At 47.4% G+C, this 143,792-nt stretch overlaps 1 protein-coding gene across 4 annotated transcripts; it reads left to right on the forward strand.

Annotated features, from left to right (window-relative positions):
* The first annotated feature begins 29,950 nt into the window (after positions 1–29,950).
* Katnal1 (katanin catalytic subunit A1 like 1) lies at positions 29,951–82,352 on the forward strand. 4 transcript variants are annotated; one of them, XM_052169102.1, is made up of 12 exons: positions 29,951–30,136; positions 32,159–32,256; positions 36,873–37,048; positions 38,677–38,837; positions 52,186–52,348; positions 62,958–63,085; positions 63,412–63,517; positions 64,430–64,588; positions 65,355–65,481; positions 68,029–68,163; positions 77,241–77,367; positions 79,926–82,352. In XM_052169102.1, the coding sequence occupies exons 3-12, from the start codon at positions 36,887–36,889 to the stop codon at positions 80,122–80,124; spliced, it is 1,467 nt and encodes a 488-aa protein (XP_052025062.1). In that variant the 5' UTR covers positions 29,951–30,136; positions 32,159–32,256; positions 36,873–36,886; the 3' UTR covers positions 80,125–82,352. The 4 variants fall into 4 exon arrangements, with proteins under 4 accessions (XP_052025062.1, XP_052025061.1, XP_052025063.1 ...); XM_052169101.1 differs by lacking the exon at positions 32,159–32,256 and having other exon boundaries at positions 29,952–30,136; XM_052169103.1 differs by lacking the exons at positions 29,951–30,136; positions 32,159–32,256 and adding an exon at positions 30,208–30,509.
* Positions 82,353–143,792: the final 61,440 nt, after the last annotated feature.

Consider the following 143,792-nt stretch of genomic DNA (forward strand, 5'->3'; position numbering starts at 1 on the left):
CCTCAGCTACTTGGTGAGTTCCAGGCCAGGCCAGACTACCAGAGAGTCTGGCTTTGTTCTGAGCGGATCCTGTGGGAGCGTTCGGAGCTCCCTCCGTGAGAAAGGTAAATATTTTTGTGGCTTTGCTAACCTTTGGTCTACTCTTGCTTGCCTGTAGGCAAGTGTGATTTGTCTTTGCTAAGAGACTTCCCTCAGACTCCTGATGATGGCCGCTGACTCTCAGATGATGAACTAATCCCCGTGGACCATTCTGCAGCCACCTAGGTGTGGCTCTGAGGGACTTGTGACGGTTGGCTTTCTGCTCTTTTTTTGATCAGTTTTCCAGAGTCAACATATTCACTAGGGGGGGATACAAGCTTTACTGCTAAGCACCGTGGGGGCCAGGAGACCACCGTGGGTCCTGAATTCCCAATTGCAAATTTTTTGCCTGCTTCCAAAGTGTGTGGCAGGCTAGCTCTTAGCTGTGCCTAGCGTTCTTGGGCACCTCTGAAATTCAAAATTTCTTCCCAGAGCTGGGCAGGGGCAGTGGCACAGGTGTGCACAGGAACGAGAGGAAATATTCACATTTTAAAATATGTTTTTCTTCATTACATCTGCACTGCACACGTTCGGTGGAGAGCAAGCCCCTGTCTGTTCCCCTACCACCTGAGGTCAGCTGGTTCACTACAGGCATCCTTCCCACGAGTTAAACCCTCAGCCTATGTTTTCTGTTAAAAGAATCCACCTATGTGTTGTGGTACTGTCGGCAAAACCTGAGGCCTTGCACGTGCTAGACAAAAAGCTCTACCATCAAGCTATGCAGCTAGCCCAATTAATGGCTTGTGACAGGATATTTGGACCTGTTTTTAGTTAGGGTGTGGCTCAGCCCTTGGGACACACCTTTAATCCCTCTGACTGGAATGCAGACATGCCCTTAGTACTCATCTTTTTTTTTTAAAGATTTATTTATTATATTTATGAGTACACTGTAGCTGCTTTTAGATACACCAGAAGAGGGCATCGGATCCCATTACAGGTGGTTGTGAGGTAACCACGAGGTAAAGGGTAAACCCATAACCATGTGGTTGCTGGGAATTGAACTTGGGACCTTCAGAAGAGCAATCAGTGCTCTTAACCGCTGAGCCGTCTCTCCAGCCGCTTAGTACCCATCTTTAATCCCAAACAATGAAGGACAAGTTAGTTTGTAGTAGGAAGAGCCCTTGTTTGGAAAGAGACAGAGTGGCAGACAAAGTGACGAATCAGAGAAAGATTTGACAGAATAGGATACGCCCAGCTCTCAGGAGAAGAGAGAGGAAAGGGAAGCTACTTAAGGGAGAGACAGACAGTACAGGAAGAAAGTACAGTGCACGGAGAGCAGTGCAGTAGAGGAGAGAGGGAGAGTGGGGCAGTCCAGAGAGGGAGGAGGAGGCAGTGTCACAGAGACAGATCGAAGAGAGGACGAGCTAGACACAGGGAAAGACAGAAGGAGCAAGAGAATGAGAAGGAACCAGAAGATTAGAAAAGATCGCCAAGCCGGGCGGTGGTGGCGCACGCCTTTAATCCCAGCACTCTGGGAGGCAGAGGCAGGCGGATTTCTGAGTTCGAGGCCAGCCTGGTCTACAGAGTGAGTTCCAGGACAGCCAGGACTATACAGAGAAACCCTGTCTTGAAAAAAGCAAATCCAAAAAAAAAAAAAAAAAAAAAAGAAAGAAAAAAAGAAAAAAGAAAAGATTGCCAAAGTTAGCATGAGGCCAAGCAGAGCAGTTCAGTCAGAAGCTGAAGAAGCCACTTTGAATCAGTCAGCTTGGTGAGGAGTTTGAGCCAGCAGAGATGAGTTGAACCAGCCACGGAGATCAAAAGAACCAGAAAAGGTAAGCGGATTCATCAGTAAGTCCCGGAGGCTGACAAATCTTCTAGGCCTAGATAAGATTGTCTAGAAGCTTACAGGACCAGGGCTAGGTTAGCAGACGGAGGCGACAATTACACCTGGAGAATAGAAGTTACTTTTACAATTGCTCTCATTCTCCTGAACATTGTTTTAACATTACCTCTGGAGCTGCTGTGTCTGCTCTGTTTCTCTTGGTGGATGATTTGCAAATAAAGGGAGTTCAAATTGGACGTGGTGATGCATGCCTATAACCCCTGCCCTGGGGAAGCTGAGATGAGAGGAATATAAGTACAGGGCCAGCCTGGGCTACACATGGAGAGCCTGCCTGAAGAAAGAAAAACAAAAACAAAAACAAAAAGCAAAACTAAACAAACTCATGAACCCCAAACCCCAAAAGGACAGCCAACCAACCAGCTGAGCCAAAGAAGATGTGTGCCGGGATGTCCGAAGATAGCTTGTTGATCGTGTTGACTGTTGATGAGACCCTTGTGCCGTTCCATCCATGGTGGGGAAAGCCGATGGGCAAGCCAGCCGCCCGCGAAGACAGAAATGGCAAAGCTTTGGCAGTAGCTCTGCAAGCTAATATAGGTCACCGCGACACACTCTTGGACGGGAGAATCTCAACTAGGGAGCGCCCCCATCCGACTGGTCTAAGACACATATGTGATGTATTTTTTTTTGGTTGCTGATTGATATAGAAAGGACCATTTCCACTGCTGCGGTGCTATCCTTACGCATTCCACTGCGGGCGGTGCTATCTCTAGGCCTTGGGCCTGGGCTACAGAGGAAGAGTAACTGAGTGACCAGTAGGCTGTGTGTCTCAGTGGTTTTTGCTTCAATTCCTGTTTCCGGGTTCCAGCTTTGCCTGAGGTTGGACCGTGATCTTGGAGTTGTAAGATGATATCAGTCCTTTCCTTCCTAAGTTGCTTTTAGTTTCTGTTTCTGGTTTTGTTGGTGTTTGTTTGTCTTCCCCTTTCGCAGCAACAGACAGGCCAAGCTAGACTAATAGCTAATCCAGTTTAATTTTTGAGGTCTGCACCTCTGACCGCAGCATCTCTGATGGTGCTCCGTCCCCTAACACTGCTGCACCGAGCGAGGCATTAGACCCCGATGTGAGTTTGGATGAGGGCGGACAGCCCAGCAGAGGTCAGACTGGATGCTTGTGGGACTGTAGCGAAAAGCAATAATTCGGGGGCGGGGCGGGTAAGTGGGAAGGTTTGGTGTGAAGTGGCAGCAGGTGAGCCCGAGCGTGCGCGCAGAGCCCTTGGCCAGGCTGGCTCACCAGCTACTTAAGCCAGGCTTTGTGGGACAGCAGAAGCGGCAAGCAAGGCCCGGAGGCCAAGGAGCCGGGCTGGGAGCCAAACCCCACTTCACTCTACAAGTATGAGCCCGCAGGAGGTTGGATTGTTTATAGAACTGGAGAAAGCCGTGGATAAAGTCTACTTGTGTGGTAGTTGGGGGAGGCGGCCAGGTGACGGTCATGAAAGTCGATGTTGTCCTTTCTGTTCTTCGTTGTTTCATAATTCTCAGTACTGTAAAAAGGAGGGGAAAAAATCCTGCATAAAAAGAAATGTGGACAAATCTTGTGCCGGTCAGTGGGGACCTGGCCTTGTGCTTGGCAGATGGAGGTGTGAGTCACAGACTCTGCTCAGCTGCAGATGGTGGCCATGTAGCTCTGCCGAGCCACTGTCTGACAGTGACAGGCTACAAGCACCACGGGACTGCAAATCCTCTCTCCTTCCCGCTAGTGTGTGTGTGTGTGTGTGTGTGTGTGTGTGTGTGTAGGGAGGGGAGAGGGGGAAAAGGGGAGGGGGAAAGGTAGAGGGGAAGGGGGAGAGTGGGAGAGGGAGAGAAAGAGTCTCACCACATGACTAGGCTTGTTTTAAACTTGTAATCCTCCTGCCTCAGTCCCCAAGTGCTAGGTCTATATGGGTGTAACGCAAAGTCCAGTAAAATGTGTTATTTCAGAAACAAATCTGGGGCTGGCGAGATGGCTCAGAGGTTAAGAGCACTGACTGCTCTTCCGAAGGTCCTGAGTTCAAATCCCAGCAACCACTTGGTGGCTCACAACCATCTATCCGAAATGAGATCTGACTCCTTTTTCTGGAGTGTTTGAAGACAGCTATAGTGTACTTACATATAATGAATAAATAAATATTTTAAAAAAACAAAAAACAAATCTGGTATGGAGCTCAATGGTTAACAGCACTGGCTGTTCCTCCAGAGGGCCTGGGTTTGGCTCACAGCCATCTGTAACTCCACTCCCTGGGGATCCAACACACTCTTCTGGCCTCTGGGAGTATCAGGCACATACATGGTACACAGATATACAGTCAAAGAAAACACCCGTACACATACGATCATTTTAAATAAATGATAAATAAATAAACAAATAACTTAAATTTAAAAAAAATCATCTGAGATTGGAGAGATGGCTCAGTGGTTAGAGCACTGGCTGCTCTTGCAGAGGACCTGAGTTCAGTTCCCAGCACCCACCTGACAGCGTACAGCCACCTGTAACTCTAGCTCCCTGGGATCTGATGCCCTCTTCTGGTCTCCACAGGCACTAGGCACTTAAATGGTACATCTGCATGCATGCAGTCACCTATACATATAAAGTAAAATGATTAAAAAAATAAGTTATGTGCTAGAGAGATGACTCAGTGATTAAGAGCATGGACTCCTATTCCAGAGGTCCTGAGTTCAATTCCCAGCAACCACATGGTGGCTCACAACCATCTGTAATGGGATCTGATGTCCTCTTCTGGAGTGTCTAAAGATAGCAACAGTATACTCATATACATAAAATAAAAAAATAAATAAATCTTATAAAAAAGTTAAGTGTATGGTTTTGTTGCTGTTGTTGTTTTGTTTTGTTTTAAGACAGGGTTTCTCTGTGTAGCTCTGGCTGTCCTGGAATTCACTCTGTAGACCAGGCTGACCTCAAACTCAGAAATCTGCCTGCCTCTGCTTCCCAAGCACTGGGATTACAGGCGTGCGCCACCACTGCCCCGCTTGTGTATTTTTTAAAGTAAACCCTAAATCTCTAAACTAAAGACTAAGCTGAGCTGAAGTGTGCAACCAGATTTGCCAGTGATGTACAAAGTGGAGGGAAAACAAACAGCCGGTCTCTCCATCCAGTCCTAGACTCGGCCACGTGGGCAGAGAGACCTGTGACCGGAAGGCTCTCTGTGTCCCCGAGTCTCCTTCCCACGCCTGCCCAGCCAGCGTGTAGGGAAAGCCCAGCACCACGTTTGCTCTCTCCCGGACTCTCCTTGTCCCGTTGGGATGCCCTTGTCCTCTTCCAACATCTCAGCGTGTCACAGCAGCCCCAGTCCCTGGAGTCCCTCCAGCACGAGTCGTGTGCTCTCTGCAGTGTTCTTATGCAGCCAGATACCATGTCAAAGGAGACGTCTTTGGCTGGGTGTCCGGGATTACACAGGGATTTGGGGAATTAATCTCAATCATGTCTGTTGTTGGAGAAGAGGGAAACAGAGTTGTTCTTTTACTCTCTCCAGCCCTACTCCATATCTGTCCTCTTCTACGCTGGAAGGACAGAGGCAGAGGAGAGAAGGTCCAGTTAGCCTCTTAAGGAGAGCTGGGTTCACCTCAGACCTCCAAAGTGGATGTCTGTTGATCATAGCATAAGGATCTCAGGACAGACCTTCTGCAGCCTCCCTAGTCCATCAGGTCAGAGACTGAACTGCCATGGGAAAAACGTACTTTTATTATAATTATACTAACAATAACATAATTTAAAAAGTATAAGGTCAAGGATTGAACCCGGGGCCCAGGAGTAAAAAAAAAAATCATTATTTTTTATTATGTCTAGGAGTGTTTTGCCTGCATGATGTCTATACATCATGTGCATGCAGTGCCCACAGCAGCCAGAAGAGGGCACCAGATGCCCCGGAACTGGAGTTAACAGTCATAAGCCATCATATGGGTGCTTGGAGCTGAACCTAGGTCCTCTGCAAGAGCAACAAGTGCTCTTAAGCACTGAAATCTCTCTCCAGCTCTCAAAGTGAATATTTTGATATATTGAGTCCTGGATCTGATATCTCTACACCCAGTATTCACACAAAAAACATTTAAACTCGTGGTTCTAGGGATCAAATCTAAAGCCTGTGTATGAAGCTGATACCTTACAATCACTTTACGACTTTAGGCCCATCCTTAAACCTTAAAGTGTTTCTGCTTTTGTTTTTGGAGTGCAGATGATTCCCCTTCTTACTATAGGTTCTGCATTTGCAAGGATCACCCCACCTTTGGAAGCTTTTAGTAAGGATGTGGCCCCGGGTTAGATGCTCTCATGTTCTCTTAGGGTTTTATTGCTGTGAAGAGACACCATGACCGAGACAACTCATTTTACTGGCTAATGGTTTCAGAGGTTTCATCTATTACCATCACAGTGGGAAGCAGAGCTAGTGCAGGCAGATGTGTTGCCGGAGGAGGAACCGGGAGTTCTACATCTTGAACCAAAGGCAGCCAGAAAGAGGGGCTCTTCCGCACTGGGCGGAGCCTGAGCACTAGCCCTCAAAGCCCGCCTACACTGGGCGAAGCATGAGCACTAGCCCTCAAAGCCCGCCCACACTGGGTGGAGCCTGAGCACTAGCCCTCAAAGCCCGCCCACACTGGGCGGAGCATGAGCACTAGCTCTCAAAGCCCGCCTACACTGGGCGGAGCCTGAGCGCTAGCTCTCAAAGCCCGCCCACACTGGGCGGAGCATGAGCACTAGTCCTTAAAGCCTGCCCACACTGGGCGGAGCACGAGCCCTAGACCTAATGCCCGCCTACACAGTGACACACTTACTCAAACAAGGCCATGCCTCTTAATAGTGTCCCTTCCTGTGGGACAAGTGTAATCAAAGACACTTGCTCTCAGCCTCCAGAAGGAATGCGTGGTCTCACTCCCCTCGACTCCCCATGATGGTGGACACAGGCTCTGCAGCTGCTCAAGCATCTACTAGGCAACAAAGTATCTCCGTCGGGGCCTTTCAATGTCTGTGAGTGGCTCTCTGAGACCAAGGTTTGGCACTTCTGTCATAGGGCCAAGTCTGGCCTTGTTGCCTGTTTCTGTTTAGCTCTAAGAGCTAGAAATAGATTTACCTTTAAGTGTTTAAAAAAGAAGTTGGAAGCATGCTAGTTAATGACATGTAAAAAAAAATGTTGTCTATAAATAAGAGCCCATTGGAACCCAGTCCTGCTGTTCATTTATTTCTGTCCCAGGTGATCCTATTTGTGGCTGCCTTCCCACTCCAATGGCAGTTGTGGGTGGCTGTGGTGGACACTATGTGGTTTGGAGAATCCTTAAAAAAAAAAAAATTCCCATGAGGCCCTTCGCCTATCTCTGAATTCAGTCTTTCTGGGCCTGACCTCTTTGCTTTCCCTGTGGTGCTGGTAGTGCCTGTCCTGACGAGCCCTGTCTCCTTCCCTAGGGGACTTGTCAGGTCCATGGTGTTCGGGCTGCTTCAACTAACGCTGCAGATGGGACATGAGAAAAATCACAAAGTCTGGAAAGGAGGAAAGTGTCAATTTGGGGGTGGTCGCAGGAGGATGCTGCCGGATCACCTCCGTAAGTGGCCTCCTCAGCATTTAAATCTCCTTTACCTCTTGACAATTCCTTGTCTAAACTAAACAGTGGGCCCTATCGGGGGAACAGGTGACCAAACCAAGATTGTGTGTGTGTGTGTGCGTGTGTCTGTGTGTTTGTGGATACTTGTATGTGCATGTATGCATTATGTGTGTGTATGTGGATACTCTATGTGCATGCATGCGTAAGCATGCGTTCGTGGTGTGTGAGAGAGTGTGTGTGTGTATTACATAATTCATGGACATGCAAGAAGAGAGGACTTCTTGAGGGGAGTAGGGGGACAGGGAGAACTAGTAAGCAGGATTGGATGGGGCAGAGTAGTAGGAAGGAGGACGAATAAGTACAAATTATAATTACACAAGCTCACACAAAATGCCACGATGAAACGCATTAAAGTGACACTGAGAGAGAAAAAAAAAACAGTATTTACAAAATAAAGTTTCGTGGCATAAAATTGTTACAGGAATTTTTTTTTTTTTTAGGTTCAAAACCTGGCCCCTGGAGACCCCGGCGACCTTGGAAGGCTTCTTTCTTCTTTGGCGTGGTCTTCGTCAGGACGCTTTTTATTCCTAGTCTTATCTTCTCCAGGGTCATCCGGAGCTTGCTCTGTCTCGCGTCCAACTTCTCAATCCACACAGCAAGAGGGATTAAGGAAAGAGAATTCTGAAACAGAAAGGCAAAATGGTCCTAGAAATCTACAGAACAGACTGGCTGCATCGCGACACGCGGTCTCTCTTAGCTACAGGGCCTTCCCCCACCCCTGCTGAATGAATGAATGAATGAATGAATGAATGAATGAAACCAGTGTTCTGATTGAAAGCAAGGATGCATGGATCAGAACCAGCCTTTATGGGATCCCGGCTCTTGCCAAACTTGAGAGACATGGAGAGAGCACTCACAAGCGAGTCCCCTCTGTCCCTGTTGAAGGGGAGAAACAGCAAACTTTTTCTGTGTGGTGACAGCTGGGGAATGACCCGTGTCTCCCCTCCTCTTTATGGCCAGTGTGTAACTGGCCATCCCACAAGGCAGCGCGGAACCGAGAGGAAATAAACGTCGCGGCTGTGGAATGTGTGGTCTGTTGCGCACTGAGGAGGATGGCGAGGCCTTTTACAACAGGAAGCCCAGGATGGATGGCGACTTGTGAAGTCGGAAGTAAGCAGTGTGGTTTTTCACTTCAGTTGGGGGAGTCCGTTCACTCCCTCTTAGCCGGGACTCTGAGGAATAGATTTTCCCTAACCACTTACGGCTGTCTGTCGTGTTTTATAGTTGATTTCTCTGTGTTCCGGTTTTGGGTTCCCAACTTAGAACAAGGCTCAGCTCTTTTCCAGTTTGTGGCTCTCCTTAGACAGTTCATCCAGCCAGGAAACTGTGATGGGCCTGAGGCTACCACGAGGCAGCATCCCGCCACAGTGCAAGCTCTGCTCGGATTGAAATAAAAGAAACAAACAACTGCGAATAGTGGGGCTCAGGAGTGATCTGCTACAGCCACCTCACAAACAAAATGAGGTAGCATTGTATACCTTTAAAAAAACACCATCATTGTTTTGTCTCTGTAGTCATGAGGAGCAAACATTTGATTCACAGTATCTGTAACCCCACATCCCGGGCCAGTGCTTTTGTATCTTGAGCCAGGCTGGCTGGAGTTCACATCAGTCAAGCAGGACTATTGTAACTTTACAAACAGAATTATGCTTCATAAAAAAAAAAAGCTGAGGCTTGGGGCTGGAGAGACGGCTCTGAGGTTAAGAGTATTTGCTGCTCTTGCAGAAGACCCGGGTTTGGTTCCCAGCATTCACACGGTGGTTCATTCGCAAACATCTGTAACCGCGGGTTCCAGGTAATTGGATGCACTCTATGGTCTCTGTGGAACAGAACACAGTATTTTTCTCCTTTGTAAATTTATAACTCTTATAGTCTGAATTACTTATATAGTCATGACCGGTCTTGGGTAACAGGCGTACACATGAGTGCATATGTGTGTGTGTTACAGGGTCTCCCCATGTATCTCAGGCTGTCCTCAACCTTGAAACCTTCCCTAGTCTCCTGGGTACTGAATTTGCTAGCATGCCAAGCTTGCTTTGCATTTTTGTCCAGGGTTTCTTCAGGTCTATGTTCAGTCTCTCAAGCAACATACAAACTGCTTTAGGTGCGGGGTATACAGTGGGATAATATTTGGATTCTAGGGTTGTATATCATTTCTTTTAAAGGATATCTTGAATGTTTAACTAAGAACCTGTCTTTCCACATAAATATATTTGAAAATCTGAAAACAGTTTTTTATTAGACCAAACATAAAAAAAAAACCCTTTTCCTTTAACATGTTATTTTTATAGGTGTTAAAAGAAACAGCGTGGGGGGTAAGGAGAACAGACACTTGTTGACTTCCAGCTGTGGTGGTCACTTCTGATTGCTTTCCCATGAAATAATTGTTTTCATTCTCTTAACAGCTCAGGGAGTCTGGGGTTACTGTCTCACTCACCCTACACCTAAGGAAACCAAGGTGGACTGCTGACCCCATTGCCAAGGTCAGGATGCCATCCTGGTTCAGGCAGCCGGGGCTGGCTCAGAGGGCATACCCACCACACACTGCAGCTCGCTCGCAGGAATGTGGAACACCAGAGAATAGCCCAACTGTAATTAGAGGCCAGAGGAAGAGACACAGGAACAATCTCAGGATTTATGCCTGAGGGGGGGTGGGGGGTGGTGATGTGGAGCGAGTCCTCTGGGTAACGTAGATGCCACATTCTAATGAGTTTGGGAGAAAGGAGAGTCTGTTAGCTGGAAGTCTATTTTTGGATCATTATCTTCTGATATTATGAAGAAAAAGATGAAACCTCCCGACTGACCTCTCTATATATGGGATCTGATTGGAATTCTTTTGTTTTTTTTTTTTAAATTTATTTTATTTATATGAGTATATTGTAGCTATCTTCTGAGAGCATTGGATCCCATTACAGATGGTTATGAACCACCATGTGGTTGCTGGGAATTGAACTCAGGACCTCTGGAAGAGCAGGCAGTGCTCTTAACCACTGAGCCATCCCTCTAGCCCAGAATTATTCTTTTAAAGATGTATTCTCCAGACGCAGGCTGCTGGACTTTGTTCAGTATTTCATTAAAAACTGCTCCTACATCTAACAAGCTCTTCGTCCTTTTCAACTTCGTAGCTAGGAACTCTTCCACAGGCACCCTGGGGTTCTTGAAATAGCTTTAGGTTGCCAGCTTTCTGTGTGGGCTCTCCAGAAAGCCAGTTTTATGTCTGAGCCCTCACAGCCATCCAGTTCTGTTTTCTGCCCCCTCATCGGTCGGCCATAAACTGCTGCCTAATTACTGATTTTAGTGGGGGCCGGAGGTGTTGGCCTATAGGGTATTGTATGTGCCATAAACCTCCTCGATGGAAGGGAAGCCTCTTCACCATCTAAATCTCGCCTTGTAATAGGATTTCCCTGTGATTGCTTGCAGGCAGATGCAAGATGGGATCACATATCGTAATTCAACATGTCTCGAGCACCTCACAAGGGAACGGGGAAGAGGGCTGTCTCTTCGTGGTGGTGACCATCTCTAAGGAGGGCTCCCTAAAAGCCAAAGCCTCTGGTTGTGTGGTTTCTTCATGCCTGATAGGAGAAGCAAATCCCCGCGGGGGCAGGTAAGAGACTGTTGTTAAGTTCTGTGACACAGGGAAAAGTCAAAGTTCAGAGCAGTTGTCTGGAATTTTTAGCTGGGCACTTTCTAAAAAAGTCTTTAGAAAAGAAGAGTTTTTGTTTTCCATTTTATTTGTACGAGCTTGCTTGCCTGTGTCCTATGTATGTGCAGTGCCTGAAGAGGCCAGAAGAGGGCGCCAGGTCTCCTGGAGCTGGCGTTAGATGGTTGTGAGCTGTCATGTGATGATGGGACCCGAACCCAGGTCCTCTGCAAGTGCTCTTAGCTACCGAGCCATCTCTCCAGGAAAAATTTAAATCTCCCCCCTCCACCTTCCCATCCCTCTACACCCCTCCCCTCCCTCTCTTCTTTTGTAGCCCACACTGGCCTTGAGTTCACTATGTAGCTAAGGCTGGTCTTGACTTCTTAACCCTCCTTTTCTTTTCCTTAAGATTTTATTTATTTACATATATAAGTATGCTGTAGCCTGTACAGATGGTTGTGAGCCACCATGTGGTTGCTGGGAATTGAACTCAGAACCTCTGCTCACTCCGGCCCGCTGACTAATAAAAAAAAAAGATTTATTTATTTATTATATGTAAGTACTCTTTCTTGACATACCATGGGTGCCTAACCTAAAGCACCAAGACCAAGCAACTGTGGCTCGAGACCATGGTCCACAAGTCAGGAAAACCTTTCCTCATTTCAAGCTCCTAAAAAAAAAAAAATAAATAAATAAAAATAAAAAAAATTAAAAAATTAAAAAAATAAAAATTGCTTTTTTTTGTTGGGGGGATTTGGTTGTTTTGGAGACAGGGTTTCTCTGTATAGCCCTGGCTGTCCTGGAACTCACTCTGTAGACCAGGCTGGCCTCAAACTCAGAAATCTGCCTGCCTCTGTCTCCCAGTGCTGGGATTAAAGGCGTGTACCACCACTGCCCAGCAGAATCAAAACTCCTAAGGCTTAACCAACCAATCAGGTTTATGTATAAATAATATCATGATTTACAAGATGTCAGTAAAATAATTTTAGAGCCAATTGATGATAAAAAACTTTATCCCAACGTTTCTAACCTTGTGAAAACTCGCTACATGTGGGTTCACATCTGCAGTCAGGGTTCTCCTCCTCCCCTCTGGAGCCCTCCCTCTCTTTACAACTCTTAGCTCCGCCCCCTTTTCCCTGTCCAATCACAGACCATCTCTGCACTAAGGTACCTGGACAGGGAAAATCCTGCAAAATATCACCCTTTCTGTTGAATTAAATAAAAAAGCCTTTCTCTCAAAATAAAATTTGAGCTCAACCATTTGTGAATTATATGGTATAAGATAGACCTAGCACCCAGTCCAAGATTTTTGCCAATAAAATCGAACGCTGTCCCCTATCCTAACTTAAAAGATTCTAGTTCTGCACCTGGCTATGTCCCGGCTTTAGATTGAATAGCATCTGAAAACCATCCCCTTAAATCTGTTCCTCTTAAAGTAAAAATCCTGGGTTGGCTAGGAGACTATGTAGTTTTTTAACCCCGTCAGAAATCCAAGAACGACTGATATTAACATGAAACCAAAACCCTATGGAAAGAACCCTCTGAAACCACTGGAGGGAAGTTTGGCTAAAAGTACTTTCTGCTCTTACAAGAGGATTTAGGTTTGATTTCTACCAAATCTATAAGGTAGCTCATAATCCCGTTAGCCACCTGTAACTCCAGTTCCAGGGCATCTAGCGCCCTCTTCTGGTCTCCATAGGCCCTGCATGCACATAATGCATATAAACAAACATGCAGGTGCTTGCTTACCCACAAGAAAATAATGATTTTTTAAAAAAATTATTCATTCTTGCCTCTAAGTTGTCCTATCAGGTATTTTTTTGGTCACAGTGATGTTAAAAGAAAATTATTCAGGGTGAAGTCTAGACACCTATTTGCCTGAAGTTCCCCAAGCGCAATAACAGCAAGACTCATGCACTCCGCCTGACACTGGTCCTTGTCAGCCGCCTGTAGAGTTGACAAAGGGAGCTGCTTGATAGGGAATGACACACTGCAAAGTGACCGACCAGCTGCAATGAGATGCACTGCAGGAACAAGTGTTACTCCCAACAGAAAAAAACGGCTAATGCTCGACACCTGTGTCTTCCAGGTCTGTCGCCAGCATTCCACACACAGCACTTGCGATGTCCCCACAGCCGTGTGCACCTTCTCTAAGGAAGAAAGGAGGCTGTGGGCGGCCAGTAACTGAGTCCAAGATCACAGACTGACAGCTACTATCCTTGGGGAGAGAGTTCAGGTTTCTGGCTGTATTTGCTTTTATACGCTGATGTTCGTAGGCGTCTCTGCAAACACCAGGCCACAGAGTGTTGGTCCACGGGAAGGAAGAAGGAAATTTGGTTCAATGCTACTCTGAGTTGTTGATTCAACTCTGAGAGTCTGACACCAGGTTATTTATCTCAGGGATATTTAAGCACAGCGAATTTTGGCGAAACACGTTTGCTGCTGATAATGACATTGAGACACTGTGAGACACACATAATGTCTTCCGTAAAGATAGGTGAATAAAAGGCTGGGAGCTGATGTGGTTTATGGCCTGGTGACATTTGTACTCTGTTGGCGGAGAGCACCAGACCCTCCCTCAGATCTTCATCACGAGCTTGTTTTTCTGTCAGTCTCTATGGAAGAGATCTTTAAGAGATGCCCTCGTGTGTTTAAGATGCTTGGCCCCTTAGTGCTTACTGAGAGCACAGGACCTCCGTACGTCCCACAGATGCTACGGTGCCAGTAGTTCCTGTCATCCACAGACACACACACAATCTTGCTTTCCTCAGCTACAAGACAGGGGCCTAGTACTCCGAGAGCTCTGTGGAGAAGATGGGGTAAAAATATACTCAGGAGCACAGCCCAGTGGAAGCTACTGGTACTGGGGAATCAGAGGGAAACCACAGCAGTTTGAGGGATGCTTCTGTGTTGAGGTGTCACCTCCAGCATGCTCCGTGTCTGTTTTGGGGTTGGTTTCTTCATTGCTTTGCCAGACAGGGCTGGGGAGCTGACCTCAGCTGACTGGGCTTCCTAGGGTTAAAAAAAGTATCTGAGGGGAAAACACTGTCTATTTTAGTTTCACTGCCTCTCCGTTGCTGTATTTGGGGATTTTCTGGCTTATAATAGTACCTGGGTATGTCCTTAATGCCCCTCAAAATCCACAATGTGCCCACTCACCTCATTTGGGCTGCCCGGGGCTATTTTGGAGAGTTAGGATTAGCAATGGGGTGGGGGCAGGGTACTCAAAAAAAAATCTCTTTGAAAGCGTGGGATCCTCCCTTGCCCTACACAGGACCTTCTGTCTGAGCGCAGACCTGGGTTAGCATAGCAACGTCTGGGGTTTATAAGAGTTGAAAACAGAGAAATAATTCAGAGGAGGCATGAAACGAGTTCTTTCAACACACTGTCAGTGAGACGACATTCCGCCGCATTTAGCTGTAGGCTGAAGATGTGTTTTCGAATGAGAACTGTCCATCAGAGGCTGGGTGTTTGAACCTTTTGTCTCCAGTTGGTGGCGCTGTTTTGGGAAGTGTTGCAGCTTTGCTGGGGGAAAGACATCGCTGAGGGTGGGCTTTGAGAGTCAGAATCCAAGAAGAAGAAAAAAAGAACAAAGAAAGCGAGCAGGAATCCTCAGCCCACTTCCGGTTTGCTCTCTGCTTTCTGACTGTGGTTGAAGATGCCATCTTCCCGCCGTCTGGCTGCTCTGCCTCTCCTGTCATGTGGATGTGCCCTCTGGAACCGCAAACTAAAATGCACCCTTTCTTCCTCAGGCGGCCTTTGGTCCTGGTGTTTTATCACAGCAAGAGAAAAAGCGACTATTTCAAGACGGTTAAATACAGGTCACGTATTTCTTATTTAGTGCCACAGAGCACTTTCCAGCGCAATACTGTGCACACCATGGATTTTATTTAAATGTTGAGGATTTCATCTGCTACTTATATGTTCGTCTGTCCATTTTATATTCTGAACTTATGTCGGCCACTGTGATGGAACTGAGGGTGGAAAATCGTTAAGGATGGTCTCTATTATTAGAGCTATATTATTTGACCAGGAAAACAAGAGAAGTGAGTCAGTAATTAAAGTCAGCATAACTGCGGCTGGGGAGATGGGCCCATGGTTAAGACATCGACTGCTCTTCTAGAGGACCTGGGTTTGATTCCTGTCTTACTCGGAGCTTCTATTGCTACACAAAACGTCATGACCAAGAAGCAAATTGGTGGGGAAAGGATTTATTCAGCTTACACTTCCACACTGCTGTTCATCATCAAAGGAAGTCAGGACTGGAACTCAAGCAGGTCAGGAAGCAGGAGCTGATGCAGAGGCCATGGAGGGATGTTTCTTACTGGCTTGCTTCCCCTGGCTTGTTCAGCTTGCTCTCTTATAGAACCCAAGACTACCAGCCCAGGGATGGCCCCACCCACAAGGGGCCCTCCCCCCCCCCCTTGATCACTAATTGAGAAAATGCCCCACAGCTGGATCTCATGGAGGCATTTCCTCACCTGAAGCTCCTTTCTCTGTGATAACTCCAGCTTGTATCAAGTTGACACAAAATCAGCCAGTACAACTGACCCCTTGTTAACTACACACACACACACACACAATCACTATTAAGCCTCAACCTTTACTTTCTTATTCATTCTCAAGATCAAAATAACTTTAAAAGCCCCACATGCTTTGCAAATTCTTAAAATTTCATTCCCTTTAAAATATCCAATCTCCTTTAAAATTCAAAGTCGTTTTCACAATTAAAAGTCTCTTAAACTGTGGGCTCCACTAAAATACTTTCTTCCTTCAAGAGGGAAAAATATCCAGTCACAGTCACAAAAGCAAAACCAAACTCTAACCGTCTAATGTCTGGAAACCACTCACCATCTTCTGGGCTCCTCTGAGGGCCTGGGTCACCTCTCCAGCTCTGCTCTTTGTAGCACACAGCTTGTCTTCTAGGCTCCAGCTGCCTGTACTCCACTGCTGCTGCTGTCCTTGGTGGTCATCGCATGGCACCGGCATCTCCAAAACACTGCTGTCTTCCGCTGTAACTAGGCTTCACTCATAGCCTCTCGTGGAATCTCTTCATGGTGCCAAGCCTCAATTCCTTTGCATGACCCCTTCAGTACTGGGTCATGAATTGCAACTGAGGCTGCACCTTCACCAATGGCCTTCCGCAGCCTCTCAGTGTCGAGCCTCAGCTGCTCTCCATGACCTCTTCATGCCTTCAAAACCAGTACCACCTGGGTGACTCTAACACAGTACCAAGTCCAGCCACAGCACAAGGCTCAACCTTGGCTATCTCTGGAACACAGTCTCTGTGCTCTCAGAAAACACTTCCCAGAAGATTTCATCGCAGTGATGCTGGTCTCTTCCTACTCACCACTACTTTCTTAGCTCCAGCAAACCAGCATCCATAGTCCCAGTAATGCAAATGCAAAGGTTTCACTTTCGTAGTTCTGGTATCTTGTTAATCACAGCTGATTCTTCAGCCCCAGCTAACCCAAACCACAGAATCTTCACAATCAAAACAGCAACAGCCCTGATAAGAGTCTTTAATCTTCCCTCTGACATTTCACAAGCCAGGTCTCCATCCTCTGCACTGTTCTCAACATTGTCTTCCAAATTCCTGGAGAACATCCCACAGAGCTCTTAACATTGAATGGATCTTCTAGCCCTAAATTCCAAAGTCCTTCCACAGTCCTCCCCCAAACATGGTCAGGTTGTCACAGGAATACCCCACTCTGCTGGTGTCAATTTGTCTTAGTCGGGGTTTTTGTTCCTGCACAAACATCATGACCAAGCAGCAAGTTGGGGAGGAAAGGATTTATTCAGCTTACACTTCCACATTGCTATTGATCACCAAAGGAAGTCAGGACTGGAACTCAAGCAGGTCAGGAAGCAGGAGCTGATGCAGAGGCCATGGAGGGATGTTTCTTACTGGCTTGCTTCCCCTGGCTTGCTCAGCTTGCTTTCTTATAGAACCCAAGACTCCCAGCCCAGGGATGGCACCACCCACAAGGGGCCCTCCACACTTGATCACTAATCGAGAAAATGCCTTACAGCTGGATCTCATGGAGGCATTTCCTCACTTGAAGCTCTTTTCTCTGTGATAATTCCCAACACCCACGTGGCCCACGATAGACTCTGTTACTCCTATACTAGGGCATCTGGTGCCCTCTTCTGGCTCCCATGGGTACTGCATGCACGAGGTGCACTTACATGCAGGCAAAAACTTCTATGCTTAAACAAGAAATAAAACCTTGAAAAAAATTAAATCTGCATGTGCGTTATAAGGACAATGTGGGGGGACATGGGTGCCATGGGGTACAAAAAACATCACGGATCATGCAGTGCCAGTGTCCAAATAGAGTCTTTCGAGGCAGAGAGGAGGCCAAACGAAAAAGGTCAGGTCGGGCGCAAAGATGGGTGTGAACACAGAGAGGTAGCACGAGGCTGGCGAACAGACTATGAGGAGGAGCTACCAGGCCCACATGGCCAGCACCCACCCCCACATCTCCAGGGGCCAGCGGCGTTCTGAATTCATTAAAGCGCGTGGTGCCCGGTGAGTGCTGTTTTGTAGACCTCACGTTTCGGTTTTGGCAAATGTTTAAGTCATCTGCATGCCTCTCAGTGAACTGAGTACAGGGGCTGACAGCTTTAAAACAAAGTTGTTTGAGTGCTGTTTCGTAGCCCACACAAACGCTGTGGCCGCGTTTACATCTGAGCATATTATTCTGGCACAGTTTGTAGGAAAGGCCAGAGGATTAGCACAACAGCAAGTGCCGGGCAGTTCTCCTTTACAAGGGGGAGAGAGCAATGGGGAGAATGCTCGTCTGCTGAGAGAGGAAGCACTGGACTCTGAAGATGACGGATCTGCCAGCCGCGCCCGCCCAGCTCTGGTTGCAGCCGCTGGGATGAGACACCTTCCCAAAGCAGCTCTGCTGTGGGCCTGTTACGGTGGGCTGCCCACCGTCTCCCACCATTCCTGCCTGTGGGAGACAGACTGGGAGATGGCCAGAGATCCCCATCTGTGGTATCCCTCTTCCTTGAGGATGCACAAGATCTGAGCTGGCTTTTACCAGCAGACCTCAAGGCTTTTGTGAATATACTCCCTCAGAACTCGGTGTTTTGTCTGCTTAGAAAGTCTAGCTCCCGGCTGACTTAAAGCCAGCTGCCATGCTACCAACTGAGAGGTGCTCCGCCCAGTCGCTAGAGAGGTTACATTCCAGATACTGACCGGAAGGAAAGGAGGTGGGTTCTTATTTTTTGTTTTGTTTTTTTGGTTTTTGTTGTTGTTTTGTTTTTTCGAGACAGGGTTTCTCTGTGTAGCCCTGGCTGTCCTGGAACTCACTCTGTAGAACAGGCTGGCCTCGAACTCAGAAATCCGCCTGCCTCTGCCTGCCAAGTGCTGGGATTACAGGCCTGTGCCACCACGCCTGGCAAGGAGGTAGGTTCTTTAAGCTGGAAGAAAAGGATGTTAATGAGCAACAGGAGATCACCTGGAAGTCAAAAATCTCACAAACTCAGAACATCTATAACTGATGTGCACATCAGTGTGCCTGCTAAATACTGATTTAATTATTATTAATGATATCATATGAAATTCCATAAAGCATTAAAAGCACAACAATTAGTTATTAAAATATTATTAATACCAATTAAATATAGTAAAACCCCATGATAAACTAAAAAGGAAACAAAGCCTCCTACTAGAGAAAACTACTTAACCACAATGGGAAGAGAGTGAGTGTACCAGCAGGTTTTGTGTCTACTTGACACAGGCTGGAGTTATCACAGAGAAAGGAGTTTCAGTTGGGGAAGTGCCTCCATGAGATCCAACTGTGGGGCATTTTCTCAATTAGTGATCAAGTGGGGAGAGCCCCTTGTGGGTGGGGCCATCCCTGGGCTGGTGCTCTTGGGTTCTATAAGAGAGCAGGCTGAGCAAGCCAGGGGAAGCAAGCCAGTAAGAAACATCCCTCCATGGCCTCTGCATCAGCTCCTGCTTCCTGACCTGCTTGAGTTCCAGTCCTGACTTCCTTTGGTGATGAACAGCAATGTGGAAGTGTAAGCTGAATAAACTGTTTCCTCCCCAACTTGCTTCTTGGTCATGATGTGTGTGCAGGAACAGAAACCCTGGCTAAAACTGTGAGGAAGGGCAAAGGGCCCTACAGAATGAAGATGCTATTAACAAGAGTGCAGGGGAAAGCCCTCATCCGCCAGTGACAACCTTGAATGTAACCGGAAGAATATTACACATGTGTATACGCAAAAGATTGTATATGTTTTCAGCAATTAAAGTGAATGTTCCGATCTCTGCTTGCCAACACAGGCAGATCTCAAAAACACATGATGTTGAACAAACAGAAAAGGCGACTTTAAGGAAGCATAATATGAAATGGGCATAGCAGTCTAATTTTTAATCCCAGAACTTGGGAGGCAGAGGTAGGTGGGTCTCTGAGTTTGGGGCAAGCCTGCTCTACCCAGTGAGTCCCGGGTCAATCACAGCTACACGGTGAAACTTGTCGGGAGCCGCCCGAACGCTCCTACGTCCTCCATTACAAGATGGTGCCTACTTCCTGTTCTTGCTGAGCCGTAAACAGGCCGAGTGTGTATGCCCAAGCGGAGTTTCCCGCCACTGAGTCTCTGCCTACCTCGTGGCGTCATATGGGGTAATGAGCCGCAGCCAACCAGGGTACGCTACGTCCAAGGCGGGAGGACTTGCCTATATAAGACTTGGGTTCGCGCTCCCTTGGGGTCTCCGCCCTGTAAGCTTATGCTCTCCCTCTAAAGATGCATTAAAGCTTTCTGCAGAAGGATCCTGAGTGTGCCGCGTCGTTCTTGCTGGCGAGACGGTAGCGCGGGACAGAAACTGTCTCGGTTCTTATGTCACAGGGAGCACTACTGAGACTCAAGTGACAGACACTTGAGCAAGGTGGGGGTATGAAAATTATAATAAAATAATTATAAATATAATTAGATAAAACTTTATAATGTGCAAAACCGCACTATTGGATGCCTATAATATAGCAAATAGGATCTCGCTGCTGCAAATATGCATGCCACTTTAAGCAGCTTGGTTCTGTGTTACCTTGGCCAACAGCACGTCAATCCAACCCTGACTGCATAAGCCGTTTTTGCAGTGGATCTGTCGATGGCTGCCTTAGCTGCAGTTAGCAACTTCATTTTAGTGCCGCATGTGAACATCTGCTCCCCTCTGTCCCCGCTGGGGACTGTCTGCTTAGGCTCCATAAAGCCCCAGGCCCCCAGCTGCAGCCTTCCAGGTTTCTAGTAAGGCCAGCACTAAAGGGCACTGGGGTCATAGGTCGCACAGCTGTGGCTCCTGTCCTGCACGGATTTGACCTTGCTCAACAGCCTCGGGTGGGTTGGTCCTTTCCTACAGGGAGCATTTCTGAAATGAGCCAGGGGAGGTACAAAAATACACGCGCGCGCGCGCACACACACATACACACACACACACACAGGCTGCTGTAGCCGGTCCTTGGTAGCCCCGGGTATGTGTTACCAGACTATAATCCTCCCAAGAATTCCGCTGAAGTGCTTGTCTCTGGCGTCGTGTATGGGACGTCCTCCTGGCCCTCTCTCCTAGGTGGACGTATGCATCTTCCCAGTGGTTTTCTAAATCTCTAAAAGACCCAGAGGCCTGCCTAACAAAACCTTCATGCAGAAGCTAGGAATGCTAACGGAGCAAGGGCCCTGGCCGCCATCCCATGACAAACTCGTGCTGGGAAGGCAGCCGTGGGGAGTACTCAGCTGTCCAGTCTAGGGGAGGAGAGTTGCTCTTGGCATCTGACAGCTAAGGGAACACTAGAGGCCTGAGCAAAGGCTCCACACAAAGTGGAAAGAACTCATTTCCCTGAATGTCTTAGTTAGGATTTCTGTTCCTGCATACACATCATGGCCAAGAAGCAAGTTGGGGAGGAAAGGGTTTATTCAGCTCACACTTCCACACTGCTGTTCATCACTAAAGGAAGTCAGGACTGGAACTCAAGCAGGTCAGGAAGCAGGCGCTGATGCAGAGGCCATGGAGGGATGTTCCTTATTGGCTTGCTTCCCCTGGCTTGCTCAGCTTGCTCTCTTATAGAACCCAAGAATACCAGCCCAGAGATGGTACCATCCACAAGGGGCCTTCACCACTTGATCACTAATTGAGAAAATGTCCCACAGCTGAATCTCATGGAGGCATTTCCTCACCTGAAGCTCCTTTCTCTGTGATAACTCCAGCCTGTGTCAAGTTGACACACAAACCCAGCCAGGGCACTGCACTAAGTCTTCCTTCAGCAGAGCAGCACCTGGGTGTGGCTGCTACTTCACTAGGTTCTCTCTAATCCGTGATCATTCTCCGTGAGCTTCAGACTTGTTCGCTGGCCATACCAGCCTGTTTCGAGGGCTTTGGCCTGGGCAAAACTACACAGCGTTTCCATTTTCTTAATTGTTTCCATGAGTCTATCCTGTCGCCAAGGCTTCCTGTGTTGAACATCTACCATCTTATGAGGAGCGGGCACCTCTGCAGACTCCACCTTCACACAGGCAAAAGTTCTCCAGCTGGAATACAGTATGGTGAGGAGTGGCCTACAGGAGTGCGAACAATTTAAGGGCAGCTCTGTTAGTGTGTAGACCGTTGCACCTGTTCTTGGAGAGGTCTCCTTGGGTGACGACTTGTGAGTCCTCCTTCCCTTCCATGATGGAATGTTAGTGGGTTCAGTCTTGTGAGGCCTCTCATGGCTAATCAGCTGCTGTCTCAAGACTGTGAGGCTGTGGTATCCTCGGTGGGATCATACATCACATAGCTCAGTGGTACTGAGTCTGGAAGCTGCCTCTGCTAAACTAATGCTAGTGTTCCTTTTGAATCCACCCCCACCCCAACTTAGACTTCAGGACAGGGGCTGAATACAGCAGTTCTAACATGAGTGGCCTCGAATCCACCTCCCAGCTGAGTTCTAATCTCTCTCTGAAGATTCAGGAGGCTGGTCTTCAGTGTTCACGTTTCTATTAACATCCTGGTCTTTTTCATTCCCACCAGAAGCATAGGACTAGCACACCATCTTTGTATAATTACAATTGTATTTCCTCTACTGTGACTGTGACTACAACTTAGACCTTAGGGTTTCTTTAGCTTTCAGTTCCAAGGTTCCAAAAGTCCATGCCAGGCTCTTGCTTGCTCTCTCTCTCTCTTCCTTCCCCTCCCCCCTCTCCTCTCAGCACACCTTCCCTCTCTTCCCCTTTCCCCTTTGGCCCTGGGGCTGACAAGCTCGGGGTTGTGGGGGGCTCTCCCCGGTATCCAGCGACGCCTTGTATTGCCTAAGAGCTAGAGAACCTGTCACCCCTGGCCTTCATGAGGCCAAGGGATCCCCAAGTCTGCTCCCTCCCCACCCCCACGGATTGGGTCCCATGGCTTCCCGCAACCAGACACCCACCCGGGCTGGTTGAGCTTCAATTTCCGCACGCACAGGCACTGCAAGCTGCCACAGAGCCCTACAAGAGTGACACTGGGCTTGGCTTGACCTTATGAAACCTCAAAGCCCACCCCCATGATGTACTTCCTCCAACAAGGCCACACCCACTCCAACAAGGCCACACCTACTCCAACAAGGCCACTCCCACACCAACAAAGCCACGCCTCCCATAAAGCCACCCCCCCCCCCCACTAGTCTATGAGGGACATTTTCATTCAAACCACCACAGCCTCAAATCCTGGGTTTTCTATTCGAAATTTTAAGCTTGTATAAATACAAAACCACAAATAAGGAGAACCCTCAAACACTACTGCCAAGAATTTTTTTTTTTAAAGTTTATTTTGGCACACCTAGGAAATATTTTAAATTCTTAACATGGGAGGTTGTTCTTTTCCCAGGAATGTGTGACTGAGTCTTGTCTCTACTGGCAGAGGAATCAGCATAGTCAGTGTGTGTGGCGTACAGCACAGCCGTCCCTTGGAGCAGCACAGTGACACAGGCGTGAGGAGTTGGGCATTCCTCTCCAGTCTCTAATCCTCTCATCTGCCTGCAAGATGAGATTGGTACCACAATCTCATCTTAAAGACAAGACTGGCATTTATTGATCTCATTGGCACTGCGGTGTGAATGTGGAGGTCTGAGGACAGCTTTCTAGAGACCGGTCTCTCCTTCTACCTTACTCTGAGGCAGCTTTTCTCTCGTCTCCCGCTGTGTTGAGCACCCAACCTTCTGGTAGATTTTCCGGTTCAACCTCTTGGCTGGCTATGGGAATGCTTGGATTATAAACACATACCACCACATCTGGTTCTTTGACATGGGTTCTAGGGCTCAACGAAGCACCTGTACCTTCTGAGCCAGCTCTTGGCCCTCCTTAGCATTTGAAGTCCATCTCCTGCACTGATCAAGTCCCCTTTCCTCTCTTGGTACGCAGCACTAATAGTTTTCTTCCTTCTACTCTCTTCCTGTCTGCTCCTTGGGAGAACGCAGTGTCAGAAGGCTGAGTCTTCATATGTGTGACACAGGTCAGATTCCACATAAGACTCAGGTTAGCTCAGGCTCTGGGGACATCTGCAGAGTCATTAGCAGCAGTCACACAGGCTGAACCAGACCTGGGGTCCAGCAGTTGGTCGATTGTCATAGAACAGGGTCTCGTTTGTCATAGCCTGGCATCTGAGTGATTCCACATGTTAGTTCTGGCCCCTTGGCACCTGCCTATTTAAGACACATTTCACACTGCGGTACAACTGCTTATACCACTTGGTCTGATGACACAGTGGGAAATGTTACTTTATTTTACCAATGTTTCTTGGCAAAGAAGAAACCAGAGGGTTAAGTGAAAGGCATTGAATGAACAGATGAAAACTTTATAAGGGAACATGCCTATGAAACACAGAGGCCCCAGTGGCCTCTAAGTTTGCAGAACCAAGATAGGAAAGGAGGGTGGGATATCAGAGCCTGGTAGCTTGGAGGAGGGGGTGGGGCAACAGGGCTGGAACTTAGCCTGCCTGTGGATCAGATAGCTTGGGGCCAAGGGTGGAGATATAAGACTATGCTGCAGCCAGGAGACCACAGGCCCCTTCCAGATGGGGGGAGGGATCCACACCACACTCCCTCCTCCAGCCTTGTGTTCTCCCACCTCCAGTACCCTTGGTAAGCAGACAGCAAAGGAGAAACAGGCTTTGTGCAGTTCCGGCTTTACCTCTACCTTGGGAGGGAGGTTTGAAGACAACAGCAGTAAATGGCTCATTGACTTCCAGAGTTACCTTCACTTTGAGAATGTGCTCTGCACTTTAACTGGATGTCTTTCTGGTTTAGCTTACTTTGTCACATTTGAAGTATTAAAATGCCTTGACAGGAGCACACACTTAATCCCAGAGTTTGGGGATGCGGGGTCAGGAGGACCCTAAGTTCGAGGCCTGTCTAGTTAACATAGTTCCGGACCAGTTCCATGAGCCCTATCATGCTGATGACCTGTGACCTGTGACCTGTAAGTAGGCCAGGACTCAGTGGGAAAAATTGCTCTTGCTGGGGGAAGACGCCAAGTCCCAGCACTGAGTACCTCTTCCCACCGCCTCCGCTCACAGACACATGACTAGCCAGGGATGCCTCTGCTGAACACGTGGACACCCGTTTCCCCAAGCTCCAGGGAATCTTTATATTAAGAGGCTGCAGGTGTTTTGTATAAGTTAGTGCCATTTAGTCCTGAGTTTTCTTTCTAATCTATAGTGAATAAAGGTTCATAATGTTAAATGGAAAATTCCAGAGACAAACAAAAAAAAATTTTTTTTAATAGGGTCTCACTATATAATCCTAGCTTACCTGGAACTCAATATGTGGGCCAGGCTGGCTTTAAACTCACAGAGATCTGCCTGCCTCTGTCACCTAAGCACCCAAGCTCCATATAATGTACAGGTTCTAGATAACTTTATTTTAATATCATTATTCTAGTCTATTATTATTGGATTTGGGTTGGTTTTTTTGTTTTTTGTTTTTGTTTGTTTTGTTTTGGTTTTTGGTTTTTTTTGAGGCAGGGTATCCCTGTGTAGTCCTGGCTGTCCTGGAACTCACTCTGTAGACCAGGCTGGCCTCGAACTCAGAAATCCACCTGCCTCTGCCTCCCAAGTGCTGGGATTAAAGGTATGCGCCACCACTGTCCCGCCCTATTATTATTGTTAATGTGTTATTATGGCTAATTTATAAACTAAACTCAATCAGAGTATGTCTTTGGGGAAGAAAAACAAGCATATATGATTCAGCACTATGCACTGGTGGCCTTTGGACAAACTTTTCTATGAAGAATGGGGACAACTATTCCTATGGGGAAGTACTAGAAGAAAAGTCAGGGGTCATCTGTAAAATACTGTGAGGCTTGAGAGATGGATCAGTTGGTAAAGTGCTGAAATGAAGACTCAAGTTTGAGGGCTCAGAACCTATAAGGAAACATCTAGGCCTGGTGGTGAGCTTGTAATGCCACAAGCAGATCTCTTGGAACTCACTGGCCGGCGAGGCCAAATGGCTTGGTGAATCCCAGGCCAGTGAGAGACAAGAGACCCTGTCTCAAAAAACTAAGGAGTATAGTACCTGAGGAATGATACTGGAGGGTGACTTCTGGCCCTTCATATGCATGCGTGCATATGTGTACCCCAACACACATGACAAATGTCTGTCTGTCTGTGATGGTGTTTGGGGAGAATATCCAGAAACATGAAGAAAAGTTCGAAATAATAGTAAGGAACATGCTAATAAGAAATAGATGAGCTATCACCAGACAGAATGGATAGCAGGATTCTTTTTTTAATTTATTTATATTTTTATATATTTTAAAAATTTATTTATGAGTGCGCACCAGAAGAGGGCATCAGATCCCATTACAGATGATTGTGAGTCACCATGTGGTTGCTGGGAATTGAACTCAAGACCTCTGGAAGAGCATCCAGTACTCTTAACCACGGAGCCATCTCTCCAGCCCTGACGTCAGGTTTTTTGATAAGTGGTGGGAGATTCTGTGAGTAAAGAGAAGGGGGAGATGATCAGGAACAGAAAAGTGATCTGTATGGGAAGGGTCTGTGTAAATCTTTTCAAGATAGGTAGGATGTTGATGGTGGCCACACAGGTGAACACAAGCAAAAGAACACAGCCAGGACGCATAAGCCCTGCTTGGTGTGTAAATCTGCGGCTTTGGTGTCAAGACCAGAGAGGGGAGTCTGAGCATCTTTTAGAGTTCAGAGGTAAAGTCCTGGAAATGGGATAGGTGTGGAGATGTGACCTTTGGAACTGGTAGAGGAGTTGGGGAATAATACAATAGACAGATGGAAAGCTCTAAAGAGAGCAAGGGTCACAGGTCACCACAATGGGTGATCAGCAACATCAAACTCTAGAGGCCAAGAAGTCCGAGATCCCAAGAGAAACAAATCTATGACTGCATCAGTGTTGTGATCATAAAAAGAGAAAGAGGTTTAGAGAATATGGTATAGGGCGGTGTGGGGGAAGGGGGCCTCAGTGGGCCCATGCCAAGGCATCCCTTCCCCCAAGGGACCAGACTCACACTATGACACACACCAGCATAGTATAGAAGAGAGTTTATTCAGGGCATGGGATGGGAGTTAAGGGGGTAGTGGAGGCAGAGAAAGGCAGAGAGAGGGAGAGAGTAAAGAAGAGGAGGCCAGCCATGACCACGTGGAGAGAGGGGGAGGGGAGGAGAGCCCAAGAGAGGGGAGAGAGAAGCTGAGAGTGAGAGAGGTAAGAGAGAGATAAGAGAAAGAGGGAGTAAGAGAGAGGAGGGGTCGAGCATCCCTTTGTATAGTAGGCCAGGCCTACCTGGATGTTGCTAGGTATTTGTGGGGTGGAGTTTAGACAGAATCCTAACAGTATGTCTCCTTATAAGAGTGATTTAACATTAATTTTCAACCCTGGTTTTGGGGTTGGGTTTGTATAGTACTGTCACTTTAATGGCACAGAACATGGTAGTTTGAACAAGTGTGGCTCCCATAGGCTCATGTATTTGAATGCTTGGTCCCCAGTTGGGGGAACTGTGTGGGAAGGATTAGGAGGTGTGGCCTTGTTGGAGGATTACTGAGGATGGGCTTTGAGGTTAGAGGCCCACAGTGTTCCCAGTTAGCGCTCTCCCTCCCCTTCTCTGTCTCTCTGTCTCTCTGTCTCTCTGTCTCTCTCTCTCCCTCTCTCTCTCTCTCTCTCTCTCTCTCTCTCTCTCTCTCTCTCTCTCTCTCCTGGACTGTACGAGTTAAATGCCGTTGCTTCTCTCTATAAGTTAGACATGCACAGAGTTCTGATTTTCTTTCTCTTCAAACAGATCCTAGTTGTTTCCTGCTTTCTTACATCTATTAGATAACCTGCTCTTATAGATGTAGTAAGAGTGGTAAGTGTGAAGATAGACTGACAGTTCATGTGCATAAATCAGAATATGGGGATATACACTATGGTGTGAAAATACTGGGTTCATATGTGAGTGTCCATGTGTGTTCTAGTGCGTATGGCAGCGGGAGGACCCTTAAGTGCTGTCAGGTGTTCTCACTGGCCCGGAAGTCATCAAATAGGTTAGTGTGCCCTGCCCCGTTCCCCCTCCCCCCCCCCCCATTATACAAATTGAGCGGCCACACCTAGCTTTTTCACTACCTTGCTCCTGGGCATTGAACTCAAGACTGTGCTGTGTTTTCAAAACAAGCCTTTAAAGGACGTGCCATCTCCACGGCCCCGGGGTGGGGTGGGGGTGGGTTATTGTAATTGCTGGCACTGGAGCTCCTTTGGGGAAGGCACTTTGTCTGTGTAGGAAAATACTCTGGTAACCAGGTCAGCAGCGGTGAGCAGGAAAGAGAATGTGGGCTGGGAGATGGGAAGTACTGGGGAAAGAGGATAGGAGAGAAGGCACTGTAGAATGCTGGGCAGGGGCAATGTGGCTTCTGCTAGAGGAATTGGAGTCCACGGATGGAATGCCACAGGGAGGGGCAAAAGACTTTTAAGAGAGAAGATTTCTAATTCTAGGGGTGTGTTCGAGTGAGCAAGTTTCAATTAAAAAAAAAAAAACCCACCTACTCCAGACCTTCAGAAAAAAAAAAAAAAGTGTGCTTTGCAAACAAGCAAAGAAAGGGTGTTGATTTCAGAGAGGGAGGGGAGGAAACAGAGTTGCAGGTAACTTGTGAGGGAGTCTTGAGGGCTCAGGGAAAGGATGCTGCGTTAGAAGTGACCCCGAGGTTGGGTCCCCCATGGAACAAGAGGCTGGAACCAACTGGAAGATCTCTGTGATAGGATGACTCTGGCAATGCAGTAGCTTGCTTTTCCCTCCTTTTTTGTCTGCCCCACCTTTTGAGACAGTCTCCCCTTACAGCCCAGGTTGACCTCCAGTTTGAGGTAAGTGTCCTGACTTACAGAGCCTCCCATGTTCTGAGATTGCAGGTGTTGAGCCGCTAACACCCCCGCCCCCACCGCTCCATCATGATTTATCTGTTCTTTTCTTTCACAGGTTCTCACAAATGCCAAACTGGCCTTTCATTTTTTTTATGTCGCTGAGGTTGGTCCTGAACACTTAATCCTCCTGCTTGCATTCCCCTGAATGCTGGGTCACAGAGGAGTGACACCACTTTCCATTTATGTGGTACAGGGGATCAAACCCATGGCTTTATGCATGTCAGGTAAGCTCTCTAACAAATAGGTTACATAGTCCTAATTTACTTTTCTGTTTTTTTGCTTTGTTTTTGTTTATTTTCAAAACAGGGCTTCTTTGTATAACAAGCACTGGCTGTCCTGGACTCAATTTGTAGACCAGGCTGGCCCCTGCCTCCCAAGTGCTAGGATTAAAGGCATGCGACACCGTGCCCTGCCTGTGCTAATTTCTTAAGAGGCATCATGAAAAAATATTAAGGACAGTAACTCACTTTCTCTTTTTATTAATTTCCTAACTTCCTAAGGCATTACATTCCTTTTGAGGTATATTTACACACAACAAAATGTACAAATCATAACTTCTATCCCATGAGTTCTGACAGCTATAGAGACTTCCCTGACCTAAACCTTTAGCAAGATATAAGACTTTTTTGTTTTTTTAAACAGGGTTTCTCTGTGTAGCCCTGGCTGTCCTGGAACTCACTCTGTAAACCAGGCTGGCCTAAAACTCAGAAATCTGCCTGCCTCTGCCTCCCAAGTACTGGGATTAAAGGCGTGCGCCACCACTGTCCAGCGATATAAGACTTTTTAATTGGTAAAGGACAACTCCCCCCTCGGCCAACCCAACATCAACCACTAGTCAAATATTTTGACTTTTATTACGATTGGATTAACTAGTATCTGAAAGCTACTATGTGAGGTGCCAGACTTTTATACTGTTTCATCATTATAAAGGTTTCTCTCAGGGACACAGGGATAGCTCCATTTTGCAGACTAAACTCTCAGAGCAGGCAGGTAAGGCCTCTCGAGTCATCAGCTACCAACCAGTTAGCCATGGAGCTGTGTTAGAAGCCCAGGTTGTTAATCCCGGCCCATACTACTACACTGGTGAGTTCGCAAACGTGTGCCTAAGACACATTATGGCTTCGAATTCAATGGGTGGGGATCCGTGCCATTTAGGGGTTCCAAAGAGTTCAGAATCCTCCTGTAGGCTGTGTGCACACGCCATTTTATGCAATGGCTCGTTCTCATTCCAGTCCCTGAAGGATGGCAGGATGGGGCTGCGAGCGGCCTTCAGTCCACAGAGCTGGCTCTGCAAGGTCGCCTCCATAGACAGGAGCCGCGCTCTGCCGCCCGCACACGCCCCGCCCGGATGCCGCAGGTGCAGCACCTAGGGTCTCGGGTTCCTCATCCTGTGGGGTGAGGGCTTCGTGTTCGCCACACTCGCCCCTGCACATCCTTCCCCACAGCTCCGCTTCCCAGCGCTGACTCAGCCCCACGCCCTCTCAGCAGCGCTATCGCAGCTGCCATGGCAACCGTGCGCCACCGCCTCTCCGCGCCGGCCGCGAACTAACGGACTCCGGGCAGCGGCTAACGGCACCCCGCCTCGCCCCTTCCCGTTCCTTGACAGCCCTGACCTGCAGGATCTAAGTGGTGAGCCCGAGGGGCCGGGCGTGACCGGGAGAGTCGGGCTGCGGAGCCCAGATGGGCGCAGCCCCAGTCCACAGCCTCGGCTGCCAACACCAGGCCGCTCCCCGGGAGGAAAAGCGGGAGAGCCGTGCAATATGTAGCACCGGACGCAGGGTATCATGGGTCTTGTAGTTTGGTGGCTCATCAGGCTCACTGCTTTGGCTGGGTGATTCGGGCCGAGAACTACAAAGCCCAGGGGTCCGGAGCGCGGCGACAGACCGATAAATTGGGAGCTGCTGGGATGGTGTCAAAGTGGCTCTTTGTCTGCAGGGGGCTCCGGGGTGGTCGCTGAATTGGGCGGTGTGCGTCAGGTGTGCGTCGGGCGGGAGTAGCGCAGGTGAGCCTCAGTGCTGCGCTCCGGCCTCACAGTCGCTGCACAAGCGGCCCCACCCCATCGCCACCGTGTGGGGCCTGGGCCTCCTAGGGTGCTGCCTCTCGGTGCAGAACCTTCTGTATGGCGCAAGGTCGATGCGAGACCCAACAAAGCCGTCATTAAAAGGCCTTTGCCGTTCCCCGTGAATTTCTAGGTATTTCTGCTTATTTTTCAAGTACCTCAGAACTGTTGGCATATTAGACCCATTCATTAGCGTGTGGACAGTAATATTTAAAAAGGACAAGTGTGAAAGCTGATAAAAGATATTACTGTTATTTGGTGGTGTCTGATTTACATATATATATATATATATATATATATATATATATATATATATATATATATATATATCATGTTATATATATGTGCAAAATTACATATACGTAATTTTGCATTGGGGTTCAATGTCATGGAGTAATGCTTCCACCCCTTCCGTCTCCATTTACCATGCTGAATGTTGCCCACACATTTTTGGTTCTACTTTGAAGACCAGTTAAACTTTAAATGGTTAGTTAATTTTAGCCTTTTTTTCTGGAGAGTGTCTTTAGCATTCGTTTCTTTCTTCCCCAAGCACTTGTTAGAACTCACATGTGAAGAAGGGTCTGGAGTATTTTGGGGAGGTCTTAGATAACAAACTCAGTTTCACTGACTGATGAGATTTCTTAGTGGGTTTTGAGATGTCATGATCCCACACACTTGTCTATTTCATGAAGATTGTTTGGCCTTTTACCCTCTCTGAAGTTTTCTCTCACTAGCCCTCCTTCGTTTCTGATTTTCTCTTTTCCTAGCCAGCTTTACTAGAAAGTTATCAATTTTATTGAACTTTCTGAAGAACCTTCTTTTGACTACATTGAAGTGTTTTGTATTCTTTTTCTTTCTTTCTTTTTAAGATTTGATTGATTTATCCACATTTTATTTTGTTTCAGAGACAAGGCTTCACTGCATAGTTTTGGCTAGATAGAACTCCATGTGTAAACCAGGCTGTCCTAGAACTCAGCGATCCACTTGTCTGTCTCAGAATGTTGGGATTAGGCATGGCCCAGGATGATTCCCACCCTTTATTATGTGTAGTGAGAATTTTGGTTTTTTTTTTTTAAAACATGGAATTTGCATAGAAATATTGTAAGAATTGTATTTTCTTTAATCCCTAGGACTGTTTCAGACTGTCCATAGGGGTTGATTTGCCTCAATCTACCAGGGATGTGATTTTTGCCAACAGGCAGATAGTTTTCGTGACTGTGTGATGTTTGAAATTCTGGGGACTTCTCAGAGGACTCCAAGAAGTGGGCTTGGTTGTTTATCACCATTCGTTAAGTAGTTGTACCTATGCAAAGAAGAAACAACAAGAAGAAATTAGATATCCTGATAGCAGAGATTGAACTTCCCCAAGGAACTTGACACCCCTAATCAGCAGGAAGCAGTCCTGTTGAAGGCCCTTCAACCTGGCCCCTGGCTTGCTTATCCTGTAGCATGAGTTTGAGGTTTGGTACTGAAGCCAGCAGAGTCTATGCTATTTCTCAACTATGTTTCTCTGTACCTCTAGATGTTTTGTTTTGTTTTGGCCTTTAAGTGAAGATTTCTCTCATTAAAAATTCCAGATTTTTTAATTTCAGGAATTTCTTCATATTTCATAAACAAAACTCCCAGAGATGGAAGAGCTGACCAATCACACAGACCCGAACTCAACCACCCACTTTTCATACTTCTCCAGGTATGCGGCAGAGACAGACTTGGCGATTTTCTTAAGTGCCAACTCTAAGTCCCCTCTGGTGACAGGCATCTGAAGCTCCTCCTTGGACAGGGCCCGGATCTCTTCTGGTGTTAAGCCATTGATGTGATGCCTCATTCTGTGTCTCTGGAGTCACAGGCAGAGCAGTCAGCTGCCAATCCTGCACCTGCTCTCAACACTTCGATTACTACAAAGTTACCACAGACATTCTATTACAAAGTCACACAAACATTCTATTACAAAGTCACACAAACATTCTGAGGACTATGCTACATGTGCTTTCATGATAGCACTTAGAAGTCTCCAGTCACATCCTGAAGTTTCAGAAGAGATTCTAAACAGATGCAAAAGCTGGAGAGATGGCTCAGTTGGAATAGTGCTGGCTATCTAAGCATGAAGAGCAGGGGTTCAAATCCCAACCCCCACAAAATGCTGGCTATATTGGCACATGCTTGTCATCCTAGCTCTGGGGAGGTGAAAACAGAAATCCCTAGGGCCTGTTAGCCAGCTAGCCAAACCTACTTGGCAAGCCTAAGGCCACTGAGAGACCTTGTCTCAAAAACCAGGGTGAGGCCAGGGATGGTGGTACACACTAGTAACCAAAAGGTAGAAGCAGGTCGACTTCTATGAGTTCTGCAATTGTGTGACATTTGAAATTCTGGAGACTCTTCAGAGGCTGTGGTGGTTTGAATAGCTTGTCCCATGAGAAATGGCACTATTAGGAGGTGTGGCCTTGTTGGAGTAGGTGTGGCCTTGTTGGAGGAAGCCTGTCACAGGGTAAGGGGGAGGGGGGGGTTGAGTCCCACCCAGTGCAAAAGAGACCTTTCTCCTAGTTGCCTATAAAACAGTCTCTGGTTACCTTCAGAACAAGATGTTGAATTCTCAGTTCCTCCAGCTCTATGCCTGCCTGGACACTGCCATGCTCCCCCTCTGATGATAATGGATTGAACCTCTGAACCTGTATGCCAACCCCAGTAAATGTTGCCCTGTGGCCATGGTGTCTCTTCACAGCAGTAAAACCCTATGACAGAGGGCATATAAATGGTAGGGCCCTGAGAGGCAGGGTTGTTGTTGGTTGTTAGTTACAGGTTTTTTTTTTTTGTTTGTTTGTTTTTGTTTTTTTTGTTTTTTGTTTTATGGATTTGGTTTTTTCGAGACAGGGTTTCTCTGTATAGCCCTGGCTGTCCTGCTTCCCAGAGTGCTGGGATTACAGACGTGCGCCACCACCGGCCCGGCTGCAGTATGTTAAGTAGCAGTGAGCAAGGAAGAAGCAAGATGATTTTAGATATCCTGATGTTGAAGATCAAACTTGCCTCAAGGAACTCAACGCCTCTCATCACCAGGAAGTAGTCTGATGATAACCTTGCCCCCTACCACCCCCCCCCCTTTTTTTAACTCTCTTATCTAGTGTTAGGGGGTTAAAAGGGTGGAAAAAAAGGGGTGGAAAAGGGCGGAAGAAAGAAGAACCTACAAAATAGCCAAGGTCCGGCTACAATTATGTTTCTCCTTTCTGCCTCTCTGGGGTTTAATCCCTCTAGCCCTCAAATGGGAGGTCCAGGCAGGCCCCAGCAAACTGCATCCCAGCAGGCTGTTCCTGAATGACCCACGAACTAGGGATGACTTGCTTTCTTCTAATAGTTGAAGAAAAAAGATATTTGATAACTCATAGAAATGGAAGGAAATTCTGACTTTAGTAACTATCCAGAAGTTGTATCCGGATGCAGCCACGCCCAGCTGTCTGTGTACTGCTCGTAGCTGTCTTTCTCTGGAGTGGCAGAGTCGAGTAGGTGTGTCAGAGATGGAGTGACATTTGCCCAGGCGTTATGCGGTGCTTGATAACACTGTCACCCAAGTCTCAGTGCCGTGCGCGACACCTACATTATTATTTTTATCAGAGCATACTCATGTCAAAACAAGAAAAGGGGGAGAAATGCATTAGGAATTTTAACTAGGGAGCAGCGCGAGTCGGAGGACGAAGCAGTGTGCTTGCGCAGTACACTGGGCTGTGCTGAAGAGCCTGTACACACCTCCATCCCCAGAGGAAGCACCCGGCATCACATGCCCAGGGTGTGTAAGAAGGCAAAGGCCAGAACAACCAGCAGACTGTAGTGGGCGGCCATCTCCCCCGGGAGGTTCCCCTCACAGAACTGAAAGATGGAAATGCGGTCAGTTTCCAAATGGCTAACTTGTTAGCCGAGCAAGGAAATGACTGGCCGGCGGGGAGCTGGACTGTAGCAGGCACGGAATTGTGTCTGGAGAAAATAAATTTGTTTAAAATTATTAGCCTTTTGGCACAAACGGTGGCTCAAAGCGTTGAGGGCACCATTAATCAATTAAAAACCAAAGCAAATGATTTTGAGTGGTTTTCCTTGGCTCTCAATGAGATGGCAGCTGTTAGCAATACTGCTCGGTTGTTTACTTGACAAGTCAGCTCTGAGCCTGAAGTTATTGAAAAGAGAGTTGACGAATGGTTGTGTGTCGAGGGCGGCGAGGACATACGTACAGTGTTTTCAAGGCATCGAAACACCAGTTCCATACAACTCCAATCTGAGAAGATAACATTAGAATGACGGTTGTAAGCATCAGCGTAGAACGGAGTGGGCTCAGGTGGGCTTGGCATGGTGCTATGAAAATGGGGATGAGATGAAGCTTGTCGTTATCTGGTGTTAATTCTACGGTGCTTTGCAGATAATATGTCCATATGTCCTGGGGTCAGGGCCATGCAGGGTTAGTATCGGCCCTGATGGAATTAGCTGTTGTCCCTTCCATGGCTCGGTGTCAAGAGTGACAACAGCGCCTTCCCTCACCTCGGCCACACAGCTGCCTGATGCCTTAGTAACACCAGGTTTTAAGTGTAGGGTATTGTCTTAGTCAGGGTTTCTATTCCTGCACAAACATCGTGACCAAGAAGCAAGTTGGGAAGGAAAGGGTTTATTGAGCTTACACTTACCCATTGCTGTTGATCACTAAAGGAAGTCAGGACTGGAACTCAAGCAGGTCAGGAAGCAGGAGCTGATGCAGAGGCCGTGGAGGGATGTTTCTTACTGGCTTGCTCAGCTTGCTCTCTTATAGAACCCAAGACCACCAGTCCAGGGATGGCACCACCCACAAGGGGCCCTCACCACTTGATCACTAATTGAGAAAATGCCCCACAGCTGGATCTCATGGAGGCACTTCCCCAACTGAAGCTCCTTTCTCTGTGATAACTCCAGCCTGTGTCAAGTTGACACACAAAACTAGCCAGTACAGGTAGAGAGGCAGGAAGTTTTCAGAATGAGAGGAATTGTCCTCAGCCACTCTTACTGAACACTAAGTGGATTTAGCCGTCTTTCTTAATGAATTCACATGACCGGTTCCAAGACAGAACAGGTGCTTAAATCAAAATACCACTGTAAAATTATTACAGTGCCAACTGGAGTTTTTACACACCATCAGGGTTGCTCAGCTTCCCGTATGGTCAGAAAATAAAACAAATGACAAGTGACGTCTCTGCTCCTCCTCAGTGTGGCCATCAGTATTCTTAGAGCTTAGGCTGGTTTCAGTGTCACCTTCCAGACTGTGACGCAAAATTTCACATTAGGTATCCATCTACTGTTGTTGGAGTTCCGTTCAGCCCAGTCTTTAACTGGTCTTGAATAGTCTGCAGAATGCATTGTTTAGTTACCCTCTGAGCAGTGAGTGAGCTGGGGCTGCAGTTTGCTAGCAGCATGTGGGAGGACTGAACCAGCTCACACCAGTTCATTAAGAAAAGACTGCACAGATGAAATACATACAGTGTTACTACAAACCGGCTCTTGGTCTTGGAGGAAAGCATAAGCATCTTTGCTGAGAAGCCTTGGGTGACTCTAGGAGACCTTAGGGAAGTCTAGAGAAAAGCCAGAATTGCTGAGCTGAAGGACTGGCCTAGAAGCCAGAGGCTCAAAGGACATCCCTGGGATCTGATGGATGGATCAGTCAGGATATTATTAAGTAGACTGGAAAGATGGCTAGGCAGAGGATGGAAAGAGCCAACCATGAAAGTTACCTGACCGGCTTTTTCCTATACAAAATCAATCCATGTTGGTGGAAAAGGGCGCGTTTAGATGCGGAAGTCTCTCAGCTCAGGGAGTGTGTTTCTCTTAGGTTTGCTGTGTGATGCAGTTAGGGCATTGAAATGTTGACGGATGTCCAAAGGCTGTCCTTGGAAGTAAGACGTGAAGTCTCACTCTTTACTCCTGGGGTCCAACAGCCTCAGTGAAAATAGCAAACGTTCAAATACTTGATGATACTCACATGATCCTTCCATGTTATAAAGAAGCTCGGGAGGACAGAGTCTTGTGAATATGTCCGACTGAGTCTGTGACTGTTATAAATGAGCAAGGAACATTCACAGCCATGTTGCCTCCTAAATCAACCAGTTGTCTGTCACCAGCCAGAGGCTCTCCATGTTATCTCCCTGGATGTCCTGTGGTTTCCTTTGTATGTATACAATTGGAAATTTAGTTCACTATTAAGGCTGTTCAGACTCTCAAGGCACTTGTTACAAATTTGATAATTGTTTTAAAAAAATCAGTGCTAAGAACATTTTTTAAAAAAAGAGCCTTGTTTTTATCGTTCAGGTGTCTGAAAGAAGATGAATTTGGCTGAGATCTGTGAGAATGCAAAGAAAGGCCGGGAGTACGCGCTTCTGGGGAATTATGACTCATCGATGGTGTATTACCAGGGAGTGATACAGCAGATCCAGAGACACTGCCAGTCACTGAGAGACCCAGCCACCAAAGCCAAGTGGCAGCAGGTAGGATGGCGGCCCACCAGGGTTCCACACGCCATGGTGGACGTGCTCTGGAAACCCAAGGAAGCAGAGTTGGGAAATTAACCAGGGCTTTTGAACATTGTTCTTATGTGTCTGAACACTGAATACATTTCACATTTTACTCTGCATGTGGTTCTGATATGCTGCCTACTTACTTGTCTGTATTTTTGACCATACATTTTAGTCTCTGAGGATACTTAATTGAATGTATTTTTAATTGTATAAATGTTCATGCTCAACTGTGTCTGCCAGCAGAGTTTTGAAGTTAGGTATTTCTCATTGCTGTCGGTGTCTCCTCTCATTTCTGTTTGTAGCTCCAACCTATTTAATAAACGCTTTCCTTGAAAGTCTTCTTACAAACGCAAATGGGCTGGTAATCTAATAAAAGGCACTCACATCTTTTCTGTCTTTTTGACGTACAACTTGATTATATAATAGTCTAGTTAATGCAAACTTGAATTATGATTCCGCCAATAATTGTTGCAACTTAAGATCCTTTTAAACTTAAAAGTACAAAGGGAGCACTTTGAAGTTTCTGTTTCCTCTGGAGCCTTTCCAGAACCTCTCCCCAATTCCCTACAAGTCAGGGATTAGTGCTCCGCTGAGTCTTGAGGGTAAATCTGGCTCATTTTCCAACAGGAGACTGACCAAGTTGTCTTGAGTAAGAACCCCACACTGTAGCTCAGGCTGCAGCCCTTGGGCCTCCTATTCCTCGGGCGTCTCCCAGGTTGGGTGCTGGCGCTTGCAGAGGGGAGCGTCTCTGTTGATGTCCCATGTGTCCTGTGCACGGGTCTGGCTTGCAATGCCCCTGCAAGGGGCTCACATGTCCTACCTACTGGCACTTGGCGCTCACTCGTGTCTGTCTGTGGTCTGTAGCTTCCTTGTGCGTTCTTATCAGTACTGGTCCAGGGAAGAGTTCTTCTGCTCTGCCCTGGAGTTAAGCACACTTTCTGGTTTGAAAGTTACTATAATTATTAAAATCAAGTGTAAACATCCAGCTTCCCCGGGCACTGTTTGCTTGTGAGGACTAGCTTGCACTGAACACCAAGATTGAAGACCGTACTTTCCACGTTGTAGGTTCTCAGTGACATTTTGAACCTTATCCAGGTCTCAAAACAGCTGAAGTGGAGAGAGGCTGTGGTGACGGGGACGGTGCCTAAGAGTGACCTGTGTGTGAAGCTCAGCCCTGCGGCAGTGGCCGGGCTCAGGACACGCAGTTCATGCTTCATGACTGTGGAGAGGGAAAAAGGGGTGAACATTTTGACCGATTTTGTTGTAACCTCTAAGGATATTGAAAGATTTAGCATAGCATCTTCAATGTCTGGGGTGGATAACTTGTTACCAATTTAAATGCTTGTTTTAAGTTACATTAATAATCGCAGCATTTTTATGAGATGCACAGCTTTTGCTTATGTGAAGAGGCATGCAGTGCAGCCCTCTCCTCCCCGCTGTCTGCCTGTCCGTCCCTCTCTTAAGAGCTGTTTGTCAGTGTTTCTGTGACTCATTTTGTACCCTTTGACAAACACTAAGGAAGCTTACACTCTGTCATAATTTATGTGCACTTTGTGTGAGCTCTGAACGGCCCCTAACATAACCGCTCCCTTCTTCAGGTACGGCAGGAACTCTTGGAAGAATATGAACAGGTTAAGAGTATCGTCAGCACGTTAGAAAGCTTTAAGATGGACAAGCCTCCTGACTTCCCCGTGGCCTGCCGAGACGAACCGTTTAGAGACCCGGCAGTATGGCCGCCCCCCGTCCCTGCGGAACACAGGTGAGGAGGCTCGGTGACCGGCTGTCCGTGCGAGGCTTTCTTTGAACAGTGTTTCTGGAACCGTTCTGGAGCTTATAAGCTTCATGTGCTTCTCGTGTTTGTTCCATGCAGGCACGCAGAGCTTACGTGTGCCCTGTCATGCCCTTGTGTTCACTTTCCTTACGGCCGTCCCGCTGACAAGCGCTCTACGATTTAGCAGGTCAGAGAAGTCTTTCAGACCCATGGTTTCAGCCTCAGACTTTCCGTTTGCTAGAGGAGACTGACTCCTTCAAATGAAGTGGTGAGGAGAGTGGACTCCTGGCTGGGCTGCCGGCGTCCTCGTGGGGAAGGCTGCTTGTCATTTCAGTGCTTTCTTGCTTACCAGTCAAACTCCTCAGAGTAGCATGGAAGGCTTGTATTCCCACTTTGTCTGTGCTCTTCTTTCTCTTTCCTGTTTTCTGTCTGCACAGTGTCTTCTTTCTCCAAGGAACACCAGCAGTTCATACCTTTGAACTGCTCCTCTCATTCAAGTTTGTCGACTGACTGGAATATTCTGCTTGTGGCCGGCCGGGGCTTGCGGACGTCTCTTTGCATTCTTTGCTCTTGGAGGCTGTGTAAAGGCAGGGGTGGTGACTCTGTTTATTTAAAAACCAAAGAGCAAACGTTCAGCGCTGGCACTGAGCTTTGCCCGCAGTAGGAGTTCAACACCCGGCGAGTAGTGCCGGTGATTTTATACGTTAGGAGACTGAGGCCAGGAGACCTGGGTGTATGAGTCCCGTTAGACCAGGATCTGCAATTCAGCCTTTCTAGTGTTCCTCCTTCTGCCTCTGCACCGTGAGGTAGCTCAGTGCCCAGAGTGTCATCCCGTAGAAAATACATTTTCTCGTAGTTGGGATCGTCTGTTCAACTAACTGTTCTTTTGAGGTTTTCCAAATTTTTTGTTGTTCTTGTTTTAAGACGGGGCCTTGTTGTGGAGCCCAGGCTGGCCTAGAACTTGCTGTAGCCCAGGCTGGCCTCTGTCTCTGACCCTCAGGATTACAGTTCCACATCACTACACCCATCTAGCTCTTTCAGAATTGCTTCCACTAAGTCACAGGTGGTTTGTGATTTTCCTGGTGAAGGCAGGTACTAGATGAGAACTCTTTTTTAAGGAATAAAAGAAGGCACCAGTTGAGGAGTCAGGGTTGTTCTATTGGAGGCCCCAGAGTAAATATTGGGGTGTGTGTGAATAACATGCCTGTGGTCCGTTGATCACCACGATCTCCCAGTGTATAATGGGGTGCCTCATTTTTTGAAAGTCATTAATTCTGCTAAAGCTAATAGTTAACAATAAACTGACATTTTAGAGTATATGCTCTGAATTGTTACGTGACTGTCATTACTTTTAGAAAGCTGTGCCTGCAGACAGTAACTCTAATATTTGTCACTTAAATGATAAAAATTGTAGATAACATTTTCCCATTTGATGATTGTCTACCTGGAAATTGTCCTTCATTAAAAGCCCCTAACTCAACCACTTCCTGCCATGTGTCCTTCCTTACATGACTATAACAAAGGCTGTATTTATTTATTTATTTATTTTGAGACAGGGTTTCTCTGTGTAGCCCTGGCTGTCCTGGAACTCACTCTGTAGACCAGGCTGGCCTCAAACTCAGAAATCTGCCTGCCTCTGCCTCCCAGAGTGCTGGGATTACAGGCATACGCCACTACTGCCTGGTGACTGCATTTATTTTTATACTTATTTTTAATACTCTTTTTTTTCCTTAAAGGCAGGGTTTCTCTGTGTAGTCCTGGTTGTCCTAGAATTCACTCTGTAGACCAGGCTGGCCTTGAACTCGGATCTGCCTGCCTCTGCCTCCCGAGTGCTGGGGTTACAGTCTGTACCCTTGCCCCCTCCAGCTACGCATAGCTCTTGGATGCAGCAAGCGCCTCTCTGAGCTCTGTGACTTAGCGACTGGGAAGGAGACTCTTATTTCCACACTGATTGAGTTACTTTTGTGTCACTGGCAATACCTGAGAAGAACAATGGAAAGGAAGGCTTGGTGCTCAAGGCTTTGCAGGGCGAGGCCCATGCTTGCCTGGTGCCCTGCTCTGAGTAGCGGCGTCTCTTCCTGCATGGCACACAGGAAGCAGAGGGAGTGAGAGAAAGGAGCCTGGGACAAGATAAGTACGCGCTCCAGGCAGCCATCTTCCAGCAAGCCTCACTTCTGACAGTTCTACGTGGCACCGTCACTGGGACCTGTGTGTAACATAGAAACCTGTGGGCACACCTCATGTTCAGACCGTAACATACATGTTAGCAACCACAAGAAAACATGGGTCAAGAGGTTGTGCAGACTGGGCTTCAATACCTGAGTGATGTGGGTTTCATAATTTAAGACCTCAGGAAGAGACTCTGTAAGCAACAGTGGCCTGCCACCCATGGAGGACGCTGACGTGACATGTGTGTAAGGCATGTTCTGCCACAAGGCGGATCAGCTAATGGTGCACTCTCAGTTAAAGGCTTTGGGAAGCTGGAATTGAGCATTATTTATTTTACTCCTTTACAAAATTTGTTTCTTTTCAAGTCATGAAGCAAAAAAATTTCAGCTGGAGATAATGACTGGTTGGCAAAGCTCTTTACAAAGACAGCAGCCGCCAGCCCAGGTTCCAGTCAGAGCCACGTCTCTGAGAGCCACAGACTATGGGGCCTCAGTGTTGTAAGTGCTCTGAACACTGATCTCAAGGTCTATGCTGTGTGTGTGTGTGGTGGGACTCTCTACCTCAGAGGATTAAATAAGAGAATTCAGTGATGAGTAATAAGTTAGATAATAAATTAAAACCAATGGCCAGCTCTGGAAAAAAGATTATTCAGATAAATAATCAAATAGTGAAATAATTAACAACCATCTCATTCAGAAAATCTTGACGTAGTTGTATTTTTTTCTCTGGCAGTTCTATATAAACTCTCAGTTTCCGGGACCCAGCAGAGAGAATACTGGATTTTCAGTGTTGAGGTTATATGGTGTCAGCAGTAGTTTTCTGGGCCAGGGCAGCAGCTCACAACCACTGGTCATGTGCTCTTTCTAAGCAGTCGCTTATTTAAGTTGTCCCGTGTCCTCATCAAGTAGGGACTGTTCTAGCACACTGATGTCCAGATGAGGAGAGTGAAGCTAAGCTTCTTATCTTTCCAAAGTCACCGTAGCAGGAAGGAGGCAGTGAAACCCGAATCCAGCACTCATCAGCCCTGGTCAGCCCTTATCAGCATTGGTGGCCTCCTGTGTGTCCCCTCTGTCCTGGGAGCACAACACACACATCCAGTAGCATTTGCGGCTACATTTCAGTATATATTCTGTGTCCTAATATCCATTTATTAAATTCTTACTCGTGGTGGTAGAATAAAGAAATTGAAAATCTTAATGAAATAAATATTAGTAATTTAAATGTAATAAAAAATTTCCCTGTGGGAGCACGGCACTGGAATCATGGTTTTAGTCAACAGGGAAGTGTTCTCTACTGCCCTACAAAGCCTTCAGGGATGCAGCTGATGTTCTTGGCTTCGGACACTAAGTGGGGCGGCCCTTTTGTGCTTCTGTCTGGTTCAGTTTATGGACTGCCCATAACTCCCTCTCCATCTTCCAGCCCAGGGTCCTGGCGCATGTGCACAGTAGCTTCTCCTGGTGCTTCTGTCCAGCCCTGTGTTTTGAGGTTAGACTTTCTGTGTCATGGATCTGCTGAATTTATTCACAACCATGTTTTAAATCACCAGCAGCTGCTTAGATTAAGCAGTCTTTTATAAGAATGTATTTCCATTGCCTTCAGTGTGACAAAACTGACCTGCGAAGGTAGGCTGGTGACTGGAGGAGGTCAGAGAGGAGGGGCCTTTGTTACTTGGATCCTTAGTGAATGGCTTTGATAACAGTTTACATCTAGGCTTGGTAAGTCTGTCTCTTTAATGAGGTGACCTGTCCTTGCAAGACTGAATCTAAGGCTGCCTGAATCTGGAACAATACTTGACGTAGCATATAGTCAATAGAATCCCCTTCCTTCCTTCCTTCCTTCCTTCCTTCCTTCCTTCCTTCCTTCCTTCCTTCCTTCCTTCCTTCCTTCCTTCCTTCCTTCCTTTTGGTGTGTGTGTGTGTGTGTGTGTGTGTGCGCGCGCGTGCACGTGTGTCTTGTGTGTGCACACATGCAGGTAGGAAGGTGTGAAGAAGATGTTGCTCTCACTCCACCTTATTCCTTTAAGACGAGGTCTTACACTGAATGGAGTTAGGCCGGAAGCTCATGTCACTGCAGTTGCAGGACCGTCTGGGCCAAAGTCAAGTCCTCTTGCCTGTACCCCAAGTGCTGCCCCCAGAGGCACCACTCTGTCCCCAAAATATTTTCTGCTCATTTTACAAAGTAAATAATGGTAGATTTTTTTCCCAGCTTTATTGAAGTAGATTTTGTATTTAAGGTATACAACTTAATGATGCGATTAGATTATGAATTAATGACTACAGTTAAACTCACCTCACTTCAATAATTTGCCTTTTTCTCTCCCTTTTGTAGTAAGAACACAAGATCTGCCTTAGCAAAATTCAGTGTACAGTACAAATGGTTAGCTGTGGTCACCTTCATGTATCCTAGATGTCCATAATTAATTTGTGTATGATTGGAACGTTGTGACAGTGTCAACCTCTGTTGTGGTCTGTCTGCCAGAGCTCCTGTGTTGGCAACTTAGTCCCCAGGGCAGTAGCATTGAGGGACTGGGTCTGTAGAAGGGATTGGGTTCTGAGTGTGGGGCCAGGGACAGATTAGTGCTCTTAATGAAGAAGGTCGTAGGTGGTGTAGGTGGTATAGGCGGGGTAGGTGGTATAGGCAGGGTAGGTGGTATAGGCAGGGTAGGCGGTGTAGGTGGTGTAGGCGGTGTAGGCGGGGTAGGCGGGGTAGATAGTGTAGGTAGTATAGGAGACAGTGTAGGTGGTGTAAGCAGGGTAGGCAGTGTAGGTGGTGTAAGTGGTGTTGGCAGTGTGTGTAGGCGGTGTAGGCGGTATAGGAGGCAATGTAGGTGGTGTAGGTGATGTAGGTGGTGTAGGAGGCAGTGTAGGCGGGGTAGGCGGGGTATGTGCCACCCTCATGCATGGCATGCCACTCCTAGGCATGGGAGCATGTCTCCTGAATGAATATCCTCGCAGGTGTGCGTTTCTCAGACCCAGACTTCTCAGCATCCAGATAAGAACAAAGACATTTCTGCTTGTTCTGGATTACCCAGTCTCAGATTTTGTTAAGCGGCACAGAATGGATGGAGAAGCCCTGTGTCCCTTCCCTTCAGCCGTGGTAACCAGCACTTTCCTCTGCAGAGCTGTTATCTGACGGTTTGAGATTGTCGATGTGAACAAGATGTCATTCTATGTCTTTCTGCTGGGTGGTTGTTTCACTTAGCACAGTGTCCTCTAGGTTCATCTTCTTTTGCAGATAGAAGAACTGTCTTCTGTAAAGCTGGCTAATAGTCCGCCTGATAGTCACCTCACAGCCTTTCTGCTCTCCTCTAAGTCACTTCCGTGTCTTGTTCATGCGGATAGGGTTAAAGTGGGCACAGGGGCATGGATGCCTCTTCAACACCCCACTCAATTTTATTTAGATATATATCCATGAGAAGGATTACTGGATCGTGTTGGATCATATGGTAGTTCTGTTTTTAATTTTTAAAATATTTCTTTGTTTTTTTTTATATGCCTGCACATATGTCTTTGTACATCTTGATCACATATGGGAAGTGCCTGCAGAAGCCAGAAGAGGACATTGGATCCCCTGGAGCTGGAGTTATAGACGATCGTGAGCCACCGTGTGGGTGTCGGGATCTAACCCAGGCACTCTACAATAGCAGCCAGTGCTCTACACTGCCGATCTATCTCTCCAGTTCCTATTTTTAATTTTTGAGAAACTTTTGGAGTTCTTCATGATAGATACACAGGTTATATTCCCATGTGGTGGGTTTTAACCAATCACGCCTTTTGGGGGAGGGACAAGTGAGATTGTATATGTGAATCTGAAATTAATCATTTAGTTTTTTCCGTATAGTAATTTTGTGACTAAAGCCCAAATAGGCCTTCTAATGCTGTTTCATCAAGCCCTGGAGGGAGGGGCTGGGGAGAGAGCCCGTGTGTAAAGGGCTTCCTGTGCAAACGTGATGACCTGGGATCGGATCCCCATTAATCTGGGCATAGAAGTGTATGCGAACCTGCAGTCCAGTGCTGGGGGTGGACATAGGAAGGTCTCTGGGTTTTACTGGCCAGTTGGTCTAGCTCAGTCAGTGAGCTCCATGTTCATGAGCCACTGAGGGAGACACTTGCCCTCTGGCCTCTGTAGATGTGTGTGCATGTGTGTGTGCGTGTGTGCGTGTGTACATGTGTGTGTGTGCGTGTGTGCATGCGTGTGTGTGTGTGTGTGTGTGTGTGTGTGTGTGCATGCTTGGGGAGTTGGTATAATGTGTCTCTACATACACTTAAGGAGATTGGTTTTCCTTAAGTCCCTGTGGGATTTCTTACAGACTTGACATTAAGGTTGTTGCCACATGTCTGTCTGAGTGCCCTGCTAGCTTCAGTAACTGTCAACACTCAAAACAAAACAAAAACAGCCAACAATAAAAAGGTTTGGGTAAGGCCGGAGTCAAGTACTGAGAGAGAGGAAGCTGAGGTTTTCTGTCTGTAAGTGTGTCTGTCACCTCTGTTCTGACTTGGGTCCTGGCTAAGGGGGTGGATGAGGCAGCCTGCTGAGCTTGGAGGGTCACACAGGGTTACCAAGGTACCTCCAAGCTTACCCTATGTGAGTGCGCATCACAGGTTGCTTTACAGCCCTGCATCCAACCTCTGGAAGGCGACCGCTGCGGGACCCATCTGCCAAGTGCTTTGTAATCGTTGGCTGTATGCCAGGCATGATTTATCTTTGACCCCATAGGCTGTGTAGTGGCAATACCAAGGCCACAGGGCTTGGCCTCAGGAGTGCCGGCACCTTTCACCTACAGAGCTGGCCACAGGCTCCTGTGCACACTGGAGGAATGCCCAGACAGAGCTGGCCCCTGCCCTGGCAGCGTTTGGTATTGTGGGAGCATATGAAAGCATTCTGGGCAAAAGGGACTCAACCTGGTGACTGATGGCCAGTGAGCGTGAGAGAATGGTGGGTCTAGGTAATTATCTATGACCGGGATTAGAGTGGGGCAGACTACAGGAGGGCAGTGGAATTATCTAACAGTGTCAGCTGAGATGGAGACTGGAACTTTAATTGTTTTCAAACACCTATTTAATGATAGTTCTCAAATGCTTTAACCTCCCTTTTAGCCCACCACCCACCAGAGGTAGTGAGAAAGAAAGGATATGGGGGAAGTGGACCGTTTTAGAAAGGTTCTTTGGAGCAACTCCTGTCTGTGTTGTCTGGAAATGGGCAGTTCAGTTCACAGGCCAGCAGGCTTAGCAGCTAGATCCACTCGCAAACCCTCCGCACATACACCAGCAGTCCGGGTAGGAAGAGTCAGGACAGCAACACAAATCAACAGTGGTGGCACTACCTCGCAGAGACAGCCAGGCCTCAGTTTCTGCTTAAGTCAGCAGGAGGAACACCAGGAGAAGTTCTTGGCTGTGCCTCTCTCAGGGAAGAAAAGATCAGCAAATATGAGAGCCCCACACGCATTGCACAGCGAGGTCTGTAAGCAAGGTTAGTTTAGTCTCCTTACTTTCCATCAAGTCCTATTTATACTCTTTCCAAACATCACATGTCCTCCATGTGTCCTGTCTCAGCTGACATCACTCTGCCAATCACCCTGAGGCTACGGAAGCACCAAGAGCCAACACAAGTTTTTTTTGTTTGTTTGTTTGTTTTTTTTTTTTTTTTGTTTTTTGTTTTGGTGAGTTTCTCTTTAAGGAGTCCCGACAAATGTAGCTAAACTATGCAATGTAAGGCAGACCAGTATATGCATGTTAGCACAGAATCCTTTGTCCTGTGTCCTTTCACATGCTAGCTTTAGCAGAGCATCCTCTCTCCTCTGTCTGCTTCAGCAAAACATTCCTTCGTGAGTCTGTCTTAGTATTTCACCTGTGTCCATTTCAGGAAAACTCTCCTTCCTGTGTTTGCCCCAGCGAAACTCCACCCAGCTGACTCTCCAAAGAACCCTTCAGTTTCCACTTCAGGAACAGACACTTTAAGGTTGTTCTTTATATGGTGCAGTAGGTATGGACTGACACCAGTGCCTGTGGTGGTACACCCATTCCCTTAACGTTCTGGAGTTATATTATCTTCTGGAATATGGATGGCCTCTGATTTCAGGTTGTTTGGAGAACGGGGGTAGAGGGGTGATTAGTCTCAATAATAAATGACATTTTCTGAGTTCTGTACATGGCTTATAATTAAGTTTTCACAACCTCCTACAAACACAGCCACTCCAGGACATGGCTGGGAGTCAGATGGGGCCAAGCAGTGTGGGCTCCCCTGAAGTCAGTGAACAGTGTCAGAAAGACACATCCTAGGATTTTATTTGGATATTTGAGACATGCTCCGCTGTAAAAACCTGGCTTTGTCTCAAACTCACGCTCTGCCTGTCGTGGCTTCTCCAGGTCTGAGACTTCAAGCGCGCACCACGCGTGTACAGTTAGATGAGAATGGCAGAGAGTGACAGACCAGGTTCAGGATGGAGACAGTGGGTCTGCAGTTGGTTCAGTTGGTTCAGCTGGTCCCACTGACAAGGGAGCAGAGTCGCGTGGTGGTTGGGGAAGCCCAGGCGTCTCCATTAGTTATTTACAGAACGTGGCCAAATGCTTGTGCTGCTAGGAGGGCTGTGCTGTCTGCCACGGTGGAAAGTCGATGCTTGGCAGTGGTGCTGATGCAGTAGTGTTGATGCAGTGGTGCTGATGTGGTGGTGCTGATGCAGTGGTGCTGATGCAGTAGTGCTGATGCAGTGGTGCTGATGCAGTGGTGCTGATGCGGTGGTGCTGATGCGGTGGTGCTGATACGGTGGTGCTGATACGGTGGTGCTGATGCAGAGGTGCTGATGCAGTGGTATTGATGCGGTGGTGCTGATGCAGTAGTGCTGATGCAGTCGTGTGGACAGAAAGCTCAGTTGGAGCAGGGTGGCAAGTGCACAGAACCTGCTCCTAGTGCAGGGTCTACTGTCAGTTCAGAGGAAGGTGAGGGTCCGGGTGTCAGATGGGGGAGGGCATCCTGTTGGGCTTTGTTCTTGATTTTAAAAGGTTCATTGTTTTTCTTATGTAAACTCTCTGTAGGCAACATCTGTCTCCTGCTACAACATACTTGAATTTTGGACATGTAGGTATTTATTACAATGAGTGCCTGGCGGTCACCCTACGCAGAGGCTCTGAGAGTGAAGTGGCTTTAGTGCCTGGAGGGTGTGAGCACCTGGCCCGGCAGGGTGGGCAGGACAGGTGTGCGGCTCCCCTGACTCTCACAGTAAGCTGCTGACTGACACCCTTACTGTGTCTTTGCTCTGATGATTCCAGAAGTCCAGCTTAGTCTATCTTTTTGTACAGACTGCACGCATGCTAATTGTTCACCCCCCCCCCACAGTCATGCCCTGCCTGGGACTCCCCAGTGTATCCCCTATGTGTATCTCCAGCACCAAGACCACTGTGTGGTGTGGAGTAGGCACACACAAGCGTTTCCTGAAGGGATGTGCACACCCCCTTTCTGCTTCGCTTTCATCCTTGCTGACTGCATTTGGTGGCTCTCACAGTGATGGTCTATTGCTGATAAGCTATCAGTTTTTATTTTTAGAATATCAGTCTCTCCCGTCACTCTTCAATGATAGTGTAGACTACCAGGCTGGTGTTTATTCACTATGCCACGATGTCCAGCTAGCTGGTTGCGCCGTAGTTTTGAAAAGCTGCTTGCTAGTACACTGTTGGTCTTTGTGACCGTCAGGGCTGAGATCACTGGCCACTGTGCAGCCCCACTGAAACCTCTTTTTAAAGAAGCCTCGTGGGTTTGTTGCTTACACAGCCTGGAAGTTGTCACAGAGTCCCCACAGTGAAGCATGACATTGTGCAGTGATGCGGCAATGGACAAAGAAATACAGAGTGGAGCCAGGGTGTCCTCTGGGACGCTGGCAGAGTCTGCTACACAAGGAATCTCCAACTGCAATGAGGCGGAACTGGAGACGTAGAGAGCACATGCGTGCTTCCCGGGAGACGTGGGGCTTGCCACAGATACCACCGACAGCTGGTTGAGCACTTCATCCAGGCCTCCTATGAGCTCATCAAGATAGTGGTGGCAGGTCACGCTCAGCGGCAGCCCCCGGAAGGCAGCTCCTGAACATGCTAGCAAGGAATCTTAGGTCATAGCTCACCAAGCCAGATGTGTGCAGGAAGAGGACTGTGGGAGGGCTTCTGAGCGGCTGCTAAGTAGCAGAGTCAGGACTGTCTCAGCTGCATGCAGCTGTCGGGGCTCAGGGCGCTGAAGGCGAGTGAGCAGGGCCCCGATCTGGAGCAGAGTCTAAGAAGGTGGACACACGACAGTCACTCAGTAGCAAGCACAGCTGCCAGCAATAGGAGGAACTTGGTGTGTGCTGAGAGGAGAGAGACTCCTTGCCTTTGGCGTGGTCCTTGGCTGATGCGGGAAAGACCTTTCTGCATACACAGAACACACAAATATATAAATCAGAATTGTACCTAACCACTCTCTATCTTTCTATCTCTTCCTCAAAACAAAAAAAATGGTAAAAAGGCAGGCCTGGAGTCTCCCAAGGAGCCACAGCAAGGCTGCATTGAGACACTAAAGGCTTGGGCTTTTATTTTATGTTCTGTGCTAGACGTTGATCCCAGGGCTTGGTGTGTGCTGGGCAGGTGCTCCCCTACTGAGCCGCCCCAGATGTGCTGTGTTCCGGACAGCAATTTATCATTGTTTCTCATTCTTCGCCAGTCTCTTCAAGTTTTTTTTTTCTCCTTTGGTTTTGGTTTTCCAAGACAGGGTTTCTCTGGGTAGCCTTGGTTATTCTGGAACTCTGTAGACCAGGCTGACCTTGAACTCAGAGATCTGCCAGCCTCTGCCTCCTGAGGGCCGGGATTAAAGGTGTGCAGCACTACCGCTGTCTCTTCACATGTTTACTTGATTGATAGACTGTTTAAGGGACTAAGAATGTCGTAGAAGCAATAATGTGATATAGCTTTAGTTTCCAAAGCATCTTCTGGTCATTTTTCTGTGACCTCTTCCCCAAGTCCTCTCACACTACTGTTTGTTTATGTCTGTCTTCTCCTGGGGCAGCAGTGTCACTAGCTATATATTTACTAAAAATGGCTGTTCAATAAATGTTGAACTAGATTACACTCAGGATGAAGGGCCTGTGTAGCCTTAGAGACACCTGTGTGGTTCTCTCTCTCTCTCTCTCTCTCTCTCTCTCTCTTTGGTTTTTTGAGACAGGGTTTCTCTGTGTAGCCCTGGCTGTCCTGGAACTCACTCTGTAGACTAGGCTGGCCTCGAACTCAGAAACCCGCCTGCCTCTGCCTCCCAGAGTGCTGGGATTACAGGCATGTGCCACCACCGCCCAGCTACACCTGTATGGTTCTCAGCAGTCATTCTTATTTTTAGCAGATTCCAACAATATGAATATGCAGTGGGGGTTTTTGTTTTGTTTTTGTTTGTTTTACGTGATGGTTACTTTCCTCATGGCTGTGACAAAATCCTAATGAGGAATGACTTATTTTGACTCAGTTGTCTGGGGATTTCACTTCATCATGAAAGTTAAGGCGTGACTGCAGGAGTCCAGGCAGGCAGAAGTGTGAGGCGGCTGCTCATGGGATGGCCAAGATGCAGAGATGAGACCATAAGGCTTACACACCCCAAGCAACGCACTCCATCACCCAGGCCTCGCTTCTTAAAGGTGCCACAATCGTCCAAGGCTGTTCCACCAACCAGAGGCCAAGTGATAGCCAAAGGCCTGTGGGAGTCGTTTTGCATTAGCGCTGCGTTAGGACTCAGTGCCCCCTTGCCCTTTGAGCATGTGGGTCTTCATCCACTTCCCGTCTCGTCTCGGCTCGTCACATTCACTGTTACCCTGCTGCCTTCTATGATGCCAGGAAGGAAACCTGGGGACGAATTAAAGCCCCAGGCCTGCAGGGTTCCTTGCAGACAAAGCGGTGTGAAGAAGTCAGGGCTGGGAGGGAGGGTGGGAGCAGGGTGGGATACTGACTCCAGGCCGGATGTCGCTTCCTGTGCCTCTGACCTCATAGCAGCTGTGATTACATGCACTAGATCCTCACAAGCCTGAAACCTTTAGCACCCTGTCGTGGGAGGGGGGCCCTAGGACCCCATTCTCCCCCAGTTAATGGACTTTTCAATGGCATAGCCACTGCTCAGGTGCACAGGCTTCTCTGACCAACTCTTCTATTGGAACACACACACACACACACACACACACACACACACACACTGGGGGTGATGGAGAGAGGGAGGAGAGGAGCTAGTTCGAAAGAGCACAGGAGTTAGTGGCGAGCAAGAAGGTGATTAATGAGGGGTGTGACCAAAGCACTGTATGTTGACATGTGACAGTGGATGCATTAGTATGTATAATTAATAAATGCTAATAAAAACATCAGGAAAGGAGAGAGAGCTAAAATACACTTCCCATGAGCCTAGAGACGGGACAGTCAATGTGCTATTGAGAGGAAAAAGCAGTTGCGCACAGGGATCAGAGCGGCCACACATGCAGTGTGGCCATGCGGGGCGGCAGGGGACGGTGGGGAAACAAGCCTGGATGGTTTGAGAAAGGAAGCGATGAAGTGATGGAGTCCTCACCTGGAGTGCTGTGCCCGGGTAGTGCTGTGCTGAGAAGCCTCCAAGGCTCCGCCTTGTGTGTCGCATGGTGGAAGCCGACAAAATGGGCTGCTTGGGAGCACATTGAGTTCATGTCTGGATTTAGTGAAATTATCCATCACACCTGGAGCCCTATAGTAACTCACCAGACATGGCTGTATCTTCCCACTTGGATGGCTTTGTTCATAGGAGTATGTCGGTGCTGGATCCCGCCATTGGTAATTTGCGTAGTGAAATGCTGACTTCTGCTCAAGTGGAGAAAGCTGTCTTGGTTGTAAAAAAGAAAGCATCTGAACTATGTAAATATAGTTTTAAGTCCCATCCCTTTCTGAAAAGGTTTTAGTTGTTACTAAGTGAACTCTTCCTGATTTAAGATTGTCAGTGGAGTCCAGCTGCTGAAGTTAACAGGTGGATGCAGGGCGTCCTCTGTTGGTGGTTAGTAGTTACTCTGGCAAAGTATCCCTATGTGTCACCTATATTTAATAATTGTATCAACCACTACATGGCAGGGAGACTTGTCACATCCCCATAGGCAGCTTTGTAGTCTTTATCTTTGATTCATTGTTACTTAACTTTTTTTTTTTTTTTTGGTCAGAGCACCACCTCAAATCAGGCGGCCCAATCGTGAAGTGAGGCCTCTGCGGAAAGACATGGGGGCTGGAGCCCGGGGACTCGTGGGCCGAGCACACCAGATATCGAAGAGTGATAAACCTGCAAGTCGGGACAAGGACTATAGAGCAAGAGGGAGAGATGACAAGGTAAGACTCAGTTCCTTCACTGGCAGCGGGGCTTTGGTGGCTACTGTAGTTGGGGTTGAATTCTCGGGGTTCCTTAGTGTTCTTTATATTTCAAAGGCCACATTGCAAGGCACATAATTCCAGAGGTGTAGTACACACACACACACACACACTCACTCACACACAGAGTTATAGATGTGTTTATTAAAGTACATGCACATACACACGCACACAGGCATATTTAGTTAAGTGAATGCACACATAGAGGTATCAGTGTATTAGTAAAGTGGACCTTTGCGGATTACAGAAGAAAGAAAGATCCGGAGTAACCCTGGCCCTGGGTTCCCGGAAGGCCATGAACAGCATCCATGAACGTTCATGAGACAATCCTGCTCCCCTTTCCAGAGTAGAAAAACTACGGTACAGGGTGGGTGCACCAGTCCTCTCCAGTGAGGGGTGGAGTTTGTGAAGATCCCCGCTTCCCTCACCCACCAGTGAAGGCTGGAGTGGATTTGAGGAAGGAAATCTGCCACTGAATCAGTCTCAGTTTTTCCGTGTGACTCTTCAACTGAGGACAAGGCGAGCCGGCAACAGCTGTCAGAGGCACACATGTTCCTCCAGAGGTTATAAATGGCTTCTCATTTACAATGTTTCTGAGTAATTGTCTGTCTTATTCTGTCAGTGACAAGCTGAGTACTCAGACTGTCAGTGGAAAATCAGCCTTTCTTATTTCTACAGTTGTTGAGGAGGTACGAGAGATACTCTGAGTCACCACAGAAATAAAAGGAACTACTTCTTAAAAAACAAACATGGAAGTGTCATGCTAGTTGAAAGGTGCAGTAGTCTCATGATTATCACAGCAGAGACTAGTTCCCGAGGCTGCTTTGAAAGTGCAGACGGAGAGAACACGGGGACTGTTATAGACTCCCTTTCAATCATGTGGTTGGTGTGTAGCACCAAAATAATGAAATGAACTAGTCCAGAAAAATCAGACTGTATTGCACAAAATAACAATAGTGTTAGCTTGAGAATATTTGGTTAAGTAAGTGTACAAACATTTAGTTCCTGGAGCTCTGGCCTGTGGCCTGACAGGTGTTTCACGATAGAGCAGAATGCACACTTTGAGTTCACAGAACAAGGGCCTGGGATTGGTCTGCTCTTGTTCCCTAGCTGAGTCCTTCCTCTCTCCCCAGTGAGATCCCACTTTTAGGCTCAGTGTGGTGCTGCCTAGGAATCTTTAATCCCCGTGCCCAGGAAGACAGGCAGGCAGAGCTCTGTGAGTTCAAGGCCAACCTGGTCCACATAGTAATTTATACCCTGCCAGAAAAATCAACAAAAGCAAAAAAAAAAAAAATAGATATAGTTACATATGTTTATGTCATCTCATAGTCTAAGAGATTATTAATTTGTGTATAGAATTCTAAAAACTGCTTCAATTACTTTATAGGTCTAAAAAAAAAAAAAAACGAGAATAAAAGGAAATCATTTTGGGCCCATGAAAGGCTCAGCAGGTAAAGGCCTTTATAATACATTACGTCTTGTCAAGGGTCCCTGGCGTATTTGCCCTTAGCGGTGTTTAGGCTTGCACCGTGGGACAATGGCACACAGCAGTGGGAGCTGCCCTCCTGGGTGCTGGGCGCTGGGCGCTGGGCACTTTGGTGCTGCTCTGGCACTTTTGAAGCTATGTGCTTCAGTTTATTCGGTCTCTCCAGCCACCTGCGAGCACAGCCCTGCGTCTTGCTAACAGCTGATGGTGCTGCGGGCTTTGAGGGTTATGACTGTGCGCCCAAGTTTTAGATCACAATGTGACAAAGTGTGACAGTTTCTTATTTTATAATTTTTTTAAAAATAGAATTCAGGTTAAAGTAGAGTGACTTACATTTCTCAGCATACATATTGACTTTAATTTTCCAAAATTTTCTGTAAAAAAAAAAATTACTGGTAGAAAAATACTGGTAAATTTTATGAGAAATTACATTTTTTTTCCATTTCCTTTTAAACTTCTGATAGGCTTCAGACTAGGTCTAAGCATAAAGTGCTGTTTTAAAAATAAGCGACAGTCATTTTGCACACGATTTGCTGTTTAGGCCATATTTCTTTTTAACCCTGAGGGCCACGGGATTGTTCACATAGTCAGCGAGTACTGTGATTTTTTCTAGCTATGTACTTTGTGTTAGTCATATAATAAATATAAACTAGAAAATAAACTAATAAATTGTACCTGGCTGTCATCCCAGCACTCAGGAGGCTGATACAGGATGGTCACGAGCTTGGCACCTCTGGGCTACATAGTGTCCTGCACGGTCCCTGGTCACAGTTGCACGTGCTTCCAAGTGGAGTTCAGGTTCAAGGAGGGCCGGTTGCGCTCGCAGAACCCACTGCTCCGTTTTTCAGGCTAAAGCGATTTGTCTCCTTACATTGTATACGGCACATGGCCATGGCGAATGCTGTCCTCACTGTGATTAGCTTCCAGACACAGGCACGGAGGGCACTGGAGACAAGACAGGACGATTCTGATGATACCTGCTGATTGACAAACACGAACTGTCACACATGAGTAGTGACTTAAGAAAGTACTTAAATCATAATTGAGTTGTTTTATGAATTATCATCTCATGCGAGGGGCTGATGTGTGTTGAAGAACTGCTTTTCTGGAAAACGTATGTTCATATGTAATTCATGCACAGACACATTCACATGTGCGTCACGACAGATATGCTTAACATAAGGCGTATGTGGCAATTTGTCTACACAATTCAGAGAAGCAAAGGTACGGTGCTCGCTCTTGATGGACCCTGGAGAGCACTTATGCCGACTGGGTCAGCCCACTCACATCCCTGCCTCCCTGCACTGATGGGGGATGCAGGGTAGCCGTGGATGCTGGCTGTGACTTGTTTTCTTTAAGAGGGCAGTAAAGCAGTGAAAGGCACAGGATCGTGGAATTTGGCTCATTTCTCCATGATTCATGCAACATTGACAAACAAGACCATTTTCAAATGTTGGGAGAATATTCATTTTTAGTGTTTTTTAATAATGTAAAAACAATAGAAACAGCATGTGTATATATATGCACGTGTAGTGTCTGGCACACATATGTACTCGTGTGTTTGTCTAGGTGTGGGTGCCCATGCATTTGGATACCTGCGTGTGGAGGTCAGAGGTCGACCCCAGGTGTTTATCATTCTCCACTTTATCTTTGGAGGCAGGGTCTCATGCTGACCCTAAGCTGTGGTTGGTGAGGCCAGCCAGCCAGCAAGCTCTGGGTCCTCTCATCTAGTCCTCCCACTGGGATTAGAGTGGCATTGCCACGCCCAGCCTTTTGCCTGGGTGGTGGCCTTCTGCATCATGTCTTCGTGCTTTCCTATGGGGGTTTTACCCTCTGAGACAGCCCTCCAGCTTCTAATGATTTACTTTTAGGTTGACTTTGCATTGACATTTTAACCCTCACTTTTAATAGTCTAAACAGTCAACAACAACAAAATGAGCCCTAACTTAGAGTACCTGCTGGTTTCTGTGGTAGAGTTGAGTCCGTGATGACATGGTCAGCATCCCACTCAACTCTGTCTGCGTGAGGTGGGTGATTCCCTACTCTACAGGGTTACCACCATGAAGGCATAGATTTAAGAAACTTCTAATAAAAAAAGAACAACAAAAAAAAACTTCTACAGCACAGACAGTAGTAATCAGAAAGTGAGGAGATTTAAGTATTACCTTGAAAAAAATTTATATATATATATATATATATATATATATATATAATGTAAGCTATTAGTGAGGTTTAATAGTATTAAGTGTGTTTCCCCACTGGCTTATGAAATTCTTGAAAATATAATAATTGTTTATTATAAACCAAAAAGATAGTTTCTATAGTAACCCTTGTAGCTTTCTTATCATAAATATGACCGTCCCAGGTCAAGAAAAATCATTGGCTCCTCAGAAGTCAGAAGCTGTGGTCCCGATCTCCCCCAGTCTCTGCTGCTTCCGTCTTTCCTAGGGTGATTAGCACTCTGTGTTAGGACGACTTACGAGTTAGTAGCATCTTGTTTGAGAATGCTGCTGTTTGGGGGGATTCGTGGCGTCTGTTTTCAGGAATTGAATTTTTGATTTTTTTACCTTTTCTTTTTATTTTCTTTCTCCACTTAATATGTTTGTAAGATTTCTCTATGCTTTTGCTGATACTGTATGTTAATTCTCATAGTGATACACTATTATGTACAATTAAATGTTTCCTTGGGAATAGATTTTTGGGTTGTCTAGTCTGGGACTGTCAAATAGTTCTCTTCTTTGGTGTGCATGTGCATCCACCACAGTGAGCACGCACTAGGGTTGTGCAGAATTGGATTTTTCAAAACCTATTTTAATACAGGTTCTCAAATGCTTCAACCTTTTAGACAGCCAACCAAAAGTAGGGGAGACAAGTTAACAGGACAGGGAGTAGAAGCAGATCCTTGGCGATTCCAAATGCGAATCAGCAGCAGCGGTGCAGTCTAGCCGGCAAACACCACACATGATCCAGTAGCAGGTGGATCCGGAAGAAACCAGGAGGCTCCAACAATTTGGCACAAGTTTGTGCAGCAAGAAGCAGTCAGATCACCATGAGAAGTTCTTAGGCATGTTTCTCTCTATGAGGTCATAGCAAGCAAAGATCAGTGAAAACCAGCAAAGTGCTGTAAGGAGATCCAATGCGCGTTCACTGTTTGTGGGTTTACATTTATACTCTTTCTAAACATCAGGTGCCCTCCCACAAGGCAGCTTCCAGAAAAATATCACAGGTCTGTCCGCAGCAAAACATCCTCTCATAAGACAGTTTCCAGAAAAACATCACATGACACTACTGAGTCTCCGAAGATACCAGTAATTTCCACTTCAGCGGTGGGGATGGTGGGATCCTCAGAGATGTGTAAGTTAGACATTGGGGGGGTCACGGCTTCAGATAGTTTTGCAAGTGAGCGTTAGCAGTTTGCACTGTGACTGGCATAATGGAAGGGGCAGGTCTCTACACCATTGCCAGTCATCAACCTCATCGTCATCGTTGGTCTCTTGAAGGTGTCGTGGTTTTACCAGTATATTTACTGTGTGTTGTGTGAATACTTTCTAGCTTAGGCGACTGAAAACTTTCTGCTTGGCTGTATTTTCGTCAGTGGGGTGTTTTAAGGACTCTCTTATTCTGGTCTTTGTATGTTAAACCTTCTATCCATTTTAAGTCACATCAGCTAATATGTAGTGCTGTAGATTTTCATTTTTATAATCTTATGACATTTTTATCTCTCAACTGTGACTGAATTGCACATATGCAGAGGCTGGCACTATCTTTGTAAAATCCACATTGGTTCTTTTTCCATTTATTATCATCTTGGTTTCTGAGAGATGAGCTCGCGGGCTCTGGGAAGGCCGTGTCGCACCCGTGTCTCCCTCAGGGCGAGCACCTTCACTGTAGTTCAGCCTGGCTCGGCAAGCCTGCTTCAGCTCCTGATTTTAGAATTTGGATATTTTTGTTGAGATAAATTTTTCCCAGTTTCAAGGCTGCCAAGTTGCCAAGGGTTTGTGATCTCTGTTTAAATTTTTTTTTTTTTAAAGTGGGAAGATTGGATGTGAAATCTTAGTAACCATATTTACTCCTCCTTTCTCAGAATTGACTAACTACATGTGCAGCCATTCTATACAGTACAGAAATTGTGAGCCGGAACACAAGGGAAGCCACTGCCCTTGCTCTGTTCCCCCCCAGCAGCTCGGGACACAGCTCACATTGTGTCCTCATGTTCTCTGCTCAAACCTCCACTGCTTTCCTTCTTAGATGGACAGCAGTGTCCGTCCACCTGCCTTACTAAGCCCTGGCTGGCCCGGCCGCCGTTGCCTCTAACTGTGCCCTCAGAGCACTGCATACTGTTCTTGGGACTTGTGGGGGATGCAACCACTTGAAGCGCCTGCTCCTGTGCCTTCTAACCTTGGCCTAAGCCTCACATGGGCAGAAGTCTCTGTCTGCTTGCTTCATTGCTGTATTCTCGGTGCCTAGAACAGAGCCTGGCACACTAAACCTGCTCGTAAAGTTGTGGAAAAAGTGTGCACATTGGTAAGCACTGAGCTTGCTGTGGATCGGTTACATGCCTAGGGTCCTGATTGAGCAGTGCCGGGAGCTGCTCCCACGTCAGTAAGTGCGTTCTGCATTGTCTGCCTGTGTTACTGTGTGGGGCAGTAGGGCTGTGGTGGGCTGCAGGCTGGGGTTGTTGTCTAACATTTCCTGTGTTTGCTCCTGCTGTGGGGTGGAAGCAGCCCCCATGTGCAGCAGTGTGCCCTGTGAACGAACTGGCTGCAAGCACGGGCCGCGGCTGGAATGCCTGGGCTGCTCTTCCTGCTTAGGCAGGCAGCTGGCTGTGTTTGCCAGTTTTCTCTTCTGTGAAATGGAAATGAGAATGCCCATTTCATGCTTCTTTTAGAATGGATATGTCGATGTGTGCCAGGTTCCCAGGATACCCACCCAGTGAGCAGCGTGGATGTCAGCTGTTAGACTAGCATGACAGTGGGAGACAGACAGAGGCATGAGAAAGATCACGCACAATTAGCATTTACAGAAGAGGAATTGGAGCTGGAGAGATGGCTCAATGGTTAAGAGCACATATTGCTTTCCTAGAGGACCTGGGTTTGGTCAGGTGATTCACAATCCTGTAACTCCAGCTCCACGGGGATCTGATGTCCCTGGCTTACACACACACACACACACACACACACACACACACAGAGATACATTCTTTGATAAGAGTGTTTACCCAGCCATGTATGTAATCTTCAGCACGGAAGAAAAAGAGGGAGGGAGGGAGGGGGGGGGGAGGGAAGAAGGAAGGAAAGAAATGATATGTCTAAGAAATTTTGCATTTGTTTTTGGCTATTGAGTCCAGGTAGCAGCTAAGTTGGACACTGGAGAAGCAACAGGTTTACAGAGAGAGGACCACAGGCCATCTACAGCTCAGCCAACACTCTGGTGACTCTATGTAGCTCACCACCTGACAAGAAAGTCAGAATCTTTATCAAACAGGACACATTGTCAGAAAAATGCTGACAATGAAACCCACCTCTTCTGTCGCTTCACGTCGGCCTCTGCAGTGACAGAGCAGAGCAGCTAGTGTGTGTGTGTGTGTGTGTGTGTGTGTGTGTGTGTGTGGCTTCAGCAGTAGCTCAGCAGCTTACGTGGCCCACAGTTCCTGGAATCCTCCTCCACACAGGTGACGTGTGAGCCATTTCTCAGCTGGCCATCGTTCCGTGGTATAGCTCATTCACCAGTGTGTCTGTGGAAGGCCGGCACAGAGCAGCAGCTGTCTGGGTCTTAATCACCCAGTCCTGCAGCGTGAGGAGCTGCAAAGGAAAATGCACATATTATTTGCATTTGGGGACAGGCTGTGTCAGTCCCTGACTGCAAGCTACAACTATTTGCTTTGTCACTTAGAGCCTCATTTTCTTCAGATACAATGAGGGGCATGGCTCACAAAGGATCTCTACGGAAATTGTCTTGCTATGAATAATTTAGAAATTAGTACAAAGAAGCTAACTATTTTGCTTTAGGGAAAAGAAAAATGTCTATCAGCCTCCATGCTGTCAAATGGTTGCTAATTCTGACCTTAATGACTCATGCACAAATCTAAGGAAAATGTTCAGGGGTCACTCTGTGACATTCCAGTCTAGTGTTCTGTATAAGTCCCTGTGTCCCAGGTGATGGTGTAAGCGTCATTGCTTGAAAGCTATCTGTTTATTAAAGTATCGAGGCAAATGGGCTGCTTCTGCTCAGTCACAGGAATGTATATCAGTTGCCGCCACCCTAATTTATATTTGTGACAAGGACACTTCTCGCTCACTTTTACTGTGATTTTGCTGTAGCCTCAGAGTTCTCTCACTTCACTATCTTGGCTTGACTGGACCGGTCAGGTCAGGTCATCCAGAGGTTCACGTCGACTTCTCCTCTGTGCACGAAAGGCTTTTACCTCCTTGATTCTTCCTCCTTCGTATCATCCTGGGAAGGTTGTCTTCCCATGGTCAGCTTCCGTGCTGCCCATTTCTCCATCCCGGCCTCAGCCACGTGGACAGCTTGGCTTTCCCACGCTGACTAGAGAGTTGCACATTGAGGGCACAGTGCATCCTCACGCTGCCTTGAAACCGCGCTTGCAGTCCGAGGAGCTGGGTAATACCTGCTCGCCGCTATCCCATCAGACAGACTCGTCAGACAGTCCCGTGATTCGGAGAGACGGGGCTTTTTCCTTCCTCTCGGTGTGTGTCAAGCCATAGCACGAGATACTAAGAAAGCAGTCCACGCTGTGCCAGCAGGGCCTTTGTGTAAATGTGAAATTTCAACGTTGCTTTCCATGTGGCAAGTCTCAGTTCACAACATTGGCACCTGTTGATGTGCTTTGTATTCTAGAATACTGGAAAATGGTCACAGAGTTCCTAGGGGTTGACTTGCATCTGGCTCATAGCTGTGGCCTAGCCACGCCTTAAAGTGTGATCTAAGACAGCTTGTTTTAAGTTGGTTGATACTGCTTGTTGTGTTGTCATGCTAGTAGCTTATGTTAATGGAGTTGATTTTAGTACATGCAAGGATATTACTCAGCACTTAACCTAGCCCTAGCACTAGTCTACCAAAGTAATCCATTCCTCAAAATCAGAACACCGTCTGACCATTTACTGGTGGCTCAGAAGGTCAGAACATTTGCCACATGGGCCATTTGCTTCTCTTTGGTACCGTGCTTCTTTGTTTATCTCAGAGGTAGAACTGGAGAAGTCTATCGTTCTGTTGTCTCCTCATTGGAACTCTTTGCCCTTCATTTTTCTGTTGGATAGAAAAGGGGCTGATGCTCCTGAAGGGGTGTGGCTCTCCTCATTAAAGCTGATCTTGTGGTTGAAATCCCTGAAAAATCTGAGCATCCTCCCATTCACCCCCTCAGTACTGCAAGAGGCTTACCGAACCCTGTAGCTCATAGAATCAGAGCCTAGAATTCTTTCTTTCTCTTAAAGACACAATATTAGTAAAAGAATTTAGGATAGATTAAACTTTTCTTTAGGTCTTGATCCTGTGGTTGAAAAGGGTCCTCTGACTGGGCAGTAGTGGCACATGCCTTTAATCCCAGTACTTCTGAGTTTGAGGCCAACCTGGTTTACAGAGTGAGTTCCAGGACAGCCAGGGCTACACAGAGAAAGCCTGTCTTAAAAAAAAAAAAATAAAAAAAATAAAAATAAAAAAAAAAAAAAAAGGAAAGGAAAGGAAAGGAAAGGAAAGGAAAAAGGAAAGAAAGGTCAGGTGGTGGTGGTGCACGCCTTTAATCCCAGTACTTGGGAGGCAGAGGCAGGCAGATTTCTGAGTTCGAGGCCAGCCTGGTCACCTGGTCTACAGAGTGAGTTCCAGGACAGCCAGGGCTACACAGAGAAACCCTGTCTCGAAAAAAACAAAAGAAAAAGAAAAAGAAAAAGGTCTTCTGAGTGGCGAGTCAGCTGAGCTGACGGAGGCAGGGGGGTGGGGGAAGGGGTGGGTGGGTGTTACTACAGCATGTGGAGCCACGATGAGTTACTCTGTGATGATGCCCCAAGAGCTGTACTGAAGGAGACCATTGAGTCCTGTGTGGTGGTGACTCAGTAGCCGGGGAAAGCTTATGAGAGCTGGAAACGTCCCAGGCCCATCGTGCTGTAGCTTTGCACTGGCTGCTGTAGGGGATCTGTCAGCTGGGCCATTCACTGCACCCTTTAGCAGCTCAGTCAGCCGTGAGATTGGCAAACGGAGGAAAGGGGCTGACTTAGAAGACAGGAAGGCCTGAGCTACATTTTTAGTTCCAACGTTTACTGGTAGAGGGAGTCTGACTTTTACATTTAACCTTAGTCAAAAGGCCAAGAAGCACCAGTAGTGCTTCTAGAAGCATGTAGTGGCACATGCGGCAGAAGCAGGCAGATCTCTTTGAGTTCGAGGCCAGCCTGGTGTGCAAAGCAAGTCTAGGACAGCCAGGGATTTGTATCAAAAAAAAAAAAAAAAAAAAAAAAAAGCAGAGAAGCACTTAGTTACTTGGCTTTCCCAAGGCCCATTTTCCTTATCCATAAAGAAAGGAAAAGCAGCCACATGTCGGATTGCTGCATTAAGTGAGCACGATGTGAGATGTTCTGTCATAAGGCCAGTGCTCAGTACCTAACTTTCTCTCGGCACATCTGCAATCTGTTCTCTAGAAGAGGTGCAAATGCTTTGTATCCATGAGTCAGATCCAGTAAGGGCTAGTGAACTCTTACCTGGGACTGTCCGCCAAGGAATGTAGGTGTGATGAGGATTACATAAGTCTGACCAGTTGAGACACTTCTGCTGAATTAAATAGAGTAGGCATATAGGCAATCAGAAGATACTATTGTGAATAGTAAGACGATGTTTTAAAAAGATTCCTCTGGGCAGAAATGTAGCTCTGTGCTAAGGTGCTTGCCCAGTATACACAGGCTCTGGATTTCACCCCAGCCCCTGCCCCATGCACATACTCCACAGACATGTGGATACACATGCACACATGGGTATGTATATATGCACACACATGGACACACAGATGCATTATATATGCTTAATGATATTAGTTAGAGTTATTTTGTCATTGGCCGTAACTTCTTCTACTCATACCTGCAGGCAAGAAAAAATATGCAAGATGGCGCAAGTGATGGTGAGATTCCCAAGTTTGATGGTGCTGGGTATGATAAGGATCTGGTGGAAGCCCTGGAGAGGGACATTGTGTCCAGGAACCCTAGCATTCACTGGTGAGCGTCCATCATAAGGGTGGGTTGCTGTGAATCTCCTCTCCTCCCCAGTCTCCTGATGCTGCCTTCATCTGTAATAACCATTCTGTCAGCATCTGACCAAGGATGCTTTGCGTGTTAACTTGTTGACATGCTGACAGAGTTTGCTAGCTGTATAATGTGTTCTAATAACGCCAGGATGTTTTCACTGATCATTTTTGTATAGTAACGATCAGAATACAACCTTAATATAAGAATAGCTTTTAAGTAAACAAATTTAAAGTAATAACCTTTTGGCCAGAAGTCAGAGGCATGGCTTGAATAAGCTTGCAACTGTTCTTCCAAAGGGATGACATAGCAGATCTGGAGGAGGCTAAGAAGTTGCTCCGGGAAGCTGTTGTCCTGCCCATGTGGATGCCTGATTTTTTCAAAGGGATTAGAAGGCCGTGGAAGGTAAGCATGTCCTGCAGCCTTGGAGTGGGGATGCGTGGGTAACCAAGGCCACTCTGCTGTGGGCAGCCCCCACTCACCTCCACACCTGGGTGGGAATCTGGAGTTGAGATATGCTATAGCCACACAGCAGGAGAGACAGGCTTCTAAAGTGAGGCTGCCGTCTCCAAAGCCATGACTTCCAGGTGCTGAGACAGAGGCTAATTTTTAAGAACTTTTGGCTGTCTTTTTCTGTAAATAAAAAGTTAAACAAACAAATTAAATCGTGTGTGTGTGTGTGTGTGTGTGTAGGAACATGTTTACAAAAGTGCAAGTGACTCCACAGAGCAGAAGAGGGCATTGCATCCCCTCGAGCTGGAGATATAAGTGCTTGTGAGCCTTCTGTGGGTGCTGAGAACTGAGCGCAGCACCTCTGCTATAGCAGCACATTCTCTGTCCCACTGAGTCATCTCCTCAGCCCCAGAACAGCTAGTTATTCATACTTCCCATGTGCCAGGATCATGGGCCTGAGCCACCACGCCTGCTCAGACTGCCAATTATGAGTTTACCTCTGGCTGCCTCTGACCTGAGACACCTGGAAAGAGAACTGTCTTGTTTCCTTGTTTGTTTGGGTTTTGAGACAGGGTTTCTCTGTGTAGCCCTGGCTATTCTGGAACTCACTTTGTAGACCAGTCCTGCCTTAAACTGAGATCCTCCTGCCTCTTCCTTCCGAGTGCTAGGATTAAAGGCGTGTGCCACTGCATCTGACAGTCATCATTTGCTTGATACATTTGCTAAATGCACTGATCTCACCATGACAAGAGGGGAGTTGATGGCTTAGTGGGCATCCTCACAGGCCCAGGACCCATCAGATGATGGTAGTTTATGGAAAGCATTTAAATACAGTGTGCCATTTAATTCATCTTGAAATTTCAGGGTGTGCTGATGGTCGGCCCTCCAGGCACTGGTAAGACTATGCTGGCTAAAGCTGTTGCCACTGAATGTGGGACAACCTTTTTCAATGTCTCCTCTTCTACCCTGACTTCTAAGTACAGAGGCGAATCTGAGAAGTTGGTCCGTCTGTTGTTTGAAATGGTAAGTGATTGATGCTGTATTCAGATTTCCAAATGCTGTTTGTCTGCCTGGACATGCGATTCCTCATAATCCAGGTCTGTGTCCCTTGTGATTGTCTGAATGTCTACTAGTTGTAGACACATCAGTCATAGTGGACTTTGTGTGATTCTTGGTGTGTCTTCAGCGTATCTTTCTCTATGAGATGGAAAAAGACCCTGTGCTACCCTGCCCAGTGAGGGTGATTTGCAGTTTGGGCATCTAGTGCACTGCTAAGACAGAAGACCATGAAAGTCAACTGGAGGCAGATCTGTCATTAGTTATTGGTTTATTTAAAATTGTTGCCAGGAAGATTTGTTTTTCATGATGGAAATTTCTCATCATAAAACAAGAAAGAATTGGCAGGTGTGGTGGCATATACCTCGGGCAGCAGACAGGTGGATCTTTGAGTTTGAGTTTGAGGCTAGTCTAGTCTACATAGCCACTTCCAGACCAGTCAGAGCTACACAGTGAAACCTGCCTCAGAATAATACTAAATAAATAAACAGTAGAAAAATAATATAATGAATCTCTGTGTTTCTTGCACCCAGCATCATCACTTATGTGAGTTTTATTTTTGCGTTGGCTTTTCCTAAAATGACTGTCAGTGACAAGGTAGTGGTAGCACTTTTCATAGACACAAATTTCAGCCTTTATTCACCACTATTTTAGAAGAAAAACCAAAAGCTACTTTAAAATACAGAGCACTTTATGGGTCACTGAATGGTCGCTTTAACACATTCTCCCCAAGGCTAGGTTCTATGCCCCCACCACGATCTTCATCGACGAAATCGATTCTATCTGCAGTCGAAGAGGGACATCTGACGAGCATGAGGCAAGCCGCAGGGTCAAGTCCGAACTCCTCATCCAGATGGACGGTAACTGTCACAGCACGAGCGTCTCGGACTAGTCCTCCGCTTCAGGTCAGGCGGTGGCTGTGACTCACTCTAATCACTTGCTCAACCACCCATTTGTCCAGGCATCCTAAAGGATTCCCTGGGTACTTACAGGGAACCATGCTCCAGTGCTGGTTCTAGGTTGTGGAGCCAAGGCCTACTGTGCCCACCACGGCTTAAAGGTGGTACTGGGCCTTCAGACCACTGGGTGGCTCTCCAGGGGCTGCAGTTTAAATAATAACATCAAGGCACATTTACTGGGTTTGCTTTAATTCTCTCACAAGTATGTAGTAGAGTGTTCCAGAGTTCACAGAACCTGGGAGTGTCCCAAGGCATGGAGACAGAAGCAGGGGAGAGGGCAGCAAGTCTCCTAGTTACTCAGATACTGAACCATTCAAAAGGTCTTCTAACCAAGACTTGGGAATTTTTGAAAACTTTGCTTGTCTTTCAAAAGATATGTTGTTTATCTTAATTAAATGAATCATGGAGCCTTATTTTTACAGTGAGTTAATACATTGAACAGTCTGTCTGTCTATCTATCTATCTATCTATCTATCTACCTACCTACCTACCTACCTACCTACCTACCTATCTATCTAATCTACATACCTTTCTACTTATTTGAGTGTGCTGGGGCTAGAACTTGGAGCCTTGTGTTTGATAGGTAAGTACCGCTGAGCCAACACCTAGCCTTCCTATATTTTGGTCTCTAATGGCAAATATTAATAGGCATACTCCGCACAATGATGACTCTTTGGAGTTCCAGAGATTTTTTTTAAGAACATCAAAAATTCTAAGACCAAACCTTTGAGACTAACCAGTTGCTACACCAGAGGCAAACAGCTGATTAGAAAGTCACACAGTAGTCCCCTCTGTGGCAGAAGGGAACTCTGCGTGTAGGAGTCACAGTGGTCAGGATGGGAGGGCTGCAGCTTGAGAGGCAGAGAGGCTTTGATGCTCTGGCTAGAATTGTCCAGACAGTGAGGGAGAACATTTGGGGAGCCATGGAAAAGAGTTAGGGAAGCAGCACTTCTAGGAGTCAGCTCACTCTGGTGGTTGTGTGAGAGACAACAGGCAGTTTAAGCAGTCCACAAGAAAAGATAAAATGTGTCTAACATATCCAGCAAATGTTGTTTCTGATCATCTCACCAGGTTTGGACACCCAGTGTCTTGGTTACTATTCTGTTTCTGTGAAGAGACATCATGACCAAGGCAACTTATAGAAGAAAGCATTTAATTGGGGTCTTACTTACAGTTTCAGAGGGTTAGTCAGTTAGTATCACAGTGGGGTGCCTGGCAGGCTAATGCTGGAGGAATGGCTAAAGAGCCCACATCTGGTTTGCAACTTGGCCTGGGCTTTTGAAACCTCACAGCCCACCCCCAATGACACACTTCTTCCAATAAGGCCACACTTCCTAATCCTTTCCAAACAGTTCCACAAACTTTGGATCTCACACTCAAACAGCCGAACCAATGGAGACCATTTTCATTCAAACTACTGCACTTAGGGTGGGTACTTAACATCACATGGTACACGATGCCAGGCTCTTAGAGACCAACAGTGAATGACATTGTGTGCCAGGACACCTGCCCCTCAGTCAGTCCGTTTCAGTGCCTGCTTATATAGGAAAGGAGGGAATATGTTTTCTTTAGGGGGAAAGCATAGCAGGAAAGATTAGATATTTACGTTGGAGCCAGGGCAGACCTGAACACACATTCCGCTTGCAGGATTCCATTCAGCATTGCTTGTGACTGTTTGTTCCTTGGAAAAGTTTATTCCTCATAAGAATGATTTATCTAGACATCTACTACTTTAATCATCATGTTTGTAAACTTATGTTTGAAGTGATATTTCACTGTGCATTGCCTTGAGCCAATTGTGAACCCTCAAAGTGTTTGTTGTTATTGTTTTGTTGTTGTTTTAGTTTTGAGACAGATTCTCCCTATTTTATAGATCTTGCTGACTTTGAGCTTTGTACATAGACCAGGCTGACCTTGAACTTACATAGATGCATCTGCCTCTGCCTCCCAGGTGTTGGGATTACAAATGTATACTACCATGCCCTGGTAAAAGTGTTAATCCTAAAACAGCAGACCATACTTCTGGTGACAAAGCACTATGCAGTGTTTCAGCCGTTCGCATTTCTTGAGAAAGCTAACTAAATTACCATTCCTTGAAATAAATCAGAAAAGAGGTAGTTCATAGGGGAAACAGGAAAGGACTAAGTGGACAGCAGGCTCCAGGTCTTCAGAAGTGATGCGCAATGCTTTCTCACAGAAAGGCTGGAGAGCCCTGCTCTGGGTTGTTGGACTCTTTGGCGCCTTAGTTTTGTTCCGTGTTGATGCGTGGTTTTGCTGTGTGTTGATGCCTGGCTTTGCTGCTCTGTTGAGGCCACAGAGGTGGTGAAGTCGTCTCATTGAGGCCCCATGAAGAGCTATAGCTAACACTTAGAGATGCTGCCTGAGGGAAAGGATTTCAGTGGCCATCATAATGACACCGACAGCCTTCTCCCTGCCCCCTGTGCCCAGGAGTCGGAGGAGCCTTAGAAAATGATGATCCATCCAAAATGGTGATGGTCCTGGCTGCTACGAACTTCCCGTGGGACATCGATGAAGCCCTGCGCAGGAGACTAGAGAAAAGGATCTACATCCCTCTCCCGACAGGTATGATGCCTTCCTTTTACTGGACTCGGAAGTTTCTGTCGTTTTCTGTTAACCCTCTTTTATTTATTTAAATCTGCATCACTGGCGCTTTGTTTGAAGACCTGGGTGGTGTTAGAAGGCCGGTGTGAGTGATGGGAATAGAGGCCCGTGGCGTCCTCTGCAGTTCAGAGACACCCAGCTTCAGAGCAGTATTTGCACTGATAAGTGTGGTCCCACTTTATACGAAATACCCAAACCTCAGTGGTTGTACTGTGCTGTAATGTCAGTCATCATCACCACCAATAAACAGGACACCAGCGCTGCTGCAGCCTGGCTTATGGTGGCTGGCACCAGTGTTTCTGTGTTTGCTTTGGTCTGTGTGAAGTGGCATCTCACCGTGTCAGTCTGTGTTCTCCGATGACTTAAGATATTGAGCATCTTTTCATGAGCGTATGTAGTATTTCCTCTCCTTTTCTAGTTTTAATATTTTATTCGTGTTTTATATAAATTCTCTTTACATTTTTTTAAATAATTTTTTCTTCCAGTTTTTAATTTGCTTTAAAATTTTCTTAAAGTTATTTCTTGATAGCCAGAGTATTTTAATTTGGTAAAGACCTTTTGTCAAGTTTTTTTGTTTTGTTTTGTTTTTTATTAATAGGGCTTCCTGTATCTTAGGAAATGTTTGCTTACCCCCAGGCTGCAAAGTTTTCTTCTTCTGTTGAGTTTTAGAAACTATATTTAGCTCTGTGATTCTACTTGAATTAATTGTATGCGTAGGTTGGCTTTTATTTCTTCCATGTGCATATTCAGTTCTAGCACCGTTGAAAGGAATTTTCTCATTTTAATAAAAATTTAAAAACCAGGCATCTTGCAGAGTGTATTCTTGACAGTAATGGAGTTGAATCAGGAATCAGTAAGATATTTAGATTGCCCCAATATTTTACTATTAAACAAGTTAACTCTGAATAACAAAAGGGCCTAAGAAAATTAGAAAAATAGAAAATATTTTTATCTTGGTAGAAAAATATGTCACACTAAGTATTGTGATATGACATGGTGAATTTAAGGTCTATAAACATGTACATTAGAAGAGAAGGCTTGGGGCTGGAGAGATGGCTTAGTGGTTAAGAGCACGGACTGCTCTTCCGAAAGTCCTGAGTTCAAATCCCAGCAACCACATGGTGGCTCACAACCATCTGTAATGGAATCTGATGCCCTCTTCTGGTGTGTCTGAAGACACCTACAGTGTACTTGTCATATATATAAAATAAATAAATAAAATCTTAAAAAAAAAAAAAAAGGAAGGCTTGGGGCTGGAGAGATGGATTAGCGGTTAAGAGCACTGACTGCTCTTCCAGAGGTCCTGAGTTCAATTCCCAGCAACCACATGGTGGCTCACAACCATCCGTAATGGGATCTGGTGCCCTCCTCTGGTGTGTTTGAAGATAGCTACAAGTGTACCCATATAAATAAAATAAACACATCTTTAAAAAAAAAGAGGGGGGGGGAGATGGTTTGAGTAGATACTATTTTAGACTATGAAACAAATTAGCATCTGTATGTTGGGAAATTATAGAAAAATAAATCATAAAAATGTTAAGTGAACTATGAAGTAGAAAATTAACAAGGCAAATATTTGGATATTTTTTTTTTAAATATTTAGAGGAATAATCAAGAACAGCAGATAAATTACCAATGTTAGAAATAAGGTCACCACAACAGATCATACAGACTAACTCTAGATTGTGTCAGCTGAGTGGAAATAGAGTCTATCCGCATTTCCTCCATTGCATGTCTCTACATGCATGCAGTGTAGACCATGTAAGTCATTGTGGGTGAAAAAGACATAACTGTTAATATTTGCATTAAAAAAAAACCGACAGGCCCCCACTTGGTCCTCTGTTTTCTCCTTTCAGAAAATGAGGAAGTTAAACTCAGAGTACGCTCTCCCTGCCCTCAGTCTAGTGGGGCAGAGCTCGGTGCCCTGGACTCGTCCTGAATGCCTGACACTAGACACAGACAGACATATGTTCTCCTCTTCTTTGTCCTCCCAGGGGAAAGCCTGGACCCTTGCCCCATGGAGCTGTTTCAAGCTGTGCCATGGGCTTCTGGTCCTGAAGCCCCCGGGACTTTCTGGTTGGTGGCCGTCGGGTCACAGGCTGCTGGTCCCTCCTCAGTGCTCAGCCTGAGGCGGCAGAGTCGAGGCTGCCTCTGGGAGGCAGGGCTCTGGGAGGCTGGAGTGTGGGTGCACACGACCCTCTTCTTATTCCCTCCAAAGGGAAGCGGCAAGTTGGCCTTTCTCCCTGGTCTCTAGGATCTGTTCTCAGCCATGCTGAGGTTCAGCCACTGCCTCCCCATCTCAGAGGAACCGCTGCCAGGGTTTCTCACTCGCCGTGCGGCCTCCACTCTCTGCCTGTTTTTAATGTGATATCAACTGTCATTGTCCCCTTGCATGGTGAGGTGTGTCTTTCTGCTCATGATTAATTCTCTGTTTTTAAATCAGTTTTACTGAGGATTGACTTAGACAAGATAAACTTTATCCCCTTAAGAGTCTGAGATATGGCGGCTCTACGCCACCATAAGACCACATACCAAGAAGCAATGCACCTTTCTTCCAGAAAAGGCTTCGTGAGCCCTCCCCAGTCTGCCTTCCTTCTCCCTCTGCGCTCATTTCCCTGTGTGAACACGTCACAGACTGTCTCTCCATCCCCTGGTGCTTCAGATTAGACTCTTTCTACGCTGAGGCCGTTGTGAAGGAATTGACAGTTGGGTGTTTGGTGGCCAATGCGCTGGTATTTCCGGCATAAATGCTGAGCAGTGACAGAGGTGACATGTTTGGCTGTAGCAGCGTGCTGGTCACAGTCCTCCTGCTGTTTTTAAGCCGGTGCCCTTCGCATTGCAGTAGTTGACTGTAACGTGCAGTTCCCTTTTCTTTATCCTGCATGTGTGTTGGCGTCTTGGTCTTACTGCAACCTTCACTGGGGTGCTATCCATTTCCTCTAACCCTTTCTTCTGATAAGCTCCACCCATCTTTGTCCACTGACCCTTTCCTCGGCCATCTTTTTTTCTGCTTTACATCTGTCCTGTGAGTAGCATTTTAGGTGTGTTTTGCAGATCTGTCATTTCTAGTTTTTAAATAGTTTGTGGTTTTGCTGGGATGCCTCCCTGTTGTCCACTTGTCTTTCCTCCTCTTAACTCCTGCAGTTCTTTCCCTGCGTTGGTCATGTGGCCTGCGTCTCAGAGCAGGGCAGTAGAAGTGATGTTAAAGTCTTCTAAACCTAGATCAGAGAAAGGATCGTTTCTGCCTGACGTGCTTCTCCTGAGGGCCAGGCAGCCATGACATGAGGTTACTCAGGCAGCCATGGGGAAGCCCACATAGGAACTGGAGACTTCAGCTAATAGCCACCATCTTGCCAGTCACAGAAATGTGCTACTTCTGGATGGACTAGTCTAGACCTGTAGTACAACCTCATGAGATACTTTCTGCCTATTTAGCTTTAACTGTCTACTTGACACAGCCTAGAGTCACATGAGAAGGGAATCTTAATGGACTGCCTGCATTAGATTGGCCTGTGAGCATGCAGTTGGGCCTGAGCTATGTCAGAGGCCAGCCAAGTGTGACTCTGTGAGCCGGCAAGTAGCATTCCTCCATGTTTCCTCTGTGAGCGAGTTCCCTGGTTGGAGGTAATGCTGTGTTGAGTTCCCTGGTTGGAGGTAATGCTGTGTTGAGTTCCCTGGTTGGAGGTAATGCTGTGTTGAGTGCCCTGGTTGGAGGTAATGCTGTGTTGAGTTCCCTGGTTGGAGGTAATGCTGTGTTGAACATGGAGTGGTTCTTCCTTTGCTCTCCTGTTTAAGTTCCTACTCTGACTTCACTCAGTGTTAGACTATGACCTGGAAATGGGAGCTAGATAATCCTGTTCTTCAGATAAATTACTTTGGGTCAGAATAGCTTATCACGGCAACAGATGGAAACTAGGGGATGCTCTAGGTCGGAGAGAATCCATAGAGTATATCTGTCTGTCTGCTTCTCTGTCTGTCTGTGTGCTGATGGTGGGGTGCAGGAAGAAGGAGTGAGAGGGAAGAGAGAGAGATGGATGGATGGAATAATTGGGAGTATGGCTCATGTAATCACTGACACTGGCAAGTCCACAGTGTGCAGGGTGAGCTGCCACGGGAGAGACCCGGGAAGAGCTGATGTCACGGCAGTTAAGCCAGAAGCCTGTCGCCTCCAGGCTCCCATTTTCTGGGCCAGACCAATGTTTTAAGTATCCATGCCTTCAGCTGCTGAGGTGAGGCCCAGCCACACCATGGAGCAGGTGCTTTGCCACCCTAACAGTCACCAACTTAAATACTGACCTCCAGAATAAAACGTAGCACACATTGTGGGCACTTGGTCCCAGCCAAGTTGAATATATAAATTAGCCATCATGGACCCCAAGCCAGACATTCTAGATAAGCTGCTTCTAGATTCCTGATTCACTGAAGCTGTACTAATACATTATTTCAAGCCTCTGGACTTTAGTTTAATGTTTACTCAAAAATAGATCGCCCCTTCCTACTTTATGTTAGCCTTTCAACCTTTAGACAACCCTGTTTCTATCCACTGTTGGTTTTTTTTGTTTGTTTTCTTGATTTATTTGCTTTTTTCTGTTTTTAATAGCCCTGTGACTTATATGACATGCTTTATATTGTAGAGCATCCAAATATTGCTTTCCTGTAAAAGGTGTCCTTGCCGGCACTCAGAGGTAAAACTAAGAAAACCTCATCTTAAAATTCTTGGGGCTGGAAAGCTGGTCAGTGCTTTAAGAGCTCTGACTGCTTCTGGAGAGAGCTCTGGTTGGATCCCCAGCCCTAATGTGGTAGCTCATGACCATCTATCTGTAGCTGGAGTCCCAGGGCATTCAAAGCCATCTCCTGGCCTCCACAGTCATTGTACAACAGGGTCATAGCCATACAAGCAGGTAAGCACCCAGATGTGAAAATACTTGACCTTGTGACTTTGCCTAAGATTATAGTTGTTTACAGTAGGAGGGCTGGTCTGGTGTCAGTTGTCTCTCCATGAGTAGAAAGCGAAGCCTTGCCTATGAATTTTGAAACTGTACTTTTCTAGCATATTACTTGATCCCTCCTGTGATGGTGGGGTGCAGGAAGAAGGGCTAGCTAACATAATTAATGGGTAGAATTTAATCTCGCAGGCTCTGCCATACGTCACGTGCCCCGACTGTCACTTTTATTCTGCTACTTTTGTTAGTCTTATGACTTAAACATATTTCTTTTTCTTACAGTAGTGCTTAATTACTGGTTGAGCTTATGAGATGATCTTACCTAGAACAATGGCTGAAAGGACTTCACTTAGAGACTCAGCCATCATGACTGTCAGACTGTGTCTGCCTGTGTTTGTCCCAAGGATCCCCAGGCTCCTTTCCATCTCCAGAACTGGAGGCTGGGGCTGAGGAGTTCGGAGTTGTGCCCTTTCTTTTTCCCCAAGCATTGGGAAATGCTTGCCTGTTGCCCCAACACTGGGACTACTCGCGCCGGCCTGTCTCACTCGGCTGTGTGTGCGTGAACTCAGGCCGAATCGTTTATTAGCTTTCTCTGTTTATTCAATAATTGGCAAGTCAAATGCTCTTGTCCTCACTTCTAGGAAACAGACAGGACGTCCTCAGAACTCTGCAGTCCCCAGAGTGTCCTCCCAAGCACACTCCCTTCCAGGCCTGCTGCTAACCGCTGTTGTTTCTTTTATAAAAATGATTTATTGTATTTCCTCGTAATTGTATCACTTAATAATATATTTCCAAACAGTTTTATTTCTTTTGCAATTTTACATAAATTCAGTCACAAAAACGGTGTCTGTTCGTCCGCTGCTTTTGCTCGGCCTGTTTCCCACATGCAGATGTAGTTCCCTTCTGGAGCTGTGTGCCACTCTGCTGTCTTCATTTTAGTGTGCTATTACAAGCACACTATGCAAGCCTAATTGCAATAAACAACAGAAATCCACTTGCACACGGTTCTCTAGGTCACAAAATCCAAGACAAAGGTGTCACGGAACCCAGATGTGGGGTGCATGCCGTGGTAGGAGATCTCTCTCACATGTAAGTGTTGGAGATACAAAATACCACTGTTACTTAGCAATGGAAAAGGAGAAGAAAAAGCCCTGCTCAGAGCCAGCCTCCCCACCACAGAACTGGTGCTGTGTGCAGGGAAGGGGTGACGAGGAGAGCAGAACCCAGGGAGGATCATGGGCCTCCCGGGCACGGGCAGAGGTCCTGCAGGGCCTCAGGCGCCGCCCTCCTCGTTCCATTGGTGGTCATTGTGGCTGGTAGGGGACGTTACCGAAGAGGAATGAGAGACCAGGTGTGTCTCTGTCAGATTAACCTGAACTAGATAGTCCTTAAATACTTAACCTATCTGTGTGCAGGGTGAGAAGAATCTGCCCAGAGGGTAAGCCAGCCAGGACCACAGACAGGATGAAGGGACCATCCTGTCCTAGTCATAGGACATCTGTAGACCCAGGGGAAGGCCATGCTTCCTTTTAGAGTGACGGCCCAGGCTGTAGGGAAGGATCTGAAGCGCTGTTGACAGTAATGCCTTCTCCAGCGAGGCTGTGGGGACGTCACCAATACTCAGACCAGCTGTGTGTCCCTCGGGAGTAATCTGTTAAGTCACCTGAGCAAGGGAGGAGAAAGGGATTATTCTGCTTTCCTTAGGATCAAGGCTGTGTAGACATCTTCCACCCTGAGACCCTTCTCTTTGCCTGGAAGACGCCATCTTCCTCTGGTATCCACGTGTGACCTCCCTCCTGAGTAGTCTGTGCCCTAAACTCTCTGTAAGAACACCGGTTACACGGGTTAGGGCAGAGTCACATGAGCTCATTGTATCTTTTAGGAAAACCTGTCACCGAGTACAGTCAAACTCCAAAGGACTTGGACTTAGAAAGTGAGCATAAGAATATTTGGGGACATGGTTCTTGTGATAATAGAAGTCCCCAATTCAAGCGTGCTCTACGATAAGTTCTTCCCTTGTGCTTCCAGTGTGTGTGTGTGTGTGTGTGTGTGTGTGTGTGGTGTGGTGTGCATAGCCACATGCATGTGATCATGTGTGTGTGAGTGCAGTGCATGTGCCTCTAGAGGCCAGAGGTCAGTGCTGGGTCTCTTCCTCTGTCCTCCCACCTGGAGCTCGCTGTCTGACTGGACTAGCTGGCCAGCGAGCCCTCAGGACCATGTCTGCCTCCCAGCGCAGGGACCATGGTCCACGCCACCCGGCCCCCAGACTTCGATGTGGGTGCTAGGTTTCCAGACTTGGGCCCTCTTGCTTTCATGGTGAACGTTCATCTGCTGAGCTGTCTCTGCAGCCCCAGCACTCCTCTATAAACACCTATAGCTTGAGGGTTCTCCCTGAGATCATTAACTGTTTTCCTCGGTATTTCCTGAAATACTATAATTTTACCTTTATTTGACTTGTAATGCCTTGGCACTGATTTCTGTGTATAGTATGGGGGAAATCGGGTCTCATTTTCCCTGAGGATGGCTTTGCTGTTCTTCACTGCCCAAGCCACCTGTCATCCCGGAGGCCCAGCACCCACCTCACTCCCATCTCTGTCCCACTGATCTGTCCCACTGAGAGTCCCACCAGCGGGATACTGTCACTGCAGGCCGTCGTATTAATCGGCAGCAGCACCGCGTCCCACCTTGCTGCTCTTCCGGCGCACCTCGGGTCTTACCATTCTGTAAGCAGACCTCCTCAGACATTTTGTGGAAATGCCTTGATGTCAGGAATTGGGGGAAGGATTGTAAGTCTCATGAAAGATAAAGCTAATAAAGATAAATAGATAGGGGCAGACCCTAATTAGACAATGCTGAGGTGTGGTGTGAACGTAGATGTGGTGGGGTAGAGGCCAGGGAGCCGGTGGACAGGGGCACTGCACTTGGAATTGTGTTTCAGGTACTTACCGAGGCCCTGCTGTTGTGCGTCCTGATAATAGTGAAAATGTGCGTATATGTCTTTGTTCTCAGGAAATGCATGCTCATGAACGTGTGGGTGTAACCTGCAGCCAACTCTCAATTCACAAGTGTGTGTGTGTGTGTGTGTGTGTGTGTATCTGTGTGTGGGGGAGGGGGCATGGACAGGGAGCTCGGGTGATACTGTTAGCACCCAGTGAATGGTAAAGAGATGTAAAAGATTTCTTTCCGGTACATTTAAAATTTCTTAAAATAATAGTTGCGGAAAATTAATTTTATTTCGTATCTTAGGAATGAGAGACCCAGGTAAACCTGTCACGGCCTTTCATAGTGATTTGTTCAAGCAGGTTTACCTCAGATTACAGCAACGAAATGCCAAGTGGCTCAGCACAGAGCGGTGCCCACGCCAGCCAGCACTGGAGGAAACCATGCCTGGCACCGAGTGCCCCAGGACGAGTGCTTTAAGCAGAGGCTTCATCCGGGAGCCGTCTGTGCTCACTGCTAAGTCTTAGAAGCTTTTCTGAACCTTAAATCTGCCATCCTAACATTTGAACAGAGTTATTCTGGGGAGTCATACTCCATTCTGTCTCTCTTGATAAACTAGGCCAAATAGTTTTTCTATTTTAAAAGTAATTCTATGTGCATAGGTATTTTGCCAGCGTGTATTAGAACCACATGCATTGCAATGCCTACAGAGGCCAGAAGAGGGACTGGAAGTCAGATCCCCTGGAACTGGAGTTACCGAGGGTGTGAGCTACACGTGTGTGCTCAGAATTGAACCCAGGTCCTCTGCAAGAGCAGCCAATGCTCTTGACTGCTGAGCTGCCTCTGCATCCCCTAGATGTTCTTACTTAGAAGTAGTGAAGGCAGTGTTAATCTTCCAGAGGGAGCTCAGAGCTGTGGTTCGCCCAGCAGGCGTCTGGCATCTCTGAGGAGAATTAGGATCCATCAGGTTTCAGTGACCACATACAGAAAGTAGAGAGACTGCGTTGTGTGGCAAGCGGAAGTGCCGGGGTCTCTCCGTGTCAGACGGTCTTGGTCTCTTCTTTACACTGCTTTCCCTTGCTGGGTGTTAAAATGGGGTCGGTCCCTCAGCAGGAGAAGTAGTAAGCTTACAGGAGACTTTCCATCTTCCAACAGCAAAAGGAAGAGCGGAGCTCCTGAAGATCAGCCTTCGGGAGGTGGAGCTGGACCCCGACATTAACCTGGAGGACATCGCAGACAAGACCGAGGGCTACTCGGGGGCTGACATCACTAACATCTGCAGGTGTGTCCTGGTGACCTGTGGCCGAGCCCACGTGTTAATTTTAGGTGTGCAGGGCAGCTGGTCTTAAAGTCAGTGGTGTTAGCCCCAAACCTGAAGGCAGCACCCTGATTCCTGGGGGTTTGCACTTATTTTTTCTTTTCAAATAGCTTTACTTTCTTTTTAAAAAATAATTTATTTACTCTGAGATTATAATGTAAGTACTACACCGCTCTCCCTTCCCTTTCCGTCCACCAACCTGACTGCCCAACACGAACAACAGCCATGCAAATCCCTAAGCTCAGGAGGCCTTGGCCCTGCACCGAGAGCAGCAGGCAGCCCAGAGTGCTGACAGCAGAGAAGGTCTCCCGCGTGCAGGGCACCAACGGTCAGCCCTAAAAACATGCACACATAATGTCGGACAGATTTTTCCCCGAAATATACATTTTGGTTGTTTCACAGACATGTACATAATATGTATTTTGCTTTCTTTTGCTCGATTCTTGATACTAGGTCCTCTGTTGCCCAGACTATCTGTAAATTCATACTCCTTCTGCCCGTGTCTTAGAAATGCTAGGACTACAGATGCTCTCTTAGGGCTTTGGACTTATGGTACTGGGCGCCAAGCACAGGGGCTTGCAGATGTCTCACCAGTGAACTCTAACTCCGTTCCCCAGGGAGATTTTTGGTTGTTCTAAGAAACACTGTGTCGCCAGGCTGTGGTGGCGCATGCCTGTAATCCCAGCACTTGGGAGGCAGAGGCAGGCGGATTTCTGAGTACAAGGCCAGCCTGATCTACAGAGTCCCAGGACAGTCAGGGCTACACAGAGACCCTCTATCTCAAAAAACCAAAAAGAAAGAAAGAAAAGGAAGGAAGGAAGGAAGGAAAGAAGGAAGGAAGGAAGGAAAAGAAAAAAGAAACACGGTGTCTTACTTAGCAACAGTAGCTGAGCAACCCCCAGCTAATCAGCTTTGGGGGGGGGGGAGCACAGCCTGTGGAAGTGACAGCTTGTAGCTTTATTGGGCAAACGTGGACCACATGAGGATGAACGAAGTTGATTTGTTTCATCAATGGAAGAGATGCAGTTTTCAGTTCCCTTCATGATTTTAGATACATCACTGGAAAGAAAGAACTTTTAGTTCTTACATGAGAAGTCTGTGTCTCCAAGCTTTCCCTTAAAGCCTTAGCATCTGTGTCTCTTGGGTTTCCTGCTAGTGTTTTTTGTGGGTGCATTTGAGTCCAGAGGCCTCATGCTCACTATAGTTTCCGCAGTCTCTGTAGTAAAACACCAGCAGACCTGAAGGTGTGGCTGGCTTGTCCTTCCTGGTCGGTCTTGATGAGAACACAGCTGGTCAGGAGAAGAAGCTTCCCACAGACATCCCCTGAGGCATCCCCTAACCCTCACCCTGACCCTGACCCTGACCCTAACCCTGACCCTGAACCTAACCCTGACACTGAACCTGACCCTGACCCTGACCCTGACCCTAACCCTGACCCTAACCCCTAACCCTGACCCTAACCCTGACCCTGACCCTGACCTTACTAACCCCTAACCCTAACAACCCTAACCCTAACCCTAACCCTAACCCTAACCCTAACCCCTAACCCTAATTATATGAAGATGTTCATGTCCCTGCCTTTACTCCCTTTGCTGAGGCTGTATACTAACTTATTGGCTGTAGACTTGAATCATTTTAACATTAGCCAGATGTTCATTCCATGTGCAATTCTGTATTCCAAAATTGATTTCCTCATCCTAAACTTCCAGACTGTTTGTGAGGGTTTGTGCCATGCCTCCATGATAGAGTACACTTAACTCCTATCCTGGTGTGTGTGTGTGTGTGTGTGTGTGTGTGTGTGTGTGTGTGTCTGCACGTGTATGAGTATGTGCAGATGCCTGTGCACATGTGTACACTTGGAGATCAGAGATCTATCTTGGATTTTTTTTTTCCTCAGGTACTGACCACCTGGTTTTGTTTAAATGGTGAAGAGGGGTGGGTTTCTTTTCTTTTCTTGTTTGCAGGGTCTCACTGTGTATCTCTAGAAGGCTATGTAAACCAAGTTAGACCCAAAATCATAGAGGGCTGCCTGCTTCTACCTTCTGGTTATTGGACGAACTGCGTGTACGCCATCCCTGGCCTCACCCTGGTTTTTGAGACAACGGCCTTAGGCTTGCCTTAGGCTAGCTGGCCAACAGGCCCTAGGGACTTCTGTTTTTACCTCCCCAGAGCTAGGATGACAAGCATGTGCCAATATACCCAGCATTTTGGGGGGTGTTGGAATTGAACCCCTGGTCTTTATGCTTAGATAGCCAGCACTATTCCAACTGAGCCATCTCTCCAGCTTTTGCATTGGTTTTGAATCTCTTCTTCAGGATGTAACTGGAGACTTCTAAGTGCTATCATGAAAGCACATGTAGCATAGTCCTCAGAATGTTTGTGTGACTTTGTAATAGAATGTCTGTGTGACTTTGTAATAGAATGTCTGTGTGACTTTGTAATAGAATGTCTGTGGAAACTTTGTAGCAATGGAAGTGTGGCGATGCAGGAAGGGCGGCTGACTGCTTTGCCTGTGATTTCAGGGATGCTTCTTTGATGGCGATGAGGCGGCGCATCAATGGCTTGAGTCCAGAAGAGATCCGGGCCCTGTCCAAGGAGGAGCTGCAGATGCCCGTCACCAGAGGGGACTTGGAGTTGGCGCTTAAGAAAATCGCCAAGTCTGTCTCTGCTGCAGACCTGGAGAAGTACGAAAAGTGGATGGTTGAGTTCGGGTCTGCCTGACTGCTCAGCTCTTCCATCTCTGGGAGTTTTCTTTATGAAATGTGAAGAAATTCCTGAAATTAAAAAAAAAATCTGGAATTTTTAATCAGAGAAATCTTCACTTAAAGGCCAAAACAAAACAAAAATGCCTAGAGGTACAGAGAAACATAGTTGAGAAACAAGAGACGCTGATATGGGGTCTGCTGGCTTCTGGCTCCCAAACTGTGTACTCTTGGTACAGAGTAAGCAAGCCACTGGCCAGGCTGGCGGCGCGGCTCTGTGCACGAGGACCTGTATCCAAAGCCTTGGCAGAGTCTTCTTGCGCACACTTGAGCTGACTGTTTATTTGGAATTGTCACTTTGAGTGCAATGATCATGAATTTTTCAGGAAATAACTATCTTTAAATCTATAGAATGTAATACTTCCTGTTAGAGTCTAGAATGTAGTTAGTGTACTCACTCCTCTTAGCTTACCAGTTCCTTGTTAGCTGCTGCCTTACGTCCATGCCGGAAGAGTCTCTGACCATGGCTCCATAGACGTTCGCCAGGTGTTTTCCCCTGGCCTGTGGTCTCTGTGCCAGCGCCTCTTCTACTTCCTTTGGAATGATGGGAAGCGTCTTTCTTTGTTAGCAGCAGCCTTCAGCCTTCAGCCTTTGAAGTTCTCACTTTCCACTCAGTAAGTTCAAGTCAACACGGCTATTGTTTTCTCTCACCTCCAACACTGTGTGCGTTTGTAGAACTTCATTTCGGTGTTTAGGTCAGCAATCTGCATTCTAAACAAGACTAGTCTCCTAGGCTAATGTAAAAGAACCTTTTCCCCTCTTCTGCATGTGAGTATTCTGCCATGAGTATGCATGCAGTGCCTGAGGTGGCCAGAAGAGGGCACTGGATACCTGGTTCTGGAATTATAGGGGTGTGAGCCACCTTGTGGATGCTGCGAACCAAACCCAGGTCCCCTACAAGGGCAGCCAGTGCTCCTCCTGGCTGAACCATCTCTTCAACCATCTCTCACACACAGAATCTATGAACTTGTGCATGCAGTGACGTGGAATTAGCCAGGAAGGAGGACCTCACGCGGGCCATGAGTGTGGTCACACACTGTACCCTGATGTGTGTTCTCTGGAATTAATTATGCCTGCCCCTTCTGGATCATCAAACAATCTATGCTTTCAGAATTGACTTTAAAAGTTTGTCTGATAACATCCTGATTCTCAAGCCTGTTTTAAAACTATATACTCTATACACCTTAGAAGCACTTTTAAAAACTCCTAGTATATTGCTTAAGTATCCTCTTTTCCTTACTAAAATCTATGAATGCATCATGCTCTTTCCAGGAGACATAAACCTGATTCTTTAGACTTGTGGATTCATCTGATTACTATAACCTGCCCCCTTTCTCCTGAGACAGAGTGAAGGGCTCTAGCAGGCCAACCATTGCAAACCAGGCTGGAGCATGGCAAACATGGCACTGACACGATACCCGTCTCCTCCTGCTGAGCTGTTAGATCTCGTTCCTGAAGCTTGCTACTGAGGTCTGGCCCCTTATTTGGCCACTGACTCATTCCTGAGACCACCTAACACCAAGGTCCAGCTATCAGAATTCATTATTTTGACTAACCTAACTAATATACCTAACCAGATCTTAACAGCACATTCTAGCTCATTCTAAAACAGAACTCCACCTTTTTCTCTTAAAATTAACACTTGCAAAACTATTTATTGTTGTTTCTGTGTAATTCAGATTCAGCCTTGTCTCTCTGCCTTGCTTAATAAAGGATCTCTTTGCATTTGGTTTGTGCTTGGACCTAGGTGTTTGGATGTGGTCTGTGCCTAATCCGGGGTCCAGAGGGGAGCACGGTACACAGGTCCCTTCACACAGATTATAAAATTTCAAATCAAAAGACATCATTTTATTGTAATGGAGCTAATTCTTGAACAATTAGACTGAGAGACATTTTCCTTCCGTGAACAAACTTGCTTTTATTTACTTACTTTGAGGGAGGGTCTTACTTTGCTGCCAATGCTGGTCTTCAACTCCTGGGCCCAGCTGTTTCAGGCTCCTGAGTAGCTGGGACTCCAGGTACCACACCTGAGTCCCAATTTATAAACACTCAAAATAAACAACTAATGTGGAAAGCTGATGCAGGGGAATCAGTAGGAAACAGAAATAGTCCAAATGTCCTCCAATTGCTGAAAGGATGATGAAAGTATCACACAGACACACACACACACACAGAGACACACACACACACACACACAAACACACAGAGACACACATACACACACACAGACACACAGAGACACACACATACACACACACATACACATACACACACAGAGACACACACACAGAGACACACACAAACACACACACACGCAGAGACACACACACACAGACACACACACAAACACACAGAGACACACATACACACACAGACACACAGAGACACACACATACACACACACATACACATACACACACAGAGACACACACACACAGAGACACACACACACACACACACACACACACACACGCAGTCTGAAGCCAGCTTGTGTGTGTAAAATAGCAAGGCCCTGTCTCAAAAGTCAAACAGAAAGAAACGACCCCACACAAATCCTCTTGTCGTAATTCAAAAAGGAAGAAAGAAACAGAGAAACAGACAGACAGACAGACCTTCTCTGTGACCCTGCTGGTTGGTAGACCTTTCCCAGCTTTGGCATTACTTTACTTTATCTTTGCATAACCCTGTTTTTTTTCTGAAGTCCTCGTGCACCTGTAGTGCAGGCCTGCTAGGTCTATGCTAGGGTAGGGGATGATCTGTAGCAGCTGAGTTAGCAAGTCAGATGTGTGCTCCCTCCATCTCTCCCTCCTCATATGTTGTTAGTGGATGGCAAAGGCTTTGCTCGTCTTAACCCCCTGCACAGATCTGCAGGAGGCCACTTGGATGTCTCTCCTGTAAGACATGCTGTCCGTACACTGTCACGGTGGCAGGAGGCATGCTACGGTGCCCGCATGAGGACTTGTTTCCTTTGCTGCTCTGGGCTGTGAAGCTGTGTGATCACAGTAGAGGTAGTTGGTTGCACTTCCTTGGGAAGCAGGAGCTCTGGGGCAGCAGCCCGGGTTGTCTGACAGGAGCGCTGTGGATGGCCCCGTCATGGGCACACCGTGCTGGTCACCCTGGGTGTATAGGGCGGTGGGCAGAGGCTGCGTGGCTTGCCAAACAGTGCTGGGCTCCGAAGCTCTGGCTGGGCATTTTCTCTGGTAACTGTCACTCCCAGAATCTGCTACTAAAGCATTTAGCTTATAACTGGAGAGACAGTGGCCTGTATGTTTGGGGAGGAGAATATACACAAAGGTTTTCCCCTCTGTTTTTTTTTTTTAAACCTTTGATTGGTTTTAAAATGACATGTTTTAAACAATTTGTTTAAACAATCAAACAATTGTTTAAACACACAAACAAAAATAAAGAGAGTAAAGGTTTTTTTTTTGTTTTGTTTTTTTGGTTTTTCAAGACAGGGTTTTTCGAGACAGGGTTTTTCGAGACAGGGTTCTCCTGGCTGTTCTGGAACTCACTCTGTAGGCCAGGCTGGCCTTGAACTCAGAAATCCGCCTGCCTCTGCCTCCCAAGTGATAGGATCAAAGGTGTGCGCTACCACCCCCGCCATAATATCTGTTCTAAAGAAAGTAAGATAATATTGGTGAAATGTCCCAGACAACTCTTTAAGGGAAGCTGCTGTCTCCTAGTTACTCAGCTTAGAAACAGGTGACATCACAAGCCTTTCACCCATCAGTTCAATCATTCTGCAGAGCGGACCCAGACACATGGCCATCAGAAATAGCAGACACTGTGGGAGCACCCTGCTGCGGCCTTCAGAGGAGAGAGCCCCGGGCACAGCTTAGCCACATAGCTGTCTAGCTTCCAGATAGTCCAAAAAAAGTGGGGTGGAGTAGAGAAACCAGCACCCAAAAGCAGGCAAGCAGGTACATGGAGCCCTAAGAGCGAGCAGCTGCCCAGGAGTATGTGTGAGCCCCGTTTACAGTAGTGCTTGTCGCTCTTTATCCCTGTGTGCGTTGTGACTCTGTGGAGAGTATTGGTCTCCTTAGCTTTTAGGTATCTGAGTTCATGAGGCTTCCTTCCTTGGATACACTACAGGATCCTGCAGGCAGGAGTCTGCCAGGTAACCTCTTCCTTACCCCACTAGAGATGCGGGTGGGCGGGCGGGGAGCTAGGCCTGTCATTTGCATAATGGGCGTGGCTCTGGCCTCAGTGTGGTCTTCTTTGGTCTCTCCCCCCGCCCCCCATAATAGTTCATTTCCACTGCTCTCTTATTAAATATAATTGACAACTAATGTATGCCTCGTGCTTTGGGGTAAAATGTTAGGTGGGACTCGGCCTTCTCTGAGATCTAACTGGGACAACGAGGGAAGAAGCAGGACTATTCCAACGCTAGCGTCTTTGTTTTGTCGCTTAATGTTTGAATGGACAATGTTTTACATTTGTGGCACACCTGATACTTATGTGAATCTTACGAGCCCATCATAACAGAAGAAAATAGGACCTAGTTGAAGGATGCACCGGGGTAAACTAACTCTCGTGGGGAACGCTCGTCTGCACTGATCATGTCTGCAGTTTATTTACCTCGTTGTAATTACTACCTGTTTACTTATTTATGCTTTTAACTTAGGCTTTTCATATTTATTTAATTTTTGGGTCATTTGATTTTGATATTGTTTCTTAATGTAGAAACTGGGTATTTAGAATATTAGACTTTTATGATAATATGTTTTTACACATTTACTTAGTCATTTGAATTTTTACTAGGTTTTTTTTTCCCTTAGTTTTGACGATATTTCTCATTTCAGGTGCCTTGTTAATAAAAAAACATATTAAGAGGATGCTATGAAATCATTTCTGCTCTGCTTTTCTCACACCTTAAGAAAACTAAAAACAAAGTTAAAACCTGAATATTGGCTTAGAACTCGTGGTGATGCTAGTGGTAAGGGATTGGTACGTTAGCACCACAGTGGGGGTCGATGCAGGGATGTGTGCCCTCAACGGCAAAGGGGAAAGAGAGCTCACCACTGTGCTCTCCCTGCGCTGGGCGTTCTCCACTCCCCGCCCCCTTCACCTCTACCATCGCCTGCTCGCTCTCCACTCCCCCTGCTCTGCCTCTCCCAGTTTTCCCTGCACCCCTGCCCTTGCCCTCAGGAAGGTCCCCTGCTTAGTTTTAGGCCTCCCCTCCCTCATCTCTGCAGATCTGTTCTTCAAGCACTGCCCTCTCTACTGCTCTTGCCTCCTCCTGTTAACTTTACAATTCTGAACTGGAAATTTAAAATTAGAAGTATTAGAAGTCTTAGTATTATTTTGAGACAGGGTCTTACCTTGTAGCCCCTGGCTGGCCTGGAAATAAATATGTAAATCAGGCTGACGGCACAGGTATGATCATCTGTGACGTGTGGAAGTTGCTCTCTTGGTTGTGTGGCCAGCTTTTATCTGAATGCATTTCATCCTGAGGAGCAGGTTCACACATTGCTTCTTCTGGTTTCTCCGGTTCTGTAAATACAAACCAGCATGGTGGCAATAACCATACGGAGCCTAGCAGCTCCTCCGGCCACCCACTGAGAGCCCCAGTACTTCATGAAAACACGAGTGTTCACGGGCACCACCCTCCCTTGGTGGCCACTCTGTGGACGCCGTGTCCAGTGGGACCCGAACATGACAAAATGGTTTGTGGGTGGGTGTGTCTCTTAAGATTTTGCTTCCAGTGTTTGCCATCCAGTATCTGAGGCTAACTTAAATAAAAAAAAAAATGTTTCTAAGTTGTATCTGCTTAATGTGTTTCTCTCACATTTCATGCTTGAGCCTTGCTGTGTTGGTATAAGTTGTGATGTTATAATAAATTTCTAGAGAGTTGACTGCCGGTGGCTTTCCATGGGGCTCCATTCTGACAGAGTGATGTGCGCTTTTTGCTCCTGGGGAACAGCAGATCTTCGCCAGCCGCCATGACTCTTTTTAGATTCTTCTCATGAAATTACATCTTGTCACTTGGTATTTTGTTTTCTGGGGGAATTTACTAATAATTTTAAGGTTGATGTAATGTGTGTAGTTCTCCAATTAGCTATTTTAATAAATATGTGGTACTATTACATAGTGGATATTCCGTACGATACATTTTCCATATCACGCGTCTTGTTTTAATGACACTCCCAGAACCTGTTTCTTGAATTACCAGACTTTGTGTTTTAGAGAACTTTAAGGAAAACAAGAGCAGAAATGGTTCTTAGAGTTCCTGTAGCCCCTCGCCAGTACTCCCCTGCCTGTATTAGCGTATTGCATTGGCGTGGCACAAGTGCTCCTCTATGAAAGTCCGTAGCTTGCAGTGGACCTCAGTCTTGGTAGTGTTGTGGATTTTGACAAGAGCGTAATACGTGTACCTACCAGAACTGTTTCGGGGACAGTCATTTCACTGCCCTGAAAATCCTGTGGGCCAGCTGGGGCTGCTCATTTTCCTGCCACCTCCTGTGCCTCCTCACACCCTCCCATCACCTCCCTCGGGTCTTCCCACCACCTCCCTCGGGCCCTCCCACCACCTCCCTCGGGTCCTCCCACCACCTCCCTCGGGCCCTCCCACCACCTCCCTCGGGCCCTCCCACCACTCCCTCGGGCCCTCCCATCACCTCCCTCGGGACCTCCCACCACTCTCTCGGGCCCTCCCACCACCTCCCGGGCCCTCCCACCACTCCTTCGGGCCCTCCCACCACCTCCCGGGGCCCTCCCGCCATACTCTTCTGTCCCTGTAACTTTGCCTTTTCCAGATCTCCAATCCAGTTGGAGCCTTCCAGCATGCAGAGGTGGTGGGGGAGAGGGAGTGGGAGGAGGGGGGGCGAGGATGGATTACACCGCTCACATTTCTCCTTGGCTTCATTAAATGCTATTCCACTGTACACCACCATACTTTGCTTATTCACTACCTACTGAAGGGTGTCTCAGCTGCTTCTGAGCGTCATCAATTACGAATACAATGGCTGTAAACCATGCATACTATCCTTTTCTTTGTAGAGCAGTTTATGAACACCAACTACTTTGTTGGCATTTGTTTTTCAAATATTCCTACCGATCTGTGATCTGTGACGTTAATGGTCTTTCTTCCTTTTCCAGACTGCAGTTACCGGGTGAAACCATTGCTAGGCTGTGAGAATCATGGGGACTGAGTTCGAGCTATTTGGGGATAGGGAGGGGAAGGTTCAGGTGTGTGAACTGTATGGTCATTTCTCAGGTTTCTCTGTGATTCTGCCTGATGGTTAATTTAACATTAATCGTCACTCTGACAGGACCTACCGTCACCTAGGAGACAAACTTCTAGCTTACCTGTGAGGAAGTATCTATATTAGTGTTAGTGTCTGAAAGTGTCTGAGAAGTCATCTTCATTATGTCAATTGATGTGGGAAGATATATCTTAACTGTGGGCTGGACCAGTGCAGGGATGCGGGACTGCATTAGAGAAAGTGAGTGGGACACTAGCACGCATGCGTCTCTCTATGCTTCCGGTGGATACCACATGACCAGCCACGTGACCAGCTGCTTGAAACCTCCCACCCCCCACCTCACCCCCTGCTGCTGAGGCTGCCCTCCCATGATGGACTGACTCTTAAACTGTAGGTCGGATCAAGCCGTTCTCCCTTATATGGCTCTTGGGAGAGTCTTCTTATCAAAACCCCAAAAGAGAAACTAAAACATGTAAATCCCAGACGTGCTCTGTGTAGACCAAGAATTGAGATTTGCACACAGCTACATTGCCACCCAACTGGGTCATGTTTGCGGCTTGGGACGTGCCTGGAAACCGTTCTGCGGCCCCACTTTCCTCACTGCCTGTGACCACAAAGTGTAGTTTGACCCTTCTGAAGTATAGACAAGAAAAGACACGGGTAAGTGGTACGGAACTAGAAGGGGCCAGGAAGGGCCAAGGTGTCCCACTCTGTCCACTAGTGCTTTCTCCTTTGTCGAGGTCCCAGGACCGGTACATCTTGAAGTTGTGAGATGGATTGGGGCAGAGCAGAGTTCATTGCTGGGGTCCCCCAAACCCTGGAGAAACCAGGAGTTAATCAAGAAACTGAGAATGCTGTGATCATTGCCGGGTCCTTCAGTCTGCGACTACATCCTCTACTTCCTAACACAGGAATGGGGTTTCCCTGTCCCACCTGCCTGGTTCTCCTTGTGCCCCACAAACAGGTAGGAAAGGAAGCAATTTTTTGTGCCCTTCATGGTCTCTTTCATAACCTTACCTCACCCAACTCGCCATTATCTAGAGCTGAAGTCAGGAGCCAACAATAGTCCAAACATCTCTCTTGGAGGTGAAGAGTGGACTGGCAATTTTCAACGGTCTTCTAGTCTAGGAACTACCATGTGTGCATTTCTCACTGCAAAGCAAAAGCAAGTCGGCCTGTCAGAGCAAAATGGCTGTTATATGCACAGCTTGAAGGTCCCTAGTCAACATACGGGGACCAAAGTCTAAACCAAGAGTGTGTCTTGTATGTCTGTTACAGATGGCGCCTGAAGGTAATCTTGCATGGTATGCTTACTAGACCTTTATTTTGACTGTTCTCTGTCAGTAGGCTGAGCATCTTGTCCAGCATTCCGATTCTGGAGCATTTTGGATTGGGGATGCAGAGCTGATTAATTCAAGTTGACAACAGTTAAGAAACACAAGACACTGGCTTGGAAGAACTGAAGATAACATTTGCAATGCCAGCTATATTTGAGATACATTTATTGCCATTAGATTCCTACTCGGCCTTCTGCAGGAGAGGAGGCAGGCCGTGGAGTGAGCTGGCTCCTGTGCAGGATCACAATCTAGCCAGGCTCGGGTGAGACCCCAGATTACTCTGAGCAAAGCTAATCCTATACAAAAGCTACTGGCCAGATTTGCTCTGCCTTCTGAGGTGTTTAACCACTCACCTTCCCTTCTGGGCAGGGCACGTTTACCAGGACATTTTTAGAGAACGTCATAGCACATCCTGCTGCTCTTTATGTTAGTGATGGAGGTAGGGAATCAGGAGGTCCAGTGTCATAAGATACTGGGTATACTGGGCCTGCTGCTGCTGCTGCTGCTGCTGCTGCTGCTGCAGCGTCAGAGGGCGTGTGCGCATGGGTCTTGTTTTTCAGCGCAAGGTTCTATGGGATAAACTAAGCCTCCTGAGAGCTTCAGAGAAGTGCATTTAGAGCCTCCCATAAGTGGTCCAGCTCTCTGAGAGTTGCACACTCAGGGTCTCCTGGCTGCGTGTCTGTTTGTCCCCAGCTACTGGGCACCACTGAGGCCCCACTCCACAGCCCAGCTTCGCACGACTACTCCAGATGTCTTTCAGTTAGCACTTCTTCAGTAATGTCTTAAACAAATAACCACAGTGTGACTGTCCTTCCATAACATAAATCTCCGGTGGCAGGACTGGCGCTCCTTATGCAGTTGTGGGCAGCTGAACTATCGTGACCCATCTGAAGTTGGTTAGCTACCGCGGGCTATTTTTCAAGCATTTTGAAATCTATTTTGTAACACTCCTCAGACACACTTTGCAAACGCATTCCCTCGAGTGTTTAAACCCTCGCACATCTTAGGGGAAATATAACCCATATGTTTCTCATTCATTTTGCACTTAACTCATCAAAGTTGTTTTTTAAGAGTGGTTTGTTTTCTATGAAGTCGTAAGAACCCTTCTCATGTAGTCTGTTAGCCTTTAAAAGCCTTCCCCCCTAATCTTAACGTTTTCTCCCTTGATAGATGTGGATAAAGTATTTTAGCTCGGTTTAAGCTAATGGAGCTTGAAGTCTAAGCTAGCTCTGGATTGAGGAAAATAAATTAGTCTGATTTCACGGTGAGAACCGCTTCCCCTCACTGCTTTTCAAAGCAGATACCAGCAAAGGACTTGCAAAATGTGCCTTTGAAGGAAAGAGCGCTAGCTGCCTCTCACTGTCAGTGGAGGCGAACCGTTCACGCACGCACACTAAACTAGTTACCCATCATGCATACTGGAGTTATATTCTTTATCACACATTCAGGTATACCAGAAAAGACACTCATTTAAATTCAGCAGGTAGGGGCTGGACACACAGCACAGTTGGTAGGGTGCTTGCCTAGCACGAATGGAGCTCTGATTAATTCCAAAATGCTACAAGAAAACAGGTCTACAATCCCAGGGCTCAGAAGGTAGCGGAGGCAGGTGGGTCACTCTGAGCTACAAACAAGTTTGAAGCCAGGGTGCCCCAGACCCTGCCTTCTAAAGAAATGAGAAATGAATTCTGATAGGTTAACTTAGTTTTCTCCTGTATCGGTTGGGTAACCCCTTACCCAAATGCCTAAGACCAAAAGTGATTCAGATGTTGGAGTTGTTTGTATTTGGGGATGTTTGCACAGATCTTACCAGTTGGGCACACCCAATCGAAAACCCTGAAATCCAAAATGGTCCAGAATCTAGAAAGAGCATCATGTCTGTTCTCCAAAGTTTTAGATTGGTGATTTTCAGATTGCAATTCTCAACTTCTCCTGAAATTTTTTTTACAAGACATTATTCTCAACCAATTTAATAATTTATTAGGGAGTTGCAATAATTGTTCACATCTGCATTTTAGAAATATTCTCCCCCCGGAGACTTGGTTCAGCAGGTTCCCGAGTTGCCTAGCAGTGGGGTTTTGAGACTAGCTTTCTGTTTAGCTCTGATTAAACCAGTTAATGGTACGGCGTCTTCTTAGAGTAAGTAAGGTCGTTGCAGTGGAGGGAAAAGGAATCATGCCTGCCCTGCCGACAGCTAATTGGACAGAACTGTCATAAGCCACAGGGACTCTGGAAAGGCCATAGCAACAGAAAGGGGCTCGCTCGAGCAGCTAGACGCGGCTCAGGAGTGGCAGAGCAACGGAGAACGGCGCCATTTCCAATAGTTCCTGATAGGGAAGCATCAAGTGTGTATCTGCTGACCACAGAATGCACCGCCCCAGCACCCCTACCTTTAATTACTATTTTTTTTAATCTAGGATTTATTTAGCAGATACATCTTTTGAGTGCCTTTCAGAGTAACTCGGCTTCGCAGAGACTCACTGGTTTGTGCCACAAAGGGCTCTCTCTCTCACCGTTTCAGTGAGACTATACTGAAAGGATAATTTAAGAATCGGCCCTTAGACTTGGCTGAAACTAAAACAAGAACAACTTTACTCACTTTGTATTTTCCAACGTGATAATTTTACAAAGGAAACCCACAGGTTTTTAAGTGTGGAGAGCCACATTCGTAGAAACTACTTTCTCCTTTCTCCCAGCCACGGCCCTCCAGTCCCCTTCCCCATGACTTTGGAGCTGGATCATGCCAGCCCTCTTCCCTAACCCAGGACCGTCTGCCCAGCTCCGACAGTGCCTCCCACCCGGATAATGTAAGCAGCACCCAGGTGTGCACTGGTGGGTGCTCTCCCCAAGTCAGCACTCAGGGGCTGGGCAGAGGATCATGGGTTCAAGGCCTGCTCAGGCTATCTGGGAAGTTCCAGGAAAAAAAGTCAGCACTGCACAGTGAGACCTTGTTGAAAAGCAGAGACCCGGGGTTGCAGCTCAGTGCTAGATAATGTCCCTTTGCACAAGGCCCTGGTTTGACTGGCATCACCACCCAACACACACAAACATCTACCCCTCCCCGACCCCTGTTAATCTATCGATGGCTTATAGGGCTTTTGTAACCAATAGCATTTGTATATAATTTCTAAAAACACAATGTAGAAATGTTGACAATTAGACTCTTGAACGCTGAAAACCTTATTGGCACAAAGTCTTTACAAAAATAATGAATAATTTGTGTTAAAAGCCGTGGGATTAAATGTGTTTCATGCCCTTGTGTGTGTGTGGGGGGGGGGGTAATAGTTTAGGGACAGTGATTTGGTGTATTCCAGCCCTGAATCTCAGTGGTCCTTACTGCTCATAAAGTTACTTTACAACAGCGGAGAAGTCCAGATGGGAATCACTCACTCACCGGCTGCAGCTCTAAGCCCCAAGCGTCCTTCTCAAGCATTTCTTTGGGTCAGGAATGCCAGGAATCCTTTCTGCCCATGTCACCTGCAGTCATTCGTGTGGGCTTTAGAACAGTGCCATGGGTTCTCCTTTGCAGCCCCAGGCCCCAGCCCATCAGCCATCTCCTCCACTGCACCCTCTCCCCCCTCCCCTTCGCTCCCCCCTCCCCTCCCCTCCTACCTCCCTCCCCTTCCCTTTCCCCTCCCCTCCCCCCCCCCATCTTTGCTCAGCTCTGGAAAGCTGCTTCAGTCCTCTGGCTCCCGCTCTCCCTTCAGGGTGAGATCCACTTTTTAATGAGCTTCCCTGTGAACATGGCTCACTAATTACACAGGAATTTTTTGTTTAACTTTTAAGTTTTCCTTGATGCTCCTCTGCGCCCCCCTCACATTAATTGGAAGGTCGAAGTTTTGTGTTAACACCGCAAAATCCACCAAGCCTCTTCCTTTAAAGTTTTTTTTTTTTCAACAAATAGGAAAATTGCTTCAAACCTAAGTTGCCGTATTAAGAGTTTTAATAAGAGGCTCTACGTTTTTGGCAACAAAACCCTCTCACAGTGGGAGCGTTTCTCAACATCAGTCTCCCTCTGACGGGCTGCTTTGTAAACGGTCATTGTTCCCTCATTTTAAAGGAGAATGAAATTATACACAATTGAGATAAGCACATCACTGTGTGTGAATACATACTATACCTGCTATGTGTGTCTGCATATGTGCTTGCTATGCTATACATAGCAAATGTTTAATAAAAACCAATTCCTGCCTTTCCTGTGCGTGAGGTGCTGACTGAAATGCGCTCCATTGAATTCCTTCTGCAGAACTGCCAGATCCGAAGCAGGAAACGGGGTCCCTCTCCAGCCGGCCCTGCTTGCTCCCCACCGCACTCCCGCCCCACAGTGTCTGTGCTGGACCCTAAGTGGCCCTTTCTAGAAGTGGGGTGGGGTGTAGCAGAAACCCACGCCCCGTCTGCATGCGGCCATGGTGCTCCTGACAGGTTGCTAGGAACAAACGTATCCTTTAAGTTCCCTCCCATTCTCAAGGTGACACCCTGGGCATCTCCTTCCTCCCCGTTCACTCTGTGCTGGAGATTTCTACCTCTGCAGACCAGCCACTGTTTCCTTGGTTTCAGTCGGTCTCTATATTACAGTCCTGGGATGGCCCGGACTAGCTTTCTGTTGCTGTTTTATTTTTTGTGTGTATGGATGCTTACCTGTGTGTATGTCTGTGCAGCACACACATGTCTGGTGCCCACAGATGGTAGAAAAGGATGATGAGTCTCCTGGAACTGCAGTCACAGATGGTTGTGAGCTGCCACGTGGGTTCTGGGAGTCAAACCCGGGTCCTCTACGAGAGCAGCCAGCGCTCCGAACTTCTGAGTCATCTATCTCTCCAACCCGGACCTGAGACAAGTTTGATTTCTGACTGATAGTTCATTTCTCTACTATCATACAATCCTGACATCGGAATGGAGCATGAATTATGAAGACTGTTTCATTTTTCAGAAACCTGTCAGCAATCGGTAATCCCCGTGTTAATGTCTACGTTTCTCCATGTCATGGGGCTGTCCTTTGGGGAGGGTACCAGGGCCGCAGGACTCTCTGCAAGTGTGGAACATTCCGACAGCTGCTTGCTGGCCATTGTAAGCATGAACAGGATCACGGCAGACACCCTTACTAATAGAAACAGTCATTGTTTCTGGGTAAGAAACGCAGTCTTTTTCTGGGTAAGAACAGCTGCAGGGACTGGTGGATGCTGGTCCTACGCAGATCCCCTCCCCTGGTCCAAGAGCCATTATCCCTGCTCGTGGGTGAGATGCCTGTCAGATAGTGAGAGGCACTGGTGTTATGAGTACTTCGGCTCTGGAATCAGACCTGGATTCTAGCCCCAGCTCCTCAGCTTCCCAGCTGTGAGGCTTTGGGGGAAGTGGTTTACTCTCTCTGTGCCTCTTCATTCCCTGGAAAATGGAGATACTCCAAACCATGCATGTCTGATATCTCTGCCTGAACTCAGGAATCTGTCAGCTCTGGCGCCATGGTGACCTCGAATAAGATTCCCAGCTGTGGTGTGCTAGTCCCGCTGTGGACTAGGCCAGAGCCAGTGGTTGGTTAGTAGGGGACATTTCCAGCCTTCTCAGCACTGATGGCTCATGGTGAGAGCATCCAGTATGGTGGAAACCAGCGGTCAGTGCAAGGCTCCCGAGGAGCTCCCTCTGTGCGTGCCGCTGTTAGCCACATTCCGAAAGCCGCTCAGCTCCCCCACCTCCCCGCCCCCCCTCCCCGAAATGAGCAGATAATCAACTGACTATCTGTGCTTTCTGATGTGTCACAGCAATTGCAGGTGCCAAGGAGAAGAGTGATGTGTTGGTTCCTCTGCTGTTCCCTACCAACCCTCGGGCCATTCCACACCGCCTTTAACATTCTGTGTGAGGCAGGGTGCTTCTTGTCCAGGAGGTCTGAACCGGCAGCCGGTGTGGCTCACACAGAGGTCACAGAGGACATGCGCACACGGAAGTGCTTTGTTGAGAGCTTGGCTTTCCCAGCAAAGGCCAGGAAGCTCTGAGGTCTGCTCTGCCTGCCCTCCACCTCTCCTGGGCCTCATGTAGTGCATAGTAGGGCATTTCTTCCTGCTGTCAGTAGAAACAAAGCAGCAACCCTAATTTCTCAATAAAGAGGCACTTCAGGGCAATTACAAACATGGCATCTTTTCCTTGTTGTAGACCTGGCACAGCTCCTTTAGAAAGAATCCCACAGATTTCTTTGCACTTTGCCTAAGAGACAGACTACAGTGATGCGTTCATCCCATTTTCTTTCCACAAGAGAGAAAACACATTGAGTGGTGTCAGAGTATCCCAGGTTTCACAGGACTTTCCCGAGCTCTCCCACCTGGAGGTTTGTGTAACCCGATAGGATGATACACAGGGGCTGGAGGGTTGAGACAGGACCTATTTTCCCATCTATCCTAATTGGAATTAATGTAAGTCTGTCATTTAGACTTGTGTAAGATTTTGAGTTTATTGACCGAACAGCAGATCTGAGGCCTGGCCCCTGCCCTGCCCTCAAAGCTCAGTCTGGCGGAGAAAGCCATGTCAACCCCAGGACACTGAGAGCAGTGGGATTCAGTGACCATGCAGCTGAGAGGCCACCTGGAGAAGCACAGAGAAAACTACACAGGAGAAACAGGTTACTCCAGCCGCGTGAAGCCTGCACGCAGTAGACTTACAGGATACGGAGGAAGGGACATCAGCCCAGCAGGAGTTACTGTCGGGCAGACACGGTGCTGGAGAGTTCTACATCCAGATCTGCAGGCAGCAGGAAAAGACAGTGAGCCACTAGGCCTGGCTTGAGCTTCTGAAACCTCAAAGCCCACCCCCAGTGACACACTTCTTCTAACAAAGCCACACCCACTCCAACATGGCCACACTCACCCCAACATGGCCACACCCACTCCAACATGGCCACACCCACTTCAACATGGCCACACCCACTCCAACCTGACTACTCCCTATTAGTCTATGGGAGCCGTTTTCATCCAGTCCACCGCACTGTCTGTGTCTCAGCGGGTTTGTATCCGTGCTGTGGTAGGCCTCTTAGTAACATGGTTAGTTATTGACAAAGTGCCAATTACAGTGAGGGCTGAGTCAACCCCTTCCCGCTTCCCTCTGAAGGTTACAGATTATAGGCACTTACCCTCCAAGGGGCGGTGCCGGTCTCTGAAAGTCTCCCTCCCCTGTAGAAGCGTCATCACAGTGAAGCCTTGGGTTTGATCTCCTCTGTCTGGAAAGTTCAGGGTCAAGTCCATTGTCCAACCCATAGCTGGGCCCTGGAGAACCTTCAGAAATTCATTTCCTTCCCTTGTTGTACAGGAAGCGTATTGGGATGGCTGCCTGTGTGGCCACCGGTACATCGTGCTTACTCACGAGAAGGGGACCACAGTCCCCAGAGCCTTGCAGCCCTGCCACAGCTCAGATTTTCCAGGCTGTTGGGTAACAGCCCTCTCCATGGTCTTAGGATCTTGTCAGCTCCCTGATGTCCTCCATCTCTCTCTCTCTCAGACCTCCAGAGTTGTCAGTAGGGTAGGGATTTTCCCACCTGTGAACCCAACCTACTTTGGAAATCAAAAGACACTTCCCAATTTACAGTTGTATATTAAATTCACACATTTCAGATAGAAATTCGCACAATCTATTTTGCGTTACTCCGGCTTAATGGTAATTTCTCTTACCCATTGCCCTCAGGCTCCACAGGAAGGGGAAAAAATGGATCTGAGATGTTTATTTTGACCTTGTTCACAGATTATAAATCTAATTAGTTTTCTATATGTTGTGTCTTTTTTTTTCTTTTTCTTTTTTCTTCTCCTCTTAAAGTAGCATGGACAGTGCTACTTTACGCTATGCTAAGACACCTGCTTAGCGAGGGAATGGCTGTCTAAAACCCTGTTGGTCTTACATCTTTTTAACAGCTCCCCTAGAAGGTTCTTCCGTTCCCCCTGCCCCTAGTTTGATGCACCAAGTTAATGTGTGCCTGTAACAGACATGGAATCTTCCTGCGGAAGGGTGAGGGTTATGTTCAGATTAGGTAACGATGCTTTAGCTAATTGTTCACAAAGATGAACAAAGACTGAGCTGGAATCCAGTTGTTCTGTGGCGATGATAAAATACTAGACATTAATTTCAGTGAACAACCACAAATTATCTCTCTCCACATATATATTTATATGCATGTATATACACCATATACACACATATATATACATATATACATATACATGCATATATACATACATATGCATATATACATACATATATACATATACACGCATATATACATACACATGCATATATACATACATGCATATATACATACATGCATATATACATGTGTGCATATATACATGCATGCATATATACATACATATATACATATACATGCATATATACATATACATGCATATATATACATATACATACATATATATATACATATATATACACACACACACACACATATATATATATATATATATGCCAGCTAGTTCTGCTAGCAGCCTTCAGATGAAGATGTAGAACTCTCAGCTCCTGCACGATGCCTGCCTGGAGGCTGCCATGCTCCCACCTTGATGATAACGGCGGGACCATTGACCAACCTCTGAACCTGTAAGGCAGCCCCAATTGAACGTTGTTCTTTATGACAGTTGCCATGGCCATGGTGTCTGTGCACAGCAGTAAAGCCCTAAGACAGTTTCCTAATACATTTTTAAAATGATTTCTAAATAGCTTGACTTACTTTTTTTTAAAGATCTACTTATTTTTACTTATGTGTGTGGCTGTTTTGCTTGCATGCATGTCTGTGCACATATGTGCGCAGTACCCACAGAGGCCAGGAGAGGATGTTGGATTCCCCTGGAACTGGAGTTACAGATGGTTGTGAACTGCTATGTGGGTGCTGGGAACTGAACCTGGGATCTTTGGAAGAGTAATCAGTGCTCTTAACTGTGGCGTACCCCCTCCCCATTTTGCCTGACCTCCCCCTGCCCCCCCTCCGCAATCCCCCTTGATGATTTGAATGGGTTCCCTTGGTAAGAACTCCTTGCGCATCTAAGTGTGTGGATGCATACATGCGGAGGTCAGAGAAGAACCTCATGAATGTGTCTACCTCATTTTTTGAGTGTGCTTGCCATCAGCCTGGAGCCACTAGGCTAGACTGAGGACCAGTGACACCCAGGGACCCGCCTGTCCTGGCTTCCTCTGTTGGTATTAGAGTTAATGCAGGTCCTTGTGCTTGCACTGAAAACTAATTGAGCAGCCCCAGTGTTGGCACCAGGGACCCGTTGCTAAGGCAACAGCCACCATATTCCCAGAATCCATTGTACCACGTCACCATCAGTGTATATATAAGAAGAACACCCTCCTCCTCCCCACCTCTTTTCTCCCTCTTCTCTCTCTGTCACCACTTTTGCCCTTTCCCTCTCAATAAACCTCACGTGGAACTGTTTGGTCTGGCGTGGTCTTTCTGGAGCCGCCCACTTGCTGATCCCAACACCAATCCTAGCCCCCCAAGGATTTAAAAAAATCAAAATCAAAACAAAACCTTTACAAGCAGTTGTGTAGGCCACGGGAAAGAGAGCTAGGTTGACGTGAATAGAGCAAAGTGTAAGGAAATGAAGGGAGATCAGAAAATCCCCAAGTGTATTAGATTGGGGACATGGCCTCGCAACACAGCTGTCCTCCCAGAGCTTACCAGAGACGCCCAGGAGGTCTGTGGAACTGGAATTGGCCAAGGAGCTAATCGTTTCAGAGGCACCCAGGTCACCTGCAACGACCCTGCAGCCCACCAGCCACAGGACTTTTTTTTTTTTTTTTTTTTTCCCGAGACAGGGTTTCTCTGTGTAGCCCTGGCTGTCCTGGAACTCACTCTGTAGACCAGGCTGGCCTCGAACTCAGAAATCCGCCTGCCTCTGCCTCCCAGAGTGCTGGGATTACAGACATGCACCACCACCACCGCCCGGCTAGGACTTTGACCATCTGTCTCCCAAACCCAGCATTTAGCACCGGGCTCTACAGTTGGATGATTTATGCATTCGTCTTGACTCCTATACTACTGCAAGGGAGTTAGAATTGTTTCCAGCTTACAACTCCCAGGGACACAGCACCCCCCCAGAGTCCCCGCAGGCATTTTTGTCCGCTTGATTCATTTCCAGCTACACACACACACACACACAGAAGACAGTTCTCAGCATAAGTCTCAGTACATATTTGTTGAATGAATGACTTGTCATAGATGCTTGATAAGGCGGCAGCCAGACATTCCCGCGGTGTACGTCTTGATCCTAAGTCACGCTGTGGCGGCTATCGTAAAGGCTGCAGCCAGCTCGCATCCGCTTTCTTTTGTATTTAGGTTCCGACTGTGTTCTCATCTATGAGGATGGTGTGGGTTTAAATGACACCCAAAAAATGTTTGGTCTAGATAACAGCTCAGCACTATCGGGAAGTTAACAACTAAAGTCTGATGGTTCTGGGTTCAGATCCTGACTTGGACACAGAGTTATGACGAACACAGGACTCACTTTCTAGAAAGCCTTTGGGTTTCCTTGTAAACACAGATAGAACACTTTGGCGCGCTTTGTGTAATGCAAAGTACTGTCTCTATAGATGTAAATATGATTACCACTGTCAGGCTGTAGCCAGAGCTGCAAGTCCGGAGGGCAGAAACTCTCCCAAAGACTCAGGGAAAAAGAAACCAGAGATTGCTGAAGGTTCGCCCTCGAGGCTTAATTCTCTTGCATGTCAAAGTACTGGCTCTGATTAGTTAGCCACGTTCTTCAGAGTGGGAAGGTAGAGGCTCTGCACTGGTGAAGGAGTGCTGGTCTCCATGGCAACAGCACGTTAGAGTCTGAAGCAGGCACACCTGGCGTTCTCAGGTTACCCCCCCCACACACACACACACCATATGGCATCTTATAAATTTCATCAAGAAAAAAAACCCTAAACTTCTACCTTGACCTCTCCACTATTGCAATGCACAAATTTACAACGCACACACACACCTCATGACACACACACACACACACACACACCTCATCACACACACACACACCTCATCACACACACACACACCTCATCACTCACACACACACACACACACACACACACACACACACACACACACACACACCTCATGCAATTCACAGTCACTCAAGCTGCTGTCTCTCAGAGACCAGAAACAGCACTAAGCTAATCAGTCGGAACAAAGGATCTAAAGGATTTTGTTGTTGTTGTTTTGCTTCAAAGAGGGTGCCCCAAAGAGGAAGGGGTGCTGGACAGACACCCCGCTTCTTTGAAAAGCAGCTCATTAATCACCAGCCAGAATGAGAGGCGAGCCCTTGAGCAGGACTCAAGAAACCATTTGTAAAAGCGGCCTTGCAGATTCCCCACACGTTTAAATGCTTGGCTTTGAATTAAAATGTAAAAGGAGAAACATTTTTTTTTCTTCTGGTGTGATTTTTGAAAACGGAGACAAGCTGCAGCTGCCACACAACACCGCAGAGGCCTTGTGGCCAGCTCAGAGGCTTCCTGTGCAGCCTCAGAAATAGACGCTTAGAAATTCCACGTTAAGACAGATATCAGAAACTGGGGACAAAAGTCACTGTTTCTTGAAACCCATCAAAGCTTGTCCTGTTGAGTTGGTGTCTTCTCTCCATATTTCCCAGAAAGTCCCTTAGAATCGCCCGGGCTTGCTAATCTGGTTCGCTTGAGAACCATGACGTCCCGTGTGCGTTAGGCACTGTAAGGATCCTTTGAGGACAATGACTGTAAAACCCACAGTGGAGAAATGGTAGAGCCAAGCGGGAGTCTTCTAGCGGCCTTACCTTACTTTAACACCAAGGGTGGGTTTTGTTTGTTTGTTCATTTTCTTTTTCTTTTTTTTTTAAAAAATATTTATTTATTTTTTATGTATTTTATATGTAACAACACTGTAGGTGTCAGATCTCTTTATGGATGGTTGTGAGCCACCATGTGGATGCTGGGATTTGAACTCATGACCTTTGGAAGGGCAGTCAGTGCTCTTAACCCACTGAGCCATCTCTCCGGTCCCATTTGTTCACTTTCTTTAACGCACCTTAGGTGCCTCTGGAAAATGAATAATGATAACTGAACATTCTGCCCAACCAGGGGAAGGGTGCTGTGCCCTATAAAATCTGTGCATTGTGATCTGAAGTAGGGGATCCTTCTCAGCCCCTTCTCCACCCCACCCATTCATATGTAAAGTCAATGAAGTCCTTGTGATCACAAAGGTCTCCCAGAGCATTTCTGGTCTTCCCTAAACATACTAGGCAAAGTCAGACTCTGAGTTCCAGTGGAGGTGACATTGCTGATCTTGCTTCATAGACGATTCAAGATGGCATAACAGAGAAGCCTGAGGTGACTCTGAAGGGACAAAGGAGGTGGATATCTTCCCCAGAGTCTCAGATCTGGAGGAACCACATCTGGGGTGGTGACTCCCGGGTATCTCTTATTCCAGATGAGACCTCAGCAGCAAAACTACAATAAATGTTTTGGGGCAAAAGCCAGTGCTTCCCTGTCCCACCCTCCCCGACTCACCCCCCTCCCACCTCATTGCTAAAACATTAAGTAGGCCTAACTACAGAAACTCTTCCTGGCCCTTCTCAACTGCCTATAGCTCAGTGGTTCTCAACGACCCTTTCACAGGCCATTGGAAAACACAGATGTTTATGTTTATGATTCATAACAATAACAAAATTACAGTAATGAAATAGCAACAAAAATAATGTTATGGTTGGGGGTCACCACAGAATGAAGAACTGAATTAAAGGGTCACAGCATTAGGAAGGTTGGGAACCACTGGTCCAGCTGAGGAACAGTGGAAAACCACATGCCTTGCATCTCCTCAGACTCGACTAGGAAGCAAGAGAACCTGAGGCATCTTCTGGTGTGGGGAGCTGAGTGCTCGAACTAACCTGTTGGGTGCTGTACTGGTACAGCGGCCAACTGATCGTGCACCCTGTGCAGGAAGAACTCTGATTTCCCTGCCAGGGGGATGATTATGGAGTCCAGAGCACTCCATGTTAGTTTTCTTATTACTGTGACAAGATACAACAGAAGCAATGGAAAGAAGGAGATGTTTGCTTTTGGTCACAGTTTTAGACAGTATGGTTTACATATATGAAGACCCAGAAGTGGGATGAGATAAAACCCCATCTTAGTCGGGGTTCTCTAGAGTCACAGAACATATGGAATGTCTCTACACATTAAGGGAAATTATTGAAATGGCTTACAGTCTGCAGTTCAGTTAACCCAACAATGGTCAGCTGTGAATGGGAAGCCCAAGAGTCTAGTAGTTGCTCAGTCCCACAAATATAGGTGTTTCTGGTGTTCCAGGAAGCATTTGTGAACCCCAAAATTCTACCAAGGAGCTGACTCCAATGTACTCACATTAGGGTCTCTATTACAAACTGAGCTTGGGCCTACTCACTGGATAATTTGGTGAAGCAGCCCAAACTCTCATCCATCGGGACAGGGTTTTATAGAAAATGGAAGCAAGTGAGGTAAGGGGGGAGGGGAGATGGGTCCAGCCTGGAAGCATCTAACTGAATGACTGTTGTGAGCTGACAGGTGGGTGCTTGGACACAAGACTGTGAACAATCACAAATGGTCTGAAAGTATGTCTGAATCAATCAGGCTAATCTTTGATCAACTATTGCTAGGGAGTAGCTCTGGCCAAGAACAGGCCGTGGAGTCCTTCCTGGTACTTGAGTTTAGCTGCAGGTCAAGATCTTGGTCTCTCTCTCTCTCTCTCTCTCTCTCTCTCTTACTCTTTCTCTCTTAAGAAGGAAGCTGGTTCCAAGATGGAGTAGGTTTGGCCTCTCATTCCAGCTGGTCTTCTGTATAAGCTGAACTCCTGAAGAAGTAGGTTCCAACAGATGTGCTGGCAAGTAAGTGCAAGCAGATGAAGAAGAGTGAGTCTTCCTTCTTCCCATATCCTTCTGTAGGCCTCCAGCAGGAGGTATGGTGTGTCGTAAATCTCCAACCCCAATAAACCCAGAATAAAACACACAACTCATTTATTATATTTATAATATGTATGCCTAGACTGGGCAGATCTATCACTACACTAATCTATTCCTCAGCACTGAGAGCCTTGCTACTCGACTTCTCCAGGCCATGTGGTTTTGTCCCACCTTCCTTCCACCTCTTCTTCCTCTATCTTTCCTCCATTGTCCCCCTACCTGTTCTCCACTCTCTAAAACGTCCAGTCCCAACGTTCCTGTCCACTGCCCAATCACAGGCTCTAGTCTTTATTTGACCAGTTAATGGGGAGAAGGTTCACATGAAATCCCCTGAGTACCTGACCCACTCCTCAGTCAGGGAAGCCCCTCTTGAGGAAGCAGAATTAACTTCAGAACACAAACAGTACCAGGGCGACCCACAACAGTGTGGCCCAGATTACATGTGTACCACCACACCTGGACTTGGAACTTGCACTGTCCCTGGCTGGCCTTGAACTCAGAGATCTGCTAGCCTCTGTCTTGTTGGCAAGCATGACTAACCATCACAAACCCTCATAGGCCCAGCCCTCTCACCCTCCTGCAGCCTGTGACCTTACTTCACCAGCCAGACCCTACCTCCTGAAAGTTTCAGGTCCTTTCCAAACAGTGCCATCAGCTGGGACCACGTGTTCAAATGTCTGAGCTTATGGGAGGCATTTCTGTTGGACTCATGTCACAATAAGGAGCTGTGCATTTGCCTGGTATTAGTAGGAGGTAGGAACAGACTCATCGCTACCCATTGCTCTCTCCTTCCCCTGCTGCCATCTTGTCCTGACCCTGCAGCAGGAAGTGGTGTGAGTCAGCCTCTCCTTCCCTGCTTCTGGGTGTCAATGAGAACCAGGAGGAAAGGGAGTCCACACTCACTCTTGGAGGCAATGAGGCAGTGTGAATGGCTGGTCCCGCCTATCTTAGGATGGCATTCATGGAGTTGAGAAAGACATCTGAAGGGACAGCGAAATGGGAAACAGGTCAACTCAAATGAAGTATAATCCACACGGAGAGACAGGGCAGCACTAAGCTTTTTTAAAATCATAGCTTACTGTCATGGTTTGAAAATGCTTGGCCCAGGGAATGGCACTATTTGGAGGTGTGGCCTTGTTGCAGTGGGTGTGGCCTTGTTGAAGTAGGTGTGTCATTGTGGGTGGGAGCTTAAAACCCTCACCCTAGCTGCCTTCAGATGAAGATGTAGAACTCCCAGACCCTCCTGCACCATGCCTGCCTGGATTCTGCCATGCTCCCACCTTAATGAAAATGGACTGAACCACCGAACCTGTAAGCCAGCACCAAATATATATTGTTCTTTATAAGACTTGCCTTGGTCGTGGTGTCTGTTCACAACAGTAAAACCCTAACTAAGACACTTTACAAACCAAAGCGAAGCCAACATCACATTTTTGAATGGGAGGTTGAAGTGGAAACTTCTAGTTTCTTTGGAAAGTCAGTTATGTCAAATGATGTTTTTCTGGGGCACACAAGTGAAAGGATGTCTTGCTAAAGCAGACACAGGAAAGGCTGTTTTCCTGAAGCACACACAGGTGAATTGAAAGGATGTTTTGCTAAAGCAGACATGTGAAAGGGCCGTGATGAGGGAGTATAAATATGGCCCCACAGACAGTGGGAGATGAGCCCTGAGCCTTGGTTTGGTTTGCCCTGCCTCACTATTCTTCACTAACAACACATGACCTTGTTGAGCTCTGCTGTGCTGATGCCAGAGAGAAACCTGCCAAGGAACTTCCCCTCGGGTTCCTGTGGCATTTTGCTAGTGCCATGGCCTCAGGCTGGTTGGCAAGACTTTTGGTTTCTTCTGGATTGAACTGCAGTTGCTGATTCGTGTATGGTGTCTGCCTGCCTAGAGAACTGGTCTGCAGCTGCTGAGTCCTATTTGGTGTTTGCCTCAGGACTGAACTGCTGACAAAGATTGATATCACCTCCAAAGAACTATTGATAAATAGGTCCACTTCCCTCATATCCTAATAACTTGTTTTCTTCCATTATCTCTAGTGGGTGGTGGGCGAAGGAAAGATTGAACATGTATTACAATAGGCTGCAAAAAAAATTATGCCTACAGGAGGTAGCTACTTACTTACCAGACTCCATACTTACAGGGAAACTGGGGTTTGAGTGGCAGGGGACTTTCCATCAGAAGAGGAGGAACTTGTAAGCATTTTTAAATATTGAAAGAAAAGAACAACCAAGATTGGAGAGATGGCTCAGTAGTTAAGAACACTTGTGGCTTTTGCAGAAAACCCAAATCAAGTTCCCAGCACCCACATCAGGAGGCTCTCAAATGCCTGCAGGTCCAGCTCCAGGACATCTGACACCCTCTTCTGATCTTCACGAGTACTGCATTGCATATATGCTTATACACATACACATAAATACAAATAAAAAAAGAATCTGGAAGAAACAAATGGCCTACCACGAACTCTCGAAGCCAGCAGAAATGAATTTAAAAGTGGAAGGGAAAATAAAGACATCAGACACACAAAAAAAGGAGAATATATAGCCAGATAACCTGTGTCTTAAGGAGGGCAAAAGGATGCTTCCTATGGACATAGTATGTAGACACTGATTTTAAAAAGATGAGAAAGGCTATGTTACTATCTGATAAAGAGATTTCAGACAAAAAAATGCTGGAGTTAGGGTGGGCTTTCCATAACATTTGAAGGTTCAACACACTGGGAAAACACAAGCCAAGAAAAAGATAAAAATTCCAAGGTTCTGTTTTTTAAAAAGAATTATTTTATTAATGAGTGTTTTCCCTGTGTGTGTGTGTGTGTGTGTGTGTGTGTGTGTGTGTGTAACACGTGCATGCAGTGTTCGTGCAGGCCAGAAGAGGGCGTCTGACTCCCTGAAAACCAGAGTTACACATGGTTGTAAGCTTCCACATGGGTGCTGGGAATTGAACCTGGGTCTTGTGCAAGAGCAGTCAGTGCTTCTAACTGCTGAGCCATTGCCCCAGCACCTGCTGCTCTGGTTTTAATGCTATTTCTCTTCCTTCTTGGACAATGAGGTTTTGGGGCACAAGGGTCTTGTTCTCTCAAACTGCCCACCCTGTGAAATTCTCAGAATATATATATCCTGGCCAACCAACCAAACGGTTCCACTGGCTCACACACTTGCCAAGCCCTCCAGCTTTGGGATGTCCCATGGCTTCCCCTGCCTCATCTATTGTATTTAGTTGTTCTTGCTGTGATAAACCGCCTGGTAGAATTAATTTAATGGCTCATGGTGTCGGAGGGTACAGTCCATCATGGCACAGAAGGTGCGGCATGCCTGTCTGGGAGGAGCATATGCCATGGCTCGTCTTGTGACAGATAGACCAGGAAGTAGAGAGCCAAGCCCTGTCCAGAAGTGGGTCTGGCCTTGGAAGTCCTGTCTCTCTCATTCTTCAGACCCCCAAATTCCTAATCTCCTAAAACAGCTCCACCTGCTGGGGACTGAGTACTCAAAGTATAAACCTGTGGGAGACATTCCAGCCTCAACCTTTAACATGCACCTTTGACATCCCGTTGGGTCTGTTGGTGCTTGCTCCCTAGTTATCCTTAGTCATTGCCAACTCTGAGAGTGTCTTAGATCCACACCTCCACTAGATGTCACAGCTTCCATCTTTCCTTTTGTCACCTATAGTTGTTGGTACTAGGACTTCCAAATCCTGTGACATCACATAGGCGACAGTGAGACCTGTATACCTGTTGCTAAGGCAACAGCCACCATATTCTCAGAATCCATTGGGCTCACCTTTTCCTGTGACCATGTCACCATCCATATATATATAAGAGAAGTACCCCCCACCCCTCTTCCCCTCTTCTCTTTCCACCATCACCTTTGCCCTTTCCTCTCAATAAACCTCAAATTGTTTGGCCTGGTGTGGTCTTTCTGGAGCTGCTGCTGCTGCCCACCGACCCCAACATTGGTGCCAAAACCCAGGAATTGCTATGCAGGGGAGCTGTGGATACAGGAGACCAGTGGCATCTGGCATGGCCATGAAGCCACCACTGCCGCCAGAGAACTGACACTATCGCCATCACTGCCTACAGTCACCTCCATCACGTCATTGACTGCAGCCACTACTACACCACGTGGACACCATCTGCTAGCACCTGCCGTCATCCACCAAATAGATTCCCACCTCTGCGCAGACCATTGCTGCTGCCACCGCTGGGAGACTCACAGGCTTCTACCACGTGAGCTGTGCACTGCAGCCTACCACGTAGAATTGCCTCCTGGCCAACCAACCAAATGGTTCCACATTTCCTGCTATCGGACTGCAAATCCCTGCAAACACACACGGGCTATATTAATTGGTAAGGAGTTTCTCCTGTTGACCGGAGGGACCCTTAGGCCCAGATAAGGCCTGGCCAGCCTCTTTTGGGCTAAGGGTTTGCTTTCAGTACCCAGTCCATACAACTGGCCTCCTGGATGACATTCATGTTAGGACATAGGTCCCTTGGGTGACTCCCTCTCTCAGAAGCAATCTAAATTTCCCTTTCACTCTTGTAGCTGCCAAAAATCCTAGACCAGGTTGGGTTGCTTCCTGACATTTCCAGGTCACTAGTTTTTCTCGAAACGACCTGAATTTCTAGCTTGGCCATAACTGTGTTGCTAATAGTCCTCTGGGACGCTGGTATGGATTATTTAGCAGCTCCCCTCTCATCCGATGGGAGCTAACTTGTCTTCGACTGTTAACTAACTTCGATGTCTCCTGGAAAATCTCAAAACTCTGAAACTAATGCCCAATTTGAGTTGCTCAAAGCTGATACAATAGCCTGCAATAAAGTCTGGATTCAGTTACCCTTAATTCAAAATGGCCACCTAATGGCACTCTAGACCCGATCATTTTAAGATCTCCATACATACTGCCAGCAGTCCGGTAAGTGGAATGAGGTTTTATAAGTTCAAGCTTTCCTCTGTCTCTGCTCTAAACCCTCCCTCTGCTCTTCGTGCCCCCCCCCACCCAACTTTTCTTAGTCATGAAACCTACCCACTTTCCACTAGATGCTTGATCCCACCAATGAGCCACAGATCGGCCACTGTGCCTGAAAAAACCCAAACTGCTGCCTCAGTTTCTTCTTCACACCAGACCCCAGAGCCTACTAGCTCGACCTCTCCCGACCCCTCCCCTCCTCTGTGCCAGCTGCAGGTCACTCCAAATGCCCTGAACCTTTACCCCTCTTTTCACACTCTCTAAGTCCACAGCCAGTCCCCCAAGTCCTTCTCCTCTTCCAAGAACACCCAACCCAGCAGTGGTCCTTCCTGTAAGGCTGGAGTTGATGGTCTGGTCAGAGTACATGTTCCTTTTTCGCTGAGTGAACTTTCTCAAATAGAAAGCAGACTGGGGTCCTACCTAGTCTTCTAACTCCTCCAACTTTATTAAGGAGTTTCAGTCCATCACTCAATCTTATAGCTTGACTTTCCATGACGTTCACGTGATTCTTACTAATAATTTACTTCCTGATGAACACAGGTGAGTTTGGCAAGAGACAAGAATACATGCAGATGAAATTCACCAAACAGACAGAACATATCCAATCGGATCCGAGGCAGTGCCTGACCAGGATCCCCGTGGAATTACAATCCCACAGGTCGTCTTTTAGCCAGAGACGGGTTTATTACATGCCTTCTGGTCGGTCTTAGAAAAGCAGCCTTAAAGTCAGTAAATTTTGAAAATCTCCAAGACGTTGTCCAGGACAAACAGGAGAATCCATCTCAGTTTTTAGAATGCCTCACAAAGGCTTTGTTACAATACACTAATCTGGACCCCCAAAACCCAGAAGGTTACAACTTCTGATGACCTACTTCTTTTCCCAGAGCTACCCTGATATAAAAGCTAAGCTTGGGCGCTTGGAGAGGCGGCCCCTAACTCCACAGGCTTGGTGCTGGCCTTCAAGGTGTCCATGAGAGGGATGAAAAAGCCCCTAAACAAAAGTACCACCTGCTGGCAAAGGCTGTCCGACCAGCTCCAGCCACTACCCCAGACCCCTGGCCTTCTAAGGATCAGGAAGCACCAGCTCCCTGCTATAGATGTGGTCAACAAGGTCACTGGCCAGGGCTTGCCCTAACCTCCTCAAGCCAAGAGGACTGTGTCCTAAGTGCCATCGGGAGAGACATTGGGCTATTGATTGCCCCCGTGTCACACAAAACAGAGGGACATCCGGTCCAGGTACTCCTCCAGCTGACCAACCTCCTAGGCTTAGCTATGGATGACTGAAGGGGCCGGAGCTCCCTCCACCCTACCACGCCCATCACCAGCAGGGAGCCCTGGGTATGTGGGTGGCCCATCTCCTTCCTCTTGGACACCCGGGGCCACTTAGTCCTGACTGAGTTTTGGGGACCCACTTCACGTTTTCCTATTGTTGGGGTAAGAGGACAACCTTATCTTCCTCATCAGACCCCACCACTTAGTCGCACTTTCAGGGGTGTGCCCCTCACCCACTCCTTTTTAGTAGTACCGACTTGTTCTGTCCCCTTATTGGGAAGGGATTTTCTAGCTAGATTTCCTTTGCTCCCCCCACTCACCTGAACCCAAGCTCACCAGCAGTTCCTCTGCTCCTCCTTCTAGCCAGTCAACCTACTAACACTAACATGTTGTTTCCTCTGCCAGCTTCTCAGGTGAACCCCAGAGTCTGGAACATCCAGAACCCCTCTGTTGCTAAACACAATTCTCCTGTTGTCATCCAGTTACTGGACTCTACCAGGTACATCACCCAAGCTCAATACGCCCCCCCACCCCCCCAGAGCCTCAGGGGACTTAAGCCTATCATTTCTGACCTCTTAAGGAAAAAGCTCCTTTGTCCCAATTCTTCCCCTTTCAACACCCCTGTACTAGCAGTTAAGAACCCTAATGGGACCTGTCGGCTGGTTCCAGACCCCAGGCACATTAATTCTGCAGTGGTCCCCCTCCATCCTGTTGTAGCTAACCCCTACACACTTCTTTCTACTATCCCCTCAGGAACTTCTCATTTCTCAGTACTAGATCTCAAGGACGCATGTGGGTGTTGGGAATGAGACCTTGCCCCCTGCAAAAGCAGCCAGTGCTTTTACCCTCTGTAGCGGCAAGCAACTATGGAGAACCGAACCGGGTACACCTGGAAGGAGAACTGGGGCAGAAAAGAGAATGGATGGGTGAGAGGAATAATGAAGCCAAGACAAAGTTCTGATCAAGGCTCAATGTTTAATATCTTAACCCAGAATATAAAGGGGGAAACCCAGAGACCTGTTCTTTGTTCTGACTGAGTTGAGACCCAAGGTGAGCTCAGCAGGTGGTTGACTCCTCCTGGCTCTGGCAGGAAAATGCAAATGCTTTGAGATCAGAGCCTGTCTCCAGTCTAGCTGTAAAAAGCATTGGAGATATTGCCAACTCAAGGCCTGGGGGGAGGGTACAGTCCTCGGAGCTGGGATTGAAGTTCACATCCATAATCCCAACACTTGGAAGATTTATGGTTATTGAGAGTTCAAGGCCAGCCTAGCCACAATGAAGAAACCTGTCACACACAACCAACCAACCAACCAACCAACCAACCCAGTATATGGATATTTTATGCCTGTGTCAAAAACTTAAGTAAAGCAATAAGACAAATAAATATCCTATGCACTCCTTTTTAAAAATTAAAGGTATATTCCCACCACAGGCAGCTTCTAGTCTTGCCTTCCTTTCCTTTATTTTATTTTATTTTATTTTATTTTATTTTATTTATTTTATTTTTGGTGGTGCTGGCAGTGTTGTCTGTGATAGGTGCTTGTGTGTAGCGGAGGGGGTTGTGCACACACACACACACACACACACATCCTTATTTTCTGAGACAGACTCTCTCATTGAACTTGGAGCACATCAGTTTGGGTAGGCTGTCTGTCCAGTGAGCTCCAGAGATATGTCTGTCCCTGCCTCCCCAGTCCTGGGATTAGAGATGTGTGCCATGCACCTAGCTCTGAACCATCGTGCTTGAATGGCAAACACTTTATTGGCCGAGCCACACTCCCACACTCCTCCCTTATGTTTAGAAAGAAAGAAAGAAAGAAAGAAAGAAAGAAAGAAAGAAAGAAAGAGAAAGAGAGAAAGAAAGAAAGAAAACCTGCTTATTTTCTTCACCTGCATTCTTCTTTGGAAGTAGAGAAGTAGATGACATTTCCTATTAATGATTTTCCGGGAGTAATTTCACACTCTGGCTTCTGTCTTATTACCTAATGAATTATCAAAAGGTACCCTTTAATCATGAAATTTCAGGACACTTATAATAACTCTAAAAAACATCTGTGCATGCAGATTTTTTATTACACAGCCTCAATAAAGCAGTAACCTTAAAACATCCGAAAAGATCAGATGGTGCAGGTAATATTTTAAAGAAAATATTCTCTTACACAGAAACACTCCTTTTTAAGAGAGCAAGGACATTTATTCCTTTACATACAGTAGGATCAGAAATGTCCTGGTTGGCTTCCTATCCCTGTGATAAACACCATGACTGTCTTAGTCAGGGTTTCTATTGCTGCAGTGAAACACTGTGACCAAAAGGCATGCTGGGAAGAAAGGGTTTATTCAGCTTACACTTCCACAGTGCTGTTCATCACCAAAGGAAGTCAGGACTGGAACTCAAGCAGGTCAGGAAGCAGAAGCTAATGCAGAGGCCATGGAGGGATGTTTCTTACTGGCTTACTTCCCCTGGCTTGATCGGTCTGCTTTCTTATAGAACCCAAGAGCACCAGCCCAGGGATGGCACCACCCACAAAGGTCCCTCCCTCGTTGATCACCAACTGAGAAAATGCCCCACAGCTGGATCACATGGAGGCATTTCCTCAACTGAGGCTTCTTCCCCACTGATGACTCTAGCTTGTGTCAAATTGACACCCAAAATTAGCCAGTACAATGACTAGAAGCATCCAGGGGAGAAGAGGGTTTACTAGGGTTGTAAACCCCCAGATCACACTTCACCGTGATGGGAAGCCAGGGCAGGAGCCCCAGCAGTCTGCTTGCTTGCTTTATTGTGCAACCGAGGACCACCTGCTGCAGGGGTCACATGGCCCACGGTGAGTTCCTTCCACCAATTACCATTTGAGAACCTACTCCCACAGACTCCCACAGGCCTGTCTGAGGAGGCAGCTCTTCAGTTGAGGTTCCCAGGTAACCTCGGTTTGTGTCAAGTTGACCAGAGGTAATGGACACGCTAAACAAGACAGAAGCCATGACAATTAGTGCTGGGTACTGGGTGCTGGCCTGCTGCCCATGCTGCTCCTTATCAACCGTGCTTCCAACAGGGATTGATTTGCGAAGAAATTGTTTCTTGGCTGAAGAATCTGGGACTCACACATGCCAAGCAACCTTGAATATGAAAAGTTATTTAAGTCAAGCGTCCTAGCGAGGTTTCCATTGCTGTGATGAACACCATGACCAAAAGCTTATAGGTTACAGCTTATCATCAAGGGGAAGTCAGCGGCAGGGACCGGAAGCAGCAGCTGATATCAGCAAAGGTGGCATGGGAAAGCTCTTGGCTTATTCCCTCTCCTTAGCATTGCTACAGGCAGACCTACCCAGAAATGGCACTGCCCACAGTGGGCTGGGCCCTCCTCCACCAATCAGCAGTCAAGAAAATGTCTCGTAGACACGCCCACGAGCCAATCTGTTCCTCCATGGAACAGTTCCTGTTCCTCTTTCCAGGCATCTCTAGTTTGTGTCTGGGTGACAAAAACAAACCTGAACACTGGGTAATCCTAGCACTAGAGAGGCTGAGGGAGGAGAATTGAGAGTTGGAGACCCGCTACATAGTGAGACCCTGTGTCAAACAAATGAACCCACAAATCATTTTATAGCCTAAGAATAACAGTTTAAGTCATCGTGGCAAACCACACCCATCAGTCCTGAGAGGCTTCGTAGTCAAGGACCTTTGCAAACATGGATGACTCTCGGGGTGAATGTCTGCATATGTGCATGTACACATGAATCTGTGTATGTGTGTGTGCATGTGTGTATACACATGTGTATGTATGTATGTGTGTGCATGTGCGCATATGTGCATGCAAATGTGAGTGTGCATGAGTGTATGAACATGTGAGTGTGCATGAGTGTATGAACATGTGTGTGTGCATGTGCAACTTTGTAGCAACTACTTAATGTCTCTTGGCTCATGATCCTACTCCAAACTGTTTTGCTAACCTTTTTGTCTAAACTTGTAGCGAGGCTGTAGAGCTTAGACTCCAAGGACCGGCCCCTCCCTCTTCCTCTCACCTTGCCTCTTTGTACCTTGGTGCTGTCATTCCCAACAGAAGGCGTCTGGTTTTTTAGGGAACATTTATGAGTTAAGAGCAGATTAACAAATGTGGGTTTCTTATGAGGCAAAAAGGTTTTTTGTTTGTTTGTTTGTTTAATTTTGAGGGGTGGTGTGTGTGTGTGTGTGTGTGTGTGTGAGCTTGGCTGTGTGCTTAGCCATCCTAAACTAATTGTCTTTTTCAGCCCAAATAGCCTATTTCCTCTTAGATCCAAGATGCCAGCTTTGAAGATAAAAGGACACACTGTCTCTCATCACAGATCTTTCCTCACACTGCTGAAACAGGAAGAGAATTTGCAATCCTTGCTTGGTGTGTCCTAAGAGATTTGTGTGTGTGTGTGTGTGTGTGTGTGTGTGTGAGAGAGAGAGAGAGAGAGAGAGAGAGAGAGAGAGGTTCCACTTACTGTGACCTGCTTCCCTGACCTGTGAGGGACTCAGCAGAGGTGAGCACACAGTGAGGGGTTGCCCTGAACCCGGACTCTTCCACAGCACAGGCCACAGGGAGGCTGCTGGGATGTCGTCCACTGCTCACACTGCACACTCCATGACCTCTTCAAAGCGAGGGCAGCATCTGGCTGGAAAATGAAAACGCATATTGGCCAACAAAGGATTGCCAATTAAAGACCTCAAGTGGGAAAACTTGATTAAAACACAAAATTTAATATATTGATGTTTTATCTTCCCGATGAGAAGCGAGAAGCAATGGCCCCTCGATGTGTCATGCTCAGCAGAGCTTTGAGGGAGCTCTACACCAGAGCATTAAACTTCATTTGTTAGCTCTGTTTCACAACGCCGAGGAAGGGGAAACATTAGGGAACAAAGAGAACGGTTCTCCCGTCCGTACCCAGTTTATTCTTGTAAGCAGACTGCGGCTCAGCCCCTTCCCAGGGGCAGAGAGACATGGCTAATGGCTCTTAGACACACTCAGGGCCTGGCCTGGCCTCAGTGAGAGAGATGCACCTAACCCTCGAGACACTTGAGACCCAGGGAGTGGGGACATCCTCTTGAAGCAGGGGGAAGGAGAATGGGATGAAGAACTGTCGGAGGGGGGACGTGGACACGAATAAAGACCGGACTGTAAAAAAAAAAAAAGAAAGAAAAAAGAAAAAAAAGGCTAAAGATAAAAAGAAGAAAAATCTCGGGATAGATCCCAGCACTCTGTTTTATTCAAGGAGATGGAAGGGTTGGATATTCTATATTAGAGTATTATTATTATTATTATTATTATTATTAATGTTTTGTTTGTGCTTCTCCAATCTTGCAGCACTTACAGAAAACACCGCCCCACACAGCACTGAGACCACTTCCTTGTATGTGACAGTAATCCAGGGGTAAAATTTTCTGTAAGAACTTTATGAATAAACTTTATGAATAACATCACCACACACGGAGAGTGGGAAAACGGTCACACCCTGGAACTACGCTAGCAGATGCATTTGTGGGGAAACTAAGTAAGTGCAGCTTGTTTCAAATAAAACACACACACACACACACTTAGGCTACAAAGGCCTTTGTTTCTCGTGAAACCCTGTTTTGAGTCTGTCCATCCCAAGGCCAGGTTGGAATGCCACTAGGCTGTGACACCTAGTGGTCAGGCCAGGGCGCTCAGAACCTTCTGAGAGCTTACAGAGAAGTATGCATGGACGTCATATTGAAGTTTTGGAGGGTTATTGACCACAAGCAAGAATTTTACCAGTTTATAAGTGAGCCATGGTGAAAATCGGTCACCTGCGCTGCCTCCAAGTGGAAGCCTGCTGAGTGACGCAGGTGGACGGAGAGACCTAGATATCGGCCCTTTATATTAAAGAACAAATCCCCAATGACCGCCACCAGCCTCTCCCTGTCCTCATTATTTTTCGGCACACACTTGTCCACGCCCTCCCTCCCCGACAAGTTCCTAGTTTTTTCTCTTGCAAGGAGCTCTGAACAAAGTGTTCCCCCTGAGGAGGAGGGGGGGAAGGGGGAGAAGGCAGGGGGAGGGGAGAGAGAGGGAGAGAGGAAGGGAGGGCGGGCGGGAGAGGGAGAGATTGGAGAGTGGATTTATATGCCAGGCTCTTCTTACCTGGCGGGGTGGAGACACAAGCAGTTGCTAGGTAACTGTTGGGCGGAGCCTAGAGGGATAGCTAAGGAGCCCTCTCCTTGCCTCGAGCTCCAAGAGGTGACAAAGTTGACAAGATGTTGTCACTTTCTTTGTTCCCCTGCCACTCTTCACACTGGACACTTGAGCTCCTTGAGGGCCAGGGCTGTGTCGGAAGCCGCTCGCATCCCTGGTGCCAGCAATGGGGCTCATGGAGACACGGAGGCACGATCTGTCCCTGACAGGTCATGAGGAGACAGATGGCAATAGGAGCACACAGACAGGAAGGAACCAGCTTGGCCACCTCACTTTCTGACCATGTCTGATCCGGAACACTGTCCATTCTGTTTAGATTTTATTTTGCTATGAAGGCTGTCTTTACAAAGCCGGCCTTGGCGTTTCCACCAGGATTCAGGTAGGATGATCAAATTTAGCTCTGGAAACGGTCAAAGTTCCGGGATCCCGTTATTTTAGTTTTCAGCAAACGCCTGATGTGCCCTGATAGTAAGAGACCCCAGGCAGGTGCTGGAACCACAGTCCGCAGCTTCCAGGACAGAGAGAGAGGGTGGGGCAGATGTGAAGGAGGCATCCATCCCACCTCCTGCCCCCGGAGCTGAGGCATTGCAAGTCTGAAGGCTGCTGGAGCCATTACAGGAGAGACGTGGAACGGAACTTTTCTAGTGTGGAGGTGTAAGAGAGAGGTGTAAAAATCAGTAAGGAAGGGCGTGGCCTATCCTGGAGATGGAGCTGAAGGCTGTATGCAGAAGGGTGGGAAGAAAAGTCAGGGCCCTGCTTACAATGGCCCTTAATTCCCATGGAAGTTTATGCAGGAGGTAAGAGAGAGAGAGAGAGAGAGAGAGAGAGAGAGAGAGAGAGAGAGAGAGAGAGAGAGAGAGAGAGAGAGATTCCTTTTCTAGTGTTTTCTGGCAGCCTCTCTGAAACATTCATGGTCATTCTTTAACTATTTTTCATTGTGAACACAATCTCTTTATTTGTTAGAAGCCCACTCCGATTTTCTTTCGTCTGGAGTTAATTTCGGCGGTTTGTTTCTGCAGATTTACATGGTTTGTCTTGTTTATCTGATTTGTGGGCGTGCCCGGCTTCGCACTGCTTCCCGGCAAGTCTTTGTACTTTTGTAAGTCACCACTAATGACCCCTTTCCTACCTGATTTAGTAATTGGAAATTTCTCTTTTCTCCTGGTGTGTCATATGAAATGTTTCTCAATCGATGATCTTTTGGTTTTATTTATTCCTTTCATTATTTTCATTAATTTCCCCTATTTCTATCTTATTCTTGGTTTCCTCCTTCTGAAATCTTCCTTCTTTTTCCCTCTTTTAACTTTCTTAAAGTGGAAGGCTAAATTATTGGTCTGAGATTTTTCCTTTGGGGGGAAAATGTATGTTTAAGCACGTGTGTGTGTGTGTGTGTGTGTGTGTGTGTGTGTGTGTGTGTGTGAGTGAGAGAGAGAGAGAGAGAGAGAGAGACAGAGAGAAAGACAGAGAGAGAGACAGAGAGAGAGAGAGAGCAGGTGATTATGAGGCGATTTTTGACTATGTCTATGTGAACTGCTTGCAGGATTCCCTGAAGGCCTCTTTCCTTGGGGCTAGTGAACTCTCTTACCCAAGAGCAGCTTCTCAATAAACCTGCTTCACACACACACATACACACACACACACACATACACACACACACACACACTTACATTTTATTTATTTAATCTGGCTTGAAGTGGCTCATTTTACTGGCAGAGAAATAACTTGTCAGATTCCAGCACCAGATAGGGACACTGAAACATCCAGTCTCACGTAGGGAAAAACCATGGAATTCTTGGACTTTCTTTCAGCGGGACAGCCATTTCTGAACTACTCAGAACATAACCTGTAAACTGTCCATGTGTGCATGAACACACACACACACACACAGAGTGATTTTATCAGTTCCATTCCATTAGAGGACCCTAATACAGTGGGTAGTGAAGATGATTAGAGAAAGTGTACAGGTATTTAATTCCTCAGGAAAAAAAACGACATCTGAGCAGCACCAGGAACCCAGGTGGGATCAGAGCTAATCCAGGTGAACCCCATGTGTACAGAGGAGGGGGCCTTCCTTCGCAGGGCGCCCGAGTCAGAGCTGCAAGTGGACGATAAAGGGACTTAAAAGGGGAGAGTATAGGGGGTTAGGTGAGTGTGGCTAGGCGGCGTGAGAGAAGGTGTCCAGGCGGGCCCTTGCCTGGGCACCTCTGCCCCTGAGGGACCACACACACACAGACATGGTATAGAATAGAGTTTATTCAGAATAGGGGATGGGAGTTAGTGGTAGAGAGAGGCAGAGAGAGAGAGAGAGAGAGAGAGAGAGAGAGAGAGAGAGAGAGAGTGGAATGGAGGCCGGCCATGACCACGTGGAGGGGGGAAGAGCCCCAGGGGCAGAGAGGTGAGAGAGTGTGGGAGAGCGGAGAGCAAAGAGGGAGAGGAGGGGCAAGTAGCCCCTCTTATAGTGGGCCAGATCTCTGGGGCGGGGCATACCTGGCTATTGCTAGGTAGGTGTGGGGTGGAGCTTAGACAGAACATCAATAGACAGGAAAACTGTGAGGAGGACAGAGAGACCGGAAGCTTCAGGCCATGAGAGACTAACAGGGGAGTTTGTTTGGGGGGTGGATTTGTATATCAGATTGTAGGGATTTGTGTATCAGAGAGACAAGAACCCGGAAAGCCAAATGGGAAACATAATAACCCGGAAAGAGGCAGCGGTGGCTTCACTGAGGTAGAGGCTGGGAGCAAGTGATCGGCCATCGACCTCTGAGTGTATTTTAAAGGCAAGGGTCACAGGGCTGCTGATCACAGGGCTAGTGAGTGAGGATTTTTTTTTTTTTTGATTTGTTTTTTTTTTTTTTTTTTTCCTTCGAGACAGGGTTTCTCTGTATAGCCCTGGCTGTCCTGGAACTCACTCTGTAGACCAGGCTGGCCTCCAACTCAGAAATCCGCCTGCCTCTGCCTCCCGGAGTGCTGGGATTCCCCGGCTTGAGTGAGGAATGAAAATGGTCAGGGGTGACCCAAAGATGTGGAAACGAAGGAGTTGCCTTCACGGTAGGAGAGGAAGTCCGACCTAGCAAAGGGCAGGTGCTGAGTCTGGAAGGACACGGTTTGGATCCACTATCCTTGTGGCGCCTTCTAGTGGGTGCTAGACAAATAAGTCTGTTGCTCAGGAAAAGCCCGAACTTGTGGAGGGTGTTTAAAGCCGCGAGCTTTCAACGAGCATGAGTAGGTAAAAAAAAAAAAAAACTCACACAAAAAACAATCAATAATGGCCTCATGGTTAGAGTGACAGAGACGGAAACTGCAGACATGAACAGCAGGGTGGAGGTGGGGGAACGGCCTCTCCTGATCTCCTCTAGGCATCTCTCCATCAGCAATATCCACAAGGATGACCCAACAGCAAGCCAACAAAACAACCAACCAGCAGGGGGCGCTGCTGGGCGCCCCGCCCCCAATCATCTCCCCTCCTCACCCAGGAACCATCTCCTGGTGGAAAAGGGAGCAGGGAGTTATGACATTAAATTTCAAAAGCTCTCTCTTAAACAAATAAACCCCAAGTAAACGGCGCTTGCAGTCTGAATGGCCAAGCTTCAGTTTTTGCTCAAAAGAATTCATGTGGCTTAGCTCTTCCCCTGGGATATTGAACCAGTGAGCTTTCACTGTGCCTTAGGCCAAGCAAAGATTTAAAGAGGGGGCCTGGGATCAGGGCTTCTTCAGACCCCGTGTTAAAGGGATCAAAGCCACTCGGCAGTGGTAAAAGACCCAAACCGACAGGACACTGCAGAGTCTGCCAGAGTCCCTCCCGTCCACATTTCCCTGGCTATCCGGCTTGGTCCGCCCTCTGCCTCCCCAGTCCAGGAAGGACCACCATGGCCCCTTGGCCTTCCCGTGGGAGAGGACTTTGTTCCTAGAGTTCTTTTAGCCCCGGGGCCTTACGCTCCCACAGAGATCCAGCTTTTCAAACAGTTACCCAACCCCATCAAGCCCCTGCTTCTGAGTCTTCTGCCTGCAGTCTGTGGTCACAGATTTGAAAGACTTAATAGACAGACACGTTTGTCTCTCTCCTCGAGGGAGGAAATGAAGATTTCCCCTTGGCGTTGGTTGCCGCCACCATGTTTGTCTTGAGAACAAGGTGGAGCAGAAAATCGCTCCGGATTGCCCAACCGCTCTGCCACATCCAGTCCTTGGGAAGAAAATTTTTAAAAAAATTTTTTTCTTTGCAAATTTTATTCAGATCTTTTGGGCTATTATTCGCTTAAACCTTTCCACTTTCTCCTCCTTGACCAACCATGGTTTTGCTATGGAAAAATAAACCATTCCCAATATCAATGAAAATCAGTGACGATTGTCTTCTTTCATTATATAAAAAAAAGAAGAGCCTTGTTTTGTCACAGGCTATTAATGAGTCACTAGGTGCTCAGGGGGTTTTCAATGTCTTTTCTTTTCTTTTTTTTTTTTTTTGAATTTTTTTTATTCGATATATTTTTTATTTACATTTCAAATGATTTCCCCTTTTCTAGACCCTCACTCCCCGAAAGTCCCATCAGCCCCCTTCCTTCCCCCTGTTTTCCCACCCAACCCTTCCCACTTCCCTGTTCTGGTTGGTTTTGCCCTATACTGCTTCACTGAGTCTTTCCAGAACAAGGGGCCACTCCTCCGTTCTTCTTGTACCTCATTTGATGTGTGGATTATGTTTTGGGTATTCCAGTTTTCTAGGTTAATATCCACTTATTAGTGAGTGCATACCATGATTCACCTTTTGAGTCTGGGTTACCTCACTTAGTATGATGTTCTTCAGCTCCATCCATTTGCCTAAGAATTTCATGAATTCATTGTTTCTAATGGCTGAATAGTACTGCATTGTGTAGATATACCACATTTTTTGCATCCACTCTTCTGTTGAGGGATACCTGGGTTCTTTCCAGCTTCTGGCAATTATAAATAGGGCTGCTATGAACATAGTGGAACATGTATCCTTATTACATGCTGGGGAATCCTCTGGGTATATGCCCAGGAGTGGTATAGCAGGATCTTCTTCAATGTCTTTTCTATTCCTAAGTTCACCTACCCACGCACTAAACATGGTGCGTACAGATATTGACACCTTCCATCGACACAGCAACCCAGCAAGGAAGTTGTTTCCAATCCCATTGGACCGATGAAGTAACTAAAGGCAAAACACTTAAGAATCTTGCCTTAAGGCCACACTCAAGCCTGGGCCAGGAGCTCACACTTTACAACTGTGTCTATATCCTTCCTAAGATCAATGTTTCTGTTTTTTTCAAGTGTGTGTAGTTTGCACAAGTCATACTTTGAGTCAAAATACATAGGTTTTGTCAGAATTGTAGCACAGTGTGCTAATTAGTAAGTGTTGTAAAAGATAAAGAGCTATTAAGATGGGGTCTATGGGAGTGTGGTGGTGTGCAGGGAAGGGGGTGCCTCAGCGGGCCCATGCCGAGGCATCCCTTCCCCCTGAGGGACCAGCTACTCGACTTATAGGATAGAACAGAGTTTATTCAGGGCATGGGGAGAGGAGTTAAGAGGGTAGTAGAGGCAGAGAAAGGCAGAGAGAAGGAGATTGTAGAGAAGGAGAGGCCGGCCATGACCACGTGGGGGGGGAGGGGGGAAGGGAAGGGGGAGAGAGAAGAGCCCAAGGGGGGCAAGAGAGAAGCAAGGAGGAAACAGGAGTAAGAGAGAGAGCGAAAGAGAGGAGGGGTAAGCAGCCCCTTTTATAGTGTTAGTATACCTGTTGCCAGGTAACTTTGGGTGGAGCTTAGACTGAATGCTAACACTAAGGAAATGCAGCACTGACATCATCCATTATGCTAAGAGACTCAGACTTAAGAAGGGTGGCAAGGCTTAGAACACTCTTTAAAGGGCTTATCTGCAGACCAGAGACCCCAAGCACTTTCGAAATCACTTGAACATTTTGTACTATGAAATAAATGAGTGATCCCCTTGACTTTCCCTATGATAAAATGTGCTAATTGCCAGGCAGCTGTGGCGTACGCCTTTAATCCCAGCACTTGGGAGGCAGAGGCAGGTGGATTTCTGAGTTCAAGGCCAGGCTGGTCTACAGAGTGACTTCCAGGACAGCCAGGGCTATACAGAGAAACCCTGTCTCCATAATACCAAAAAATAAAAAGTTAAATAAAATGTGCGAACCGAAAACACCTCGGGGAGAAAGGGTTTGTGGCATTGTCCTCTCGTGTGTCCCTCCATCACTGAGAGGGGTCAGGGCAGGAACTGGAGGGCAGGAACTGAAGCAGAGACTGTGGAGGAATGTCACCTACTGGTCCCCTCTCACTGACTCATGGAGCGCCTCAGCTCTCCAAGCTACCCATATCGGTTTAAAATAAAAAACCTCCATTGCTCTCAAGAACCATACGGTGTCTCCCATTCTATCAGCAGTTGGTCCAGTTCTGAGTCACTGAAGACCCGCATGAGCCTGTCGTCAGGTTCGATGCTTCCCACCCATCAGGCTTTCTCAGAAGCACTTTTCTTGGTTTGTTTTTTGTTGTTGTTGTTGTTGTTGTTTTGTTTTGTTTTGTTTGTTTTTTTGTTTTTTTTTGTTTTGGTTTGGGATTTGGTTTTTTCGAGACAGGGTTTCTCTGTATACCCCTGGCTGTCCTGGAACTCACTCTGTAGACCAGGCTGGCCTCGAACTCAGACAGCCCTGGAATCCCACCCTGCCTTCACCACATACCTACTGTTGGGGTTTTGTCTAAGCTCCACCCCACACCTACCTGGCAATAGCCAGGTGTGCCCTGCCCCAGAGATCTGGCCCACTATAAGAGGGGCTACTTGCTCCTCCTTTCTCTCTTTGCTCTCTGCTCTCCCACACTCTCTCACCTCTCTGCCCCTGGGGCTCTTCCCCCCTCCACGTGGTCATGGCCGGCCTCCACTCCACTCTCTCTATTCTCTCTCTCTCTCTCTCTCTCTCTCTCTCTCTCTCTCTCCCATTAACTCCCAATAAACTCTATTCTATACCATGTCTGTGTGTGTGTGGTCCCTCAGGGGCAGAGGTGCCCAGGTAAGGGCCCGCCTGGACACCTTCCCCCACGCCGCCTAGCCACACTCACCTAACCCCCTATGCCCCCACCCCCCTTTTAAGCCCCTTCATCTTGCTGCTGAAAGTCCTTCACCTACCATGTCCTGGGGCGGGGTGGGGGGGGGCAGCAGAGAGATGATTGAAGAGGGAACTTCTGGTTTCTTTGGAAAGCCAGTTATGCCAAATGATGTTTCGCTGAAGCAGACACAGGTGAAAGGATGTTTTGCTGAAGCAAGCTTGTGAAAAGACGTGTGATGAAAGACTCTTTGCTGACAACACACATGTATTGATTTGCCTTACATTGCATCACTGAGCTCCATTTGTCATGACTCCATACAGAGTAATGCACTAAAAAATTTCTGGTGTGATCTGGAGGCTTCCATGGACTCGGGCAGATTGGCAGAGTGTTGTCAACTGATATAAACTCACGTGGAGTTTTGCTAAGACAGACTCGTGTGCTGAGGCAAAACCCATGGAGGACACATGATGTTTGGAGGGATAAAATAGGACTCAAGAGACAGAGACTCAGGGCTTACATAGCTAGCTTTGCAACACATTGGTTTCGAGTCTTTGATGATCTTCACTTCACTGAGAGAGGCAACTGAGAGCTCCTTTCTTTTGCTTCTAGGCTGTAGGTGTTTTTGCTGGGTCGCACATTCTTGCATTAACATGTTAGTTCACCACAGACCCAAAGCAACAGGACCAAGGGATCGTGCTAGAACCTCCTGGACTATAACCATGATGATGAATCTTGATTGACAGTTCACTGGGGCTGGAGAGATGGCTCAGTGGTTAAGAGCACTGACTGCTCTTCCAAAGGTCCTGAGTTCAGATCCCAGCAACCACATGGTGGCTCACAACCATCTGTAATGAGATCTGATGACCTCTTCTGGTGTGTACTTATAATATATATATAATATATAATAATAGTACTTATATAAATATATAAAACATAATAAATAAATATTTTCTGGGCAGTGGTGGTGCACACCTTTAATCTCAGTACTTGGGAGGCAGAGGCAGGTGGATTTCTGAGTTCGAGGCCAGCCTGGTCTACAGAGTGAGTTCCAGGACAGCTAGGGCTACACAGAGAAACCCTGTCTTGAAAAAACAAACAAACAAAAAAATCCAGTTCACTGGATCTGAGATCAGCTTGGGGCCTTATCTATGGGCATGTCCGTGAGGGGATTCCCTAGAAAGATTAACTGAAGGAAAAGATTTCCCCCAAGAGAGGAAAGCACTTTCTGAGGGGCTCACATATAAAGAGGTCTGAGGGGAAGCCAGGCTATCCTGCCAGCCCACCTTCAACCCTGAGGAGAAGGCAATTGTACCGTAGCCTTTGGTAAGAGTCAAAACAATGTCATTGATATTTTTGGACCATGCTTAATTGGTTGAAAACACAGAAAGTGAGGTAGTGGAGTTGGGAGATGATTACAAGAGAAACCTCCAGGGGAGGTGTTTGCAGTGACCATCTCTAAGAAGGCAGTTCCTTGGAAGTAGGTCAGGGCACAGTGCTAATGCAGTGGCTGTGTATAAGCTGGACACCAGGCTATCATTTTCTCCACAAAAGAGCCCTAGGGTGTATTACTAAAGTTGTCATTTTACACATGAGAAAATAAACTGAGGGACTGGACCAACATCCCTGTGAGACAATCCCATTCGTGAAGACTTTGAGGAGTCGTGTGGAGGGCGAAATGAGCCTGTGGTTTAGTGCCTGGCCTAAGGTTTGGAAGGAAAACTCAGAGCTCAGGTCCTGCAGGAGAAAATGCCTGTAGGGTTGACAGAGGCAGGGACCACACATTACATCAATATTGGCTTCCAGCTGTCAACTTATACAAAGTTTACTAAGCTGAGGGACAGTCACCCCTCCCTGGGATTGTTGTGTTCATCCTCCTGGGAGACTTTTTGTGGGAGGCGAAGAGATAAGAGATCCCATCCTTATTGGATGGTTCACAAGCAGAGCCCCACCCTTTCTGTGGCCCCTGTAGTGGATTTCTCAGGCACAGCCCTGGAGCCCAAGCAAGCTGCTCACGAAAGCCACTCAGCCTACAAAGCAAAGCCAAAACCTTTAAAAACAGATCCCCTAATCGAATGATCTTATGTGCAGGAAGAGTCATGTGTGTCCGGGGCCACCTTCAAAGGCAACGGCGGATGCTTGACTCTGTGTCCCAGATGTCCCTCTCTGTACTGTGTCCGTTCCTGTCAACACAGCAAGCAACAGCCTTCCACAGAGGCTACACCCCAAGACTCCCCGTAAACAAGGGAGTCCACGGGTGCCCCAGAAGCCCTTGTGTTCTGTACTGCTTCTTCATGAACCTATGGGAAAGTTTAGCTTCAGATTACTCACAGGAAGAGATTCATAATAACCGGGAGCCTTTGTAAGCATCCACTATGACAAAAAGTCACCTCAGTCTGCCCTACGCCTCTTTTTCTGTTTTCTTTGGAAATTTTTTTGTGGGGGGCTGGAGAGATGGTTCAGTAGTTAAGAGCACAGCCTGCTCTTGCAGAGGTCCTGAGTTCGATTCCTGGCACCCACATAGTGGCTCACAACCATCTGTAGCTCCAGTTCCAGGGGGATCTGACGCCCCCTTCCGGTCCCATCTGGCACCTGCATGGTTCACTTACATGCGTGCAGACAAAACACTCATACACATAAAGTAAAATAAATCAAATACATAGTGTGTGTGTGTGTGTGTGTGTGTGTGCATTTGTGTGTGTGTGTGTTATAGTGCTTACATGGCAGTCAGAGGATGACTTCAGGTACTGGTTACCACCTTATTTGAAACAGCCACTGTCTGCATTAGTATATCTGGCCTTTAAGCCTTCAGGATCCTCCCGGGTCATTGTAGGGGCACTGGGACGACAGATGCCTGATCCCACATCCTGATTTTACACAGGTTTTGGGGATTCGAACTCAGCTCTTTACACTTGTATGCAGTGAGCACATTCCCCATGGACCATCTCCCAGCCCTCTGTCTCCTCTCTGAGTGTCTTGCTGTAGCATACCACATTTTCTCCCAGTGACTCTGAGTAACCGGATGTGGAAAGCAGATCCTTGGATGAGGAGAGGACCCCTGTGCTATACAATAGACTGTGTGGCTTGGCACTGAGTCCTTATGCCACGTGGAAGTGGATGATAATTGTACTTCATTGGGATGGTATTCAGCATCCAGAAATCTCTGCCTCAATAGTTGTCCGAAGGCCTAAGGCCTCTCAATGCTTAGACAACGCCCCTGACTTTGTGGCTAACAGACAGAGACAGGCGGGTACCTTTCCCTGGCAGCCCTTGCTCTTTCCCTTTCCTGGCGGACAGGAGGCCACAGCAAAAGTTTCTTCTAGCTCCCACGGCACTTCCAAGAGCCCCTCAGAACCAGCGGCGATTCGCAGCGGAATATTCACCTGCCACTCACTGCCTATAGCACTGGCACCGGCACCGGCACCTGCTTGGGTGGCTGGTGGCACCTTAGCTAATCTGGTCATCTCAAGGAGTTATTTTAGCTTAGTGGGAATTCCCAAATGATTATCTCCCAAAAGATCCTCCTGCTTTTCCTCCACCTACTGGGTTAGCTTCCCTCCCTTCTGATCAATCACCACGCCCCACGGCCCAGTGTCTTCACACATGCTTACATTTGTGATCAAGATCAATTAAGCCTCTGACTCTTTGGGCAGTGAGGGCCGGAGGTGATGTTATGGAGTGTAGCCAGTTGACCTTGAGCCCCATGGTGGGGTGATAGATTCTTAGGTGGGCTTGGCAGCTGTCCGGCCTGGTCACCCATGGGCACCGAGGGGTGTCCATGTGCCCATGGCTCAAACTGAGCTTTCTGTTTGTGAAGCTGACGGTGACCCTCAACCATGCTGTGCGATTATATAAACTCAGCCAAGTGCACACACCTGTGTCCTTTGTCTCATGCTGTCTCCCTGTCACAGGGACCCCTCTGTCCCTGCTCTGGGTGACTGTACAGCGCGTCCTCTCTCCAGGTTGTCATGACAATCGCTGAGCTGTTTCTGGACAGGGATCAGAAAAAGAAATGGGGAAGACACTTGTTAAATCCAGGCCACGTGAATCCCAGGATTGCAGTGGCTTTAGCAGCTCTCAGGATGGCATCTTATACAACAACAACAACAATAAAATCACAGCTTTTGTCCACGACCAGATAGTGGCAGGGAACTTTGCTGATATGCGGTGGAAAGCATTGTTGATCATCCATTACACAGATCATAATTATGATTATAGCTGTAGTAGTATTAGTAGTAATAGTAATAATGATATGATTAGAAGTCTTGAGAGTCAGACCCTTCTAAGAGAATCCAGTAAGAGTGAGCATAATTATTGTGGTGATGGGGGCGGGTGTGTGTGTGTGTGTGTGTGTGTGTGTGTGTGTGCTACTGCTTTTAGTAGCTTTGTTACCTATAGCATTAGACAATGTAAGTACAGTGGCCCTTGTGGCTTTCCGGGGGGACAATGTCCCCATGGGCACCACTTGTAGAGGGATTAAGTCCTCATAGCTGCCAGACTGTAAAGACAGTGAGGTGACTGCTGTTGTCTTTGACCCCACAGCTGAGGATGTAGGAGGATGAGGCGTCGGCCTAGGGTCAGGGAGACAGGGCATGGCAGTCTGGACAGTTGAAATTAGCGACAAGTGAGTGCCACCCCAGAGAGACAAGTGAGTGCCACCCCAGTGCTCAAACTTGCAACTACAATGTTTGTCATATTTTCTGATAAATGCCCACTTTTAGGATGTATTCGTCGAGGCCCTGATTGCTAGGCACAATGGCGTATGAGACCCGTCTCATCCTTCAAGAAGGGGAGGTTTCCATGCAGGCCTCAGGCCCCTAAGTACCCAACCCCACTTCAGATCAGGCCCAACAACGGAGAAATTGAAAACCAAACAAATAAACAAAGGAACGCTGACGCCCGTATGGCCTTTGGAGTTCTGGTTCTATGCATGCCAACACCATGTATACACTGTGTGTCTGTTGTGGGCATATGGGCAGGTCAGTCAAAAAGCACACACACAGCAAACCCTGAGTCGGCTGACATGAGAATACACGTGAACAAGGAAAGAGAATCCAAACAAAACAGCAGTTTAGCCAGGCTCTGAGACAAGGACGTCAGTTCCACAAGGGGATCGGGAATCTGCCAGGAGGGTGGGAGCAGGCTGTGGCAGGGATGGGTTCGGGGGAGCCCTCGGTCAGAGAGGAAGGTGTGTGTGGGATTTCCAAAGATAATTCCTGGAAATTTTCAGGTTGGGTAGGATGAGGTGCTTACCTTAGAAGTTGGCTAAGTGAGTAGGGGAGGAAATTCTTTTTTTTTTTTTTTTTTTGATTTGGTTTTTTTGAGACAGGGTTTCTCTGTATAGCCCTGGCTGTCCTGGAACTCATTTTGTAGACCAGGCTGGCCTTGAACTCAGAAATCTGCTTGCCTCTGCCTCCTAGAGTGCTGGGATTACAGGCGTGCACCACCATTGCCTGACATTTCTTTTCTTTTTTATTTCCCCCAAAATAGGGTTTCTCTGTGTAACCCTGGCTGTCCTAGAACTCACTCTGTAGACCAGGCTGGCCTTGAACTCAGAGATCTGCCTACCTTTGCCTCCCAAGTGCTGGGATTAAAAGTACTGGGATTAAAAGGATGTGAGTCACCACTGCCTGGCTGAGGAAATTCTTCTTCTTCTTTTTAAAGATTTATTTATTTCATGTATATGAGTACACTGTAGCTGTCTTCAGACACACCAGAAGAGGGCATCAGATCCCATAACAGATGGGTTGTGAGCCACCATGTGGTTGTTGAGAATTGAACTCAAGACCTTAGAAAAGCAGCCAGTTCTCTTAACTGCTGAGCCATCTCTCCAGCCCCAGACATCTCTCCAGCCCCGAGGAAATTCTTAATATGGACAGCAAGATCGGTGGTACTCACATGAAGTCATTTGGGTCCAGGTGGGACATTAGACAATACTGGAGACAATCTAGTGTCCAACCTAGATGTTAGGCTGGGTAGATTGCTGAAACCTTGCACAGCACTGACCTAACCAGACCTAATCAGAGGCAGGGGATGAAGGAAGGATAGACAGACAGGTACAGAAAACCTGAGATCCAGGTGGCCCTTGTTTTAAGATGGAGATGTACCCGTAGGGAACCTGGAAACTCAGGGCCTTTGTTTTATATATCTGGATGAAGGAGGCAGGATCACTGTATACAGCTGAAGTGGATTTGGCTAATCTTGGTAGAGGGTCTTTGTAATGGAGGAGTCTCAGGGATTAAGCATCCTGGACTAGGAAGTTGTGGTTGATGTTTTCTGCACACACTGCCAGCATCCCCACTGGACCCAGGGAAGGCTTTGCAATCCTATACATCCTATACAAGCACGATTGTCGTGACAAGATTTTCCCTGTCCGGTTACATTGAAGCATTAGAGCAGCAGGAGGCCTGTGATTGCACAGGGAAAGGGGAGGCGGGACAAAGAGTTGCAGGGACAGTGAGCGACTCAGCGGAGGAGAAGAAAAAAGTGAGATGGAGGACGAACAGGAAGAAGATCCTGAACCAGCGTGGCGTTAAATAGCCACAGGTAGATATGATATCATAAAGGATAGAATAATTGGGATAATTTGCTTTCATCTTTATCAATTGGCCCTGAAATTATTGTGTGGGCATCTTGTGAACTGAGAATGTATTGATCTATAAATCTGACTTGTTAATGATAAGCTTCTAGAGTTTTGTTTCTACAGGGTTGCTGGGTGTTGTGGCGGTTGACCGCAGGGTGGACGGTTGTGGCATGGGGCTGGCGTGGCAGTGAAGGGAACTGGGGAGCTCCGGCCCCTCTGGAGAGTTGGCGGGCAGAGAATTGCTGGTGGGAGCGCGGGAAGGTGGTGGTTCGTTTTTTTTTTTAATATTTCCTGCAACAATAGTGCTTATGAAAACAACACGCATCCACCCGGGCCTTGCTGCTCACAGTGGATCTAGGATCAATGTTAAACATCTCGTCAACCTCATCAATGCAAAGCAAGGCCCCAAATGTCGGTGGCATCTTAAACTGAATAAGCTAGATCTCAGCTCCTGATTGACGTTGGAAATCTCACTTGCCTTCTACTGTCTCTCCCTGATCATAAGCAAGGGGCTTCCCCAGTGCCCCTGAAGATAAAGTCTCTGACCCCATTCCTTCATAGTGTGCCCCGTCCCAATCAATACCACAGCATAGGCTCATGTAAGGCCAGCCTGGACTAAGACCAGTGGGGGTGGGGGTGGGGGACTCCTTGCTGAGAGCTGTCCCCAAGCCCTGGTCCAATGACTGGTGACAAATGGAGGGACCTGATCCCCTCCATTTGGGCTACTCAGATTCTGTGAGTGGCCGTGGCCAGGTCTGGATTCTCCTTAGCCTGAGTCTTCCTCATCTGTGCCACAAGAAAGAAGAGATTGATAGGCCTGTGGGCATCAGGTCCGAATCCAGACCATGTGAAAGGGAGAGCGCATGCGCGTAGCGTTTCATTACACTAGGGATCTGGAGAGTAATGACTCCTTCCTAGAGCTGGAGAGGACTCAGTGGTAGATCATCCACTGAGTCTACCCAAGGTTCTGGATTCCCTCCCAAACTGCAAAACGACACGTTTTCCAGAGCTGTTTCTGTCATTGAGCATTGAGCATCGAGCACCAGTTGCCCATTCCACAGCCTGTGCGTATGTCCTCGGCCTCTGGTGCACAGCTGGCTGTGGGCTGAACAGGACGCAACCAGTGGAGGTGTCCTGAGCCGCTGTCAGTGTCCGTATTTCACCTCTTCGCACTTTGTAAGGAGCAAACGGAGTTGCATTGCATCCTAATTTCACTGCAGAGCCTGGAGTCACGAAGAACGAAAAGGAATCCCTTTTCAGAATTCAGGTTTCTGGCGTCTTCGTGTGAGTTTGGTGAGAGCTGAGAGCATTTCATCCTGATACCCACCCTCACTTCCTTGGCTTGTTGCAAAGCCATAGCAGAAGGTTGATGGGGACTGTGGGTTAGGAAACAGGTAAGAGGGCGCACACTTGTGTAAGAGGCAAAGGTAGGAGGATTGTGAGTTCAAAGGCCAGTTTGGTGATGTGGGCTGTCTCCAAAGATCAAATTGAGGAAACAAACGCCACCGAGAGACTGGGCCCTCCCGTAGGACGCCCTGATGTGTGCACACTGAGACTCGCTTAGCTTCCTGGGTGACTGACTCTTCATCCCAAGCCAGTGCCTGCCACCTGGAGACAGGGCTGCTTTCTGAATGTCCCACTGCTCCCCTGCCCCATTCCTTCACATTTCTGTTCCGCCAGGGCCAAGCACAGCCCCTAGCACATAGCAGATGTCCAGGAAATGCTACTTTTTTTGGTTAAGGGAAGGGAGGAATGAATGATGTAAGTCTTACTCAAACTCTTTGGCTTTCTACCCATGGATGAAGAGAGCCAGTCAAGACAGCAGAGGCCATAGGTGCCTCACTGCCCATGCACTTGGGCATGAGTGTGTGTGTGTGTGTGTGTGTGTGTGTTTGTGTGTACTTGCAGAGTCCAGAGGCCAACCTCAGGTGTCCCCTTCAGAGACAGGATCTCTCATTGGCCTGAAGCTCATTGATTAGACTAGACTAGCTGGCCAGCGAACTCCAGGGATCCTCTAATCTCCATCCCCCCGCACCTGGAATTACAAGCATGCGCCAAGAACTCTGGGGATGGTCTGCAATGAATCCAGAGAGAGATGGTAGGTATTGATTCCATATATGTTGTAACAATCTTGCTTATTGAAATGTGACTGTCTTCCTACTTCCCTGAACTCTTTCAATTGCCAGGCAGGGAATTGTCACGGGTGACAAACACAGAGGGATGAGCTGGTCCCATGTGCACGGGGCCCTGGCACTGCCGAGTGCCAGGCTTTCGCTCCCGTGCAAGAAAAACTGTGAGTTTGGAGAGGATCCACCACTTAACAGGGCGAGCAGCGGCCGAGTGCCAGGAGTGCCTCCTGGCCCAGAACGTGCGGTGCATGTCCGAGGGCTCTCAAAGCACCCGGAGCCGTGCCAGTTAGCAATAATTAAACAGCAAGACTCAAGTGAATGGTTTGCTGTGGTTGTGAGACAGCCAGATGTCTGGAGTGTGTACCAGGCCTGGCTCCCAGCTCTCTTCCTCGCACCGAAAACTATCTAGAGAAGATAAAATTCTCAGGGATACCGAGAGTTGGTGACGGTGACCTGGTGCTGACGGGGAGCCCACCGGGGGCTCCTGTTGTCTGTCTGTGCCTTCCCTTCTGACACATCTGCTAGCCGTCTTGCAGACCCAGAGTTTGTTCATTCAGCCAGGGTTTGTACCTCAGACTACTCAGGGGGGACTGGTTTTTGCCTTTTGGGGGACCCACAGACATCAAACACTGGCTAAGCATCCTAGATACCACGTATCAACTCTCCTAAAAGTTTAATGAAGTTGGATCTTGTTCCTATTCTTCCACAGAACACAAGTAGTAAGAGCAGAGAAAGGCTGGATCCCCAGGCCCTAATTGTGTGTTGAAATCAAGAAGGCAGGGCTGACGAGATGGCTCAGCACTTAAGAGCATTGACTGCTCTTCCGAAGGTCCTGAGTTCAATTCCTACCAAGCACATGGTGGCTCACAACCATCTGTAATGGGATCTTATGCCCTCTTCTGGTGTGTCTGAAGACAGCTACAGTGTACTCAGAATACATAAAATAAATAAATTTTTTTTAAAAAAGAAAGAAATCAAGGAAGCTACAAGACCATGTTGTTTTCTCTTCTGGGTAACTTGTTTTGTGTCTCTTCCGGCCACTTCTGATTCTTTCCCTGTTGTATCTCATCTCCTGGCTGCCTCCCTCCATCTCCACTTTCATGTGTTTTTTCCCCCCTGGGGAAGTCTGTTCTCCCAAGATCCATTCTAACCTAGGCATGGCGGCCGTTGAACTAAGGGTCCACACTAGTCCTGTGTAGCACTATTTTAATTTTAATGTGATTAGTGACATTTGGAACAATCTTTTTTTTTTTCCTTTGAGACAAGGTTTCTCTGTACAGCCTTGGACACAGAGATCCATCTGTATCTGCCTCCTGAGTGCTGGGATTAAAGGCACGCACCACCACTGGCCAGTTGGCACAATCTTATTTTCTGATGGAGTCACATCAGAAAGCTTAGACTTGGGTGGGTGTCTATTTTAGAGGGTCGCAGTTCACCCCCTTACAGATGTTCCAGCGGTTTTGAATATAAATAAAGGTGGGAATAACTGGCTTATTCAAACCCCCAAGGAGAAGGTACCAGGGGACATTAAGAGGAGAAAGGGAGGCAGGCCCTTGTTTGGACTACACAGATGCCAGCCCCTTGCTTTGGTCTCCTGGGATGTCCTGCCTGATGCTGACCCCCGGACCAGGGCATTCAAAGCACTATTCTCCAGGGTCTCCTTGGATTATATTTAATGAATTGGCCATTAGCTCTCACCCTAACAGCCTTCATTCCCGCCCCAGCAAACAGAAAAGCAACAGCAAATTCTGGCCAATAATGACCCAGGCCAAACCAATTAAAAAAAAAAAAACCGAATTGAAAACCACCTTTGATGGCCTGGACACCTTTATCACAATAATTGTCTGAAGAGAAGAATAGGATGGCACCAGAGACCTGTCAGGGTGGGGGACGGGAGGCAGAGGCAGCATGACTTATTGTTGGTGACACGGATTCATCTTATTAAGGAGTAATGAATGGGTTAGCTCGGCAATTAATCACCAAGGCCTACTCCCTGGAGCTAGAAGAGACGGGAAGTGCCGAAATAAAGACAAGTATAAAAGCTGTCACCGTGGCCGCTTCCACAGACGGTCGGACGGAGCTGACAGCGCCACGTGTTGCGGTTACCTGGAGGGACTTGTGAATCAGAAACAGCGGTGTGGAAGGCGCACTGCCTGACCCATGCAATCAAGTCTTTGAGGGTAGAACCCAGGAAGTCGCGTTTTTCTGGAGCTCCTGAGGTGATTTGGTGCAGCTCAGCTTTGGGACACTGAGCCAGAGAGAGGCGGAGGGGAGGGGAAGAAGGAGAGGGGAAAGGGGAGAGGTAAATAGAGAGGGGGGAACTAGAGGACACCCCACCCCCACTGACTGAATGCTGTCGGCTCACCTGTGGCCAGACACCCCCATGCTACATACCTGCTGCCCCATTGCCTCTGGCTAGCCAGGTAATTCTAAGAAAATAATTTTGATGAGGTCCTTTGAGGCGGTTGTCTTATACCGAAAGACCCTCAAGAAAATATGAAAATGGAGTTTTATGGTCTGAGCCTTCAGCACCCCACTTCTTAGAGACAGTGTGGCCTGGGCGTGGGTAGAGAGCTTTGGCTTCGTTTGTGACTTGGGTAGGAAACAGTTGAGGACTTGGTGGTTTCTATGAACATTGAAATGTCCTTGGGTCGGAACAAATACAAGCATGCCACACTGTCCCGTTGTTTCAGGCTGCTGCAGTAGAATACGAGAGACTGGGTGTTTCATGCAGAGCAGAAATTATTATACCGTGGAGCCTGGGAAGGTCAGCTGCCCCTGGGTCACTCTGCTCTCCCAGCTAAGGTGGGAGCGGGGCAGCGTAGGGCAGCTGCAAGGCAGCAAATGGGCCAAGCCTGCGTCTTTGAGGAAGCCATTCCATCAAAACCCGACAGTATTACATTTGGATGTGATCGCCTCTTCTCAACATATTTGTGTTAAGGACTGAATTCTCAACATGTGGACTTGAGGGAGACACCTTCAAACCACAGTGCCTCGGTTGGTTAATAAAACAGTGGTGATAAATTGCCAAGAGCCTACCTCCAAGAGGAGGTTTTGAAGTGGACACAGTGGGTGGACCCTCGGAGCCATGTCTGTCTATTGGCTCGTGGCCAAGGCCAGTCTTGGCACCCTACCCAATGGCGCGCAAGGGAAGGCGGAGCTTGTGCGAGCAGGGGTCATTCTGAGAGTTGGCTCCGCCCCCAAGACAACTGAAAATTCTGTATGCCCCCACCAGACTGACCAGTGGCTGAGTAGGATGACATTTAGCCCCGTTGGGAAACACACAGGTGGCCAGTTTGCATCCAGAAAAGCCCCTGCCAGCAGCAGGCAGACGGTGTCCCTGAACAGACAGGGTTTGTTTTGATGACAAATATTTAGTAATTTTTCTTTATTCTCCTGAAAAGAGGTTGTAGATTAAAACAACGTCAAAACAAAACAAAAAGCTAGGGCTGGGTGTACAGTTCTTGTCTAGCAGTGGATTTGAATCTCAGCACAATGAGTTATTTATTTATTATAAATAAACAACTATTATGTTATTCTAATACACATAAGTTCAAAGAAGATAGATATGATTGCGTTTGGGAGCACAAAAGGTTTTTGTGCCCACGGATCGCTAGGGAAACCAGGAATGTTAGGGCCTCTCCTCAACGGAGGAGATAAACACCTGTTTTCCCAATCAGAAGACTGGAAGTGGATTTTGACCTTTTTGCCATAGAGGCAGACCTCACCCAAATTCCCAGAGTCATTATCCCTGATTCTTTCCTCCCTGGGCCAGTCATTACCCATCTTTAGGGGAAGTGTCACATGTACTTTATGTCCTGCAGACCCCAATGCTATCAGTCTGAGACCAGCCTTGATCCTAGGCCCGTCTGCTATAGATCCTACCCTCAGGGTCACATGTATTTATTTGGTAAAGGAATGTCTATGCAGTCACACCTTAAGCTTTTTGTGCACCAGGAACTGGAATGATTGTTGCCTGGAATACCCTTCCCAGAATGCACTGTGTTTTAAATATGCCTGCTGTGAACCGTCTGGCATTAGACTCCCCAAGTCTGATTCAGGTTGACAAAGTGGAAGTGGACCGACTTATTATTTTCATCTCCTCTCTCTGGCTTGCCTCCCTGTCTGACACCGGCTGGGTCCCCTCTTGGTTGTTTTACACCTTTAATCTCAGCACTTGGAGAGCTGAGGGGAGAGAATTGTCCTAAACTTGAGACCAGCCTGGTCTACATAGTGAGTTTCAAGCTATCCAGAGCTATAGCTATGGAGCAAGGCCCTGTGTCAAAAAACAAAACAAAACCCAATAAAACAGAAATGCTCAAGACATCACCACCAACAAAACAAATCAAACTGAAAAACCTTATAGGGGTAGTCATTTGTTTGCTTGCTTGTTTGTTTATGGAAACAGGGTTTCTCTGTGTAGCCCTGGCTGTCCTGGAACTGGCTCTGTAAACCAGGCTGGCCTCAAACTCAGAGATCCACCTGCCTCTACCTCCCAAGCGCTGGGACTAAAGGCCTGTACTGTGACCAGCAGGTGTACTAGTAATTTAAAACAAAACAGACATTATTCAAAACAGTGTGAGTTCTTAGCCTGTCCAACCTAGATGGCTTGGCAAGAGTTTGTATCTTGGACGTATTTGTGAAATCAAGGCTGAAGGGACACTAGATGTCTAGAGCCTGTGGCAGGCCTTGCCCTTCTCCAAGATTCCCTCCTCCTTGCTAAAAAGATTACATTCCTAAAGGAACTCCCAATGTCTAGTCCCTTATTTGGCCACCTCTTCCTCCAGAGGCTGACTACCAAGGTCCAGTTCTAAAAACATTGACACCCAGCACAAGTTCCTTTGTCTCACCTAATTAACATCCCAATTAAGATTAAATACATCATCCTAACACAGGGTTTCCCATTTGACCTTCATAAACCTTTCCTGTGTGCCACATCTGGCTCCTCTCTAACTGAAGACAGTCCTTTGTCACCTCTGTGACAAATACCTGTTACCTCTCTCCCTTCCCCCTTCTCTCCCCTCTCTCTTGTTCCCTCCCCTTCTTCCTCTTTATCTTTGTCCCTTATCTCTGTCCCTCTGTGGCAAATAGTCTTCTCCAGCTGAGAACTTGGTGTTGGGGGGGTCTTGTCTTCGAGGTTCCCTCCAGCAGCCCCCTCCTGTCAGACAGCCCCCATCAGACTGACCCCTCCGTTACCAATATTCATCCTTACCCTCTGGTTTCTGCTCCCTTGAGATCACCCTCCTGTTCCCGTTTCCTGAAGATCGCCCTTAGTTCCTGTTCCCTCTTGCCAGCTGCCTCTGCTAAATTCATTAAGTGTCCAGACATCCTCAGACTCCAAACACTCTGAGCAAACCCTATGCTCCCAATTACAAGACATAGCTAAGCCCCCCCCTCTCTCTCTCTCTTCTCTCTCTCTTTGTCTCCCTGTCTCTCTGTCTCTCTCTCTCTCTCTCTCTCTCTGTCTCTCTCTCTCTCTCTCTCACACACACACACACACATACGCATATTCTGCTGACCAAGTCCTCCTTTGGGTCAAGGTCATCCAACAAGCTCTGTCCTCAGTTCCACTGATGCCTTCTTCAATGCTTCCCTCCGCTTTCTTCCAGCTTCTCTTAAAAGTCCTCTGTTACTTGTGGTCCCTGCCCCCGGATGCCCAGTTGCCAACGCCTCACTCCCCTTGACTGCTTGACCTTCTAAGTCCCCCTTTGGGAACAAAAGCCGGGTTCTCTCAGCCTTTCCATACCAACCCCCCAAGCCTGTTACAGACGCCCTCTTACCATTTGCTAAGTGCTTCCCCAATCATCCTATTCCTAAAATGTTACAATTTTAGGACCCACCTAAGCACCCCAATAAAGACTGTTCTGATGTAACAAAAGACTCTCAGGTTATATTCTCCCCAACGCAATAAGACCCTGCTTTCAGATATTTGTTTCAGATATTTCAGATAATTGTTCCTCAATTAACCTCAAACAGCCAATCAAAATTCCCCTGGTTCCTCTCAAGAACCCTCAGAGAGACTCCAGATAAGTACTCCAGCCAACCAGCAAAGGTGGATATGGCCAGTGTGGCCCGGATGTTTCAGAAGTCTCTGTCAGATACTGTGAGGGGAGCTGCTGTCTTTGCACGTCTTCATGGCTGTCTTGGGGGAGTTCCACAATTATTGCTGTAAAGTAGAGCGGCCATGGCGACCTACAGAGGACCTTGGTCCATAGTCACGGCAACAAATTCATCAGAAGCCTATGATGGATTGGTCTGTGGATTTCTGGGGAACGAAGGCTGTGGAGTACAGCTGAGAGGGAGGGGGACTCTAGGGATGGAGTTGTCACCATGCTGGGGTGGGACTTCTAGGTGCTGCAGCTGCTGTTGGGGGCACCCATGCTCCTGGAAATGCATTGATTTGCCAAGTTGCACGAGGACGTGCTTGCTTCTTTGTCCTGAATATCCTTTCTGGGATCAGTAGACATTCCTTTACATCCAGGTGACAGTAGAAAAGTAGCCATTTGCAGCTTGGATGGTTTTCTTCCTACAGGGATCTGCCTACCCAAGGCTCTGAGGCTGCTGCTGGGGGCCTGCAGGTCTGAACAGGGCTCCTCCTCTGTATTCTAGGAAGTGCGCATGTGGCTACACATGCTGCCCCCCCCCACCCGTCACACCTTGTACATCACAGGCTGGGGCAGAGCCTGCTGGGGGCCTCAATCATAAACCAAGGCAGAGGGAGCCTGCACTGGCTCAGGGTGGGGTGTGACTCTCAGGCGCAGGCCCCCCACATTAACAGGAGTGTCATCCTTCCCCACCACTGTGCCTTGGTGCATAGCTCAGGACTCTAGGCAGCTCTGGTCAGACAGCTTCAACAACCCCCAGGAGTCTTTAGAAGCAATCAGGCCAGCTCCTGGAAACACTTTGGTCAGCAAAGCAAGAGACCTGAATCCCAGCACTGTGGCTTGGGGGGCGTGGGGAGACCTTCCAGTCCATGCCGAACCACCTCTAGGAGACCCTCCCTTATAGCAGGCTCCCGCCACAGGTCAAGGCTCAGAATATCATTTTTCTTCCCCTCTGTGCCTTGCACAGACCTCTGAGCTGAGGCAGAAGATCCTCATAGGAACACAACTCAGAGACATACGATTGGAAGTCTCTCAGTTACTGTCACATAAGGAATAATACCCCCCCACGTTAATGGCTTCATGGTTTGTAAACGAGAGACCCCAGAACCTCGAACCATCTAAGGTAACCATTTAGACCTCCAAAAAAGAATCCTGAGGCTGAGTTCCAGAGATGTTTAAGGAGCCTTGGCTGGGTGGGGCTGAGCTGATACTTTGGGAGCTGGGAGATGCTTGGACTCATTGCAGGAACTGCTGAGCAGGAAGGACTTTGGTTGGGTGTTTTAATGGAGATTAACTGGAGTCTGAGCTTATGGGACAACGCGTTGTTGACCATGTAGAAACTGTACTTGTCTTTCAGATCACAGACATCTGTTTCCATGGCTTGACATAAAAAATATAAAAAGATCTGTTCTAGCCTGGGTAAGGGGGGTGGCAATGGTGGCAGTAGTAGCTCATACCTTTAAGCCCAGCACTCAGAGGCAGAGGTAGGTGGATCTTTGAGTTTAAACCCAACCTGGTCTACAGAGTGAGTTCCAGGACAGCCTGGAACTACACAGAGAAACCCTGTCTCAAAAAAAAAAAAAAAAAAAAAAAACATTAAGAAAAAAATCTGTTCTGACATAAGGTCTTGCCTCCTCCACCCTTCTCTCCCACCCGAATTCTGTCACAGAGATGGACCGGTGGGAAGTGCTCTGCATGTCCAAGGCCGAATTACCCAGGAGGGGCTCTGAGGTTGCCTGGGTTACCAGATAGTTTACTAATCTGACGTGTCTAAGAGGACAAAGCCAGGATCAGATGAAACATCCTTCCAGAAGACGTCCCCTGAGCCCTTCGGGGGATTTTAATTGTTGCCAAAGGAGTCAGCCCACAGGCCAGTTGCTTTCTGCCAAAGAAACTGTGTCAGGCTGGAGAAATCGGGAAGCCAGTAAGAGGCATGGCTGTGGGGTACCACCTGCACTTCTGTAGCACTGTGGGATGCTCCAGGGGGGAAGGGGAGTGCCATTTTCAACCTTCCTAATGCTGTGACTCTTTAAAACAGCTCTTCATGTTGTGTTGACCTCCAACTATAAAATTATTTTGTTGCTATTTTATGACTCTAATTTTACTATTGTTGTGAATCGTGATGTAGATATCTGATATGCAGGATATCTGATATGTGACCCCTGTGTGTGTTGGGGTGTGTGTGTCATAGCCCACAGGTTGAGAACCATTGCCTAGACCTTCCTCTAGTTTGGACTCAGGTCAGGCCAGCGGAGCTGTAATCTCACCAGCATCAGCGTCTCCCTCACAATTGCACATGCTCACCCACCTAGTCACTGTTTTAAATCCACTGAAAAATCTAGAAAGCTAGCACAGCAAACAGAGTCATCAGTTAGAATTGCCAATTATCACTTTGCCACACTTGCTTTCTGTCTCCCTCCATTACCCTCCTATGCCTTTCCACTACAGTCCCTAATGAAGAGACACCCCTCCCCCACTCGTGGAGGCTCAGAAGGACAACTGGCTCCATCATCAGCCACAGTCACTAACAAGTGCTTACAGCCAGTCTTTCCCTGAGAATGGCATCCGTTACATTTTGTTACATTGTAGAGGTAATGAGAAATGGGTGGTAGTCCCAGCCTGAATCTTTTCTGAATCCAGATTTATGCTGGATACTGTAACAAATTACCGGAGGCTGGAAAATTTCTGAAGAAAAGATGTTTGTTTTGGCTCATAGATGGGGTGGGGTGATGAAGTTCAGGATCGGGATCTGGTCAGTTTCTGACGAAGGTTTCAGAGATTGGATTCAGGGCTGACAGGGGAAGCAAGTGGGTAAGAAAGACCAAGTGGAGGCGCCATGTTTACTTTGTGACACACAACTCTAGTTCTGTGAGACTTGTCTTACTCCCTCAAAGATGGATGTTAGTCCCCAAGAGTGCTATGTTCCCATGACCTAATCACTTCCTACAAGGCCCCTACCTCTTAAAGGTCCTCAATACCATGACACTGAGGACCAACTTCCGGAAGGTGAGCCACTGGGAAAGAAATTTCATCCAAAACCATGGGAGTCTCTTTAAGGTCGTATGTGCATCCTGTTCCCCTGTTGTTACCTTTGGCGTCAGTCCTAGCATCCACTGACAATCCTTGACTGAGCCAAGGATGGCGGTGACTGTAAGACACAATCCCTACGCTTCCACAGACCGATGAGCATTTAAAAGTCCGGTGCATTATCATCTACTGTCTGGTACTGCCTGAGGTCAGTGTGAGCCCCTTGGAGCTGGGGTCTCCAAGTTTCGGACACATTCCACGCAATCGCTGTATCATCCTGCTTTTTGAAACAACAGAAGGCTCGCCCTGTGCATATCTTATCCCAGAGTCAAACTAGCTCAGACGTCTGTTGGTGAGAAGCACAGATCGAAAACAAACATGATGCCTGAGAGCCTTCAGGGATCCGACGAGGCAAACAGCTGTGATACGGGATCCAGTCGGAACCCCTGCTTCTCTCTCTGGCCCTGGAACTGTCTCCTACAAAGTGGTGGCCCTCAAGGACCTCACAGGATACACTCACTGCTGTCCCAGCTTCTGCTGTCACTGCTGGGGCAGAGACAGGGAAAACACAGCATCCAAGGGTCTGGAAGTGGCCTGGTCATGTGTCCACGTCGCCTTGTTGCTGCATAAGGCTTTGGTTTCTGTGTGCGAAGGGGGGAGTGGGGTGGGGGCAGGGGCAGTGGCAGTTCAGGAGGGGGCATTGGGGACCATGTCTCATTCTTAGGCTATCCAGAGGCCTGAGGTGAGAGGATGTTTCTCTGGCTTGTGAAGCTGGAATCAGCAGATAAGGTTTCTAGAAGATACTTTACCAACTCACTAAAATTCCCAAGCCTGTTACTTTGTTTATACAAAATACAAAAGGCCGTCGTGGTATTTAGGCTTCCCAGGGCCCTTAGAGGAGCCGTCAGGAGCCAGCATATCTAGTATTTGGCATGGGGCCTGATCTGGTAGACGCTGGGTGAGGATACCTTCTGGGTCTGTGGTTGCTTTATGGAGGGAGGGGCCTGGGGCAGTAGAGCCGGTTGACACGGCTGTCATCTGCTGGCTCAACATCTCCTAACCAGGTCAGCCCTTCCACAACTGAAAATGGCTTTTAAAAATTTAATTACTTTTTAATGAAGTTCAAGGGAGACTCTGGAACTGGCTTCCTAGCACCTTCGTGAGATGAATTGGTGTCACCACAGCGGGAGAGATGGATAAGTGGAGAGTGGAGAGTGTGGGAGCACAGAGGGCTGAGGAGGGGAGGGAAGGCAGGAGGCTTGCTTGCTGCGAGCCAGCCCAGCCGGAGCTGACATCCCTCGGAGGTGACAGGTGTCCTGGTTGTCAGCAAATAGAGCTCATCTGTATCAGGGCTGGTCCTCTGACTCGACAAAAGCCCTTCATTCTGCTGATTTAGTAGGTCTCATATTTCTCAGCTTTGTATTGCTATGATGGAATACCCGAGACAACTATCTTAGAAAGAGAAAGGGTTATTTTGGCTCATGGTTCTGGAGATTCGCGTGTAAGACCAGGAGCTGGCGAGCACCGCATATCATGTCAGGGGCATGTCGCAAAACAAAGTGTAAGTCACGAGCCAGGAAGGAGAAAGAGAGGAAAAGAGGGGTGGGAGAAGGGAGGAAGGGGAGAAAAGGGATAGAAGCAAAGAGGAAACAGGTCCTATAACTACCATTCAAGGTTCTAACGACCTAAAGGCTCCCCCCTTGAGCCTCCACTCAACAGCGCCGCCTGGAGGCCAAAGCGTTTACACTGCAGAGCTTTTGGGGTGCCGGTCCAAACCACAGCGTGCTCCCAACCTCTTAGGTCTCTAAGGAGCCCGAGCCCTTCCTTCTTCAGTCAGTACATCTCCGGTGGCTCTTCTTCGAAGGCCACTCCCAACATCTTGATCTCCTACGTTTCTAGGGCGTCCGCTTGCTCTCCGGAGGCGTGTGGTGGACAGAGGCAGGCTACCAGGAAGCAGGCAGCCTCGGTCCCTCGCGAAGTATTTCAGGAGGATCCTCCCCCGTCTAGGATGGGCAGAGTGCCTGCCTGAGGACAGAACAGCTCTGGGTACCCTCAACCCACCTTCACACCAGAAGCTCTGACCCATCTCAAGGACCTTGAACCCCAGAGTCACCTCCTCCATGCTGCCCTCCAGTGTGAGCCATTTGTTCAGTGTCCTTTGTCACTGGACACTGAACCCGTGGGCTGGCTTGCCTCCTGGCCCTCTGCGACCTGTCCTGAGGCAGCCTTCTCGAGGACTGTTGGGCCGCATCGCTCACCCAGCTTCAGACCAACCACACCTGTGCTTTGGCAGGACTGGTGGCCTGGATGGTGTCTGCCTTGGATGTTCTAAGAGCAGTGCTTTCTGGGTGGTTATCTGAGTGACTTAGCAGCTTAGAACTGCTTCCCTAGCAAGGTCTTCTGGCTCCCACAACTGCCCCGCCCCACCCAGTCTCTCCCCGCCCCGCCCCGCCCCGCCCCGCCCCGCCCCGCCCCTCCACTCCCTGCCCAGCCCAACAGAGCCCAAACCGACCCAGTCCAATCTTGGAGTCAGCCTGGCCTAGCATAGCCTCTGGGTTGTTTTTCCTAACTCCCCATCCTCCATGCCTTCTAATCCCTTGCGGGTGGTGGGGGAGGAGGATCTTTCTGTAGCCCGGGCTGGTCCCAATTTCAGGACCCTCTTGCTTTAGCCTCTTTAGTGTGAGAAACAAGACCCCTCACTCTGTAATAAATTCAGCAGAGCAAGAAACACAAAACAGTCTCTATTTTGCAGTTCTGCAGAAATGAATATCAGCTAGGCAAAGAATAGCCGGCACACCAGTTTGATATAAAGGCTGTTTCCCCCCCAACCCCAAAGCATCTGATTGTAAAAAAATTCATCCCCCACCCTCTTCCCCTAGGCTGGCACTCCAGGGAGTTGTAACCTTCAAATTCCTGTAGCATGGCTCCCTCCCCAAATTCTCCATCCTATCAGTTTAGGAGGCAAAGCCTTATTTAAGTTATTTTTATTAAATGTATCCTTATTAACTATATCATTATTTAATGTATCCTGGGGCCCAAGAACCCCTCCGTTTTTTACCTAGGGCTTAGCCTTGCAGCTAACTGACTAACTTTTCAACCCAGGCATGAACTGAGGACACCCAGGAAGGGAGGTGCCAGCTGCCCGCAGCCAGGGAGGTCAGGTGCTCAGTGCCTCATGCAAATCTGCAAATCATTCTCCAACGAGCCCTAAACACATCCCAAACCGAAATGAATCAGAGCGCTTTACTACTTGAATGAATCCTGGGACGGCAGCATGTCTCACCATGCTGGTTCGGTGCATTTCCCACCAGCTAGATTCACCTTGTTGCCCTCTCGCTCACTAGCTTGCTGCGTGGGTCAGTTTTCTGTCCCTGACGTAACCCTGAGTAAGTCCGCAGCTTGCTGACACAGGAGGACAGGTCTCAGCCTCAAGCCTGCACCTGCTTGGTCCTTGCCCTGCTTTCTGTTCTGTTGTTGAGATAAACACAGGGGCCGAAAGCAACTTGGGGGATGTACCTGCTGGTTCTGTGTCAGCTTGACACAGGCTGGAGTGATCACAGAGAAAGGAGCTTCAGTTGGGGAAGTGCCTCCATGAGATCCAGCTGTGGGGCATTTTCTCAATTAGTGATCAAGGGGGGAGGGCCCCTTGTGGGTGGGGCCATCCCTGGGCTGGTAGTCTTGGGTTCTATAAGAGAGCAGGCTGAGCAAGCCAGGGGAAACAAGCCAGTAAGTAACATCCCTCCATGGCCTCTGCATCAGCTCCTGCTTCCTGACCTGCTTGAGTTCCAGTCCTGACTTCCTTTAGTGATGAACAG

This window comes from Apodemus sylvaticus, chromosome 22 (genome assembly GCF_947179515.1).
Source record: "Apodemus sylvaticus chromosome 22, mApoSyl1.1, whole genome shotgun sequence".
NCBI lineage: Eukaryota > Metazoa > Chordata > Mammalia > Rodentia > Muridae > Apodemus > Apodemus sylvaticus.

What these genes read in the sequence shown, in the direction of transcription:
- Katnal1 (XM_052169102.1), top strand. Translation starts at nt 36,887, where the DNA reads ATGAATTTGGCTGAGATCTGTGAGAATGCAAAGAAAGGCCGGGAGTAC. An exon ending in AGGAACCCTAGCATTCACTG is followed by an intron (nt 63,086 to 63,411) that starts GTGAGCGTCCAT and finishes GTTCTTCCAAAG; the next exon opens with GGATGACATAGCAGATCTGG. An exon ending in TCCGTCTGTTGTTTGAAATG is followed by an intron (nt 64,589 to 65,354) that starts GTAAGTGATTGA and finishes ATTCTCCCCAAG; the next exon opens with GCTAGGTTCTATGCCCCCAC.